At 34.1% G+C, this 130,270-nt stretch overlaps 14 protein-coding genes and 1 pseudogene across 28 annotated transcripts; 9 read left to right on the top strand and 6 right to left on the bottom strand.

Moving 5' to 3' along the window:
- Window positions 1-8,025: 8,025 nt before the first annotated feature.
- Window positions 8,026-13,103, bottom strand: LOC144547798 (alpha-humulene synthase-like). The gene is made up of 7 exons (XM_078296489.1): window positions 13,003-13,103; window positions 11,247-11,508; window positions 10,730-11,099; window positions 10,242-10,460; window positions 9,984-10,125; window positions 8,522-8,824; window positions 8,026-8,341 (listed from the first exon to the last, which is right to left on the bottom strand). The coding sequence occupies exons 1-7, from the start codon at window positions 13,093-13,095 to the stop codon at window positions 8,042-8,044; spliced, it is 1,689 nt and encodes a 562-aa protein (XP_078152615.1). The 5' UTR covers window positions 13,096-13,103; the 3' UTR covers window positions 8,026-8,041.
- Window positions 13,104-16,542: 3,439 nt separating this feature from the next.
- LOC144548185 (histone H2B.7-like) lies at window positions 16,543-17,280 on the top strand. Its single transcript, XM_078296889.1, has one exon. The coding sequence runs from the start codon at window positions 16,642-16,644 to the stop codon at window positions 17,044-17,046; it is 405 nt and encodes a 134-aa protein (XP_078153015.1). The 5' UTR covers window positions 16,543-16,641; the 3' UTR covers window positions 17,047-17,280.
- A 695-nt stretch (window positions 17,281-17,975) lies between these two features.
- LOC144548096 (acyl-coenzyme A thioesterase 2, chloroplastic-like) lies at window positions 17,976-20,748 on the top strand. Its single transcript, XM_078296784.1, has 5 exons — window positions 17,976-18,500; window positions 19,026-19,203; window positions 19,515-20,008; window positions 20,116-20,244; window positions 20,433-20,748. Exons 1-5 carry the CDS (start codon window positions 18,033-18,035, stop codon window positions 20,583-20,585), a joined length of 1,422 nt encoding a protein of 473 aa, XP_078152910.1. The 5' UTR covers window positions 17,976-18,032; the 3' UTR covers window positions 20,586-20,748.
- A 1,689-nt stretch (window positions 20,749-22,437) lies between these two features.
- LOC144548095 (acyl-coenzyme A thioesterase 2, chloroplastic-like) lies at window positions 22,438-25,128 on the top strand (annotated as a pseudogene). Its single transcript, XR_013509242.1, has 5 exons — window positions 22,438-23,035; window positions 23,390-23,630; window positions 24,075-24,559; window positions 24,756-24,884; window positions 24,979-25,128. The product of XR_013509242.1 is annotated as an acyl-coenzyme A thioesterase 2, chloroplastic-like (transcript).
- Window positions 25,129-26,957: 1,829 nt separating this feature from the next.
- LOC144548093 (uncharacterized) lies at window positions 26,958-29,691 on the top strand. Of its 2 annotated transcripts, none has more exons than XM_078296779.1 (2): window positions 26,958-27,089; window positions 27,424-29,691. In XM_078296779.1, exon 2 carries the CDS (start codon window positions 27,534-27,536, stop codon window positions 29,532-29,534), a length of 2,001 nt encoding a protein of 666 aa, XP_078152905.1. In that variant the 5' UTR covers window positions 26,958-27,089; window positions 27,424-27,533; the 3' UTR covers window positions 29,535-29,691. The 2 variants fall into 2 exon arrangements, with proteins under 2 accessions (XP_078152905.1, XP_078152906.1); XM_078296780.1 differs by having other exon boundaries at window positions 27,043-27,209.
- Window positions 29,692-30,357: 666 nt separating this feature from the next.
- Window positions 30,358-32,884, top strand: LOC144547799 (acyl-coenzyme A thioesterase 2, chloroplastic-like). The gene is made up of 4 exons (XM_078296490.1): window positions 30,358-30,478; window positions 31,835-32,319; window positions 32,520-32,648; window positions 32,740-32,884. The coding sequence occupies exons 1-4, from the start codon at window positions 30,358-30,360 to the stop codon at window positions 32,872-32,874; spliced, it is 870 nt and encodes a 289-aa protein (XP_078152616.1). The 3' UTR covers window positions 32,875-32,884.
- A 10,005-nt stretch (window positions 32,885-42,889) lies between these two features.
- LOC144547800 (uncharacterized) lies at window positions 42,890-51,034 on the top strand. The gene is made up of 3 exons (XM_078296491.1): window positions 42,890-45,971; window positions 47,939-48,044; window positions 48,701-51,034. The coding sequence occupies exons 1-3, from the start codon at window positions 43,234-43,236 to the stop codon at window positions 50,717-50,719; spliced, it is 4,863 nt and encodes a 1,620-aa protein (XP_078152617.1). The 5' UTR covers window positions 42,890-43,233; the 3' UTR covers window positions 50,720-51,034.
- LOC144548094 (uncharacterized) lies at window positions 47,996-57,994 on the top strand. Of its 6 annotated transcripts, none has more exons than XR_013509239.1 (3): window positions 53,824-53,996; window positions 54,652-57,088; window positions 57,236-57,993. XR_013509239.1 is itself a non-coding variant. In XM_078296783.1 (2 exons), the coding sequence occupies exon 2, from the start codon at window positions 54,770-54,772 to the stop codon at window positions 56,300-56,302; it is 1,533 nt and encodes a 510-aa protein (XP_078152909.1). In that variant the 5' UTR covers window positions 47,996-48,044; window positions 54,652-54,769; the 3' UTR covers window positions 56,303-57,994. The 6 variants fall into 6 exon arrangements, 3 of the variants coding, with proteins under 3 accessions (XP_078152909.1, XP_078152908.1, XP_078152907.1); XR_013509240.1 differs by having other exon boundaries at window positions 54,652-56,924; XR_013509241.1 differs by having other exon boundaries at window positions 54,652-56,418; window positions 57,236-57,992.
- LOC144547801 (acyl-coenzyme A thioesterase 2, chloroplastic-like) lies at window positions 50,878-52,364 on the top strand. Its single transcript, XM_078296492.1, has 4 exons — window positions 50,878-50,947; window positions 51,221-51,552; window positions 51,691-51,819; window positions 51,927-52,364. The coding sequence occupies exons 1-4, from the start codon at window positions 50,878-50,880 to the stop codon at window positions 52,065-52,067; spliced, it is 672 nt and encodes a 223-aa protein (XP_078152618.1). The 3' UTR covers window positions 52,068-52,364.
- A 2,278-nt stretch (window positions 57,995-60,272) lies between the features above and the next one.
- Window positions 60,273-65,667, bottom strand: LOC144547722 (putative disease resistance protein RGA3). Its single transcript, XM_078296422.1, has 3 exons — window positions 65,263-65,667; window positions 60,637-63,508; window positions 60,273-60,421 (listed from the first exon to the last, which is right to left on the bottom strand). Exons 1-2 carry the CDS (start codon window positions 65,629-65,631, stop codon window positions 60,731-60,733), a joined length of 3,147 nt encoding a protein of 1,048 aa, XP_078152548.1. The 5' UTR covers window positions 65,632-65,667; the 3' UTR covers window positions 60,273-60,421; window positions 60,637-60,730.
- A 2,230-nt stretch (window positions 65,668-67,897) lies between these two features.
- On the bottom strand, window positions 67,898-71,012 carry LOC144548099 (uncharacterized). 2 transcript variants are annotated; one of them, XM_078296787.1, is made up of 6 exons: window positions 70,654-71,012; window positions 69,887-69,956; window positions 69,356-69,515; window positions 69,177-69,258; window positions 68,830-69,073; window positions 67,898-68,785 (listed from the first exon to the last, which is right to left on the bottom strand). In XM_078296787.1, coding segments are annotated over exons 1-6 (891 nt in total). In that variant the 5' UTR covers window positions 70,987-71,012; the 3' UTR covers window positions 67,898-68,783. The 2 variants fall into 2 exon arrangements, with proteins under 2 accessions (XP_078152913.1, XP_078152912.1); XM_078296786.1 differs by having other exon boundaries at window positions 67,898-69,073.
- Window positions 71,013-80,484: 9,472 nt separating this feature from the next.
- On the bottom strand, window positions 80,485-88,589 carry LOC144548092 (putative disease resistance protein RGA3). Of its 7 annotated transcripts, none has more exons than XM_078296777.1 (9): window positions 88,083-88,589; window positions 84,577-87,804; window positions 83,448-84,360; window positions 82,845-83,029; window positions 82,673-82,748; window positions 82,396-82,486; window positions 81,830-82,038; window positions 81,670-81,718; window positions 80,485-80,819 (listed from the first exon to the last, which is right to left on the bottom strand). In XM_078296777.1, the coding sequence occupies exons 1-2, from the start codon at window positions 88,452-88,454 to the stop codon at window positions 84,655-84,657; spliced, it is 3,522 nt and encodes a 1,173-aa protein (XP_078152903.1). In that variant the 5' UTR covers window positions 88,455-88,589; the 3' UTR covers window positions 80,485-80,819; window positions 81,670-81,718; window positions 81,830-82,038; window positions 82,396-82,486; window positions 82,673-82,748; window positions 82,845-83,029; window positions 83,448-84,360; window positions 84,577-84,654. The 7 variants fall into 7 exon arrangements, with proteins under 7 accessions (XP_078152903.1, XP_078152904.1, XP_078152901.1 ...); XM_078296778.1 differs by having other exon boundaries at window positions 81,813-82,038; XM_078296775.1 differs by lacking the exon at window positions 80,485-80,819 and having other exon boundaries at window positions 80,828-81,718; window positions 82,845-82,913; window positions 82,998-83,029; window positions 83,865-84,360.
- Window positions 88,590-114,300: 25,711 nt separating this feature from the next.
- Window positions 114,301-116,770, top strand: LOC144548097 (UDP-glycosyltransferase 79-like). Its single transcript, XM_078296785.1, has 3 exons — window positions 114,301-114,540; window positions 115,062-115,484; window positions 115,932-116,770. Exons 1-3 carry the CDS (start codon window positions 114,310-114,312, stop codon window positions 116,652-116,654), a joined length of 1,377 nt encoding a protein of 458 aa, XP_078152911.1. The 5' UTR covers window positions 114,301-114,309; the 3' UTR covers window positions 116,655-116,770.
- Window positions 116,771-122,541: 5,771 nt separating this feature from the next.
- On the bottom strand, window positions 122,542-124,465 carry LOC144548056 (putative disease resistance protein RGA3). Its single transcript, XM_078296740.1, has 2 exons — window positions 122,888-124,465; window positions 122,542-122,672 (listed from the first exon to the last, which is right to left on the bottom strand). Exon 1 carries the CDS (start codon window positions 124,101-124,103, stop codon window positions 122,967-122,969), a length of 1,137 nt encoding a protein of 378 aa, XP_078152866.1. The 5' UTR covers window positions 124,104-124,465; the 3' UTR covers window positions 122,542-122,672; window positions 122,888-122,966.
- Window positions 124,189-126,544, bottom strand: LOC144547802 (putative disease resistance protein RGA3). Its single transcript, XM_078296493.1, has 3 exons — window positions 126,038-126,544; window positions 124,512-125,759; window positions 124,189-124,203 (listed from the first exon to the last, which is right to left on the bottom strand). Exons 1-3 carry the CDS (start codon window positions 126,407-126,409, stop codon window positions 124,189-124,191), a joined length of 1,635 nt encoding a protein of 544 aa, XP_078152619.1. The 5' UTR covers window positions 126,410-126,544.
- Between the last annotated feature and the right edge of the window lie 3,726 nt (window positions 126,545-130,270).

Below are 130,270 nucleotides of genomic sequence, written 5' to 3' on the forward strand. Positions count from 1 at the left end.
AGTTTATATCAAATAACATATATACCCCATTGTAATTGGTAAAAGCAAGGCAGTAGATAGTCCTTCGACCTTCCTAAAAAGAAATGATTCAAGTGCTACTTTGCATCAAGTTAGTCATTTGCATAATTCTAAGAAACAATATTTTAGACGCTTGGGGTTATCATGAATCTTGTTTTTAGGATAATTTTTTTTACTCTTTTTGAAAGGTTACAAATTTTCATCTTTTTAATGTATTTGTCTTCAATTAATGCCACAATTCATGATATGTACCAAAGCAAAAAAAAAAAAATCTAGTCCTTTCGGTTGGATTTTGTTAAAACCCTAAACATTATAAAATAATGAAAAATATGTGGTTGTACCAAACAAACCTTTAACGAATAAGCCAAAATCTCCATCAGCAATATTAGACCACATATCACGCCCTTCACTTTCGTTATCACTCTTCATGTCTACCAATCAGGAATCCATAATTATTAAATCTCTGTGTTGCTTTGGAAAAACTATGGCGCCGCCGACACTTGGTTTTTATTTTTGTAGTTGTTCTTCCTCTTATAGAAAATAAATAGTAATTGTATCTCTGTCACTTGCAACCCTAATAGCAACAAATATCACTTAATTTATAGATAAATGGAACTTCAGTAGGTTGCAAAGAAGAATTGGGCCATGGATAACTGTTGGGCTTATTTATTTATTTTCATTTTTATTGAAATCCTGACAGGCCAACCAAGAGTTTATGCATCATTTGTTTTACATTCATATACAAGTGTTTGACTTATTTCAATTAAGGAAAATTTTCTAGTGAGCACATATAAACTTTTAAGGGGGGATTTTTTTTTTTTTTTTTTTATAAGGTTAGTGACTCTTTTAAGGGGAGATTTCATGCATGTATACACTTCAAAAACTTCAAAATTATGTATCTTTCCCTCTAAATTTCTAAAACTCACAGTTTTACCTCTTTTATTGTCTTTTAAATTAAAACTCATTTTGAATTTATAAAATATCCATTTTTCCCTTTATTAAAATCATAAAAATATAGTGGTTTATTTAACCAAAATTTTGGTCTTATATTTGATCAATTTTTAAGGCAAAATGGGTATTTTATAATTGATAAAGGGTACAAATGGGTATCCAATTTTGTAGGGTAAATAAATATTTTACAAATTAAGTGTAAAGGATAATGTGTATATTATAAGACTGACAATTTTCTTAAACAAGTTACAATTTTTTTATGATTTTAATAAAGGGTAAATTGGATATTCTATAAATTTAAAAATAGTTTAAATATAAAAGACAATAAAATGGGTAAATTTGTGGGTTTTTATGGTTTAGAGGGACGGATACGTAATTTCAAAATTTAAAATGGGACATACGTAATTTTGATGTTTTTGAGGGGTATATGTGAAATTCTCCCTTATTTAAAATACTTATTTACTCTTCTTCGGCTCACATAACTAGCTCCAGTGATTAGCTCTACAAAGTTTTTAGTCTATAGAGGTCAGAGTGCGATGGTGAGTAGATCCGATCATAATCGAAGTGCGATAGCAGTTGAAGAAGCATATCTGATCGTGGAGCGAGAGGGTAGAGATTAGTGCCGAGCGGAGCCGAATGGAGTTGAGAGTGCAGTAACATCGGAGCTCGGAGTGTAGAGTTTCATCTCGATTGGAGCACAACGGTGAGTAGATCCAATCATCATCGAAGCGCGGTGGCGATCAAAGAAGAAAATCCGGTCGTGAAATTAACGCTTTAAATTAATTGTTTGGATTCTAAAAACAATGATATTGATTCATAGTGCTGATCAATCCGCACTATGCACCCTCACTCTTACAAAATCACACATCTAAATTAAAAAATATCTGCCAAAATGTTCTTGTGAAAAATGTAAGTGGTTAAAAACGAAGGTGTTACCTCAGTTTCTAGCTCATAAAAAGAACTGATCAGCACCTCATCTGCCTTATCCAGGTCCAAAATTGTTTGGTCAACAATTCGCCGTAAGCCGGGTACACACCAGGTTCAAGAGCAAACGAAGGAAAATCCCCCAGCTCGAGCATCGGCAAACCGGTCAACTGAACTGGCCCTTCCCGAACTGGCATCTCGAGTTTTCCCTCCTAATTAAACTTGACAATAAACTGTGTCTACCGCACATGATTGAGTGAGAAATGCAGCTGTTGCTGCACCAAACCGCCTCACCACATCAGCTCCCCATGGCATGAACGTGTCATAGATGATAACATGGACTGGTCGACCGGCAGTTGATTCTGTTCTGCATGAGTTGTTCAAGTTTTTTAGAACCAACCAACTTGAGCTGTGCTATGTAATCTTCTACCGAACTAAACTTCCGTTACGCTTTTGCTGAAGCCGTCGGAAATTGTTGTAACATGAACCAGACTGACATCAGGTTTGGTTGAACCAAGAACTGATTGGGTGACGGCTAAAGCTTGCTTATGACTTAATGATATATATGTGCGGCTAGGATTTATACAAAGACATATGTGATCCAGTGAGAAGCAATGAGAGAAGGAAGAGAATTTTTAAATTGACATCCTTTTAAAAATCTTGTTACCATCGAATTTGAAACTTAAAATCACATCTTTATCAAAATAATAAATAACTAAATTAACCAAATTTCATTATGTTAAGCTACAAGCAAGCTAATTAATTTGTAGGGTTTCTGGTTATAAGGGAAGCAAAATATTTGTCCATTAAATGCTACAAATAAAAAACATCGGTGTTAAATGTAGTAATTAATTTATGTGACAATTACATGTGGATCAACTTTATATATCATGACCGCTGAAAAAGAAAATTCCATCCATACCATCAATCTCAGTAAATTTCGATTTATATCATGACCTCTCAGCAGGTTGAAATCTGAGAACCGTTTTGACCGCTAAATTATTCAGTGGTTCTGATATAAGCTGAACTCAATTTCTTCTCACGAGCACATATTATAGCAGATTCCTTTAATCAATTTTTGAATTCATGGAAGGAATCGAAAAAAATTTGGTTCCTTTTGAGATCATACTGGCTGACACAGAATCTCCAAGGAAATCAAACTTTTTTTTCGGTTTAGAATTTAGCGCTGAGGAAAAAAAAATCAGGTACTTCTATAAGAACAATATATCTAATATCTTATATTATTTTTATATAATTTCTATAAAGAAAAAATCTTGCATTGTAGACCACGCCCACGCAGAGAGAGAGCGCGAGAGCGATGTCCTTTTTGTCATTATTTACTCTCCCCACCTAAGAAATTATCATCTTGTGATAGTCTTTTTTTTTTTTTGAGTTGACATCTTGTGTTAGTCAAAGAGTGAGAGAGACACTGTCTTTTTATTTTAGGAGAGAGACAAAAATTTCATCAAAGAGTAAGAGGGACAAAAATTACTAATTTGATAAAACAACGAGAAAAAAAAATCCAATCTCACAGATTTTTTTTTCTATAAATGATTTTGCTTGTTCAGTTCACAATTTATTTATTTTTTTCGAAAAATATTAATTTTGTACATTTAAAAAATAAATTATGCATGAATTGTAAAATAAATAAAAATATTTGAGGAGAGAGAAACATATTTTTCTTGACTACAAAGGGGTGGAACCAGAATTCAAATACATATTAGTTTTACCTTTTATATAAAAAAAAAAGTTTTGTCCAAATAGAAATGAATCTGATTTTAGTTTTTTAAATTTATATTCAAACTAATTAACAGGTACACTAGTTAGTGAATGGCAGGAACTACAACACCTACTATCTAATAACACCTTACCCCATCCTTCAAAGAATTTGTATCCTCTGCATTAACTCAAAAAGGAATCTTTTGAGTTAATAAATCTGGACCATCCAATCAGCTTTAAGATTCATACGAATTAAATCCGCACTAATATTGAAGACCCTCTATGTTTTAGGCATAGACTGGATGGGCTCCGTTTACAATCGGCCGGAAAATATCTATTAACTCAAAAGATGCTCTTTTGAGTTAATGCAGACGATGCGGACTCTCCTTCAAACCACCCTGACACAATCCACTACAGCTGGACAAGTTCTGGTGCTTTCACAGTCTATTCCCTATATGATTGGTTATCATATGGAGGCTACCCAAACAATTCCTTTGACATAACTTGGAAGTCCAAAATACCCCTCAAAATTAAGATCTTTATTTGGCTACTTAGACATGATAAGGTTTTAACAAAAGCTAATTTGATCACCAAAAGATTGGAATGGTAACCCAAACTGTCAATTTTGTGGTCAATTTGAGACAACAAACAACCTCTTTGTTACCTGCCCTCTAGCTTCTTCAATTTGGACCTAGTTTGCTACCTATAATGGCTTTAGATTCAACTGTAATACTGTTACTGATTTATGATCCCTAGATCACTGTATTCCCCTTAAAGACTCCCTCATTATTTAACTGATAAGGGCAACCACATTATGGATAATCTAGTTAACTAGGAATAATTCTTGCTTTACTAATTCACCTACACTCTCAATTCAAAACATTGTTAGTAGAATTATAGCACCCACATCCTTTTGGTGTAAAACTAGGCAGGATGACTCTTACTTTAAATTAACTTTAATCCGTCATATGGATACCTCTCTTTTGACACAAGCAGGTCATACTACAATCCCCTTGGTGACGGGTACATCCTCGGAGGAATCGAGCAACTGGGATTCTGAGGAAGAACCATGTCGTAGACTAGAGGAGTCAGACCTCTCTGATCATCTTCAAGACAGAGCTAAATATGAAGCTTTACATGTAGTCATTACAATCTCCTCTGATCCATCTCACTCAAGCTCCTCCTTTACAGACTCCTCAACTACTTCTTAAGTTTCTTTTAGGATTTACTAATACTAGTTTCCTCTTATTTTGTTGTGTTGATTTATACAAGATGGACTTTCTATCCTTACCTTAGTCTAATTAGATATATATCACTTAGTTGCCTCACAACTATAGTGATCTATTCTGCTTTTGTAATGAATCCAATATTATGGCCCTAGGGCGTACTCTGTAGGATAGTATGGTTTCAAATGAAACTGGTGGTAAATCCACTTTTATTCAATAAAATTTATATTCAAACTCTTTAACTTTGTTATATTATTATGGAGAGCTTATGCATGCATGTAAAAGAAACAAATTAGTATGGTTTCTATATACTTAGTATAAAAAAAATTAAATCTTGAGGTGATCTTAGCACTTGCACATCACAGTATAATACCGACACTACTACAAAAATGGTCATTGTACACTGCACATTGTACACGGATTTGATAATTTTACCTAAAAACCGTGGAGAAATTGTAATTTTTTGGAAGCCCGAAATATCTGTGGGATCTCTACACGGATGTTTATTAAAGAATCAGTGTAGAAAGCCTTGAGAGAGCTACACGGACGTTTATTAGGAAATGTACACGGATTATTATTTAAATAACAGTGTAAAAAGCTTTAAGAGAGCTACACGGATATTTATTAAAGAACCGTGTAGAAAGGTAAGAATTGTACACGGATGTTTGTTTAAATAACAGTGTAGAAAACTTGAGAGAGCAACACGGACGTTTAATAAAGAGCCGTGTAGAAAGGTGAAAATTGTACACGGTTTTTTGTTTAAATAACAGTATAGAAAGCCTTGAGAGAGCTACACGGATTTTTAAGTAAAAAATCCGTGTAGAAAGGTTATTCTAGGGTTTTGGTTATATAAAAGACCTCCTTCTAGCAGCGCCGTTTTGATCAATTAATACTCTCTCTCTCTCTCCTTCCAGAAGTGTCATTCTGATTTCTGTGCACAAAGAGCCAGGATCTGAGATCTTTCAAGTTAATTTGTATTTCTCCTCTCTATCTTGCTAAGCTTAGTCATGTATATATATATATATTTCTCTTTTCTGTTACTAGCTTATTATTGCTTATTTAGGTCAATTATTAATTAATGCATGCATGCTTGATTTGTTAAGATAATGTAAATAATTAGTGTAATGTGGACCATTTTTTGAAAGTGAGAAGTAAAGAAAACGCCTAAGGTCTCCATCATCAGATCTGAGAAAAACCGTTGAAGATCAGTACTAACGCTTCCGCCTAAAGATGTCTGCACTTCAGAACTGTAAGATTTAAATTACTTTGCTATTTTATTTTGAATTTACAGATTCTGGATTGCTTGTGTTTTTTTAATTGCAAAACACGTCATGAATTATTAAGACTATCATTTGGTATCAGAGCCATCGTAAATTCATATAAGATGCAATAATTTTTTTTTATGAAATTGATTTTCAATGGTTCGTATAAAAGCTAGACAGATTCAACTAATTTTATATATAAATATTTTCTTATAATTTTGGATGAAAATTTTAAAGGAGAATTTTTATTCCCTATTATGTATGCACATATATGTTGATCAATGGATTCTTATTGGAGATGCAATATGTTGGAGACCTTTAACCAAGAGGCATCATGTCATGGATCACATGGGAGCTCCTTTTTTGATATGTTGGATCTAATACGCCTTAGTTTGTATGAAATTTCGGTCCAAACTAGATCATAACCAAGAGTTTTGGTAATTTGAGCCCAACTTAACGAATTTTGGGCCAAAGCTTGATCATGTGATTACTAAGTGGTAAGGATATAACTTTTATATAAACATTGTATTGGATCCTGAGGAGTATATGTTATGTTTTATCACATGAGATTGCATGTACAAAAGGCTTTGTATATATATATGTTGCATGAATTGTAATCTTCTACCTTTTCTTGTTACTAACTAATACCAAATTATAATTGTAGTATGGACCAAAGCAAAAGTGTTACATCAAGGAGCAAATTGACGATGTCAGATGTATGTGGACAAGGCAGTTTCAATTTAAATTTTGTAATGCTCAATATGGATTTGTATAATTTTGTATAATTTAGTGTACATAAATTATTTATACTGTTGTATAGTTTTGGAATTATGAGTTTAAAAGACCTCTGTTTAATGTTTCTCTGTTTTGGAATTCTAATTTTAAATGGCTAACAAAATTGGAAGCTAGCCACAAAAAAAAAATGGGAAAAAAAGAACAATTCTACATGGACATTTAACTAAAGTCCGTGTATAAAGGTATTTAAACATTAAAAAAAAATTGAAAAAAAAAAACAATTCTACACGGACATTTAACTAAAGTCCATGTAAAAAGGTATTTAAACATATAAAAAAAAATAAGAGAGCTACACGGACATTTAGCTAAATATCCGTGTAGAAAGAGTAATTGTACACGGACATTTAGCTAAATGTCCGTGTAGAAAGGTATTTAAACATATAAAAAAAATAAGAGAGCTACACGGACATTTAGCTAAATATCCGTGTAGAAAGAGTAATTGTACACGGACATTTAGCTAAATGTCCGTGTAGAAAGGTATTTAAACATATAAAAAAAATAAGAGAGCTACACGGACATTTAGCTAAATATCCGTGTAGAAAGAGTAATTGTACATGGACATTTAGCTAAATGTCTGCGTAGAAAGAGTAATCATACACGGCTGTTTATGTAAATATCCGTGTAGCTCGGTTATTTTGAGAGCGACGCTGACAAGCGTTTGTACACGGTTGTTTATGTAATAATCCGTGTAGCTCTCGATAATCGCACACGGGTAAATATCCGTGTGTAAATATTCAAGGATTTCTAAACCCTCACATTCCACACGGTAGGAAATCCGTGTAGCTCTCCTATTTATGTCCATGTACAATCACTTATTCTGTAGTAGTGCGAATAGTACATGTCTTATTACTATCATAGAACAGCATACTAAAATTTAACATAACATATATATATATAATTAATTCCAAAGGAGAAAGAAATACTAGCTTTATTTCATATATAGCACCAATACATGTCATGATAATAGCATACTAAAAATTCAACAGAATATAACTAATTCCATACGATCGAGCCAGATTTATTTCACACCCAGTAGTACTTGACTGATCGATGATACCAACTAATTAAAACAAAAAACCGACCTGGATCAATCCCAATACAACTCGATTAATTGTCTCAAATTAGTCAACTATGATCAATTAATGATCAGATCATAGACAACTGCTCAACATAAAGCAAATTGATAAATTCTTTGATGTTGGCACACTTAGTGAAACCATCAGCAGCGTAATTGTATATGAATTGGATTGAACAGCAGATATTATAAATCCTCTCTCTAACCGCTGGGGAAAGAACAGTACTTGGCTTAAGCAATACTCCATTCACTCGCATCCGTCCGTCCTCGATCCAGTGATTAAATCTGATAATCGTTTCTTCCTTTGTTACATTGTGTTCCTTCATATAGCAGTCAACTAGGTTTGGTACTTGCCCGACTGCAGTCTCACGCTACAGTGAAAGTCGATCATGTTGTTAATTAAAACAAGTTCTATATGTAAAAACATTAATTATCAAGGTGTTGTTCATATTGAGTTATTTCAATAAAAATCAGCCATGCATTCAGTTATCCTCAATTAATTAATTAACATTTCTAATTACATTCATTGACATATATATATATATATTTACCTCATAAGTAACAATGTCGTCGGTCAATCTTCCGAGCTCTGCTAAGGCCCTGATCGGATCTGGGTTGCTGTGAACCCACTGGAACATTTCTTTTGTAACAACGCTCCCAATTCCAACTAGCATTGTACAACAAAAGTCCCCATTGGATGAATACAGAAGCCCTAATTCTAAGCGTTCCTTGAATGATGGAGAGTAATCCTGTGCATGCCACTCGGCATCTTTCATGCACGCTCTGGAAAAACTTTTCAACTGCACCATCATCGGTTTTGGTTTAGATTTAATAAGGATAAAATAAATGAAATGCTATATATATATAGAGTTAGGCTGGGGTGCTATGGATAGCATAGAGGCCTCTATGCTACGGCTCAATATTCGAGTTTTCAAAATCCAAACGGTCGATCCGAACCGTTCATCTTATTCTCCATATTAATATATGCTTGGAGACCAAATTTTACATTTTTCTGAATTTTTTTACTATTTATTAAGTATTTTACAAAATTATTGATCCAACGGTGGCTGCACAAAACAGTAAAACCGTTGGATTAGCGATTTTCAAAGTGGCTTAATAAATAGTAAAAAAATTCATAAAATTATAAAATTTGGTTTCCAAGCAGATATTAATATGGAGAATAAGATGAACGGTTCTGATCGACCGTTTGGATTTTGAAAACTTGAATATTGAGCCGTAGCACGGGAGGCCACTATGCTATCCATAGCACCCCAGCCTAACTCTATATATATATATATATATATATATATATAGATATAGATATAGATATAGATATAGATATAGATATAGATAGATAGATAGATAGATAGATAGATAGATATAGAGAGAGAGAGAGAGAGAGAGAGAGGGAGGGGGGAGGTTAATTGGCTAATATCAAAATGTTTGTTCCAGAGCTGTGGTGCAACCAATTGAATTTACGATTTTCAAAGTTCCAACCGTCGATCCAAAATGATAAATGTGATCTCTATATTAAAATATGCTTGGAGAGAAAATTTTACATTTTTGTGAATTATTTTATTATTTATTAAGTCAGTTTTTAAATTGCTGATTTTAATAAACAATGACAAATTTATGGATTATTCGAAACAACAATTTTAAAATTGACTTATTAATATTAAAAAAAATTCCGCAAAATGTAAAATTTGGTGTTCAAGCATATTAATTAATACAAATTGAATGTTGAACAGTTTGAACAACTGTTTGGACTTTAAAAATATAAAAACCGAAGCATTTGTTCCACGGCCTAGCAATACATTTTGATATTAGCCAACCTTTCTCTCGCTCTGTCTCTGTCTCTCTCTCTCGCTCTCTCTCTCTATATATATATATATATAGAGAGAGAGAGAGAGAGAGAGAGGCCATGGTGAGAGACTAAATTTTACATTTTTTTGGTATCTCTACTGTTGAATTGAAATAGTAAGTTGTTTCCTTTACATTTGTCTTAATGCATACCATTTCTTTCAGGTAATAAGAAGCACGGTACTTCTCACTAGGCTCGAGTTCAGCCTCCGTCTCTTCAACAAAGTTGATACACTTGAGGAACAAAATTTTCAGGTACTCTGCAGGAAATATTTCAGCACAACTCCTGTCCCATCTGCAAAATCAAAATCAATTACATCTTTGGTGATCCATGCTTAGTTCTAATTCACATAAACGTGCATGCATGCACACAAACACATGCACAGTGAGCATATATGACAGAAGGGAAACCTCTGAATAGCATCAGTCAGGAGTAGACACTCTTCAAGAGTTCCATAGATGTCGTAGGTGTCATCGAGAAGCGTTATGAGATTGAATGCTTTTGTTGCTATAATACGTGCCCGTGAGAAGTGTGGTTCAAAATAAACACCTGTCATCCAAAAAAAACTTTCCACTATGCGATCACGAGTGTATGCGAAATTCTCTTTCAGATTTAGTTCGTTCCACCATCTATAATATGAAAGATACATGAAAGAAGAATCAAATTAATTAAGTCTACAAAAAAAAAATGTAGGAGTTACAAATCACTATTTGAGCAAGCTAGAACACATTACATATTTGAACAAATGTTTAGTAAATGTTGTTGCATGTTACTTGTAGCAGTTATATATAAATTAGTATGATATGCTGCTGTTTATGCAGGTATAAGCCAATTAAGTTAGATTGAAAGAGGTAGAACCAGCGAGGATATATATATATATATATATAATCAAACTCACAAAGAAACAATCCTCAGCTCTTCACGGTGAAGAGCTTGCACGATGTTGAAGTCTAGTGTTGCCAGCTCCAATATTATATCATTTGGATTTTCTTCTTTATATTCATCAATGTACCATCTTGCCTCAAGCCTCTTCATCATCCTAGGCAAAGGAACCTGGAGCGCACGAGATACTTGATTCTTCAAAGGATATTCCAAATCGTGAACCAAGTATTCTAAGCGCTCCTTCGTGAAAAAACTGGCCTCTTTAAGTATGTCCTCGCCATCGATTCTGAGGGTAGCAGCATTATATAAGCTCAACAAACCCCTAGCATCTTCGCTTATGGTTGAACTAAATCCCCCTTTGTCATCCTTGAACTTGAGAAATCCATCTGATTTTGTAACAATGAGGATATATATTTAAAAAGATATATATTTTTAAATAGATATTTCACACATGGTTCAAGTATAAGTTTGACACATGAAATTAAGTGCTACAAAGAATGCAATTGATCAGGAAATCATTAACTAATTATTACCTGCAGAGACATGAAAACCGTGCTGTCTGAGTAATCTGAAACGAAGCGCAACTTCGTGAATAAGCTTGTTGTTACTTTCAAATTTGGCATCATTGAGTGAGGTTAGCACCTCATTAATCTCTTTCTCAAAGTGATAACCTATGCCGAGGCGTTCAATTGTGTCGATGAGGTTCATTCTCTCAAATGTATCAGTAGCAGATTTTATAATTGTTCTCACTTCTTCTTTCAGCTCATCTGCTCGCTCTTGCAACCATTCTTTCGACTTGTGCACCAATCCAATCACACAAGAAATATATATTAGATTTAGGATTATACATATGATTAATATAAATATATGATTGTTTCTAGTCAGGTCAGGATATCAACAACGCCATTATGGGTTTGATAATTACATGCAGAAGTCAAATTTGATTTTGCTTGGGCGGTAAAAAAAATGATGTGTTTTGAAAATATGAAGTATGAAAAAGGATACTGCTGCCCCATTTTTGCAAGGTTTCAACAAGTTCTACTAAAAAACAGCCTCATATAGTTTTCATAATTATTTGGAAAATTATGAAAACAAGTACGGGTGTCAAGGAGTATGATACGGGTAGGGTGGAAACATTTTCATACTGAATTATATTCACTAAGAATTGACTTTATCCTACCCTATCTTTACCAAATAAAATTATCGGGTAGCGAAACAGTAGCGGATGAATAATAAATAATATTATAATAACTAATTTTACTATATTTTACCAATATAAAACATCAAAACTCATTCATTTTTACACATGCAATTAGATTACTAATAAAATTAAAATAAAATTGCAATCAATTCCAACTAAATTATTTTTTTTATAAAGTGAGAGAATTTAAAAATACGAATATCTCTTTAGACAATTAATTTATTTAACTTAATAACAAAAATGCAAATAAAAATAGAGGAGGGATCCACTTACAACATTTGAAAGTTACAATATCTTACAACAATTCGATTTTGCTATTTTCAAAGTTTAAATAGTTGATCCAAGCCATTAAACACGATCTCTATATTAAAATGTGCTTGGAGATCAAATTTTATATTTGTTTGAATTTTTTTACTATTTATTAAGTATTTTACAAAAATGTTATTTTTATACAATCATGGGCTACTGAAAAAGATTCAAAAAAAATATAAAATTTGATCTGTAAGCACATTTTAAAATAGAGATCATGTTTAACTGTTTGGATCGACTGATTGGACATTAAAAATCTTAAATCAAATTGTTGTAAGATGTTAATTGTAACTTTCAAATATTGTAAGTGGATCCCTTTTCATAAAAATAACATATTTAACATTTTTGTTCTAACAAAAAACATACACTGAATAACAAAAATACATCACTAATTTTTACTCAAACATTATCATATGAAATATCACGCAAATAATTTTACCACTATTAATTATTGCTCAAACATTATCATATGATTTTATTTTATATAATTACCCTATATGATAACGGGTACAAAATAGTCTTTACCCGTACTCCTACTTGTTTAGCTAATGAGAAAAAAAATTTACTCATATCCATATCCAATAAACTAACGAAAAAAAAACTTTACCTATATCTATCTTATCGAATATGGATAAATGGTTAAAAGGGTATCATGGACACTCCTAACCACAAGCCTACATTTTCTCTTTATAGAAATACAAATACTTATAAATTATTGAAGTTTCTTACTATTATGATTATTAAGAAAAAGAAAAAGAATGGTATATATATATATATACTTGTGGAGGCGCCGGAGTGTAGGTTGTGAAGAAATCAGTCCATGGACTAGGCTGATAGGTATAAGATTTGCGCCCCAACTTATTCGTCTCCATCTCTATATCTATCTATCTGTTGAGCTCAATAGGATTAATATACAAGTAGTGTAAGATCATGTTGCTTATATAGAGCTAGTTATGCTTAGCTGGCACAAGCCACTCTCATCAGCTGGACCCACAAGAATTTATGTAGGCTTAATAAGAGATAAAGCCGCCTCAATTTTCAAGAAAAGACAATGGCGGCTAGCTCTGCTTTGAAATCAGGTTATGAGAATATGAGAACTTGAACAATCAAGGAAGCTCAAGTCCATTTATATCTGCCACAAATTTTGAGAGATTCCATAAATCTTTAGCCGTACGTTTTAATCTGGAATGAAATTTAAATGAACTCTGTAAATCTAAGGCAGATATGTGTAAAATTTGACTCGACTGGAGCTTACTCTGTCCTCTGCAGTAACACAGGGGATACGCATTAGTGGTGGAACACGTGACATTTCCTGCTATCAAATTGAATCTTATAAAGATGTAATTAATTTATATAAATTTCACATTAAAATAAAACATAAATAAAGTTCGTATTTAATTTTTTGTTTCATAGAATAAAAATTATACATGTTGTGTACTTGTGTGGATGCTGATCAGGTCTGTCCTACAAAATCTACAGTCGTGCCCCGTTGGCTTTTTTCAGAATAGCCGCCTGTCTCTCTCCACAATCTACAGTCACACAGCTCATGCACGGACCAATGAGATGACAAGTTGAAATTAAAGATAGAAAGATTAGGAAATTTTTTTTCTATAAAAATTATTAAATTAATATGTATGAAAACAAAATGAGTACTTCATTTTTAATAAATTTAGAAAGATTTGGTTCAATGAGTCCGATTCAAATATATGGGTCGGACACAATCACACAATGGTCAGATTCATCAATATATTTTATTTTTAAAATAAACGTTGATGGAAAAATATGAAATATAGATGCCACTGAAAATTAGGTTAGAAATGGATCGGTCTCAATAATGAAGATCTCATTCTAGGTTGATTAATTGTGATAGCTACCATTCATCTTTTCTATCGAATTTAAAAAAAAATTATTTGAATCTGGCTCATTGAATTAGATCCATTAATGATTGATGAAATGTGACATACACATTTCTATGAGTCAGATTCACTTAGGATTGATGAAATATGATACAAATTTCTCCTTTTTACAGTTCAAAAGATATATATATCGATGGATGTGAACCATTGAATCCAATCCATATATTTGAATCAGACTCATGTTGAATCAGATATTTCTATATTTTTTAAAAATCAAGTACTCTTTCTGTTTTCGTACATATGAATTTAATAATTTCTATAGATAAAAAATTTCCAAAAGATTATATATAGAGATGGGCTATGGTGCATTGCAATGCATGAACCCCCTTATGCATTGCACTATAATCACGGATTTAAAGTCCAAACGAGCGATCCGAACCATTAGATGTTTAATCCATATTGAAATGTGCTTGGAGACCAAATTTTATATTTTTTGGAATTTTTTTACTATTTATTAAGCATTTTTGAAAATTGCTGTTTTGCTGTGAACAGTAAAAAAACAGTAAAATTTTCTGGACCATCAGATCAGCGACTTTAAAAATTGCTTAATAAATAGTAAAAAAATTCCAAAAAATGTAAAATTTGGTCCCCAAGCACATATTAATATGAAAAACAAGATGAACGGTTCGGATTGGTCGTTTAATTGGACTTTAAATCCATAATTTATATTGCAATGCACAAAAGGGTTCATGCATTGCAATGCACCATAGCCCGTCTCTCTCTCTCTCTATATATATATATATATATATGCTTAAACAGTAATAGAACCCATCAGAGTGCAATATATTGTACTGGTAAAGAAATAGAAAGATACAGAGAGTTTGAGTAGAAATTTTATTTTATTCTTAATTCTTTACAATTGAAGTACATCTCCTTATATAAGAAATGATTATAAGCATCAGCTATGTTCTAGATAAGTCTAAAGCTGTTACATGAGTTCAACTAATAATCTGTTTACATGAGTTGAACTAATTCTGTTGCTAACTAATCCAACTGCCTTTTGACTAACTAACTCAAGAGTCAACAGTTATGCAACTGCTTAATAGAACCTTTGAACATTGACTGTGGCAAAGCCACACTAAACTATACCTACAAGCAAAGCCGCCTTTGATCTCTTTTGAATTAATTGCATGACGTCGCTGAGTGAATTAGCTGATGAATAACTCAAATTAAATGCTTAAAGAGTTATAGATCTCAAAACCCTCTGTTATATATATGCTTAAATAGCTGATGCATGACTCAAATTTTATTCCCTTCTGAATTAGAGTTGCGGAAAATCAATCTCTTTATGGATCAGGATTATTGAATCCAATCCATAGTTTTTTTAATTGATTTTCTGCGGCACAAAACTCTCTGAATTTACGCATATGTATCCGTAAATACATGGGGTTTAATTTGTATCACAGAAAAGCAACTCTTTTATGTATCAAATCCATAATTATTTTTTTCTCTTTTTTTTCTACAAATTCCCTGTACGGTTTTTTAAAAGGAAAAAAAAAAATCTATGGATCAAACTAATTGAGTCCGATCTTACTATATTTGATGCAAACGATGTATTCTATTTTTGTATGTCCAAATTTTATAATTTTTATGAATAAAAAATTTCCTTCTAAAAATGGTGATGTATTTTTTTTTTAATTCGTGGTAAAAATGGGGATATAATTAGCCAGTGTATTCGTAAATACATAAGGTTTTGTGTCACAAAAAATCAATCTTTTTATGTATCAAACTCATTGAGTCCGATCCATAATTGTTTTTTTCTTTTTTCCTTTGCAATTCTCTGTGCAGTTTTTTGAAAGAAAAAAAAATTTTATGGATGAAAAACAATGTACTCTTTCTATTTGATACAAAAGATGTACTCAACATGCAACATGCAATTTTTGAAGTATATGAACGGTGAAGATTTCTGAGCTATAAGCATGTTATAGAGAGATTTATTATATTAACATTAAATTTTTATTTTGATAATCCGTGAAAATTGACAAAACGTTTATGAAAATAAAAAAATAAAATTGATAATCGTGTAGTAATTTTAGTGTAATTTGATAATAGATCTGTCATCATTATAATATTAAAAAGATTGATAAGTCAGAATTGACATCCTCTCAGGTACCCTGAAAAGAAATCTGTTAGAAATTCTAAATCTGGACCGTTCTTTTAACTTCGTGCGAATCTCAAAGTAACTGAGATTGAATCTCAAACCGTAAAGTTAAGGAAATCTTTTACACATATTGGAGAGGATACTCTGGATCCACCTTGGCAATGCGGCGGTCTCTCACTAATATTCACCCTTCGATCTGTATACGCACCAACGGCAAGATTTCATCCACGTCATCGATCCGCACCAACCCCAATCCACCAATCAAAACCCGAATCCAATATCTATAAAAGAGCACCCGACCCGATTTCTCCTCCCCCACAACAAGTTCCCAATTCCAATCTTTGCATTTCTCCTTTCCTCTCTTCCTCTCTAAAACCTAATTAATCTCTCGAGAAATAGCAATGGCACCTAAGGCTGAGAAGAAACCAGCTGAGAAGAAGCCAGCGGAGAAGAAACCCAAGGCGGAGAAGCGCATCCCGTCCAAAGACGGTGCTGGAGGTGACAAGAAGAAGAAGAAGAAGGCGAAGAGCACTGAGACTTACAAGATCTACATTTTCAAGGTGCTCAAGCAGGTGCATCCCGACATTGGTATCTCCAGCAAGGCCATGTCGATCATGAACTCCTTCATCAATGATATCTTTGAGAAGCTCGCCAGTGAAGCATCTAGGTTGGCGAGGTACAACAAGAAGCCTACTATTACCTCTCGGGAGATCCAGACATCGGTTAGACTTGTGCTTCCTGGCGAATTGGCCAAGCATGCTGTTTCTGAAGGCACCAAGGCTGTCACCAAGTTCACCAGTGCTTAGATTTGGGATGGATTTGTGTGTTTAGTTGGTTGTTTAGGTTTCTTTGTTTTCTTGGATGGTATTGTAGGGTTTAGTGTGGTGATGAGATTGGGTGTCTTGTGTTTGATCTGGATGTATATTGGGTTTGATCCAGGTGAAATGGAGGAATTTGCTAACTTGTGATTGTGATTACTGGTAAATGTTGGAAATGTGGCATCAATTTAGACCTCAATGAAATTTGACAATTTCCCAATACTTGCATTTTGTTTTTTAGTTCTTTTTTTAATATTTTTTATATTTGTTTTGAACAAGTTTTAAGTCAGTTGATTGTGACTCTGTTTCTGCTGAGCTGTAAAGTAAAACAAGTTGAACAACGAATGATTCTGTTTTTTTTATTTTAATGTTTAAAAAATGATCAACTTCATCTGAAAATATATATAGTCTTGCCAAAAAATATTAAAAAATAGTATTCAACAATTCAACTGAATGTCTCAGGTAACATAGATTCAATTGAATGTCTGAAAGATTTGGTTATGAAAAAGTTGAAAAAATATGCAAAAGGTTCATACTGGTAGACAGTAATAGGATCAATTTTGGGCCAACACAGCCCAAAAGGCCAATTGTGCCCTTTTGTTCAATCAATCAATTTCGGGCCGAGAATATGAATTGGATCCAATAAAGTTTTATTCGCTTTTGAAAAGCTAAATAATTCAATATTCAAAAGGGTGAAGGGAATATTTGTGTGTCTGTGTTCCCCCCGGTATGCCTGAGGTACAATTTTGAAAAAATTGACGGTCCAGATTAATTCCAGTTGGGACTTAGGGGCTCAGCTTTAAGATTAGTGCCATATGAAAAGAACGGTCCAGATTTATAGCGTGCACCTCAGGTACCTGGGGTGATACGGATTTAATATTTGTAGTTGCTACCTAACCAGTTCTGCCGTTTTATTCACGGATTTCTAACTACCCTTGCTCTCCTTTTAAATCAATGGTTTCAATTTACAAACCATGAGATCATCAGCAAAACCTCTCAAATCCCTCGTCTCCTCAAGACCTTCTCTCTTCGCCATTTTATCGCGACCCATCTCTTCACCCTCTTCAGTTGACCCCAGGTCAACCGACCCGAATCCGCAAATGGACCCACCATCGTCCCCGATCCACGCGGCGATCGATGCGGGGTCCTCGGTGCGCAAGCCGATCAGCCTTTGGCCTGGTATGTACCACTCGCCAGTGACGAATGCTCTATGGGAAGCGAGATCTAGTATTTTTGAGAGATTGCTCGATCCGTCAGCTAAAGAGGGACCTCCGCAAGTTGAATTGTTGACTAAATCGCCTTCGCAAAGTCGGACCACCGTAATTTACAAGTTTTCTAGTGATTATATACTTAGGGAGCAGTATAGGGATCCAACGAATGAGGTTAGAATTGGAAAATTGTTGGAGGATCTTGATGCGCTTGCTGGGACCATTGCTGTAAAGGTAAATTTTACCACTTATTATTATTATTATTATTTTTTAAGAACTGTGTTATCCACTGGTATCACAGTATTAACTGTTTCAATTAAACAACAGAAACTCAATTATTGCTTGTATACCCCGTTATTTGTTGGATTCCCACAGTATGCCTCTGGTACTAATCCCTTAAATCAGGGTTTATGGTTAATTTAAACAAAAAAATTCTGAAGTTTTGGTGCCTTATCATTTCAGTTCCTAGAATTTTTTAAAAGGAAAATCGGTCAATGTCAGGATTTTTTAATCAGAAAACCTCCAACTAATGTAAAATTGTACATGACTTGTTTGAATATAGTAATAATGTGCCAAATTAAGCTTCAAACTGGTGCATGCAGATTTGTACAACTTCAATCCCAATTAACAAAAGATTTTGCATGACATGATATGATCACTATAGAGCACTCGGCCTGATCCTTTAACTATTGAAACCTAATAGTTTTCTATGATTTCAAGCATGCAAGTTGTTAATGTTTTCACTTAATTGTGTGACAGCACTGCTCTGACGAGGATTGCACGACTAGGCCATTATTGTTAGTAACAGCCTCCGTGGATAAAATGGTCTTGAAGAAGCCAATTCGGGTTGATACTGATCTCAAAATAGTTGGTGCTGTTACTTATGTCGGCCGTTCATCCATTGACATTCAAATCGAAGTTACCCAATTCCCACTTGGTACCTACAAGTCTTTTGTATCATTGCTATTATTCTTATTCTTATGTATGGTTGTTAACTTGTTATTCAAAAGACAAAACATGATATTCTACTCTATTATGGAACTGTATTCATCATTGTTTATTATAGTTACTATTTGAAATAGGTAGTAATAGTTTTACTTAAAATTCTTTTTTATTCTTGCTATATTTCTTTCTTCAAAGTTTCTACTAAAATAGTAGTATTATAACATTACTGCTGCTACCAGTGCTATTCTATTTTGTAAAGAAGATAGATGCTGTCAATTGACTGTTAAGTTTCATTTACTGTAGATAACTCTGAACCGTCAGATCCAATTGCCTTAACTGCTAACTTCACATTCGTGGCACGCGACTCAAAAACAGGAAAGGCAGCACCTGTAAACCGACTTGTACCAGAAACTGAGAAGGAAAAGCAACTCTTCAATGAAAGGGAGGCGCGAGACAAGCTTAGAAAGAGGAAGAGAGAGGAACAAAAGAAAGGTATAGAAAATGGTTTTGCACACTTTTTCCAAGGAGAAGAGGCGGACAGGCTGAGAAATTTATTGGCTGAGGGGCGGGTGTTCTGTGATTTCCCCGCACTAGTGGATCGGAACAGCATTTTATTGCGGGACACTAGACTGGAGAATGCTCTTATTTGTCAACCTCAGCAGAGGAACTTACATGGCCGTATTTTTGGAGGGTTTTTGATGCACCGGGCCTTTGAGCTGGGATTTTCTACAGCCTATGCTTTTGTTGGTCATATGCCGCATTTTCTTGAAGTAGACCATGTTGATTTCTTGAAGCCGGTAAGTGCCTCATTATTTCTGGTTATTAAATTGGATTGTTTTGAATCTTATACTATTTTATTCTTAGTAGTACCCTACATCAATTTAGTTAAATTTTGTGTGGTCAGGTTGATGTGGGAGATTTTCTTCGGCTCAAATCATGTGTACTATACACTCAATTGGATAATCCAGATCAACCTTTGATCAATGTAGAAGTGGTGGCCCATGTTACAAGGCCTGAGCTCCGTACCAGTGAGGTACTATACTATTTTTTAATAGTTAATTATTTCTCTAATACATAAAATTTACTAAAAATATATATATCTACAATAAAATGAGTGAAAATGAGAATGATACGAACCCGTAAAAACAGTTTGTATGTCATTTTTGGCTACATTTACCTATGTTTCTTGATCTAAATCTGGTATTTTATGAACTTGTACAGGTATCAAACACTTTTTATTTCACATTCACTGTCAACCAAGATGCATTGAAAAATGGCTTGAAAATACGCAATGTAGTCCCAGCCACAGAAGAAGAAGCACGTCGGATCCTAGAGCGCATGGATGCTGAGAAATTATATGATGGTAGCCAATAATTAACAAACTTCTATTCCCTTCATGCCTTTTGGGCATTGCAGAGAACTTAAGGTAGATAAAAATACCAAAGAATGTAACCATTGACTAAAAAAAAAAGATTTATGTTGTAAGTTTACAATACAAACATTAGTTCCTTCAAAATAAGACATCATATGTTCTTCATAATAGTGGCCACTTTGTCTTTAACTTGGGAAATGCTTGCAAGGTATAATCATATTTTATGGAGTAAATAAATATTTATGAATTCCATCAGTGGTAATTTGTTCTTGTCATTGCTCTCAACCAAATATCTCAACAAGTACTGACTATACTTAACCAGTGTTGTAAATAACAGTATGTGGTTATTGGACGGGCATGATATCGCCAAGCGATTGATTAGGAATAATCAGAAATAATCGGCCATATTTAGGAATAATTGTCTGATTAGTCAGAAGAATCCATGACGGTTTGGTCACCGCCAACAACTAATCAACCAATTAATCGGCCTAAACGGGCGTTTTTACAACACTGTACTTAACAAATCTTGATTTTTTTTTTATTAATATGAAATAAAAAGATAAATTTATAAAAAATCAGAATGAAATTGGAACATCTCACTTCGTAGACGTCATAATTATCTACAGTAAATGAAACTGACAAGTGTATTGGTATGTACTGGTACGCCATCTGAGCATGTAAAAGTTTTTATGCTTTCTGTGTATGCATACTGGTACAGTACGACAACTCTTGTATTGCAAACTTTTGAGTTTAATGATACCATACAAGAACTCCCTTGTATTGTAAACTTTGAGTTTAATGATAGCATACAGACATTTAAAAAAAGAATACGAATTGCAAATGCAATCATATTGAATAACAAATAACTTCAAATGAATAATTACTTCTAGTGGTGCTCAGGCGAACTTTCATTAAATAAATAATCAACATGAATAATAAAACAGAGCGATTAAATGAATAATAAATTTTGGAGGTGAACTTCTGGCAAAGATATTTGATGTGAATAATAAAACATACAAATTAAATAATAAAATAATCAACTTGAATTAAAGCAATCAAAATGGATAATAAAACTAATTGGCCGAAGCCCACTTTTCTTTTGGGCCGCGTATATAACATGATTTCCTTAATTAATGATTTCTTTAACGCCTTCTCCACTCAAATTGATTTTGTATGTGAAGTTATCTGAATTCAAAGAGTAGTTCCAAAAGAAAACATCTCTGCTCTTGCTTCTGAACTGATCCGAGTTATACTGAAAATTAATAAATAAATAGTTGAGAGAAATATCTACATACTTATTCTTAATGGAAGAATCCGGAGAAATTTTATTGTTATTAATAGAAAATAAATAAATAAATATCGAAATAGGGGTAGAATTTAGAAAATTTAGAAAATTTTTGTCGTTCTTCTAACTCCACAAAAAAAAAAAAAAATACAATGAACAGTACTGAACAGATCCAGATTTTTTTTTAAAATTAACAAGTTTGCTTGGTTAGAGACGATATTAGCTGGACGTGATGCCATCCGGATGTTTCTATATTTTCAAATTTCACCAAATCATACCCCTATTTCGATATTTTATTTATTTATTTTCTATTAATTAAAAAATCGGAGAACTTCACGCCTGGTGTGTACAATTGGAAGGTGTGCGTTTACTTGGCATGATATATATAATAGAGGGAATGAATCTGGTGTTTTAAAAGTACATGGTTTAATCCTAAATATTTGATCAAACAAATGACAAAATGTTTTATGCATGGCGTGGTGCCTTCTCTTTACGCTTCCATATTTTTCTATATATATTAAGACTATCCAAATTAAGATGGTCTTTTAAAAAATAAAAAATAAAAAAGAACTTGCTTCAGCCATCACTTAAAAAGTTCAAAATCAATCTTTCTAATATATCAAATTAAACAACCATAATTGTTTTTATATAACTTCTCTCTCTTTCTTAGATATATGCAAAATGTATATCAGTAGATTAACAACAAAAAGCCTCTCTTCCATCTCAAGATCCTCTTTGTTCACCATTTTATCAAGACCAATCTCTTCAACCACCCCAAATTTAGACAAAACCGAACCAAAATCAACCGATATAAAAACCGAAAGAGAGAGATCATCATCCCGTCCTATCCATGGATCAATTGATGCAAGCTCCTCAGTGCGGAAATCGATCAGCCTATGGCCTGGCAGGTATGATTCACCGGTGACAAATGCACTATGGGAGGCTAGGTCTAGTATTTTTGAGAGATCAGTTGATGCACCATCCAAGGAGGCACCATCACGTAGCGAACTGCTGATTAAAACTCCTTCGCAAAGTCGTACCAGCGTGATTTACAAGTTTTCAACGGATTATGTGTTGAGGGAACAGTACAGGGATCCAGGAAATGAGGTCAGAATTGGGAAATTGTTGGAGGACCTTGATGCACTTGCTGGAACTATTGCTTTCAAGGTATATATATCTTTCGAATGTTCCCCTTTATTTAATTTAATTGCAAATGTGAAGTTAAAAGCTTAGTTTCTGATATTAATTGGAAATACTGGTAAATATCAAGACCTTGTCATTTTCACTCTGGTCTATAAAATTTGGCTTTTGGCAATTGGTACCTATAATACCAGTAAGTAGCTTGAAGGTATAATATTTGCAATTTCAGTCATATTAGGAGCTTTTAGTAAAAAAATAGTCTAACTAATGCAAAATTATAATCCTTTCTGAATTTTGTTGTGGTGATTAATGGCTCAATGTTTACATTACTAAGTAAAATTTGAAACTATCATAATTGATTCTGAAACATGCAATTTGCAGCACTGTTCTGACAAGAATAGCATGAAGAACTCATTATTGCTAGTGACAGCATCTGTAGATAGGATTGTGTTAAAGAAGCCACTTTATACTGATACTGATCTCAAAATATCCAGTGCCGTCACCTATGTCAGTCGTTCTTCCATTGACATTCAAATTGAAGTTACACAACTCCCTCCCGGTGCTAACTATACAAGAGCTACCGATAATCGCATATGGGAAAAATCACAACTTTATCGCACAAGTATAGTATTATTATATATCTAAAGAAGAAATAATATGAAAAAGAAGAGTAAGGATATGGTAGTATGCATATTACAGAGCAGTCCGTACTATGGACTTACATCTCTGTTTTCAAAATCCAAATAATCAATCTGAACCACTCAACATAATCTCCATATAATAATGTACTTGCAAATCAAATTTTATATTTTTTAGAATTTTTTCACTAATTTTCTTAAATAGGTAGAAAATCACTTGATTTAATAATTATGGATCATTCAAAACTAGTGATTTTCTATCTATCTAAAAGAATAATAAAGACTGTAAATTTTGATCTTCATGTGCATTTTCATATTGAGAAAATGTACATGAATTTGTACTAAATTTAAAATGAAGAAATATTTGTACTAAATTTAAAAAATATTTGGCTGATGGTTGTAATTTTATATAATTATACATAACTTAGGGTTATCAAATCCGATTGCTCTATCTGCGAACTTCACATTTGTGGCACGTGACCCCGAAACGGGAAAATCAGCTCCGGCAAACCGACTCATGCCCGAAACGGATGGGGAAAAACAACTCTTCAGAGAAGGAGAGATGCGTGACAAGCTAAGGAAGGCAAACAAAGATGCAAAAACAAAATCTCTACAAAACAACCCGACGCTCTCCATTGAAGGAGAGGAGGCCGAGAGGATGAGAAATCTACTGGCCAAGGGAAGAGTGTTCTGCGATCTACCCGCATTAGCAGATCGAGATAGCATTTTGTTACGAGACACTAGACTGGAGAACTCCATTGTTTGTCAGCCACAGCAGAGGAACTTGCACGGTCGCATTTTCGGGGGATTTCTAATGCACTGAGCCTTTGAATTGGCATTCTCTACTACCTATGCTTTTGTTGGTCATGCTCCGTGTTTTGTTGAAGTCGATCATGTCGATTTTTTGAAGCCAGTGAGTTTGATTTTTTTTTTTTTTTTTTCTGGACAGTCATTGCATTCCATTCCTCGTTCATCCTTTCAGATTTATTCAGAAATAAATATACATCTTTTAATGCTTGTTCATTTTATGGTACAAGCAAATAGCAGTACACATATCGGTGCTTGATATTTTGTCAAATTTATAAATTATTTCAATTTGATTTGTGTAGGTTGATGTGGGAGATTTTCTTCGCTTCAAATCATGTGTTTTATACACGCAATTGGAGAACCCTGATCAACCGTTGATCAATGTAGAGGTCGAGGCTCATGTTACCAGACCCGAGTTACGTAACAGTGAGGTATATATATTTACCAGAAAGATGCATGTTAACTGGATTCATATTTAACAATTACTTTGAATACATTTTTCATGTCATTAATGCTGTCATGCAGGTATCAAACACATTTTATTTCACATTCAGTGTTGACCAAGAGGCTTTGAAAAACGGGTTAAAGATCCGAAATGTAGCTCTGGCGACAGAAGAGGAGGCACGACGGATCCTTCAGCGTATGGATGCTGAGAATATATCATAAGAAGAATATATATATATATATATATATATGTCATTGTTTTAGTTAGCTTGTTTCTGTCATTTGGCTTTTCTTTTGGAGTTCATATATAATTGAAAATTTTGAAAATAATGAGAAATGAGTTTGTTTCAGTTCAACTATTTAAGAACTTGATGATAACATATTAAAATTCATTGAAATTGGAATATACCAAAATTGTGAATAAGTTCTATGTCATTTAAATAGAGTAATTATCACATTAATAAGCTGCTAATTTAAGTGGATTCAATTTCAAAATTATTTGATGATATTATATGTAATTTTAAAATTGCATGATATGGTGATTTACAAGCCTTTCGATTAAAAATTGAAGATTTCGAAAGTATGATAAAACTAGAAAAATTGGAGAAAATTCAAATCTGTCATGATAGTAGGAAACAATGTGTGGGTCCTACCGTATGGGTATCAGGAATTAGGATTTTTTTTAAAATTGAATTAATTTTAATTATTTTAATAAAACAAGCACCGTTTATTTGGCTTTTATTGTTCAAAGGAATCTGTGTTGATCATTTCTACTTATTTCTTCCTCCACCAATCAATCCCTAGGATCGACAGAGTTGTTTTTTTTTTTTTTTTTTACAAACATCAACTCATTGGTGCTTGTTCTATTAAAATAATTAAAATTGGTTCTATTTAAAAAAAATTAGGAATTAGTCCGTTAATTTTCCGTGACACTTTTTATATTTAAATACTACAAGTCATTTTTTTATCATTTACCATTTTATTATTATCAGTTACAAATTGTAACTTATAATAATAAAATGATAAATGATAAAAAAAAATAAGTTGTACTATTTTCGATTAAAAAGGAAGAAAAATGTTAGCCATTTGATTGATATCATGTACATATTGTAATGCAAATTGTATATGAGACAATTTAAAAAAACATATAATTTATGAATAAGATAAATAGCAATGTATTAATGGTTAGTAGACGAAAAAGAGAATATCAATTTTGGTTCCTTCAACTTCATAACCCATTTCAGCAAGTACCAATTTGTTCTGAAACTGATACAGTTTGTACATATGCACCTTTTTAAGTATAAAATTTATGAAGTACAAGCATAGTAACAAATGAATTATTCGAGTTCAGTTTGATGAGGTCAAAAATTCATGATTCTAAAATAATTCGGGTATAATTTGAGAATGATTCAGAATTATTCGGATCAGAGATCTCAGTCCTGCAAGAGATATAAAAAAACCCCAAAAAAAATATTATGGGAATAATTCGGGAAAAATTCACGAATAATTCGTAAAATTTGAGAAAAAATCATAAAATTCGTGAATTATTCGGGTTTAATTCAATCAAAATTCGGTCAACCGAATAATTCGAAATTCAATTCGGCATCACCAAAAAATAAATTATTCGGATTTAATTCGCGAATAATTTATTAATATTATGACTATAATTACAATTATGTAGAATATAGGGAATGCATACTTGTGCATTGTTTTGATGTTTCTGATGAAACTGTAATAATCCTGATGTAATAAACAAAAGGACCATTTCGTAAGAAAAATTCATAATTGTTTCTTACCAATTATGTTATGTGAATTTTCTAAAGCGCCCCAGTTTCCGAATACGTATACTCCAGGTACCTGACTCAACAAAATTGAAACGGACGGTCCAGATTTAATATTAGCCGGTGCCTGATCCGGATGATGGAGCGGACAGTATTATTTATGCTTTCAGATTCGTGCCAAGTTAAAATTCTAATCTTGAACCGTCCGATTCAATGGTACTCAGTCATGTAACCTGAGGGATGTTAAATCTCAGTTTCCTCCCTTTCTCTTTGTCGCCAGCTAAAAACCTTATCCCTCTCTTGCGATTGAGGTCTCTCGAGAAAAACCCCCTCTTTCTATCGTTCTCTCTCCAAGTTTCTTTTGCGATTGAGGACTGACTTCTCTCTCTCTCTCCCTGCCATTGTCTCAAGGTTAGTTATCTTTCCAAGTTTAAGTCTGAGATAGGGGAGAAAATCGATAAACCTTGCAAATGTTCTTAAAATTTGAGATTTAATATGGCCAGGCCACAGCTTAGTGTGAGGTGTAATAAGGTCCTTGATATACTTTTCTTCCCTTCTATAGTAATGTTCTGATTTCATTGAAAGGGTTCTCCTTCAACATTGCACCTGGCCACATGCTGATTTAAATTATTGAATTTCCTATTAACGAGCAAAACAAAATGATCGAATTTTATTTTTATAACCGACCAAATTGCCTTATTGCTCACAATCTGTCTTAATCATGTGTTGTTGTTCTTCAACGCAGTAGTTGAACCTGGAAGAGAAACTCAACCTTGTTATATAAGAGGCAGAGATCAATTAAGAGATTGTAAATCTGTAACCAAACCAAATCAGACTAAATAACAATCATATCAGATGGTGTCATCAACCATATCTCTAGCCCCCTTCTTTTCTCTTTCACCTTCAGCTTCCCAATCCCAACCTCCATCCCCATTTGCTTTCCGCCGAGGCCTCTCCCTTGTCTGCCATGCATTCTCCCAATCTGAATCTCAAGCCAACAAACCAAATTCATGGCGCCAACTGCATTGGAAGGATAAAGCAAATGCCATTTCTGACCAAGAGGTGGTTCACCAGTTTGACAAGCTGTTGGCTGCCAAGAACCTCTATCAAATCAATCAATACCTCAAGGACTACGCCAAAACCTCTAACAACTCTTACCCCACCGTTTTTTCCCTCTTCACCCGCTTGACCCAAGCTGAAGGAATTGGTCCTAATGAATATACCTATGCGATCTTGATGGACTGTTGTGCTAGAATGAATCAGGTCAACCTAATGTTTGGTTTTCTGGGACGGTTTCTAAAAGAGGGTCACCATGCTAATAATGCCATGATCTTCAGCCCTATACTCAAAGGCCTGTGTTCGGAGAAAAGAACTGGTGAGGCTGCTACTATAGTGCTCTATAAAATGGCTAAGCTAGGATGTATACCTGATATAGTCTCGTATAACATTCTTATAAATGGGCTGTGCAAGGAAGGTGAAATTGACAAGGCAATGGATATTGTAGATGTCATGATTTCCAAAGGGTATGACCCTGATGTCATCACCTATAGCATTCTTATAAATGGGCTCTGCAAGAAAGGTGAAATTCAGAAGGCAATGGATTTTTTAGATGTCATGATTTCCAAAGGGCATGAGCCTAATGTCGTGACCTACAACACTCTTATAGATGGGCTTTGCAAGAAAGGTGAAACTGATAAGGCATTAGATTTTGTAGATGTCATGATTTCCAAAGGGCTTGAGCCTAATGTCGTCACCTATAGCACTCTGATAGATGAGCTGTGCAAGAAAGGTGAAATTCAGAAGGCCATAGATATTGTAGATGTCATGATTTCCAAAGGGCATGAGCCTAATGTCGTGACCTACAACACTCTTATAGATGGGCTTTGCAAGAAAGGTGAAACTGATAAGGCATTAGATTTTGTAGATGTCATGATTTCTAAAGGGCATGAGCCTAATGTCGTGACCTACAACACTCTTATAGATGGGCTTTGCAAGAAAGGTGAAACTGATAAGGCATTAGATTTTGTAGATGTCATGATTTCTAAAGGGCATGAGCCTAATGTCGTGACCCACAACACACTTATAGATGGGCTTTGCAAGAAAGGTCAAACTGAACGGGCCTTCAATTTTCTAGGTGTCATGATTTCCAAAGGGTGTGACCCGGATGTCATCACCTATAACACTCTTATAACGGGGCTATGCAAGAGTGGTGAAACTGACAAGGCATTAGATTTTGTAGATGTCATGATTTCCAAAGGGCATGAGCCTAATGTCGTGACCTACAACACTCTTATAAATGGGCTTTGCAAGAAAGGTGAAACTGATAAGGCATTAGATTTTGCAGATGTCATGATTTCTAAAGGGCATGAGCCTAATGTCATGACCTACAGCACTCTTATTGATGGGCTTTGTGAGAAAGGTGAAACTGAACAGGCATTGAATATTCTAGATGTCATGATTTGTAAAGGCTCTGAACCTAATGTCGTGACCTACAACACTCTTATAGACGGCCTTTGCAAGAAAGGTGAAACTAAGCGGGCATTGAATTTTGTAGATGTCATGATTTGTAAAGGCTGTGAACCTAATGTTGTGACCTACAACACTCTTATAGACGGCCTTTGCAAGAAAGGTGAAACTAAGCGGGCATTGAATTTTGTAGATGTCATGATTTCTAAAGGGCATGAGCCTGATGTTGTGACCTACAGCACTCTTGTAGATGGACTGTGCAAGAAAGGTGAAATTACAAAAGCAAAGGAGTTATTTTATGAAATGATTTCCAAAGGGGTTGATCCTGATGCAGTGATCTATTGCACTCTTATTGAGGGGCTGTGCAAAGAGGGTGGTGAAATTGAATAGACACGGGGTTTACGTTTTACCTATTATTGATATTTTGGAAAATTGTTATATAATATTTTGTTTGCGCTAATTAATTTCCGCATGTAATTTAATTGTTGATGGAAAAGAGTTTTGGACATGGAAGTTGATTTATATCATAAATACTATATCATAAGAATTAATTTGTGCTTGAAAAATATTTCTGTACTCGAAATTAATTTATGTCGTAAAGCATATATCATGAGAATTTGATTTGTGTATTAAAAAAAATGGTTTGTATATTGTGTGATTTGCTGCAACATATTAAGTTGTTTTAGATTGCAGATGACAACACGCCGTAACTAGTCGTATGTGCCCTTTTATTTAATTTAGTTGCAAATGTGAAGTTAAAAGCTTAGTTTCTGCTATTAATTGGAAATACTGTTAAATATCAAGGCCTTGTCATTTTCACTCTGGTCTATAAAATTCGTTTCTTGGCAATTGGTACCTATACCAGTAAGTAGCTTTAAGGTATAATATTTGCAATTTCAGTCATATTAGGAGCTTTTAGTAAAGAAATAGTCTAACTAATGCAAAATTATATATCCTTTTTGAATTTTTTTTTTTTTTTTGAAAACCTTTATAGAAGTTACGAAGTCGTGAGGGAAATTGAATTCTCGACCTTTGGGTACAATAACTCTAGAACTTTTTCCTATCTAATTGTGCTACCTCCCCTTCTCTCTCCTTTTTTTTAATTTTGTAGTGGGGATTAATGGCTCAATGTTTACATTACTAAGTGAAACTTTAAACTATCATAATTGATTCTGAAACATGCAATTTGCAGCACTGTTCTGACACGGATAACATGAAAAACTCATTAAAGAAGCCACTTTATACTGATACTGATCTCAAAATATCTGGTGCTGTCACCTATGTCGGTCGTTCTTCCATTGACATTCAAATTGAAGTTACACAACTCCCTCCCGGTGCTAACTATACAAGAGCTACTGATAACCGCATATATGGGAATAAGCACAACTCTATTGCTTTCAAAGTCAAAATAATCGATCTGAACTACTCAACATAATCTCCATATAATAATGTACTTGCAAATCAAATTTTAGATTTTTTAGATTTTTTTTAGTATTTTTTTTAAATAGGTAGAAAATCACTTGATTTAATAATTCTGGATCTTTCAAAATTAGTGATTGTCTACCTATTTAAAAAAATTGTAAAAATTGTAAATTTTGATATTCATGTACATTTTAATATGAAGATAATGTTTAACGGTTCAAATCGACTGTTTGAACTTTGAAAATAGATATATGAATCCGATTCGTAATATGCACATTACCATATGCTCACTTAATATTGAATGTTACTGTTAGGGTTTCGACAAAGGAGAGACAAGAAATAAGATAAATAATATTATGTAGAAGCTTAATTGTATTCCTTGATCTTTATTTTTACATAGAGTACAAATGACATAATTTATAGCAACATAAATCTCTAAAAGGAGATACTATAAATGACATATCCTAAAATACCCTATACTAAAATACTAATTCGTCCTCCTTAATATAGCATGCCAAACATAGCATACTATTTCTAACATCCTGCTAAATCAAGCCTGATGAAAATATATGATGAGATGAGAGGCATACATAACAGTTACAATGGGTGAAAGAAAGATGCAAATGTTTGCACAAAAATAATAGATGTAGTATTTGGTACTCATTTTCTACAAAAGGCCCATTTAGGTAGAGGTATTCATTTGCTGAGATTTTCCAAAGACTTCAATATCAATTTCTTATCAAAACTGACTCTAGAGAAATTATTACAAGCTTTAAAATTATCTGTCTTTTTTAACTGAGAAAAGTCACAATAAAGGAATTATAATCTTGAAGTGAAGTGTCTTGTACTATATCTTTTTCTTTATGGGCCCTTCTGAGAAGTTTATTAACAATATTCTTCAAATATTTCTCGACCAACTTCTCTGAGTTGTTAAGCAGAAAGAAGGATGGTTTTGTTCTGTAGAAAATAAATATCAAATGTTTACTTTTCATGTCAAATCCTGATCAATTGGCATTTTGGTCTAATGGGTCATGATTAATTGCAAGAAAACTGTTACTTTTCAGTCTCTTGAGTTTATACAAAACATACTCTAAATTTCATAATTCATAAAATTATTCGTTCATGAAATAGAACATAATTTACTACATGGTTTGAAATATTCTCTAATAAATCTGTACATGCCCTTATAATGAAGAAATATTTGTACTAAATTAAAAAATATATATTTGGCTGATGGTTGTAATTTTATATAATTATACATAACTTAGGGTTATCAAATCCGGTTGCTCTATCTACGAACTTCACATTTGTGGCACGTGACTCTGAAACGGGAAAATCAGCTCCGATAAACCAACTCATGCCCGAAACGGATGGGGAAAAACAACTCTTCAGAGAAGGAGAGATGCGTGACAAGCTAAGAAAGGAAAACAAAGATGCAAAAACAAAATCTCTACAAAACGGCCTGACGCTCTCCTTTGAAGGAGAGGAGACCAAGAGGTTGAGAAATCTACTGGCCAAGGGAAGAGTGTTCTGCGATCTACCCGCATTAGCAGATCGAGATAGCATTTTGTTACGAGACACTAGACTGGAGAACTCCATTGTTTGTCAGCCACAGCAGAGGAACTTGCACGGCCGCATTTTCGGGGGATTTCTAATGCACCGAGCCTTTGAATTGGCATTCTCTACTACCTATGCTTTTGTTGGTCATGCTCCGTGTTTTGTTGAAGTCGATCATTTCGATTTTTTGAAGCCAGTGAGTTTGATTTTTTTTTTTTTTACTGGACAGTCATTGCATTCCATTCCTCATTCATCCTTTCGGATTTATTAAAAAATAAATATACATCTTTTAATGCTTGTTCATTTTGTGGTACAAGCAAATAACAGTACACATATCGGTGCTTGATACTTCCAACGTTTATAAATTTATAAATTATTTGAATTTGATTTGTGGAGGTTGATGTGGGAGATTTTCTTCGCTTCAAATCATGTGTTTTATACACGCAATTGGAGTACCCTGATCAACCGTTGATCAATGTTGAAGTCGAGGCTCATGTTATCAGACCCAAGTTACGTACCAGTGAGGTATATATATATTTACCAGAAAGATGCAATTGGATTCATATTTAGCAATTACTTTGAAGAAATTTTGCATGTCATTAATGATGTCATGCAGGTATCGAACACATTTTATTTTACATTCGGTGTCGACTGTCGACCAAGAGGCCTTGAAAAATGGGTCGAAGATCTGAAATGTAGCTCCAGCGACAGAAGAGGAGGCACGGTGGATCCTTCACCGTATGGATGCTGAGAATATATCATAAGAATATATATATATATATATATATATATATATATATATATATATATATAGAGGAGGGTTAAAATGCACCCTCCTTTTTATGCTCCTAACGTGCACCCTCCCCTCGTATCTTCATTTTCAAAGTTCAAATAGTTGATTCGATCCTTCCAACGTGTTCTTCATATTAAAATGTGCTTAGAGACCAAATTTTACATTTTTTAGAAAATTTTTACTATTTTTCAAGAATTTTTGATTAAACTAAACAATAATAAAAAATTCACCAAAGTGATGATTTTAAAAAATTCTGAAAAACTAGTAAAAAAAATTCAAAAAATGTAAAATTTGGTTTCCAAGCACATTTTAATATGAAGAACACGTTGGAATGTTCGAATCAACTATTTGAACTTTGAAAATGAAGATATGAGGGGAGGGTGCACGTTAGGAGCACAAAAAGAGGGTGCATTTTAACCCTCCTCATATATATATATATATATAGAGAGAGAGAGAGAGAGAGAGAGAGATGGGCTACGGTGAGTTACAAAGTAAAGCGACTATTTTACTTCACACTCATATTTTGCGATTTGAAAATCCAAACGACCGATCCGAACTGCTCAACATGATCTCCATATTGAAATGTGCTTGGAGACCAAATTTTACATTTTTTGGAATTTTTTTTACTATTTATTAAGCAATTTTGGAAATCGCTGCTCCGGTGGTCTAGAAATTTTTACTGTTTTTATTGTTCACAGCAAAACAACAGTTTCCAAAATTGCTTAATAAATAGTACAAAAATTCCAAAAAATTATAAAATTTGGTCTCCAAGCACATTTCAATATGGAGATCACATCTAACGGTTCGGATCGGTCGTTTGGACTTTCAAAATGAAAATACGGCGTGAAGTAGAAACGCGTTTTACTTCGCAACTCACCATAACTCATCTCTCCCTCTCTCTCTCTCTCTCTCTCTCTCTCTATATATATATATATATAGAGAGAGAGAGAGTGACTAATGTGTTGGGATTTCGGGTAGGTTATAGTGCAACAATTCGAAACAGTTCAAGATTTGTTCACTACCCGAAAACCAGAATCCAAGTATAAAACTAATTCTAGGATTAAAACAGAGTTTACCACTAGACGCGCAGCGGAAACTTCAAGTTTAGTCTAGCGGTAGCCTTCTTCTCCTTTCCTTCTTCTCCTTTCGTTCCGTGTCAACTTCATGTAACAGCCCAGCAGTCACGCCTCTATTAGTATCCACACGAACAGATCCAAAATCAACAATCAGTCGATATGCTAGTATCGATCTGAAAGCCCCGTCTTTTTCTCTTTCTTTCTCTCTTCAGTTTTCTGATATCTGTGGAATAGAATTTCTGGAACAACCAAAACCGAACTGCTACATGTATATTTATAATACTTATGCATCCATTCATTCGCACCATCTGGTTGCATCTCTACAGAAAACGTGATCTGATCTGAGATCAGATCAGATCAGATCAAGAATTTGGGCCTAGCCCAATTAAGACTTAATATATTAATTTAGCCCATATTATTTGGCCTGTAGAACACTTCTTACATAATGTGCATTTGAATGTATATGGGCTGAAATACATACGGTCCAAATTCGACTTTTCAAAATTCAAATGGTTGATCTGAACCGTTCATCTTGTTCTCCATATTAATATGTGCTTGGAGACCAAATTTTACATTTTTCTGAATTTTTTACTATTTATGAAGTATTTTACAAAATTGTTGATCCAACGATGGCTGCTGATTTTACTGTTTTGTTAAGCCACCGTTGGATCAACAATTTTGTAAAATATTTAATAAATGGTAAAAAATTCAGAAAAATATAAAATTTGGTCTCCAAGCACATATTAATATAGAGAACAAGATGAACGGTTCAGATTGACCGTTTGGATTTTGAAAAGTCAAATTTGGACCGTATGTATTTCAGCCCATATACATTCGAATGCACATTAAATGAGCCATGACTCATAGCGCGTTGGTGAGCCATGGCTCATTTTAGTAATTTTAAAAATTCAAACAACCGATCCGAACCATTTATCTTGTTCTCCATATTGAAATATGCTTGGAGACCAAATTTTACATTTTTTGGAAAAATTTTTATTATTTATTAAGCATTTTTGAAAATAGCTGATCCGATGGTCCAGAAAATTTTACTATTTTTTACTGTTCACAGCAAAACAACAATTTTAAAAAATGCTTAATAAATAGTAAAAAAATTCCAAAAAATATAAAATTTGGTCTCCAAGCACATTTCAATATGGAGAACATATTTAACAGTTCAGATCGGTCGTTTGGACTTTCAAAATGAAAATACGGCATGGGGTACAAACGCTTGGTGAGCCATGGCTCACCCAAGTCAACCTCATATATATATATCATTGTTTTTAGCTTATTTATGTCATTTGGCCTTTTCTTTTGGAATGCAATTGAAAATTTTGAAAAGAATGAGAAATGAGTTTGTTTCAGTTCAACTATTTAAAAAATTTGATGATTCTTCTTCTTCAAAGCTCAATTCGTGAGGGTTTCATTTCTATAAAGAAGTTGTTTTTTTACTGTTGGCTTGCCAAGCCTATCACGAAATCTCCTCCTTTTTTCTAGCTTGGAACAGGCTGTGTAGAAACTAAACATGCGGAGTTATTTTAAGAACCTTGATGATAACATATTAAAATTCATTAAAATTGGAATAAACCAAAATTGTGAATAAGTTCTATATCATTTAAATAGAGTGATTATCAAATTAATAAGCTGCTAAATAAAGTGGATTTAATTTCAAAATTGTTTGATCATTAGTTAAAAAATATGTAATTTTAAAATTGCATGGTATGGTGATTTACAAGCCTTTCGATTAAAAATTGAAGATTTCCATTGCTAGAAAGTATGATAAAACGAGAAAAATTGGAGAAAACTAAAAACTTTCATGATAGTAAGAGATAATGTGTGGGTCCTACCGTATGGGTATCAGGAATTACCGTTAATTTTTTTTTTAAATATAATCAATTTTAATTATTTTAATATAACAAGTACCATTGATTTGGCTTTTATAAAAAATAGCTCCATTGATCCTAGGAATTGGTGGAGAGTAATTTAAATTTTGTTCAAAAGAATCTGTGTTGATCATTTCTACTTATTCCTCTTTTTAAGGATTGATGAAACTATTTTTTATAAAAATTAACTCATTGGTGCTTATTCTATTAAAATAATTAAAATTGGTTCTATTAAAAAATAGATATGTCAGGAATTAGTCCGTTAATTTTTTGTGACACTTTTTATATTTAAATACTACAACTTTTTTTTTTATGATTTATCATTATATTATTATCAGTTACAGCTAACACTAAATAATTATTGTTGTAATATTTTCGATTAAAAAAGAAGAAAAATCTTAGCCATTTGATTGATATCATGTACATATTGTAATGCAAATTGTATTTGAGACAATTTAAAAAACCCTATAATTCATGAATAATATAAAAAGCAATGCATTAATGGTTAGTAGACATATCTACTTGAGTTCAAGAGTAGCAGTCACTAGGGGTGTTCAAACAGTCAGTTTGGTTGAAATTGAATTAAAATAATCAAATTAATTTTTTTTTTCGGTTTTCAAAAATAGAATCTAATCGAACCGATTAAACTTATAAACCGATTAAGAACCGAACTGAACAAATCGAAATAAATTTCAGTTTGTTCGATTCAAACCAAAGTAAACCTACTTGTGCCATTATTAACAAAAATTACACATGTTCATACACAAGTTGTTCAATTCCATACAAAATATGTAAATGTTTTAAAATATTTAAACTAAAATGAAAGAAAGAAAGCAATGATTAAACCAAACAAAATATAAATCATACTTGAATGTTGAATCAATATAATTAGGTTTTAAAAATCTAAACCGAACCGATCTATTTAAACCAAAATAATTCAAAATTTAAACCGAACCGTACCGATCCATTTAAACCAAAAAATGAACCATTTAAGCCAAAAATTTTCGGTTCAGTTGAAAACCGAACAAACCAAACCGTTTGAACACCGCTAGCAGCCAGTAATATAAATAGTGATTGGTAAACGGGTCGGGCCGGGCGGTCCGGGCAAAACCCGGGCACGGGCACGGGTAGCCACGGTCACGGGCACACGGGTACAACGGGCCGGGCGTCACGGGTTTTTTTTTTCAAAAATCCTGCCCTGCCCGTTTAATACCCGTGCCCGTCACGGGTTCGGGGGTAGGACGGTCCGGGTACCGGGGGCCGGGCGGTCCGGTCCGGTCCGGTCCGGGTTTGGACCGGGTTTTTTTTTTTTTTTTTTTCTGTTTTTTGTTTCTGTTTTTCTGTTCTGTTTTTTTCCTTCTGGTTTTTTTTCGGTTTTTTTGTTCTGTTTTTTTGGTTCTGTTTTTTTGGTTCTGTTTTTTTTTCTGTTTTTTGTTTCTATTTTTTGTTTCTGGTTTTTTTCGGTTTTTCTGTTCGGTTTTTCGGTTCTGTTTTTTTTTGTTATGTTTTTTTTCGTTTTTTTGTTCTGTTTTTTTGTTCTGTTTTTTTTTTGTTCTATTTTTTTTTTTGAAAACCAATAAATTATAAATTCAAATTCATACCAATTTAAACTCATTTGACATGGTTGTATATTTGAACTCAATAATTTTTGTTATAATAAAATATAAATAAAAAATTTCTTAAATCAATTATTTTAAAATAATTAAGCTCTTATTTTAAAACAATAGATTAAAAAATAAAAGTTACCCTCCTCTTTTATCTCGTTTGTGGATGTGTGCGGTTGGCTCTTCGACTGAAAATCTGCTAACAATCCACCACTTCACATATTCAAAAAAATAAATCTAACATCTTTCATTAACCTATTAAAAATAAATCCGAATTTCAAAAATAAAATCTAACCTATTCAAAACAAATCAAATTACTTCACATATTCAAAAAAAAAAATCTAACACAAGCTTCTAAATAGCTAGCTATAGCGGTTTTGGACCCAGAAAGCTAAGCTACGGGCTAAAACTGCGCTAATCAAGCTACGACCGCTATAGCGGTAATAGCGGTCCGCTATAGCGTGTAGCGGCAATAGCAGTCCGCTATGCTACATGGGTTATGATTTTGCAATTTTTTTTTTTCTGAAAACATGATTTTGCAATTTTAATGGGCCTTAATATCTAGATTGGTTTTTTTTACTTTATTAAGCTATATCAATACAATGGAACATGTGCGGGCTATACCGCTATATCAATTAAATTTTGTATCATGCATTAATATATGGTAGTGGTATATTTTGAATATAAAATATATCGATAGTTTTTGAATTAGGGATATTTTGAATGACAATTTGAACTTTGTATTGGTTTAATATGAATAATATTAGAACTTCTTAATTAATTTGATATTTTTTTTCTTGATGAGACATTTTTACTAGGCATAGCCTTCTATGGACATAAGGACCTATTTGTAAAATGAACATATTTTTATTTTTAAAGTTGAAACAGTCGATCCGAACCGTTCATCTTGTTCTCCATATTAATATGTGCTTGGAGACCAAATTTTACATTTTTCTGATTTTTTTTACTATTTATTAAGATGGGTACAAAATTCAATAGTCTGAATTTGATATTTTTTATACCCATCTTAATAAATAGTAAATAAATTCAGAAAAATGTAAAATTTGGTCTCCAAAGATATATTAATATGGAGAACAAGATGAACGGTTCGGATCGGCTGTTTGAACTTTGAAAATAAAAATATATTCATTTTACAAATAGGCCCTAATGTCCATAGAAGCATCACTCTTTTTACTATTAGTAGAAATATAAAATATAATTTTTGAAATAAAAAAACGCTATTTATAATAGCTTTCGCTATAGCTCCGCTATTCGCTAAATCTTTTTTTTTGTCTCCCCGCTACACCGCTATAAACGCTATTTAGAAGCTTGATCTAACATCTTTCATTAACCTATTAAAAATAAATCCGAATTTCAAAAATAAAATCTAACATATTCAAAACAAATCAAATTAGTTCACATATTCAAAAAAATAAATCTAACATCTTTCATTAACCTATTAAAAATAAATCCGAATTTCAAAAATAAAATCTAATCTATTCAAAACAAATCAAATTACTTCACATATTCAAAAAAATAAATCTAACATCTTTCATTAACCTATTAAAAATAAATCCAAATTTCAAAAATAAAATCTAACCTATTCAAAACAAATCAAATTACTTCACATATTCAAAAAAATAAATCTAACATCTTTCATTAACCTATTAAAAATAAATCCGAATTTCAAAAATAAAATCTAACCTATTCAAAACAAATCAAATTACTTCACATATTCAAAAAAATAAATCTAACATCTTTGATTAACCTATTAAAAATAAATCCGAATTTCAAAAATAAAATCTAAACTATTCAAAACAAATCAAATTACTTCACATATTCAAAAAAATAAATCTAACATCTTTCATTAACCTATTAAAAATAAATCCGAATTTCAAAAATAAAATCTAAACTATTCAAAACAAATCAAATTACTTCACATATTCAAAAAAATAAATCTAACATCTTTGATTAACCTATTAAAAATAAATCCGAATTTCAAAAATAAAATCTAAACTATTCAAAACAAATCAAATTACTTCACATATTCAAAAAAATAAATCTAACATCTTTGATTAACCTATTAAAAATAAATCCGAATTTCAAAAATAAAATCTAAACTATTCAAAACAAATCAAATTACTTCACATATTCAAAAAAATAAATCTAACATCTTTGATTAACCTATTAAAAATAAATCCGAATTTCAAAAATAAAATCTAACCTATTCAAAACAAATCAAATTACTTCACATATTCAAAAAAATAAATCTAACATCTTTCATTAACCTATTAAAAATAAATCCGAATTTCAAAAATAAAATCTAATCTATTCAAAACAAATCAAATTACTTCACATATTCAAAAAAATAAATCTAACATCTTTGATTAACCTATTAAAAATAAATCCGAATTTCAAAAATAAAATCTAAACTATTCAAAACAAATCAAATTACTTCACATATTCAAAAAAATAAATCTAACATCTTTGATTAACCTATTAAAAATAAATCCGAATTTCAAAAATAAAATCTAAACTATTCAAAACAAATCAAATTACTTCACATATTCAAAAAAATAAATCTAACATCTTTGATTAACCTATTAAAAATAAATCCGAATTTCAAAAATAAAATCTAACCTATTCAAAACAAATCAAATTACTTCACATATTCAAAAAAATAAATCTAACATCTTTCATTAACCTATTAAAAATAAATCCGAATTTCAAAAATAAAATCTAATCTATTCAAAACAAATCAAATTACTTCACATATTCAAAAAAATAAATCTAACATCTTTCATTAACCTATTAAAAATAAATCCGAATTTCAAAAATAAAATCTAATCTATTCAAAACAAATCAAATTACTTCACATCTAACAAATCTAATATAAACTAAATAAATCTAACAAATCTAACATAAAATAAATCTTATAAATCTAATTACTTAACAAATTTAATAAATCTAACATTCAATAAATATAACAAATCTAATTACTTAACATTGAATAAATCTAACATAAACTAAATCTAACATTCAATTTAAATTCTAAATTTTTTCTACAAAAATAAATCTAACATCAAATTTAATTTTTAAATTACTCTACAAAAATAAATCTAACATTCAATATTTCAATCTAACAAAATTTAATCTAGCAAAATTTAATCTAACAAAATGTAATCTAACAAAAATTAATGTTACCTTTTTAATTTTGCGAGAAAATCTTCGAGAATACCTTCGTAATTCCATTTTCGTTTGCTTTTGCGTATTTGTTAAATTAACAACTATTTTTTTGACAATAAAATTAAAATTGGAGAATAATAAAAATATTGAAATTGAGAGAATGAGAGATGAAAATATTGAGAGAGATGTGAAAATTTGTAAGGAATGGGTGTATATTTATAGAATTTTGTTTGGAGGGATTAAAATTTGAATTAAAAAAAAAAAAAAACTGAAAAAAAAATGGGTAGGGGTCCGGGTAGAAAGTGGGGATGTGGGGCGGAATGGGGGGGGGGGGGAGAATTTGAGTTTAAAATTTTGAATTTTAGACCAAAAGTTAAAAAAAAAAAAAAAAATTCTGCCACGGGCTCACGGTCACGGGCACGGGCGCACGGGCGTCACGGGTACGGGTTACGGGTACGGGGGTCCGGGTTCTCACGGGTATTTTTCCAAAAAATCGGGTCCGGCCCGTTTAATACCCGTGTGCCCGTGTACCCATGCATACCCATGGCACGGGCACGGTCCGGTCCGGGCACGGGCACGGGCACGGTCCGGTCCGGGCACGGGCACGGTCCGGTCCGGGCACGGGCACGGTCCGGTCCGGGCACGGACACGGGCGGACCGGTCCGGGTTGGATCCCCGGGGGCATTTACCAAACACTAAATATAAAGACGGAAAAGAGGAATATCAATTTTGGTTCCTTCAACTTCATAACCCATTTCAGCAAGTACCAATTTGTTCCGACACTGGTACGTATGCACTTATTTAAAATATAAAATTTATGGATTACAAGTAGGTAGAATATAGGGAATGCATACTTGCAGTTAGGGGTGAGTAAATCGCTCATAACTCGTGAGCCGCTCATAACTCGCTCATTAAAAGCTCGCCTAAACTCGCTCATTTATCTGCTCATTTAAACTCGCTCATTAACAACTCGCTCATTTACTTAATGAGCGAGCATGAGCATGACCCAACTCGCTCATAACTCGCTCATTAAGCATTTGTCACATCTAATCCTTGCCACATTTAATCCTATGTAATTATGTGTAACATCAACCTTGCCTCATTAAGATTGATAGATAGTAAGCATAGTTTTCATATTTGATCCTGTGTAATATAGTGAGCACAATGTAACATTTAATCGTGTATAATATACTAATATTCATAGTTTTATATTCATTTTTTTTGTATATCGGCAGAACCAAAACCTCCGCCTAAAGCCCAAAACAAGTAATAGTTATAACAACTCGCTCAATTAAATGAATTATGACAATTTGTTGGATTTTGTTATGATGACTTTTAACAAATTTTGTTATGCGTGGGCACACTATATAATTTTGTTATGAGTCATAAGTCATAACTCGTGAGCCGCTCATAACTCGCTCATTAAAAGCTCGCTCATTTATCTGCTCATTTAAACTCGCTCATTAACAACTCGCTCATTTACTTAATGAGCGAGCATGAGCATACCCTAACTCGCTCATGCTCGCTCATTAATCACCCCTACTTGCAGTCGCATTGTTTTGAAGTTTCGCATGAAACTCTAATAATCCTGATATGATCAGCAAAAGGACCATTTCGTAAGAAAAATTCATAATTGTGTCTTACCAATTATGTTATGTAAATTTTCTAAAGCGCCCCTCAGTTGAATTCGTATCCCCTCAGGTTACCTGACAGAGTAGAATTCAATCGGACGGTCCGATAAAAGATTCGCACGCCTCTCAAAGCACAAATAATCCTACCCCTCTGTTATCCCGAATCCCGACCAGCTGAGAGTAAATCGGAACCGTCCGTTTTAACTGTGTTGGGTCAGGTACCTGGGAGGGTACGGATCCCCCTCAGTTTCCTCCCTTTGTCCTTCTCTTTGTCGCTAGCTAAAAACCTTATCCCTCTCTTGCGATTGAGGTCTCTCGAGAAAAACCCTCTCTTTCTATCGTTCTCTCTCCAAGTTTCTTTATACTAATACAGTTTTCTCTCGTTCCCTCTCTTGCTTTCTTTGAAGAGGACTGACATCTCTCTCTCTCTCTCTCCCTGTCATTATCTCAAGGTTAGTCATCTTTCCAAGCTTAATTTTAAAATAGGGGAGAAAATAGATAAATCTTGCAAATGTTCTTAAAATTTGAGATTTAATATGGTCAGGCCACAGCTTAGTGTAAGGTTCTGATTTAATATACTTGTGATTACCTTCTATTGTTCTGCTGAGATTTCATTGAAAGTGTTCTCCTTCAACATTGGACCTGACCACATGCCGATTTAAATTATTGAATTTCCTATTAATGAGCAAAACAAAATGATTGAAAAAACAATTGATATTATTATTTGTAGAGCAAAACAAAATGATTGAATTTTCTTTTGATAACCGACCAAATTGCCTTATTGCTCACAATCTGTCTTAATCATGTGCTGTTATTTTTCAACGCAGTAGTTGAACCTAGAAGAGAAACTCAACCTTGTTATATAAGATTTTTAGAAAGAGGCAGAGATCAATTGAGAGATTGTAAATCTGTAACCAAACCAAATCAGACTAAATAACAGATGGGGTCATCAACCATATCTCTAGCCCCCTTCTTTTCACGTTCACCTTCAGCTTCCCAATCCCAATCCCTATCCCCATTTGCTTCTCACCGAGGCCTCTCCCTTATCTGCTACGCATTCCCTCTGTCTGAATCTCAACCCGACAAACCAAATTCATGGCGTCAGGAGAAAAGGCCTCGCCGGAAAGAAATTACCATTTCTGACCAAGAGGCGGTTCACCAGTTTGACCAGCTGTTGGCTGCCAAGAACCTCCGTCAAATCAATCAATACCTCAAGGACTACACCAAAACCTCCAACAACCCGTACCCCACAGTCTTTTCCCTCTTCACCCGCTTAACCCAAGCTAAAGGAATTGGTCCTGATGAATATACCTATGCGATCTTGATGGACTGCTGTGCACGAATGCTACAGGTCAACCTCATGTTTGGTTTTTTGGGACGGTTTCTTAAAGAGGGTCACAGTGCTAATAATGCCATGATCTTCAGCCCCATACTCAAAGGCCTGTGTTGGGAGAAAAGAACTGATGAGGCTGCTACTATAGTGCTCTATAAAATGGCTAAGCTAGGATGTATACCTGATGTAGTCTCGTATAGCATTCTTATAAATGGGCTGTGCAAGAAAGGTGAAACTGAGAAGGCAATGGATATTGTAGATGTCATGATTTCCAAAGGGTATGACCCTGATGTCATCACCTATAGCACCCTTATAAATGGGCTGTGCAAGAAAGGTGAAATTGACAAGGCAATGGATATTGTCGATGTCATGATTTCCAAAGGGCTTGAGCCTAATGTCGTGACCTACAGCACTCTTATAAATGGGCTTTGCAAGAAAGGTGAAACTGAGCGGGCATTGAATTTTCTAGATGTCATGATTTCCAAAGGGTATGACCCGGATGCCATCACTTATAGCACTCTTATTGATGGGCTTTGGAAGAAAGGTGAAATTGAGAAGGCAATGGATTTTGTAGATGTCATGATTTCCAAAGGGCATGAGCCTAATGTCGTGACCTACAGCACTCTTATAAATGGGCTTTGCAAGAAAGGTGAAACTGATAAGGCATTAGATTTTGCAGATGTCATGATTTCTAAAGGGCTTGAGCCTAATGTCGTGACCTACAACACTCTTATAGATGGGCTTTGCAAGAAAGGTGAAATTGATAAGGCATTAAATTTTGTAGATGTCATGATTTCAAAAGGGCATGAGCCTAATGTCGTGACCTACAACACTCTTATAGATGGGCTTTGCAAGAAAGGTGAAATTGATAAGGCATTAGATTTTGTAGATGTCATGATTTCAAAAGGGCATGAGCCTAATGTCGTTACCTACAACACTTTTATAGATTGGCTTTCCAAGAAAGGTGAAGCTGAGCGGGCATTGAATTTCCTAGATGTCATGATTTCCAAAGGGCATGACCCGGATGCCATCACCTATAGCGCTCTTATTGATGGGCTTTGCAAGAAAGGTGAAATTGAGAAGGCAATGGATTTTGTAGATGTCATGATTTCCAAAGGGCATGAGCCTAATGTCGTGACCTACAACACTCTTATAAATGGGCTTTGCAAGAAAGGTGAAACTGATAAGGCATTAGATTTTGCAGATGTCATGATTTCCAAAGGGCTTGAGCCTAATGTCGTGACCTACAACACTCTTATAGATGGGCTTTGCAAGAAAGGTGAAATTGATAAGGCATTAGATTTTGTAGATGTCATGATTTCAAAAGGGCATGAGCCTAATGTCGTGACCTACAACACCCTTATAGATGGGCTTTGCAAGAAAGGTGAAATTGATAAGGCATTAGATTTTGTAGATGCCATGATTTCAAAAGGGCATGAGCCTAATGTCGTTACCTACAACACTCTTATAGATGGGCTTTCCAAGAAAGGTGAAGCTGAGCGGGCATTGAATTTCCTAGATGTCATGATTTCCAAAGGGCATGACCCGGATGTCATCACCTATAGCGCTCTTATTGATGGGCTTTGCAAGAAAGGTGAAATTGAGAAGGCAATGGATTTTGTAGATGTCATGATTTCCAAAGGGTGTGAGCCTAATGTCGTGACCTACAACACTGTTATAGATGGGCTTTGCAAGAAAGGTGAAACTGAGCGGGCATTGAATTTTTTAGATGTCATGATTTCCAAAGGGTATGACCCGGATGTCATCACCTATAGCACTCTTATTGATGGGCTTTGCAAGAAAGGTGAAATTGAGAAGGCAATGGATTTTGTAGATGTCATGATTTCCAAAGGGTGTGAGCCTAATGTCGTGACCTACAACACTCTTATAGATGGGCTTTGCAAGAAAGGTGAAACTGAGCGGGCATTGCATTTTTTAGATGTCATGATTTCCAAAGGGTGTGACCCGGAGGTCATCACCTATAGCAGTCTTATAACAGGGCTGTGCAAGAATGGTGAAACTGATAAGGCATTAGATATTGTAGATGTCATGATTTTCAAAGGGCTTGATCCTAATGTCGTGACCTACAACACTCTTATAGACGGCCTTTGCAAGAAAGGTGAAATTAAGCGGGCATTGAATTTTCTAGATGTCATGATTTCTAAAGGGCATGAGCCTGATGTTGTGACCTACGGCACTCTTATTGATGCACTCTGCAAGAAAGGTGAAATTACAAAAGCAAAGGAGTTGTTTTATGAAATGATTTCCAAAGGGGTTGATCCTGATGCAGTGATCTATTGCACTCTTATTGAGGGGCTATGCAAAGAGAGTGGTGAAATTGAATAGACATGGGGTTTATCTATTATTGATATTTTGGAAAATTGTTTTATAATATATATTGTGCTAATCAATTTCGAGTACAGAATAGAGTTTTGGGCATGGAAGTTGATTTATGTCATAAATAATATATCATGATAATTAAGTTGTGCTTGAAAAATATTTCTGTACTCGAAATTGATTTATGTCATAAAGCATATATCATGAGAATTTGATTTGTGTATTTACAAAAATGGTATGTATATTGTGTGATTTGCAGCAATATATTAAGTGGTTTTAGATTGCAGATGAGAACGCATGCACCCTAACTAGTCGGATTGCTTCAAAATAAAGGATAATTAAAATGACAATTATATTTGGATCAATGTGTGCTCTATTTGTTGTTAGCTGACTTGAAAAAAGTGGTTTGTATATTGTGTGATGAACCGTATTTCCATGTTGCATAATTCTGAAACCCGCCTTGAATGAAAAAATGTGCCAGAAAAACCTTGCAGCTTGACACTGGAAAAAGAGATGTAGTGCATGCGGTTTCCATTGCACACACTTGACATACTTCACATCTAAGCTCACAATGAAATCCCCTTCTAAATGTTTTTTCACGAGGTAATAGCTTGTCATGTATGCATAGGAAAGCAAATACCCTTACTGCTGTGGGTATTTTAAGATGCCAAATGAACTCGAAGCGGCATGATGTTCTCCCTCCTGCAGGGGCAGAGCTAGACTTTCAAACTATGGGGATTAGGTTAATTATATAAAAAATTTCTACAAACCAAATTTTATACTTTTGTGAAATTTTTTATTATTTTTTTAGCTAGATAGAAAATCAAATATCTGAATGGTGCAGAATTTTTTAGATCAAGTGATTTTCTATCTAGCTAAAAAAATAGTAAATTTTTTTCAAAAAAATGTAAAATTTGGTATCCCAACACATATTGAGCCGTAGCACCGTAGCCCACTATGCTATCCATAGCACCCAAGTCTTACTACTCGTGAGATCCTTATTTCAAATGTAAGCCTACTTAAACACAATACCGCGTCAAAAAATAAATGGAAAATGTATTTCAAGCCCATTGAAGGGCCCAAAACCCAATTTCGTAAATAAAATTTAAACTGAATTAAACAAAATGTTGTATATATCAAAAATAATAAAATGAACTATTTGCTCTAAAAAACTAATCAAATATAAGATTGTTATTTTTATAAACATACTACAAATATTTTACGTTTTCATAAAGGATAAAATAGATATTTTATAAATTTAAAATTAGTTTTAACATAAAAGACAATAAAATAGATAAATTTGTGAGTTTAGATATTTAGAGAGGACAATACGTAATTTTGAAGTTTTTTAGGGCTATACGGGAAATCCCCCTTAAAAATATAAGGAAATGCTATAGAAATAATCCTGATGTATTCTAAAAAAAAAAAAAAATTCTGATAGAGTAATCAAAAGGATAATTTGGTACGAAATAGAAGGCGCATTTTTCAGAATGTTGTTTTATGTAAAAAAATAATATTTAATCACAGTGACACTATGGTTACCGTCCGATCAAAAATGGAGCAAATCCGGTTTGTGATAAAATGTACGGATTTCTTAATATAGGTGTCAAAGCAGATCCAACAGGAATTCGTATCCCCTCAGGTTAGCTGACTGAGTAGAATTAAATCGGACGGTCTGATAAAGGAATTTTTAACTTGGCACACATCTCAAAGCACAAATAATACCGCCCCCAATTGTCATCCCGATCTTCCACCGGCTGAAATTAAATCGGAGCCGTCCATTTCAATTGTGTTGAGTCAGGTACCTGGGAGGTAACGGATCCATCGAACAGTCTCGATTTCCAGTTAAAAGCCTTCATATCCATTTCTCTTTGCGCTAGCTAGAAAAACTTATCCCTCAATCGAATCCCCCTCTTTCTCTCGCTCTCTCTCCCCAGGTTTGTTTATACTAATACATTTTTTTTCTTAAAAATAGTAATCTCTTGACTACGATCGATGATTTTATACTTGTTTCTGCTTTCGCTTCTTGCAGGGGACCGACTTCTCTCTCGCTCGCCCCCTTTCGTTATCTCAAGGTTAAGGTTAGTTATCTTTCCAAATTTAAGTCTATGATAGGAAGAAAATCGATAGATCTTGTAAATGTTCTGAAAATTGAGATTTAATATGGCCATGCCCGAGCTTAGTTTAATGTGTCAAAAGGTCCTTGATTTACTTTTATCCCCTTCTATTGTTCTGTTGTGATTTCATTGAAAGGGTTCTCCTTCAACATTGAACCCGGCCGCATACTCTTTTAAATTATTTAATTTCCTATAAACGAGCAAAACAAAATGATTGAAAAAACAAATTGATCTATTATGATTTGTGGAGCCTGCAGTTAATTCGCCAGCTGAACACTTTTGGATTTTTTTTTTATATTTATTCAAATTCATTAAACAAGAGCGGTAAAATTGTTTGGTAGCCTTAGCCTGTCATTCACAGAGTGAGGTAAAATTGTACAAACAAATTAATGATATCAATTATACGCCAAGCATCTTTTCCATTGGACCATTCCACCACAGAGCACCAACATTACAAGCAACTGAAACTCATATTTGAATGGGAGTACTGTCTTAAATTAGTTATGTTCTTTTTCTCATTTTGTTTTATTGCTCACAATCTGTCTTAGTCATGTGTTGTTATTCTTCAATGCAGTAGTTGAACCTAAGCGAAACTCGACCTTGTTAGATAAGATTTTTAACCATACCAAATCAGTCTAAATAAAAATAATCAGATGGTGTCAACCTTATCTCTTGCCCCCTTCTTTTCACTTTCCCCTTCACCTTCCCAATCCCAATCCCCATCCCCATCCCCATTTGCTTCTTGCCGAGGCCTCTGCCTTATCTGCTATGCATTCCCCCAGTCTGAATCTCAACTCAACAAACCAAATTCATGGCGTCAGCCTCATTGGAAGGGTAAGCTCCAGAAGGAGAAGAAAAGGCCTCGCTGGAAAGAAATTGCCATTTCTGACCAAGAGGTGGTTAACCAGTTTGACCAACTGTTGGCTTCCAAGAACCTCCGTCAAATCAATCAATACCTCAAGGACTACACCAAAACCTCCAACAACCCTTACCCCACCATCTTTTCCCTCTTCACCCATTTAGCCCAAGCTGATGGAATTGGTCCTAATGAATATACCTATGCGATCTTGATGGACTGCTGTGCACGAATGCTACAGGTCAACCTAATGTTTGGTTTTCTGGGGCGGTTTCTTAAAGAGGGTCACAGAGCTCATGCCAATATCTTCAGCCCAATACTCAAAGGCCTGTGTTGGGAGCAAAGAACTGCTGAGGCTGCTACTATAGTGCTCTACAAAATGGCTAAGCTAGGGTGTATACCTGATTTAGTCTCGTATAGCATTCTTATAAATGGGCTGTGCAAGAAAGGTGAAACTGAGAATGCAATGGATATTGTAGATGTCATGATTTCGAAAGGGTATGACCCTAATGTCATCACCTATAGCACTCTTATAGATGGACTGTGCAAGAAAGGTGAAATTCAGAAGGCAATGGTTATTGTAGATGTCATGATGTCTAAAGGGCTTGATCCTAATGTTCTGACCTACAGTACTCTTATAGATGGGCTTTGCAAGAAAGGTGAAATTCAGAAGGCAATGGATTTTGTAGATGTCATGATTTCCAAAGGGCATGAGCCTAATGTCGTGACCTACAACACTCTTATAGATGGGCTTTGCAAGAAAGGTGAAATTGATAAGGCATTAGATTTTGTAGATGTCATGATTTCAAAAGGGCATGAGCCTAATGTCGTTACCTACAACACTCTTATAGATGGGCTTTGCAAGAAAGGTGAAACTGGGCGGGCATTGAATTTCTTAGATGTCATGATTTCCAAAGGGTGTGACCCGGATGTCATCACCTATAGCAGTCTTATAACAGGGCTGTGCAAGAATGGTGAAACTAATAAGGCATTAGATATTGTAGATGTCATGATTTCCAAAGGGCTTGATCCTAATGTTGTGACCTACAATACTCTTATAGATGGGCTTTGCAAGAGAGGTGAAATTCAGAAGGCAATGGATATTTTAGATGTCATGAATTCCAAAGGGTATGACCCAGATGTCGTGACCTACAACACTCTTATAGATGGGCTTTGCAAGAAAGGTGAAACTGAGCTGGCATTGAATTTCCTAGATGTCTTGATTTCCAAAGGGCATGACCCGGATGTCATCACCTATAGCACTCTTATTGATGGGCTTTGCAAGAAAGGTGAAATTCATAAGGCAATGGATTTTGTAGATTTCATGATTTCCAAAGGGTGTGAGCCTAATGTCGTGACCTACAACACTCTTATAGATGGGCTTTGCAAGAAAGGTGAAACTGAGGGGGCATTGAATTTCTTAGATGTCATGATTTCCAAAGGGTATGACCCGGATGTCATCACCTATAGCACTGTTATAGATGGGCTTTGCAAGAAAGGTGAAACTGAGCGGGCATTGAATTTTTTAGATGTCATGATTTCCAAAGGGTGTGACCCGGATGTCATCACCTATAGCAGTCTTATAACAGGGCTGTGCAAGAATGGTGAAACTGATAAGGCATTAGATATTGTAGATGTCATGATTTCCAAAGGGTATGACCCGGATGTTATCACCTATAACACTCTTATAAAGGGACTGTTCAAGAATGGTGAAACTGATAAGGCATTAGATTTTGTAGATGTCATGATTTCTAAAGGGCTTGAACCTACAACACTCTTATAGACGGGCTTTGCCAGATAGGTGAAACTGAGCGGGCATTGAATTTTCTAAATGTCATGATTTCCAAAGGGTATAATCCTGATGTCGTGACCTACAGCACTCTGAGGGATGGAGTGTGCAAGAAAGGTGAAATTGAGAAGGCAAAGGATTTTCTAGATGTCATGATTTCCAAAGGAGTTGATCTTGATGCAGTGATCTATTGCACTCTTATTGAGGGGCTGTGCAAAGAGGGTGAAATTGATTAGGCATGGGGTTTACCTATTATTGATATTTTGTAAAATTGTTATATAATATATTTTGTGCTAATTTATTTGCGCATGCATGTAATTTAATTGTTGATGGAAAATAATTTTGGGCTTGGAAATTGATTTATGTCATAAATAATATATCATGAGAATTAATTTGTGGTTGAAAAATATTTTGAACATTGAAATTGATTTATGTGGTGAAGAATAATTGTTGTAGATCTTTTTGCAAGCTTTCTGAGATGCGTGACAAGCTAAGAAAGGCAAAGAGATGCAAAACAAAATGTCTACAGAAGAACCCGACGCTCTCCTTTGAAGGAGAGGAGGCTGAGAGGTTTGAGAAATCTACTGGCTAAGGGAAGAGTGTTCTGTGATCTACCTACACTTGTAGATCGAGATAGTATTTTATCATGGGACACTAGACCGGAGAACTCCATTGTTTGTCGGCCACAGCAGAGGAACTTGCACGGTCGATTTTTCGAGTTATTTTTGATGCACCAAGCTTATGAATTGGCATTCTATACTTCCTATGCCTTTGTTGGTCATGGTCTGTGTTTTGTTGAAGTTGATCATGTCGATTTTTTGAAGCGAGTGAGTTTGATTTTCTTTTACTTGACAGTCATTGCATTCCATTCCTAGTTCAAGCTTTCGCACAAGCAAGTAACAGTACATGTATCGGTGCTTGATACTTTGTCAAATTTATTAGTTATTTGAATTTGATATGTGTAGGTTGACGTGGGAGATTTTCTTCGCTTCAAATCATGTGTTTTACACATGCAATTGGAGAGCCCTGATCAACCGCTGATACATGTAGAGGTCGAGGCTCATGTTACCAGACCCGAGTTACATACCAAAGAGGTATATATTCATATCTAATACTTCGAAATTAAATGAAAGATGCATGTTAATTGGATTCATATTTAGCAATGGAAAAAATAATTCATGGCATTAATACCGGCATCCAGGTATCGGACACATTTTATTTCACATTTGGTGTCGATCAAGAGTCCATCCGAAACCGGTTGAAGATCAGCAATGTAGCTCCAGGCACAAAAGAGGAGGCACGGCGGATCCTTCAGCGCATGGATTCTGAGAATATATCATAAAAAGAATCATAGTTTTAGTGAGCCTATTTTTGTCATTTGGTTTTTCTTTCGGACTTCATATGCAATTGAAAAATTAGAAATGAATGAGAATGAGTTTGTATCCATTTCAACTAAATAAGAACGTTGATGATAACATATAAAAAATTCATTGAAATTGGAATATACTTAAATTGTGAATATGTTATGTCATTTAAATAAACAGATTATCAAATTAATAAGCTGCTTCATAAAGTGGATTTATTTTCAAAATTGTTTAGATATTAGTAAAAATGATATTATATGTAATTTTAGAATTGCTTGATACGGTGATTTACAAGTCGTTCGATTAAAAATTCATGATATTGATTGCTAGAAAGTATAATAAAACTACAAAAATTGGAGAAAAATCAAACAGGTCATGATAGGAGTTAATGTGTGATTCCTACCGTATGGTTATTAGTAGGGGTGTTCAAATGGTTCGGTTTATTTGGTTTTGAACCGAACCGGTAAGATTCGGTTTAAATGGTTCGGTTGTTCGGTTGAATTGGTTCGGTTCGGTTGATTTTGTGACTTAGTTCGGTTTAAATGGTTCGGTTCGGTTTTGATTTCTCAAAACCGATTAAACCGAACCGACCGATTTTATTGATAGGGTCAAGACTTCTAGTATTATTTTGGTTCATTAATCAAAACCGAAGTTTAAATTGGTTCATTAATCAAAACCAAAGTTTAAATTGAGTATTATAGATGTATTGAGTTTTGATTTTTGAGAAAGTTCGGTTCAACCGAACAAACCGAAGTTTAAATCGGTTTAAATGGTTCGGTTTTAATTCGGTTTGCTATTTTAGTTCGGTTGGTTCGGTTGGATTTTCAAACTTCGGTTTTAAGTTCGGTTTGATTATTTTAGTTCGGTTTAAACCGAACCGACCGTTTGAACACCCCTAGTTATTAGAAATTAGTGCCTTAATTTTCTGTGATATTTTTTATATATAATACTACAACTTATTTGATCTTTTTTTTTTCATTATATTATTATCAGTTACATATAATGCTACATAATTTTGGTTGTAATGTTTTCAACTAAAAAAAAAATATATCTTAGCCAATTGATTTGATTATCATGAACATATTTTAGTGCAAATCGTATTACACTAAATAATATATTTGGGTCAAACTGTTTTATTATAAGTCTTCAATAATCAAGAAATCCTTGGTGGTTTCTGAGATATTACAAGTTTCCAACGTCATATTTTAGCAAGTATCAATTGTTCTGATAATAGTACAGTTGGTAAGTATGAACGTATTTAATTTTTTAATAACAAAAATACTTAAAAATTTCATCAAAATTTAATCTATATTATTTTCTTCTACATAAATATAAAAATTGTCACCTTTTCATTTTGATTTTATATGAATCAGTAAGTCAAAATAAACATATCGATATATTTTTGAAAGTGTTTGATACTAGTTGAAATAAAATTAAAATGTAATATTTATTTAAGTGTGTATAGAAAAAATGAATTATATATTCCGGACCTCGCATTGTTTTGGTAGTAAGCAAAAATATCATTTAGTAAGAAAATGAAGGCGCCTTTTCTAGAATGTTGTTTTAAGTAAAATTTTTTGTTTCATCCCAGTGACACTGCGGACACCGTCTGATCAGAATTGGAGCGAATCCGGTTTGAGATAGAATGTATGGATTTCTTAATATTCGTGTCAAAACAGATCGAACAGTCCGGATCCGATTTCTAGTTAAAACCCTTCTCTCTCTTTGCGCTAAGCTAAAACCTTATCCCTCTCTTGCGATTGAGGTCTCTCGACAGAAGCCCCCTCTCCCTCTCGCTCTCTCCTAGTTTCTTTACACAAATACATTTCTTCTTATTTTATATTTGTTTCTGCTTTCGCCTCTTGCAGGGGACTGACTTCTCTTTCGCTACCTTTCATTATCTCAAGGTTAAGGTTAGTTATATTTCCAAATTTAAGTCTATGATAGGAAGAAAATTGAGATTTAATATGGCCATGCCCGAGCTTAGTTTTAAGGTGTAAAAATGTTCTTGATTTACTTTCATCCCCTTCTATTGTTCTGTTGTGATTTCATTGAAAGGGTTTTCCTTCAACATTGGACCCGGCCGTATACTCATTTAAATTATTTAGTTTCCTATTACCGAGCAAAACAAAATGATTGAAAAAACAATTCATCTATTATGATTTGTACAGGCCTGCAGTTCGTCGTCAGCTGAACACTTGCAATTTTAGTATTATTTTGGATTTTTTATTATTATTATTTTTTTAAAATTCATTAAACAAGGGCGGTAAAATTGTTCGGTAGCCTTAGCCTGTCATTCACAGAGTGGGGTAAAATTGTACTAACAAAATAATGATATCAATTATACGCCAAGCATCTTTTCCATTGGACCATACCACCACGGAGCTCCAACATTGCAACCAACTGAAACTCAAATTTAAATGGGAGTAGTGTCTTAAATTAATTATGTTCTCACAACAAAACAGTTTAAATTCATTAAAGCCCATGTTCTTTTTCTCATTTTTCATTTTGTTTTATTGCTCACAATCTGTCTTAGTCATGTGTTGTTATTCTTCAATGCAGTAGTTGAACCTGGAAGCAAAACTCAACCTTGTTAGATAAGATTTTTAGAAAGAGGCAGAGATATATTAAGAGACTAAGTCTTTAACCAAACCAAATCAGACTAAATAATAATAATCATATGGTGTCAACATTATATCTTGCCCCCTTCTTTTCACTTTCACCTTCACCTTCCCAATCCCAATCCCAATCCCCATCCCCATTTTCTTCTTGCCGAGGCCTCTCCCTTATCTGCTACGCATTCCCTCAGTCTGAATCTCAACCCGACAAACCAAATTCATGGCGTCAGGATAAAAGGCCGCACCGGATAGCAAATGCCATTTCTGACCAAGAGGTGGTTTACCAGTTTGACCAGCTGTTGGCTGCCAAGGACCTCCGTGAAATTAATCAATACCTCAAGGACTACACCAAAACCTCCAACAACCCTTACCCCACTGTCTTTTCCCTCTTCACCCATTTAGCCCAAGCTGATGGAATTGGTCCAAATGAATATACCTATGCGATCTTGATGGACTGCTGTGCACAAATGCTACAGGTCAACCTAATGTTTGGTTTTCTGGGACGGTTTCTCAAAGAGGGTCGCAGAGCTCATGCCAATATCTTCAGCCCAATACTCAAAGGCCTGTGTTGGGAGAAAAGAACTGCTGAGGCTGCTACTATAGTGCTCTACAAAATGGCTAAGCTAGGATGTATACCTGATTTAGTCTCGTATAGCATTCTTATAAATGGGCTGTGCAAGAAAGGTGAAACTGAGAAGGCAATGGATATTGTAGATGTCATGATTTCCAAAGGGTATGACCCTGATGTCATCACCTATAGCACCCTTATAAATGGGTTGTGCAAGAAAGGTGAAATTCAGAAGGCAATGGATATTGTAGATGTCATGATTTCGAAAGGGTATGACCCTGATGTCATCACCTATAGCACTCTGATAGATGGGCTGTGCAAGAAAGGTGAAATTCAGAAGGCAATAGATATTGTAGATGTCATGATTTCCAAAGGGCATGAGCCTAATGTCGTGACCTACAGCACTCTTATAGATGGGCTTTGCAAGAAAGGTGAAACTGAGTGGGCATTGAAATTTCTAGATGTCATGATTTCCAAAGGGTATTACCCGGATGTTATTACCTATAGCACTCTTATGAAGTGGCTGTGCAAAAATGGTGAAACTGACAAGGCATTAGATTTTGTAGATGTTATGATTTCTAAAGGGCACGAGCCAGATGTCGTGACCTACAACACTCTTATAGACGGGCTTTGCAAGAAAGGTGAAACTGAGAGGGCATTGAATTTTCTACATGTCATGATTTCCAAAGGGTATGACCCGGATGTCATCACCTATAGCACTCTTATAAAGGGGCTGTTCAAGAATGGTGAAACTGACAAGGCATTAGATTTTGTAGATGTCATTATTTCTAAAGGGCATGAGCCTAATGTTGTGACCTACAACACTATTATAGATGGGCTTTGCAAGAAAGGTGAAACGGAGCGGGCATTGAATTTTGTAGATGTCATGATTTCCAAAGGGTATGACCCAGATGTCATCACCTATAGTACTCTTATAAAGGGGCTGTGCAAGAATGGTGAAACTGATAAGGCATTAGATTTTGTACATGTTATGATTTCTAAAGGGCATGAGCCTAATTTACATTGAACGGGAATAGACGTTAATTCCTCAATAGTGTCCTTGTAACAGTCACTCAGTGTATGGTACCAAATCAAACTCCAAAGAGTGCCATAAACATATTTTGAACATGGAGCGACCAGGATGTAATTTTAGCAATTTTTATTTAGATTAAATACTGAAATTTGTTTCTATATACTTGGTACTTTCACCGATTTTTTTTATTTCAGCGATTTCTTGGTAGTGACAAGTAGGTAATCAGTGATTTCTTTGATATTATCGATTTCAGCGATTTTTGAAACAATTGATCATTGCAAGGATTTCTTTAAGAACTTTTGAACTAGCAGTCCCAATCCAATTTCAGCATAAGCCGACATTTCTTCCCCTTAAATAACTTGCATTGAGGTTGAATTGTCAGATCGAAGATGAGGAGCAATTGTGGATGGTTGTTTTGGAAAGTGATCTGTCTAGCCCAACTATTTTTGAAAATTGATAAGCATGACAGGCCGTATGAATTTTTTCTCGCAAAATTTAGTACTTCTCTTGAACTACACCATTTCCATCAGCAATTGCTAGAGTAAAAGAAAATTGCGATAGGTCGATTTCAACTTCTCTGACTGACAAGGTATGATCCAAGTTCATTCTGTCTTTGGTAAGGCTCTACATGATGCTATGTTCTCATGTGGTTATCAAACTGAGATATGTCGATTTCAACTTCTCCGAAAAAAAAGAACCCGGCACCTCTTGAGACTACATCTTAAGTATCTAAATCTGGTACCTCTCAACAAGTACATCTCAACTGTTGACCAGTAAAAGGTTATGAACTTATTATGTTCTCATTTGGTTAATTTTTTATAAATTCAATCTCAATATTTATGGATGCCCTTGTAGTTTTTTAAATGCTGACAAATTTTTTTTTATAAATTTAATTTATTTGGTAATGTATATGCTATTTCATTGCAGCTTGGCACAGGTGGTATGGTTCCTATCTCCTCCAGGACTTAAAACTGACACGGTCCAAGGTCAGCTCCCTTATGTACTGCAAAGCATGTGATCTGATTTGGATGAACAAGGCGTGTGTATTTTTGCTAATATCACATGGGCAGTGTGGAAAGGGAGATGTGCAAAGGTCTATGGAGGTAAAACGCAGTCACTGCACTCTGTGTTGAACATGGCACTACCTCTGGTACACTGCTGAAAATTGCATACTGGTACCGGTGTTGCCAGTGGCACCAGACTGTTCTGACAAGACCTCAAGGGGCTTTCCGCTTCTAAGCTGAAGGCTCCTTCAAAGATCCGGATGAAGGGAGGCCACATATGTTCTGTTCGATATGGGGAACAAAGATGGTGCGGTACGAACTTAAGTGCTTTCAGGTGTACTCGGTGTTTTAGATGGAAGCAACTGCCTTGCTGCTCAGAATGAAGGTGGCTATGTCATTATATCTGTCCAATTGTGAATTTCCGACGGATTCAAGAATATGGTGTCCCTATTAACATCAAACCAGATGCCCATTAGTAATGATTGGAGAGCTCATGGGGAAGTAATGGAATTATGGGGAATTATGGGGAAATGTAAGGGGTTTAAATGTAGATACATAGGTAGGGAAACTATTTAACCCACAATCTTGCAAATTTGTAAAAAAAAATTGGTTACGTAGGATTCTCTTTGCTAGTTACAAATTTGTAATATGTTATGAATGGAATGCCCATGGGCAATTTGGCCCAAAAAGAAGAAAGTTTGTCAAGAGCGTTATCACACCTTATTGGTATATATAGAAAATATATAGAAACATGTTACTGGTATTATCACACCTTACTGGTATCATTGTATGGAAACAGTCATGCTACATCTCTTGGAAATGAACAACGTAGAAAACAAACTAATTAGTTTGGTAAATTTTATATTTTACATTTTTACATTTTTTGAAATTTGTTTACTATTTTTTTAGATTTATTGAAAATCACTGTTTTTGGATGGTCCAGAATTTTCAGATCAAGTGATTTTCTAAATATCTAAAAAATTAGTAAAATTTTTTCAAAAAATGTAAAATTTGGTCTCCAAACACATTAATATGGAGAACAAGATGAACGGCTTGGATCGACCATTAGGATTTGAAAATTTGAATATAGAACCGTAGCACGGTAACAACTTGTGATATGCATAGTACCATAGACTCACTCCAATATATGCATGCGTAATGAAATATACACCTTTAAATTATAGATATACTAATGAATTCGCTACTTAAATACTACAAGTCATAATTTCAAAGGCTTTGTGAAGAAGTGCAAACCTTTTAGCATTTAAAACTTTATTGCAACTATTTTTCCACTAAAGCTGCATTATTATTAGAGTTAGGCTGGGTGCTATGGATAGCATAGTGGCCTCCCGTGCTACGGCTCAATATTCAAGTTTTCAAAATCCAAACGGTCGATCCGAACCGTTCATTGTTTAATCCATATTGAAATGTGCTTGGAGACCAAATTTTACATTTTTTGGAATTTTTTTGCTATTTATTAAGATGGTTTCAAAATCGCTGTTTTTATTAAAATTCTGCACCACTGGAAAACAGCGATTTCAAACAATCTTAATAAATAGCAAAAAAATTCCAAAAAATGTAAAATTTGGTCTCCAAGCACATTTCAATATGGATTAAACAATGAACGGTTCGGATCGACCGTTTAGATTTTGAAAACTTGAATATTGAGCCGTAGCACGGGAGGCCACTATGCTATCCATAGCACCCCAGCCTAACTCTTATTATTATGCTGGGGATGAGTAATCAACTAAATATCAACTTCAACGCGAATAGTTGTAGAAATGCAGCCACAAACTGATCCCTGTTGCTGTAGGAGTGCAGAAACTACATGGGACCCACTAGTCCTCGCTTCTCAATTTTTAGTTTCCTATGACGGTATCTTACAAGATCTATGTAGTGATGAACTTCTTGACCCGGTTTCTCTCTACATTTCACCCGCAACATATTTCTTTTGTAAAGATTAAATCACAGAAGATCTTTGCTCCAAAATCACAATGAGTAAATTCAGAAAGCGTGTTGATGAAGTGGGCTCAAGAGATTGTATAGCAGGTATACATAAATACAGTATTTTTATTTATAAATATATAAAAATTAATACAAGACAAGGTTTTAAATAGTGTGCTATAGCGGCGCTAGTTATAATGTTTTTGGACCATAAAAGCTATAGCGCTATTGGCGCTATAGCGCGCTATTCCACACTATAGCGGCGCTATTTGAGCATAGCACTCTTTTTTTAGGCAATCTACTATGACACGATAAACGCTATTTAAACTGTTGATACAAGGCAATGGATGAATTGTATAGAAAATTTGCTTTAACAGAAGGAACCAAAAATACCTCATACTACAAATATATATATATATATATATTCCCTAACTAAAAGAACCGAAAATAATTTACAGTTTGTTTTCTTCATTGAAAATGATAGTCTTCATAGGTTTTCTTCCTTAAAAAGGATCATGTTAATATTAATTGACAATTGTAAAGCACAAAACAAAAATATTACAATCATTTTTCTCTAAGGGAAGATGTTGGACTCACAATGTAGCAATATTTTCATAGAATATTTAGCGAACAAATTTTAATTTGAAATAGTTTCATAATATTAATTTGAAAGAAAGCTAGACAAATATCTTGTAAAAGATGGAAAAAATGGTTTTATGTGGAATCAAATGTTTTTATTCGAAAAAAAATTGAAATAATTTTATTTGAAAATATTTTTATATGGAAACAAATGTAATTTGGTAAAGAACCAGCTATTTCAATATATAACACTAATATATATATTTTTCTTTATAGTTGACGGCAAATGCTGTCAACAGAAATATTGATAGTCTGAAAGACATTTGAATACAAAAAAATAGTTGAGATAAGGATAACGACAAAAAATTGAGTAATACAAAAATTAACTGTTGGTTTGTTTAATCGTTCTTTAAGAGGTGATTTGAAGAAAAAAAATATGTATAGAAAAAAAAATCAATGAAAATGAATTCCCATGAGAAAAGAAAATTATTTCTGTGTATTACAAAACATATAATAAATCAAATAGTAAATTTATTTCTATCGAGGGTCTTCGAGGGGACTCCTAAATTTTCCTTGTGGTAGAACACTGCAAAAAAAGTTGGACAAGAGCTTAATTTTGTAGCAACAACAAACAAGTAATATAAATATAAAATGTTTATTTGTCGAAACCAGTAATTTTGCAGCTTGATTAGTCAACAAATCCTACCAAGGCTTATGGTTACATAAAAGCAAAAAAGTTTAGTGGTCTAAAATTTAAATATTAAAATAATAAAAATTATAATAATAGAAAAATTTATGAACCTGATTTGATTTATTGTAGATCCCCAATTTCAATGTCAGTGCAACCGCAGTGAAGAACACGGACATAAGTGATGAATGGCTCTGTCAGGGTAGTCTAAATTGATGGAATCAATCCATCTGGCAAAACACAAAGCAATTTACAGTCTTTGATTTCCAACCTTGTAAGTGTTGAAATGTTCTGTCGGCCGATATGTGGCTTTCCATGAGAGGAATCACCAATTGGCTCAGTAGATTCCACCAACTGTTGTCCATCCATTGTTATTGATTTCAGGACTTTACACCTGGAAATTTTCAGTGTCGCCAACTTATCCAGATTCCCTAGTCCAGTAATCAACTCAAGGCAGCGACAATCAGAAATGTTCAATATGTCAAGCTGGGAGGACAGCTGCTCTAGCTGTAGAACTCGGAAACCATCACATTTACGAACGACGAGGTGCTTGAGAGTGTGAAGATTGTTGAATGGAAGAGATTGAATCTTGTCACAGTTATATAACAAGATTTCCAACCTTGTAAGTGTTGAAATGCTCTGTCGGCTGAAATGTGGCTTTCCATGAGAGGAATCACCAATTGGCTCAGTAGATTCCACCAACTTTAGTCTATCCATTGTTATTGATTTCAGAACTTTACACCAGAAAATTTTCAGTGTTGCCAACATATCCAGATTCCCTAGTCCAGTAATCAACTCAAGGCAGTCACAACCAGAAATCTCCAATTTCTCAAGCTGGGAGGACAGCTGCTCTAGCTGTAGAACTCGGAAACCATGACAACGACTAACAACGAGGTGCTTGAGAGTGTGAAGATTGTTGAATGGAAGAGATTTAATCTTGTCACAGTTATATAACGAGATTTTTTGAATTGATTGCAAGGAACATGGATCACACATCCATCCCGGCACTGTGGCAGAAGAATAAGATCCTACTACAAGTTTTTTGAGGTTAGGATGTGGCTGGAGGGATTCTAACCAAGAAAAATTGGCATCATGGACACTTATTCCTGGTTTGAGGGTTATTTTCAGCATTGATTTCGCAGGGTCAACCCAATCACCCTTGGAATATGGATTACAGTTTATATGCAAAGCTTCAAGTTTGCACTTATTTCTCATGTTAGCATGCTGGGCATCTTTTAAATTACTCACTCCATAAATAATGAGATTTCCTTCAAGGTCCGTCATATCCTTTAACCAAGCTACATTTGTAACTTTCACCATTGCTTTCATTGTCTTTATGGCTGGAAAATTAACAAGCCCATGCGGGAGATAATTTATTGGATTTTTTGCTTTAATAATTAATCTCCGTAAGTTACTAAGTGAACCAATACTTTCAGGTAGATATTCAAGGTTATAGCAATCAAGAATTAAAGTCTGTAGGTTGTAAAGGAGGCCAATGGATAATGGCAATGTTTTAAGATTGGAAGACTTAATATCAAGATAGGCTAAATGTTTCAACTCGGAAATGGAATCAGGAATTCTTGTCAAATTATTCTCTTGCAATTCCAATACCCTGAGTGCTTTAAATTTTGTGAGGTTACATATTTGAAAATTTCTGGAGTATCTCGTATAGATAGAAAGGGTCCTTAAACCCATCAGATTTTGTTGGAGAACTTGATTTCCAGATAAACCACTTACATATAAATGACGTGCTTCTTCCGGAACGTTTTCCTTTTGTATATCAAGTGGTTGATTGATCTCCACCGAATAATGTTCATTCTCAGAATTAAGTCGAGCAAGATCATGGATTATATCGTGCAACTTACAACGTTCTTCAGATCCACTTGAAAAATCATCAACAAAGGACCTCTGTTTTAACTCCTCATAATATTCAACACCAATTTCTGTGATTCTTCTTTTGCCCTTGGACTCAATGTAGCCATGAGAGATCCATAACTCTATCAAATCCATCTTTTCTAATAAGTAATCTTTTGGATACATTGAGCAAAATAAAAAACAGGGCTTAAGGTGGGCAGGTAGATGAGCATAACTGATCTGAATTGCTGAGAATACATCATTTGATGGATAGGACTCCCAAAGATCATTCTCTAAAATCTCTATCCACCTTTCTTCATCTGTTTGATACCTAAGGAGGCTTGCAATCGACTTCACGGCCAATGGCAGCCCACCACACTTCCTCATAATATCCTTTCCCATATTTACCAAGTGCGGTGGCATAGTGTCACTTGTACCAAGAAATGCAAAATGTCGAAACAACTGCCAGCACGAATCTTCAGGCATATTAGTTGGCCTAAAACAGGTCGTTGTTTGCATGACATCTGCAACCTTTTGATTTCTAGTTGTCACGAGAATTCTGACCAACTTTGCTTCTTTAAAAGGAACCCTTATCGAGTCCCAAAGACTTTGATTCTCGTTCCACACGTCATCTAAAACAAGCACTATTGTTTTTCCCTTCACAGTTTGTGCAAGCTTCTCTTGTAATGAACTCAACTCACTCAAACCGCAAATTTTTTTGGTGACTGATTCAATGATTGCGTTAGTGAGTCTCCTAACATCAAATTCTTCAGAGACACATACCCACCCAAATAAATCAAAGCACCGGGTTACCCTCTCATCTTTGTAGACTAGTTGGGCAATGGTGGTTTTTCCGAGACCACCTTTTCCAATAATTGAAATGACCGAAAAGGGCTTTTCTTTTTTTGATAGTAAGAAATCGATGACCTCCTTTATTTCAGCATCTCTCCCAAAAATGCTTGCCTCATCTACCATGTGACCCGTTGGGGGTCGTGAAAGTTTATTGTTCGAACGCCTTGGCCCATCACTCTTCTTTAATTTAAGAGCCTTACGATCCTTTGCTATTTCATCAAATTGACTTCTTATTTTTTTAAGCCGATCAACCATGTCATCAGGAATTTGCACAATGTACTGTCCAAAAAGAAATGTATATATTATATAAGTATGCCAAAATTCATAATTTGTTAACTTAAAAATGATAATTAGATTGGAAATTTATTATATTATGTCACCACTCTGGTTAGATTGGAAAAGCTGATAATATAACAAGTGACCATACATTCCGGTGGATTAATAGGGGTGAAAACGGAGTGGGTTCAAAGCGGATAATGCTGATACCATATCTGCATCCGTCGGATAATGAGCGGCTACGAATACGGATACAGATAATAAACGGATATCAAAATTCAAAACCAAATCTGTCTTAAACGGATACGGAGCAGATAATTTACGAATACGGATTTGAATACGGATATGAAACAAATAATTGACGGATAATTGAATTATTTAAACTTTAAGATACAAATATTAATTAACAAAATTCAAATATGAAAATGAATGAATAACTTAAGTTAGTTTATTTAAATTTGTAATTAAAATTTATGGAAATATCAAATTAAAATCAAAGATATAATTGAATGCCGGTTGGATTTAAAATGGAGACAATTATTAACAGAAATTTATATAAAAAATATATATATATATTCAAAGCGAAGCTAGATGGCTAACTGCCTTTATAATTATATACGGCAGCAACAGCCTTTTCGTCTAAAATTAAATAAATGAGTCAAAGACTTCAAGCTAGTCAAAACCTTGCTCGAAGTACGAGCCTCATAAAGCAGCGAAATAGATGCGCTGGCTAGGTCTGTTGTCCGGATGCTTCAGATATAGCTTTAGTCCCACAATCATAACGGAAAATAAATATGGTTAATATGTAAGCTTTTTCCGATTTCTAAGCGTCGCGTAGTAAGATATCGGAGATAGAATGGGTTGGAAAATTTGATTCAGATACGGATATCCGGTTCGTTTAAGCATTCTCTATCTCTGTCTAGGGTAGCAAGAAAGTTCGTGGACCGCACCTCTATCTGTATCTAGGGTAGGGGTGGTTCGTTTAAGCATCCTCTATCCCCTATCTAGGGGTAGCAAGAAAGTTCGTGGATCGCACCTCTATCCCTAGGGGTGGTAAGAAAACTCGTGGACTGTTTATGACTTTGCATTTTAATTCATTTGTTTATAACTCATTTGTTAATGGACCAAGCTAGCTCATTGTTTCTAGCTCGCTCACAAGTTAGCAAAGCCAACTCAGTCCAAATATGAATTTATGTGAATTTAGTACGCATGAATTATTTTGAAAAATATGTTGGTACAAATTTGGAGATTTAGTATTTTTAGTACGTATGAATTTAATTACAAACTTTAATTTATGGTAGTTAACTTTATATTACATTATTTACATTTGGACTTTTGGTTCACGAGCTTTTGCCAGCTGGCTCGGCTCAGCTTGTTATCAAAACAAATGAGCCACGAGCCACTTTTTCAGCTTGAATCCGAATGTTGGCTCGCTCATGACTCGCTCATTGTTAAAATTAGCGAGCTATGAGCTTGGTCTAGCTTGGACCGAGCCAGCTCATTGCCAGCCCTATCCGTATCCGGATACTTCTAGCTTGGACCGAGCCAACTTATTGCCAGCTCTATCCGTATCCGGATACTATTTCTCTTATCAAAGAATTATCCGGATCCGTATCCGGTCGACCCTGTTTTCACCCAGCTAAAAAATATATAAAAAATTGAAGCATCCTCTATTAAGTTTTAGTACCACACAACAAGAATAATAACACTAGCACGAGTAAGATAATTTTTAATATCTATATGCACGAGGTACTAACCTCCATCTTCTTTCTCTTGTGAGAACCCGAAGCTTCAGAAGCCTTTCTTGCCTCTAGTTTGACATGGGTGATCTCATACCGGTACTCGCTGAGCAAATCCTCGGCATCATAAGCGACCTTCTTCAGCTCCTTGAGCCATAGCTTTACAGAACTGTCTCTGATCTCCCTCTCCTCAGCATCGTACAGTGTAGGCTTTATCCGCTTCAGAGTTCGCATCAGCCTCTTCAGATCCTTCAAAGCTCGAGCACGCCCCCTTTTGGAGTTATTAGAATTTGAGGAAGAGGAAGAAGGAGCCTGCACAGAGACTCTAATTGAGGGGAGCAAATTGGTGGCTAGAGAGAGCACAGAGGTTATCAAACACCCAGCCATTTTGCTCTGTAGTTTTCTTTGAAGAGACTATTAGGAAAGAACCTTAGATCTGAGTGGTGAATGTGAGAAATGTGTGTAGAGTAAAGAGCACCAGAATTTTGAGTTCTGAGAAGAAGTGGTGTGGAGAAGACTTTGACCATAGAAAATTCATCCTAACCAAGGGGAAGAGGTATTAGTCACGACCATAGAAATTTGGTATTATCGCTTATTAGTCGCGACCATAGAAAATTCATCCTAACCAAGGGGAAGCCTGGAAGAGTTAATTGCCTTCTAGAAGAGGTATTAAATGAATTTCTGAGTAGGTTCAATGGCCCCTGGAAGAGTCAGTCTCTTCGCTCCTTCTTACTAATTGCCCGTCTTTAATCTTCTTCTCTTTAGTTTCCACGACCATTCCCAATTCAACCTCATCTCTTTACTGATGGCGACCCAGGTCGAGACTTCTTAAGCGTATTTCATTTCAATTGTACAAGATTTGAATATTCAATCAAGATAATTCGGTACTATCGCTTATTAGTCAAGACCATAGAAATAATTGACAGCGAACCAAGGGGAATGAATCGCGTTCTGGTAGAATTAAAATTGGTTAGATACATTCAATCGGATGAGGTTTTTAATTGAAGAGGTCATGCGGCCTTTGGCTTAATTATTTATTTTATTATTATTTTTTAATCTAATAGGTGTACTATTATGTGTTAAAACTTGAAAGAAAAATGGAACTGAAAAACAGAAAAAATAATTTTCGTTTGACCCCTCAAGTTCACAAGTATTATTCGAAAAATGGATGCGTCCCTAGCAAATTCATTTTTATAGGGACTTTTCTAAAAATACACATTGTAACTAATTGTTTGAAATTCATGAAGTGCAGTTTGTAACTAGTTGTTGCAAAATTGTACCATATATAGGTGCTTTTTGCAAAGATTCTCTTCTTTTCTTTTCCTGCTACCATATTGTATTACAGCTTTGAGATATAAATTAGCTCCAAATCAATATGATAATTAATTTAATTCAAGAAAAATTAACAAGGAGATATGAATATCACAGATCAACTCTGTCACGGATTACTTGGCCCGGCTCAAGATCACTGGCTCAGAGACACTAGACAACCTACTCCGGTCTGAGTCGACCGAGGGTCGGCCGGTCAAGGTTTTAGTGTATGATGCATTCCTTCCTTGGGCAGGTGAAGTGGCAAGGCGGCACAGAGTATCCTCTGCTGCATTCTTCACACAACCATGTGCCGTGAACGTGGTGTATGGACACACATGGGAGGATCAGGTCAAGGTGCCGGTCAAGACGAGCCCTTATGTAGTGCCCGGATTGCCCGTTCTTGAACCCCAGGATTTTCCGTATTTATGCTCGGGGCCGGGCCGTACCCGGTTTATTTGGAGATGGTTGTGGCACTATTCAAGTGACTAAATAAGGCAGATGATTTGCTTGTTAATTCTTTCTATGAACTTGAACCTGAGGTTTGCCTACATAAAAAAAAAAAAAATACTTCTATTTTTCTCCTTATTTTGGAAAAAAAAAAAAATTTGCTACCTAGAAGCATGAGGACAAAGTCAGTAATTAAGTAAAAGATATTATTTTTTGGCAACTTGTCTTTAGCTCCTAAATCTATAAAAAAAAATATCCACATTAATTATGATATTAGGTACTTATATGATGACAGTAGTGCTGACGGTTTCATGATAAGGATCTTTCAAAAGTCAACAAAACAAAAAGTTATTCAAAGAAAAATACAATAAAACCATAATAGTATAAGGACTATCTATACCACTATCAATTGATGATAAGGATCTTTCATGTTTGTATCTCGTTCATATTTGGTGTTGAATCACTTTTTGTCTGTGAAGAAAATGGCCAAGGACAAACAAGCATTTCTCAATATATAAAGCATATATTTCATCAAAAAAAAAGTGTTGCCTATTTTGTGATTGTGGCTAGACTGATTTAAAATTGTTCAATTAAGGTTACCGTCAAAAACATGTATTCAGGTGTATTTTATGAGAATAATCACAAAAACATGTATTCAAACACGAATACCTAACCTCATTTTCAAAATATTTTGTAAAATGTTCTTCGCTGCCAGTGACAAGCAAATATATAAATTACAAATCCAATATGCTCTCTAATCAAGGGAAATTTAATTCATTAATTCTACCATGTAAAAGAAGGCAAAACAAAGTTGGGATAGTCATCAAACTTGGTACATAGAGAATGCACGGCATCAGGTCTGGCCGTTTCACCGAAGAACCAAGACCCAATTCGTCAGCATGTATGCCTCCAGTGATAAATGCTGATTGAATGTTTGCTCTATTTGATCCTTTTATGTCATGGTGCAGAGAATCACCTACTGTTATGCATTCCTTCGGGTCAATACCTGTTAACCCTATTGCTGATTCATATATCACCTAAAATGAAACAAAAGATATGTATGAGAACCCAAAATGAAACATGGGTAGAACACAAGTATAATACCTTATCAGGCTTTCCCATCCATCTCACTTCTCCCCCCAGTTTCTCAAACTTAGCCCCTATGGAACCTGACCAGTGCCAATCACCTTATTTGTTAGTACGAGTGAGGCTACGGTACAATGCATAGTGCACACCAGCCTGTACTATGGCTCCATATCTCCATTTTCAAAGTCCAAACGGTCGATCCGAACAGCTCAGCATGACCTCCATATGAAAATGAACTTGAAGACCAAATTTTACATTTTTCAGAAACTTTTTTTACAATTTTTTTAGATAGCTAGGAAATCACTTGATCTAAAGATTCTAGAATTCATATGCCTGAGGTAATAGAAATTTTGAGTTTAGATTCGGACCGTCCGATCTGCTTTATTAAAGGGGCCCGTGCATTCCATCCCGGGCCGGATTGACCCGGATTCTGATCAGACGGTCCAGATCTAAACTCAAATATTTTGTTACCTAAGAGGATTCGGACTCAAGATTCAAGACAATTAAAATTTAGTGATTTTCTACCTATCTAAAAAATAGTATAAAAAATATAAAAAAATATAAATTTAATCACCAGATACATTTTCATATGGAGATCATTTTGAGCGGTTTTGATCAACCATTTAAAATCTGAAAACAGATATATGGAGCAATGGTACGTAATGTTGTGCGCTATGCATAGTACCGTAGCCTCACTCTGATTAGTATTATACTAGATTATATGGCATAGCCAAAAGAAACAATAGAATAACAGTAAAGCACCAGGCATCACACACAAGTTACGTGCTTCAACCGTGACATAATCTGGATTAGCAACCACCATAGGTATCGGTTTTTGTCTCTTTGCACATAGTTCTAAAATCTGCTCAAGACCCTCCAAATCCATAGGTTCTGAACCGCCAGATGGTAAACCTAGTGCTTCAGTGCCATGCGCCAGGATAAACTCAGCATCATCCACTCTACTGACCACCTCTAAACCTAAACCCTATGAATAATTAACACATGCAAGCATTCGCAAAAGTTCACATTATTACATATGTTAAGCTAACATAGGAAGATTAATACAGAATACAACCAATTTAGACTACCTCAAGAGATATTGGCCCTCGATCATTCCATGTCATGTGGATGCATTTTCTTCCCAGAGCAGCAAACCAGGGATCATCTCTCCTAATTTATTCTTATTATTATAATTAAACATTAAGAGCTAGATCTAACGAAAGGAAAATTTTCTTACTGAACTATATGAAATAATATATTATTATACCTCAAAAGAAATTGATGGGTTAGTTCTCCACTGGTAAGAGCACCAAGGAATAGAGACGGGTCGAACCCGAGAGATTTAAGCTTATCATCTGTAACAACTGCTCTTCTTGATGAATTGCTTATAATTACCATTTTAGCCCCTGTTGCTGCTAGCTTCTCTACTACCAAGTCAATATCAGCAAGCGAAATTATCAGATAAATGTTTGGGGCAAAATTCCTAAAATATTAAGTTAGCTCTCTCAGGATGTGCGAGAAAAATTCAGCAAGTGAAGTTACTACATCATGAGGTAGGAAAAATCATTACTGTCTAAATTAAAAATTCAAGATATTACATTGTATGTTTTTTTACTAAACAATGAAAAGCAAAAACCGAAATGTCAAAGTTAACCCTTCTTAACCTTTTTGGAACAATTTACCCCTTAATCAGTCTATATCGAAACTTCTATTTGCATAAAAGAACTCATTGCTGTTTATGTAGGGTATTTCAGAAATTACTTGGAAAGAAAAAAAATAATGAATTAAATTAACATACATGTAGAAATGGCACCAGGATATGGTTTCTTCCCATCATGAAGTACCCCATATTGATCTAAGAACCACGCCTGTCATGAGAGGCAATAAAATAGATCAGAAATTTAAAAGGGGAATTAGTAATTGAATTAGTTTCAGCCAAGGTTTATGGTTAACTTGTTGCCACATAAATTTAAATTTTGCATAATTTTTACAATGTGCCTCCAAATCCTTCTTTCTATGCCACTACCACATATATAATTTAAATGACGTCTAAAGTTTTCACCGATTTAGGCAATTTGATTTCACAAAAATCTCTCTTTCCTATCCTCCCTAAATTCTCCCAGATCACTAAAATTAACCCAATTTCTCTCAATATATCATAACAGTCCACGAATTAAATCAATTATAATGTCAAAGAGACCTTAAATCGTCCGGATTCAGCAAGAATACAGATCCCATCCAAGCAATTGAAAGCACAAGAAGCCTTCCCACTATCAGTTGAAGTGGTTTCAGCCAAGGTTTATGGTTAACTTGTTGCCAAATAAATTCAAAATTTGCATAATTTTTACAATGTGCCTCCAAAGTCCAAACCCTTCTTTCTCTGCCACTGTTACCGCATATATGATTAAAACGAATGCCTGATAAAAGAATCTCAAGGTCTAAAGTTTTCACCGATTTCGGCAATTCGGTTTCACAAAAATCTCTCTTTATCTCCAAAATTAACCCAATTTCTCTCAATATATCATAACAGTCCGCAAATTAAATCAATTAGAATGTCAAAGAGACCTTAAATCGTCCGGATTCAGTAAGAGTACGGATCACATCCAAGCAATTGAAAGCACGAGAAGCCTCTCCACTTTCAGTTGAAGTGGTTTCCCGCGAAACGGAGCATTGGCTGGAGCTGGAGCTGGACATGGTCTTGCTCTTGACAGAGAGGAGTGATGGCTGGAAACGAGTATATAGACCTCTAGTGCTTGAAATGGAGAGAAATCTACTGGGCGTTATCGGAGAGGCGCAGTAGAAGCGTGCAATGTTGATTTTTGATCGGAGAGGGGGAGAAGGAGAGGAGACGCTCAGAGCGCTCTCATTCGATAAGTGAGAGAGGAAGAGCGCTCTCATTTTTTTTATTATGTTTTCTACCTTTTTTTCTCTTGGCGAGGAGACGCTCAGAGCAACGGTGCCTAGAAGGCGGAGTTTAGGAATGCAAAGGTCCTTGAGTATCGTGTCAAACACATATCGAATGGTCCGGATTTAAACTCAAAATTTGAGTTACCTTAGGTGAAATGAATAGTTACAAGGCCAGAACCAAACGAGCCGATTTTTTAAAAAATACCCAACAAAAAAATTAATTTATTAAAAATAACTATTTTTAAGTGAAATTTTAAAAATGCCCAGGCCGCGGAAAAAATTCGCGCTCCAAAAAAAAAAAAAAATTTAATTTTTTATTCCGAGCGCAGATATTTTCCGCGGCCCGGATTTTTTATTTTTTTTATTTATTTTTTTTTAGAGTTTGGAAAATATTGTTTTTTTGAAATTTTTTATCCAAATTTGCACCTCTGGTTAACATATCAAAACACCTTCAAATATAATGAAAATTTACCGACATGCATTCTTGACTTCATAGAATAAGACTGTGAAGTTTCATACAAAATCTCAAAACAGATCGTGAGATATCGGCTCTCAAAAATTGCCTGAACTGCTGAATGAGTGCTTCTGAGCCCAAATTTGCACCTCTGATTAACATACCAAAAACACTTTCAAAAGTCATGAAAATTTACTGGCATGCATTATTGACTCCATAGAACAAGACTGTGAAGTTTCATACAAAATCTCGAAACAGATCATGAGATATGGGTCTCAAAAATTATCCGAACCGCTGAAGAAGTTCTCTCAAAAATTTGGGCTCAAAAGCACTTCTTCAGAGAGAGTTCAGTTTTGTTATGTTTGAGTTTTGATTTGTTATGTTCAGTTTTATTATCTTCTTAGTATATATTTTATTATGTTTGAGTTTTTAGTTTTGTTATGTTTTATTATTTCACAATCTGTTTTGAGATTTTGTATGAAATTTCACAGTCTTGTTCTATGAAGTCAAGAATGCATGTCGGTAAATTTTCATGATTTTTGAAGGTGTTTTGATATGTTAATCGGATGTGCAAATTTGGGCTCAGATGCACTCCTTCAGCAGTTCGGGTAATTTTTGAGAGCCGATATCTCACGATCTGTTTTGAGATTTTGTATGAAACTTCACAATCTTATTTTATGAAATCAAGAATACATGTCGGTAAATTTTCATGATTTTTGAAGATGTTTTGATATGTTAACCAGAGGTGCAAAGTTGGAAAAAAAATTCCAAAAAAACAATATTTTCCAAACTCCAAACTCTAAAAAAAAAATCCGGGCCGCAGAAAATATCCACGCTCGGAATAAAAAATAAAAATAAAAAATTTCGGGGCGCGAATTTTTTCCACAGCCCGGAATAAAAATTCCGGGGTGCGAATTTTTTCTGCGGCCCGGAATAAAAATTCCGGGTCGCGAAAAAAATGTGCGGTCTGGGCATTTTTAAAATTTATCTCAAAAACTGGTTATTTTTAATAAATTAATTTTTTTTTTGGATATTTTTTAAAAAATCGGCCAAACGAGGGTATAACATGTTCTTTTTAACATATTGTTTACTATTTTACTGATTCAATACAATAAAATTAGTATTAACATTTAACATTAACAATATGAATTAGGGGTGCAAACGGATCGGATACGGATCAGATAGTGGTATCCGTTTTTATTTTCTGGATACAGATACAGATATTAGCTTTTTATAATAGTGAATAACATAATATTTTTTATAATATATATTAAACTATATTGCATATATCTATTATTCGGATACAGATGATTACAATTTAAAATCATATTTGTATCTGTATCATCACGGATATTTGTATCAAATTTTCAAATACGGTCGGATAATAATATCCGACCCGTTTGCACCCCTAATATGAATGATCGGTTTATATAAGCTTAAAAAAAATCAACTTTTCCTGCTAATTTTTCCCTGTGGAATAACATTTAATTGCTTTTACAAATCTTGAGGACAAAGAACTGACTTAGTATTAAAAAAAAGAGAGGAACAACATTTAATTTCTTTTACAAATCTTGAGGACAAAGAACTGATTTAATATTAAAAAAAGAGTGAGACTATGGTACATTGTAATACGTAGATCGGTCTGTGCATTAAATTTATGTCTTTATTTTTTAAATTTAAATAATCAATCAAAACTATAGTCACCTAAACATGTAAAGTAATATTACTCTTTTAACTAATTAGGATACAAATACCCTTCTTATTTAATTATCTAAATGTTATTGTTGCCTTATTTTCAAAAAAAAAATCTAAATGTTATTGTTAGTAGTATTATTATTTGTTGTTGCTGCTACTGTTGTGGCTCTTTTATCTCTCTTTCAAACATTTCAATTTCTTTATTTAAGATTAGTACTGAAATGATGAGGGTTTTTCTTTCATTCTATTAAAGTACAACATGGAAATAAATTTCTTTTCGAGTTTGTATAGTTTTAATACCATGAAAATATTGTTGTGTATAATCAATAGATTCTTTTCCTGCTAATTATAGAAAGGTAATTTACATTTTGCCTAAAAGATGCACGATGCATTCTTTTATAAATTCAGATTCCCACAACCTAAGACTACATGTTCTGGTTATTTCAAAATTTAAATATATACAGAGGAGGGATCAAGTTACAACAATTTTTGAGTTACAACAAGTTACAACAACAATTTGTTACATTTTCAAAGTCCAAATCGTCGATCCAAACTGTTAAATGTGATCTCTACAATAAAATGTGCTTGGAGACCAAATTTTACATATTTTGAAATTTTTTTACTATTTATTAAGATGGGTACAAAAACTAGTCAAATTCAGACCATTAATTTTGTACCCATCTTAATAAATAGTAAAAAAATTTCAAAATATGTAACATTTGGTCTCCAAGTACATTTTATTGTAGAGATCACATCTAACGGTTTGGATCGACGATTTGGACTTTGAAAATGTAAAAAATAATTGTTGTAACTTGTTGTAACTTGATCCCTCCTCATATATATATATATATATATATACACAGGAGGGTTCAAATGCACCATCATTTTGGTTCTCCAATATGCTCCACATAAACTACATCCATTATCTCCATTTTTAAAATCCGAACAGTCAATCCTAACCGCTTAACATGATCTTCATAATAAAATATGCTTGGAGACCAAATTTTATATTTTTTTTTAGAATATTTTTACTATTTTTTAAGACAGATACAAAATAACCTTTTTAAGGAGATTCTGGACCATCCGATAAAGTCATATTGTACCTATCTAAAAAATTAGTAAAAAAATTCTAAAAAAATATAAAATTTGGTCTCCAAACATATTTTATTATGAAGAACATGTGGAGCAGTTCGGATCGACTGTTCGGACTTTAAAAATGGAGATAAAGGACGTGGTGCATATTGGAGCACCAAAATGATGGTGCATTTGAACCCTCCTCATATATATATATAGGATAAGGCTAAGGTGCTATGGACGTTGCATAGAGGGCTACAGTGCTATGGCTCAATATTCTAGTTTTTAAAATCTAAACGATCGATCCGAACCGTTCATCTTGTTCTCCATATTAATATGTATTTGGAGACTAAATTTTATATTTTTTGAAAAAAATTTACTATTTTTTGAGATAGGTAGAAAATCAAATATCTGAATGGTGCAGAATTTTTTAGATCAACTGATTTTCTACCTATCTAAAAAAATAGTAAAAAATTTCCATCTAATTTTCTACCTATCTTTTGTAACTCTTGTTTGGTGGAAACAACCTACCATCTAATTTTCAGTTGCTCTTATATTTGCAAAGAATGTGTGGGATTACATGTCAATTCATTCAGGCATGCAGCTGCATAAGTTGGAGACTCGGTTCAACAAACAAGGGACAAATCATGGTTACTGCTCAGAGGATCTTCTTTGTAGCAGATTGAGAAAAAAAGTTTGGGCAACATGGTTTATCGCAACAGTCTGGTTTCTTTTGAAGCAAAGGAATGAAGTGGCATTTCGAGGGTGGCGGGTAGGATTAGAGAGGAGTGCAAGCTTTGGTTGAAGTTTTGCAATGGGAGGGGTAGTATGGATACTTGGTGCTTGTATAGTTTGTTTCATTAGCTGTAGCTTTATGCATTAGACTCATCCTATGTTACCCTGACACTTCTAGAAACTCATCGTACCTGTGTCCGACACGTATCCGACACTGACACGCCTCTGACACGGCCACGATACGTATCAGACACGCCAGTTGGCGCGTCTCCTTACGTGGCGTATCCTTAGTCCTTTGATACGGTCTCCGACACGCTCTGACTGGTTTGGATACGGCCTGGACACTGCCCTGACGCGTCTGGATACGCCATAAATACTACACAGTTCGTCGTATGGTCCATCGCTACCCCTGTGCACCGCGCCTGCAGTGGGCCTGCAGTGGACCGCCCGCTAGTTGCTGCTCCCGGTGCACCTAGCATGCTGTGAACCGCACCAAAATGTTTATTTCATCGCTACAAGGAGGATTCGAACCCGGGTTTCAGTTGAAAGCGTCAAAGGACTTGACTACTGCACTACTTCATATTTGGTGATATAATCTAGTAGCGTTTCTATTTAATGTATGTCAAGAACTTTTGATATTTAATTTATATAATACAAGTATTATTAAACTAATAATATAATATAATAGACGTGCCGTATCTTTAATTTTTGAGAATTGCCGTATCGCCATACCCATGTCGTGTCCGACACGATACCCGTACCCGTATCCATGCAACATAGGACTCATCTAATAGCGTGGAGAACTCTTGGTAGCCACTACTAAGTCCCTAAAAAAGAATTTCCAGGGTCAATTTGAGTCTAGAATTAAATTAGACTTGATTTAGATCATTTAGGATTTTATTTGGATCAATTTAATTTGGAGTTGATTTGAGGTCATTTTAACTTGATTTGGGTTCAAAAGGACTTGCTTACGAGCTTTAAAAGTCAAGAGGGTCTATTTTGTAAATATTCAGGGGGGCTATATATTGTATTAGATTCAAGGTTTAAATTGGGTTTTATAACTTTTTAGGATCAATTGCGTAAAATTATTGGATATGATGGCTTGTTTATAAGTTTCTGAAGTGGCGAGGGTTGTTTTTTTTATAAAAAAAATAACATAATAGCTAGCTAGGTAGAAGTTTATGCGATATCATAATGAATTAAACATAACTCTTTGTGTGACAAAAATGAATTTCATTTGGAGTATATAAATAAGGAAACCCTAAACTAAAAAAAAAAAAAAATGTGTTCACGCAAGTCTTATCAAATCATGGCTATTCGCATTAACCTAATAGTATATCATGCAAGGAAGGTGTATCAAATGCATGCTATATATTCATGTTAAACTCTGTTGTATCATACAAACGACAAAAAAATACAAAGAAGAATTTCATGTATAGCTGTCAAAATCTTGAAATTATGTATCTTTTCTTTTAAAATTTCTAATATCATATTTATTCTCCTAAATATTAAATATTAAGAACTCCCAAATTTACTAAATTTATTATCGTCTCTATGAAAAATCATTTCAAATTTAATCCTTTATTAAAATAAAAATGTATCATGCATGTGTTAAAAAAAATGTCCGGTCTTCTATTGATAATATCATAGGAATCCAGATTAGCATTTGAAGTCAAAACATGGCGCACAGAAGCATCTGTTTGTTTATTATTCCAAGACGCTAAAAGTTAAAAATAACAAGCAAAAATTAAAAGCTTTTAATATGGGACTTTAATGGATCAAATTTAGGCCTTATAATGTTTTAAATTTGTACTCAGTTCTCATATGAGCTAACTGGGCTTATTTTGGGCTTAACGTTTTCTCTCCTATTTCAATTAATCGGATATTTAAATTACAACTCTTACTAATTCTAATTAACTTGCATTTGCTTATATGATTAATAATAAAAATAAAAATAAAATTGAATCTGGAAACAATGCTAGATGAATATTGGCAAATTAATTTCGTAAATTGAGGTTCATGCATTAGGCTGAGAAGAGGAAGAGATAAATTGGTACAAAATTAATGCTTGTAAGATTGTTATGGTCCCACCTCCACTTTTTTTTTTTTTTTTTGAAAAAGGAAATTAATCAGAAACTAGACTGGATTGAATGTGCATTGTAGTTTGTAGAGTTTGGATTTACCAAAGAAATTAGAGCTCATGGAGTTCAATTGCTAAATGCATGATAAGCTGCATTTCTTTAATTTATTATTGGAATCATCTGGAATCTAAGGATAGAGACATTTAAGGCTTAAATTGGATTTTATAACTTTCTAGGGTCACTTTCTAAAATTAATTTAGGCTTGATTTAGATAATTTAGGATTTTATTTGGGTTAAAAACGTCTTGTTTATGAGCTTTTAAAGTCAAGAGAGTCTTTTTTGTAAATATCCAGGGGCTATTGTTTTAGATTCAAGGTTTAGATTGGGTTTTATAACTTTCCATGGTCAATTGGGTAAAATGTCAAGCTATGAGGGCCTGTTTATAAGTTTTTAAAGTGGCAAGGGGTGTTTTCAAAAATTCTCAAGGGCTTCACACGTGAGTTTAGAGTTTCCTGCGGCCATTTTTATTAAAACCCTAAAAAAAATATTTTTTACAAAATTGCCCCATGTTTCAGGTTTTTTTTTAAAATGCCCCGGCCGCTTGGCCTGGGGGCGGTCCACTCTCCTAGCAAACCGTCCACACTAGGGACCTGACTGCCTCTTTGCTAGGCGGTCCTCTATTTTTTTTTTTTTTGAGATCTTAATATTTTCATTTAAATAATTTTAGTTTTTTTATTTATGGTGTATGCCAAAAAATAAGAAATTTGATATATTTATGAGTGATGTCGTAACTCTTTATAACTCTGATTTGATTTGTTAGTTGGATATCACAAGTCTAAAGATAACAGTAATTAAGGACTTGGTTTTGATTCTTAATAATTTATTTATTCCAATATACACAAATAAATATAGTTAGATTGCATCAATAATGTCAACTTTTTCTCTTTTTTTTTAGAGAATAATTGAAGATAGACAAACGAACACAATAAATAGTAAATGTATTTTAAAATAATTATATGAATAATTTTTGAATAATCTCTTAGACTTTTAACTAAATAACATACCAATCGTTGCATGTATATCATTGAACGAAAACTTAAACTGAATTTTTGAGGCACTAAACGACGTTTTTTTTTTTTTAAATTGAAAAGGCCTGGCCATTGAATCTGGCCAATTTTGCTGTCGTATTTGGCCAAATTTATGAACAATGCATGCATCCATTCAACTCAAGTTTACAGCAAGGCTGAGGCTCACCGCTCAGTATGGTATAGGTCTGGTTGATGTACCAAGAATTATTTTCTTTTTTAATCTTTTGGTTGTGTCTGTTTGTTGTTAATGTCAAACAAAAATAAAATATGGTAACAATTTTAAATTAGTTCAGCTATTACTGAGAATTATGTAGTGGGCTCAAATTAAATAACCTTTCCAATGAAGATATATCTGAATTGCATTTTATGTGACAAGCTTCAGTACAGTTAATATTATCATTATTTTAGGAGATGAGAAGGGAAAATGTGACGCACAATACTGAGTGATGCTTCAGAGTTATGTTTTTCAACTCCTTTGTGTTCAGAAAATTCTTCTAGATGCTTCAGGGAAGGACACCTCTTAATCTTGATTATAATGATTCCATTTGCTTGGTCTTACTCCTTGACATGTCTTGAGAATTTCCTTGTTGTACAAAGAAACTGGATGTGCCAGTATATAACAATTGGTATCAGTCCTAAACTGTAATGTTCTTTATTAATTTGGAGTTGTGAAAGCAGAAATGTTTGCTTGATCTTGTACCAGTGCTTGCTTGCTTGCTCGGTTCTTTCATGACTAACCAGGCTGAGAATTGTTGCCTTTTTTGTTTCCTTGATATGTGAATTGAATTGTTAACTAACTTTCGTATACTTGGAATGAATATGTTTGCTAATTTAAGTTATATTTTGTTTTACTGTTTGCTTTCTCGAATTGTTAGCTAAATCGCCTTTGCATAGTCCTACCAGCATAATGTACAAGTTTTCAAGTGATTATGTACTGAGGTATCCATAGAATGAGGTTAGAATTGGAAAATTGTTGAAGGATCCCGATACACTTGCTCGGACCATTTCTGTCAAGTTAATTCTTTTTTGCTCGATGCTAATTATGTGTATGCAATAATCTATGTTGAAAAAAAGGAGCAGATTCCCTTGAAATTATTAATTCGTTTTTTCTTCACACCTGTTAATATTATAAAATAAAGGATGCATTTGTTGCTGCTTCATTTGGCATTTTCCCTTTCACATTATTTATTGTTATTCCAATTATAATATCTTCTTTCGAAAAACTGCACATATGATTCTTGATTCCATTTAATTAGAAGTTTTCTTTATGAAACCGAGAACCTTGGTATTAGTACATGCCAATACTTCAAATGGTTACAAAGTTTAGGCCTATGCTGATAACAGAAAAAGAAAAAGAAAATATTATTAAGATGTTACTTCTATAATTGTAGGGAGGTTTAAAAAAAATTAATCTTGGACCTATAATTGTGTAGTATATAAGGTGAACATAAGACTAGTGTCTTCTTATAATTGTACTGTTGCTTTTATTTATTTATTTTTCTCTTGGTGAAATTCAGGGAGGCTATGATTCCTTGCATCTTACTTGCTTTGGGTGGTAATCTTGTTGATGGTATGTGTTTTTTCTCTAACATGTTATCTTTTTGCTAATAAAAAGGTATATTACGCCTGATAATATATTTTAGATTTTATAGTGCTCATATTCAAATGTTGCTTCTGTCTTGAGGCTCCTATCTAGAAGAACAAACCTAATTTTTGTGTTTTTTTAGGTTTAGGAGTTGGAAGCAAGAGGTTGGGGTTGCATGCCACTTAATTTTACTTTCATATTAATTTATTGCAAGTTTTGTGCTATTGAATTGTCTTATGCATGTTATTCCTTTTTATGAATTTGTTATGCTTCCTATTCCTTGTATATTTTTTAAATATATATTTTACAAATAGATGATCATGTTTATCTTTAAATTAGTGCATGCACGTTGATGCTCACATTAATTATTTTATATTTAAATTAGAATTATGAGTAATGAAATTGTGATCATGATAGATCACCAAAAAAGGAGAGACATGGAATGGAATGCTCACTGGGTGTATATAATTGTGATCGTCTGTAATATATGTAATAGCAGTGGTGTTGCTCACTGGGTACTTGAATTAAGGATGATGGCTTACAGACGCCAATTCAAAGCACAAAATGAAACCATGTGAGGAATGGGAAGTCCTTCGGCAATATGCCGGGACACATTTTAACATAGTAGTTTAGGTTTCATAAAGTGCATGGACTATATGGATCGCTGTTTTGATTCGATAGTCAATGCGCTGCATGATGCTAAAACTACTATGATAAAATCTCTACCACAATATGCCTCCCTGGGAGCTCTCTTAAGAACACAAAAATAGCTTTTCTTAAGAACTCAAAAACTTAACAAGCAGCATAACCACATCAACAAAATTGCACAGTATTGAATACGATATTAACTACCATTTTACACAAGTGAAAAGAAAGCTTGGCAACTAGCTGACATTAATCCTAAAGTAAAAACTGATCAAACTCCAGAAATAAAAAGTAAACATCCAAAAACAATCACAACTCATTTTTAATTTTAGTTATCTTTTTTCATTACACACCCTGTCACCCACAACTAGAGATAGGTCAGAGAATTGACCTAAGATTAATGTTGGTATAAAAGAAAAAGAAAATTTTAGTCCTCCGGCTGCCACCTAAGCCTTGCTATTTCAGTTCTGCACAAAGAATATAAGAATAATTGACAGGTGTTAGCAACCTGAAAGTAATTTTGCACAAGTGTAAAAGAAGATTATTAAAGAATTTACCAGACAACTATCAACCCTAAACACCATGACATCCCATAAAGGTTGGGAAATATAGCCACAGAAAGTATGACCAGCATGGTACGAAAGGGATAAATACCAGTAGAACAGTAGTGCATCAAAAGTCCTAGCTTATACCAATTGGCACAGAACAAAGCTCCACGTAAAAGAAAACACACAGAAGTACATTAAATTTTCCCGTTTGGCCATATTACCAAAATTAGATGAAATAGAAACAGTTTTAAGCAATTGCAGACAAGGATTGACTAGGGGTGGAACCAGCATAGTATGGTAGGATAAAGAAAAATTACAAGATATGACACAATTTTGTAATAATTTTGTAATCAAAGCAAATCTTAACAATTATACCCAAAATTTTCATTCCCCCCCAAACAACACTTCAATATAATTAAAAAAAAAGAACAAGATAAATTTTATTCATTACTGTAATATGTTCAATAAAAATCCTACAAACATAATATAAAACGTCGTTTGCCTATTCAGATAGACAGAGATGTCAATTTTTGATTCTACACTAATGGCAATCAGCAACATTTAAAATAAAAAATAAATAAAAGGACATGAATTTGAATCTCATGTCAGACACAGACATTATACATGTATCTGTGGTACATAATCAGGATATACGCAAAACTTGAAAGCCAAACTTTAGATGGGTAATAAAAGAATATTGAGAGCTGCTGACAATATGGTGCCCTGATGGAACTCAACAGACTATTAACAGCAGTAACAGAAAGAACACCTTTCAAGGCCCCGACAACTGCTTCTGCTGTTTGTATTGCAATTCCTTCCTGTAAAAAAAGCATGTTAATAATTAGTATTTCTAAATTCAATATTTGGAATCAATAATTTAAGTGTGCAACACAGTAAATTGTCACCATATACCTTGATTCTTAATTTACCTTTGATACCAAGGAAGACATACTACCAGTACCAGCTGACTGCAACGAGCTTTGTGTATTTTGACCCGACTGAAGAGCAGAGGTTCGTAATTGACCCGATGAACCACCCAATGCCTGTGCTCGCATTTGGACTAGATAAACAACACTGACCATGTGACCTCCAGGCCCCATAGACTGACGCACAACACCATGTGGATCGCCTGGGCTTCCTGTCAGTATGATGGTGGGAATCAAATTAAGCACTCAACACATTATTGTGATTCCATTTTATATAGATTTTGTTCTTTTTCTATTGGAAGCTACAAGTTGACCAGTCTAATTGACTTCTGAGCACGATACAACACTATAGAGTAGAAATAGATGATGTCTTAAATTTGGCCAGTAGTTATCATGGACAGACTGAAAGCAGTTACACAGATCCTACATGGTTACAATCAACATGTTTTCATGAAAATAGAAATATTAGGATCCATAATACCCGTCAACTCTCGGGAAATAAGAATCTATAAACCACATCATGTCAATTTTCTGTACATTATCTAGGTTTTGTTAACATCTTCAGTTACCTGCAGGTTGATTTGGTTGGGCTGCATTTGGATCAACTGAGAGTTTCATTAGCAGCTGTACCAGACGGTGGTAGAGCAGTTCCAGTAACACCTGATACCAAAGAAATTGTCAGAACTAAAATGATACTAGCATGAAGTGAAGGATTTAATTCGGGCCGAGTTGGTTTCTCGTTGCTCAATTAGCAGCTAGCATGATAGTTACTTTGTTAATTAAAAAAAAAAAAAAAATTCAATTTTTCTTTGACTTGTATGTTAGAATTGTATATAGGATCCTCACTGGAAAATGGTCCAGCTACTCCACTAACGATCTGATGACCACCACCAAGCAAGGAGCTTGTTTGTAGAGGGAAAGGCTGAAAATCAAAGCAAAGAATAAAATAGAGAAGCTTAGAACCTTTTAAGTGTGTGTGTGTGTGCATGTGCGCACGTATCAACATGATGATACTGACCTGAACCATTATAGGATTGGGGCCATTAGCATTTATGTAAACCAAAGGTCCAGAATTCACAACAGACTCCTGCAGATTCAAAAAATTAAAAAGCTCAAAAAAAGAAAGAACAAATTGACTATAGCAAAGGAATGTTACTCAACCCTTTCATACTCTCTCAATGATGCTACATCGACTTCATTAACCTACAAAAATTGGCAGTCATTATTCCCTCCATAAATAAGCTAGGATATAATCAAAATTGAACTAAATTAATTGGTAGATAAACTTGTTGCTACTGCCATGTGCATAATTTTTATGTCTTATTCTTCTCCTGTCATTGTGCCAACTTGCTTTTAGGTCAAGTAGAAGTAATAGTGATTTTTATATTGTTAGGTACCAGGATTAAAGCTTACATTCTCAAGATTGCAACATCCTAATTTAAACTCATGAATTGTGGTCTGTGATAGGTTATACAAAATCTCAATTTATAAAACAAGTACGAGTTGCAATATCACTGATTACTACAGCCATCAATAGATGGCAAGTGCATTACTACAATATTTGAGTTTTCTACCAAGCAGGCTAGAATAGTCAGATATGCAAATTCAGTCGAAAACGAACCATGAGATCTGCTTCAGCAATAGACTACCGAGTCGAAGAGTACATTAGCTGTGGGCTCTCCTCCATAAACAATGTCATAATAAGAATGTCTTATCAAGTGAATGGAGCATCTCAATGAGGCTACTAAATTAAACTAAACTTTTGGGTGAAACTTAATTATAAAATGCTGAGTGCTTCATGTACAGTAATGGCAATTCAAATATTAATTGATGAAAGTTTCCCTGATTTGTGGTAGTAACTCAACCTGATTCAACTTGGAACAAAAGGTAACCATGACCCAACCCACAGAACGAGTCTGATTTGGAATGAAAGGTTTAGTATGGAATTAAATTTAGCTAAGAATAAAAATTTAAGGTGCAACATTTTTGTTTCCAGTTTAAAAGCACAAAAATATTTAAATGAAAGAAAAGAAAATACCTTGATTCATAAGGATCTGGAGGAAACGTGAGAGAAGCCATGTCAGGTGGCAGCCGGAGGTCAGTGCCCTGTGCAAACTCGACAGCCCTGTGTGAGAGAGGAAAGAGCAGCGAAAAGGGGCATCAGTACGATTGTAGCGAGAGATAGGACCGCGGGATAAGACACACTGAGAGAGAGAGAGGTCTTCGCGTTTTCTCTTTCGCGAGAGAGAGAGGGGGAAGGGGGCCGGGGCTGGATCGCAAGAATAAAAGAGGATTACTGGAAGCCTCCAGTGAATTTGGGCGTTTAGAAGCATCCTCTTTAAAGTTATTCCAAATTTAATTACCCTTTAATCAATCAACGGTTGTAGTTGATTCAGCCAATAGTTATTCCTGTAGCAGCAGTCCATAGAAGCATCCCTCATAAATCAAATAGTAAATTTATTTCTATCGAGGGTCTTCGAGGGGACTCCTAAATGTTGCTTGTGGGTCAAAGGAAGACATCATTGAATAGAACGCTGCAAAAAAGTGTTGGACAAGAGCTTAATTTTGTAGCAGCAACAAACAAGTAATATAAATATGAAATGTTTATTTGTCGAAACAGGTAATTTTGCAGCTTGATTAGTCAACAAATCCTACCAAGGCTTATGGTTACATAAAAGCAAAAAAATTCAGTGGTCTAAAATCTAAATATTAAAATAATAGTAATTATAATAATAGGAAAATTTATGAACCTGATTTGATTTATGTAGATCCCCAATTTTAATGGCAGTGCAACGGCAGTGAAGAACACGGATATAAGTGATGAATGGCTATGTCAGGGCAGTCTCAATTGATGGAATCAATCCATCTGGCAGAACACAAAGCAATTTACAGTTTTCAATTTCCAACCTTGTAAGTGTTGAAATGCTCCGTCGGCCGATATGTGGCTTTCCATGAGAGGAATCACCAATTGGCTCAATAGATTCCACCAACTGTAGTCCATCCATTGTTATTGATTTAAGGACTTTACAACTGGAAATTTCGAGTGTAGCCAACATATCCAGATTCCCTAGTCCAGTAATCAACTCAAGGCAGCGACAACCAAAAATCTTCAATTTCTCAAGCTGGGAGGACAGCTGCTCTAGCTGTAGAACTCGAAAACCATGACAATAAGAAACGGCGAGGTGCTTGAGAGTGTGAAGATTGTTGAATGGAAGAGATTGAATCTTGTTACAGTGATCTAACAAGATTTCCAACCTTGCAAGTGTTGAAATGCTCTGTTGGCCGATATGTGGCTTTCCATGAGAGGAATCACCAATTGGCTTAGTAGATTCCACCAACTGTAGTCCATCCATTGTTATTGATTTAAGAACTTTACACTTGGAAATTTCCAGTGTAGCCAACATATCCAGATTCCCTAGTCCAGTAATCAACTCAAGGCAGCGACAACTAAAAATCTTCAATTTCTCAAGCTGGGAGGACATCTGCTCTAGCTGTAGAACTCGGAAACCATCACAACGACGAACAACGAGGTGCTTGAGAGTGTGAAGATTGTTGAATGGAAGAGATTGAATCTTGTCACATTTATCTAACAAGATTTCCAACGTTGTAAGTGTTGAAATGCTCTGTCGACCGATACGTGGCTTTCCATGAGAGGAATCACCAATTGGCTCAGTAGATTCCACCAACTGTAGTCCATCCATTGTTATTGATTTCAGGACTTCACACCCGGAAATTTTCAGTGTAGCCAACATATGCAAATTCCCTAGTCCAGTAATCAACTCAAGACAGGGACAACCAGAAATCTCCAATTTCTGAAGCTGGGAGGACAGCTGCTCTAGCTGTAGAACTCGAAAACCATCACAACGATGAACGATGAGGTGCTTGAGAGTGTGAAGATTGTTGAATGGAAGAGATTGAATCTTGTCACATTCCTCTAACAATATTTCTTGAATTGATTGTAAGGAACATGGATCACACATCCATCCCGGCACAGTGGCAGAAGAATAGGATCCTACTCCAAGTATTTTGAGGTTAGGATGTGGCTGGAGGGATTCTAACCAAGAAAAATCGGCATATTGGACACTTATTCCTGATTCGAGGCGTATTCCCAGCATTGATTTGGCAGGGTCAACCCACCAATCCTTATAATCACGATAACAGTTTATAAGCAAAGCTTCAAGTTTGCACTTATTTCTCATGTTAGCACACTGGGCATCTTTTAAATTACTCACTCCTCTAATAGTGAGATTTCCTTCAAGGTCCGTCATATCCTTTAACCAACCTACATTTGTAACTTTCAACCATGCTTTCATTGTCTTTATTGCTGGAAAATTAACAAGCCCATGCGGGAGATAATGCAATAAATTACCTGCTTCAATAATTAATCTCCGTAAGTTACTAAGTGAACCAATACTTTCAGGTAGATATTTAAGGTCATAACAATCAAGAATTAAAGTCTGTAGATTGTAAAGGAGGCCAATGGATAATGGCAATGTTTTAAGAGATACAGACTTAATATCAAGATAGGCTAGATGTTTCAACTCGGAAATGGAATCTGGAATTCTTGTCAAATTATATCCTTTCAATTCCAATACCCTGAGTCCTTCAAATTTTGTGAGGTTACATATTTGAAAATCTCCATAGCATCCTCTCATATCGATAGAAAGGGTTCTTAAACCCATCAGATTTTGTTGGAGAACTTGATTTACATATCTAGAGAAACCACCTACATATAAATGACATGCTTCTTGCAGAATGTTTTCCTTTTGAATATTAAGTGGTTGATTGATCTCCACTGAATAATGTTCATTCTCAGAATTAAGTCGAGCAAGATCATGGATTATATCGTGCAACTTACAACGTTCTTTAGATCCACTTGAAAAATCATCAACAAAGGACCTCTGTTTTAACTCTTCGTAATATTCAACACCAATTTCTGTAATTCTTCTTTTGCCCTTGGACTCAATGTAGCCATGAGAGATCCATAACTCTATCAAATTCATCTTTTCTAATAAGTAATCTTTTGGGTACATGGAGCACAATAAAAAACACGGCTTAAGGTGGCCAGGTAGATGAGCATAACTGATCTGAAGTGCTGGGAATATATCATTTGATGGATAGGACTCCCAAAGACCATTTTCTAGAATCTCTATCCACCTTTCTTCATCTGTTTCATGCCTAAGGAGGCTTGCAATCGACTTCACGGCCAATGGCAACCCACCACACTTCCTCATAATATCCTTTCCCATATTAACCAAGTGTGGTGGCATAGTGTCACTTGTACCAAGAAATGCATAATGCCGAAACAACTGCCAGCACGAATCTTCAGGCATATTAGTTGGCCTAAAACAGGTCGTTGTTTGCATGACATCTGCAACCTTTTTATTTCTAGTTGTGACGAGAATTCTGACCAGCTTTGCTTCTTTAAAAGGAATCGTTAACGAGTCCCAAAGACTTTGATTCTCGTTCCACACATCATCTAAAACAAGCACTATTGTTTTTCCCTTCACAGTTTTTGCAAGCTTCTCTTGTAATGAACTCAACTCACTCAATCCGTAATTGATTTCGGTGACTGATTCAATGATTGCTTTAGTGAGTCTCCCAACATCAAATTCTTCAGAGACACATACCCACCCACATAACTCAAAGCAACGGGTTACCCTCTCATCTTTGTAGACCAGTTGGGCAATGGTGGTTTTTCCGAGACCACCTTTTCCGATAATTGAAATGACTGAAAAGGGCTTTTCTTTATCAGATAGTAACAAATTGATTACCTCCTCTATTTCAGCATCTCTTCCAAAAATGCTTGCCTCATCTACCATGTGACCCGTTGGGGGTCGTAAAAGTTTATTGTTCGGACGCCTCGCCCCATCACTCTCCCTTAATTGAAGAGCCTCACGATGCTTTGCTATTTCATCAAATCGACTTCTTATTTTGTTAAGCCGATCAACCATGTCATCAGGAATTGGAACAATGTACTATCCAAAAAGAAATGTATATATTATATAAGTATGCCAAAATTCATAATTTGTTAACTTAAAAATGATAATTAGATTGAAAATGTATTATATTATGTGACCACTCTGATGTTAGATTGGAAAAGCTGATAATATAACAAGTGACCATACATTCCGGTGGATACCAATCTAGCTAAAAAATAAATAAATAAATTCAAGCATCCTCTATTAAGTTTTAGTGCAACACAAGAAGAAAAATAACACTTGGACAATTAATATCTAAAGCACGAGGTACTAACCTCCATCTTCTTCCTCTTGTGAGAACCTGAAGCTTCAGAAGCCTTTCTTGCCTCTAGTTGGACTCGGGTGACCTCATACCGGTACTCGCCGAGCACATCCTCAGCATCATAAGCGACCTTCTTCAGCTCCTTGAGCCATAGCTTTACAGAACGATCCATGATCTCCCTCTCCTCAGCATCGTATAGTGTGGCCTTGATCCACTCCAGAGTTCGCATCAGCCTCTCCAGATCCTCCTCAACAGCTCGAGCACGCTCCCTTTCGGAGTTATTAGAATTTGAGGAAGAGGAAGAAGGAGCCTGCATAGAGGCTTTAATTGAGGGGAGCAAATTGGTGGCTAGAGAGAGCAGAGAGGTTATCAAATTCCCTGCCATTTTGATCTGTAGATTTCTTTGAAGAGCTTATTAGGAGAGAACCTTAGATCTGAGTGGTGAATGTGAGAAATGTGCGTAAAGTAAAGAGCACCAGAGTGTTGAGATCTGAGGAGAAGTGGTGTGGAGAAGACTTTGTACAGTAGTCAGTGTTTATTTTTTATTTAACGAGAGTGGGAATGAATATTTTAGGTGGAGGGGGGTCTTTTTATTCTCCACTAATTAATACCTTTAGGAAAGCTCTCTTCTTTTTCTTTGAGAAAAGCTCCGTTAGTTGTGAACTTGTGATAAAGGAAGAATTCAGAGTAGGTTCCGTGGAGGAGACTTTGTACAGTAGTCAATGTTTATTTTTTATTTAACGAGAGTGGGAATGAATATTTTAGGTGGAGGGGGGTCTTTTTATTCTCCACTAATTAATACCTTTAGGAAAAGCTCTCTTCTTTTTCTTTGAGAAAAGCTCCGTTAGTTGTGAATCTTGTGATAAAGGAATTCAGAGTAGGTTCCGTGGAGGAGACTTTATACAGTAGTCAATATTTATTTTTTATTTAATGAGTGGAAATGAATATTTTAGGTGGAGTGGAGTCACTAATTAATACCTTTACAAAGCTCTCTTCTTTTTCTTTGAGAAAAGCTCCATTAGTTGTGATAAAGGAATTTCCGAGTAGATTTGATGGGCATAGTGTTTTTTTTATTTTTGGACCCGTGTCAGTCTCTTCGCTCCTTCTTACTAATTGCCCGTCTTTAATCTTCTTCTCTTTAGTTCCACCGATCATTCCCAATTCAACCTCATCTCTTACTGATCGCGACCCGGGTCGTGACATCTTAAGCGTGTTTCATTTCAATTGACAGCGAACCAAGGGCAATTAATCGCATATTAGTCGTGACCATAGAAATAATTGACAGTGAACCAAGGTGAATTAATCGCCTTCTGTTAGAATTAAAATTGGTTATATATTATATCGGATGAGGTTTTTAATTGAAGAGGTCATGCGGCCTTTGACTTAATTATTTATTTTTAGGGAAAATTGGTTATTGGCCACTCCAAAATCTTTAAATTTGAAGAATGTCATTCTGAAATTTAAAATTTTAATAATGTCACTCTAAACTTCATTAATTTTTAATATTGTAACTCCATATAATTAATGATTAAAATATCCTCCATTTTTCTCATCTTCTTCTACCTCCTCTTTTTTTTTTTATATATTCTCCTTCCATGGCCATAGCCATGTTGAAAATGGAAAAAAGAAGCTCTCAAATTATAAAGCTGAATGAAAAATTAACAAAATGAAAAATGGTTGAATACTGAAATTTCTTGACAAGGGAATAATTTAATATCCAACTCGAAATGTGCAGAGATTCAGAGAGCTAATCAATACTCAACAGTCAAGTATGACGAATCCATGCCAACCCATTACTCTTTATAACTCAAAAGACATATAGTGCACAGTAGATGTGCTACTAATTGTTATACAGTTGTATCTGTAAATCCAAACCGTACTTGTTAATTTTAACAATAATCTTAGGGAGAAAATCAGACGAATAAACAACACATCCAAAGAACTTGACAAGTAAATTATAATTAAATAAATCCAGAAGAGGTAATGCAGAGCTTAACTTCAACAAATACAAAATAATAACTTTTAACTAACGGTTGCACCAAAGATAACTAACATTAATTACCTCAACCCACCAAAATGAACTTAAGCCCAGAGAAACAAAAAACAACAACAGCAATAACGGTTCACTTGTGTTTGATCCCTAGAGTGAAAAGCAACCCTAATAAACAGCATCAAAATTTACTTCTTTATAATTTGAGAGCTTTTTTTTTTTTTTCATTTTTGACACGGCCATGATCATGGGAGGAGAATATAAAGAAGAAAATGAGACAGGAGAAGAAGAAGAGAAGAAGAAGGGAGGGTATTTTAGTCATTAATTATTTGGAGTGGCAAAATTAAAAATTAATGAAGTTTAGAGTGGCATTATTACAATTTCAAATTTCAAGATAACATTTTTCAAATTTGAAGGTTTTGGAGTGGCAAATAACCAATTTTCCCTTATTATTATTATTATTATTATTATTATTATTTATTTTTATTTTTTTAAATCTAATAGGTGTACTATTATGTGTTGAAAGTTGAAAGAAAAAAAGGAACTGAAAAATAGAAATAGTAATTTTCGTTTGAGCCCTCAAGTTCACAAGTATTATAAATAGACTAGTATCGTGTCCGTGCATTGCAACGGAAACATATTATAAGATTGAATAGAATATGAAGAGACTTTTTTATTTAACAATCACACAAAATAAAAAAATAAAAAAAAAGACAAATTGAAAAAAAAAACGGAAATCCAAATAATAAATAACAATAAAAGAAACAACAACAAATGAAAAAAAGATCAAATATAACATGATTTTTTGTTTAAAATATCATTGCGATTCAATATCTAATTTTTTCTACAAGCGAGACAGGTCATTAAACAATTTAGAGGAGATGATATGTAAAGAAACAAATTTGAAAAATATATAATTAAATGATTCAAATAAGGATTTTCTCTACATATATATTCTTCATGAAAATTATTTTAACTGTAAAAATTTATGTACATATCATTTATGTACACGAAAGTTCTAGATATTATTTATTTTCTCTTCATATCAGAAAGATTTATTGCTTTTGTCAGAATAAGATCTGATATTCATCTATTCACAAAAATACAATAGCCATAAACAAAATATGAAAAAAATATGATTGTTTCCATTTTCATTGTTGAAACTATAAAGGAAGAGAAGAAATGAAGGAATCAAATCCTCTGTGCACTGGTGAGCAAAATTTTCCTGTCATCTATGAAAACTAACCAATACTAGTCTGACACGTTTCAGACCTCTCAATGATGGTTTTTACAATAATTAAATACTTGGTCCGTCATTAATATTTCTAAACATAGAAAAATTGACTTAGTCAACAAAAATAGAAAAAAAAAATCCAGTTTGTCTTTATGAAATCTCCATTTTATATTATGATACCACAAGTAAAATAAGTTTATAACAAATTACCAGAAGATTTTTTTTCTATGAAAAAAATATAAGTTATATAGAAGAGAGTTCCAATATAATAAATTTTATGTCAATTTGAGTAATAAATTTTCAAATATAAATGAAAAAGTAAACTTTGAACATTTTATAGCACAAAAATTTTGCTAGAGAATTTTGAATTTTAAAATTATTATTAAATAATATAGGAAAATTGATTGAATAGGTTAGATTTTCAAAGATTTAGAAGTCTCTGAGTTAGTGGTTTGAATTAAAACTCTTGAACCAAATTAGTAGTTCAGATTCAAATTTTGAAGCCGAATTAGTGGTTCCGACTTAAACTTTGGACCCAAACTACCAACTCAATTCCAAAATTTAAATCCCAGTTACCCACTCAGCGCCTGCTATGCCATAAAAAAAATTCACATACTGAATCTATATTCTTATATTATTTAATAATAATTTCTAAAAATAAAAATTCTCTATAATGCTACGACATTTTGTAGCAATTTTTTTTTTTATATTTTAAATTTTTTAACCCAAATTGCACATTAAATTTGTTATATTGAAACTCTCCTCTGAATAACTTCACATAAATAATACCTTGTGATATTCTTATTATTAATTTTTTATATTCATTTATATTCATTGTAATGATTATTCTCTAGATAAATTGTGGTATTATTTATTATTTCATAAAAGACATTGGATTGTATTTTTCTATCTTTGTTCATTATGGTTGTTAATTTTTCTACATTTACAAAACTTTATATATAAGTTAGTCTACACATATTAATGACAATTAATTATTGTAAAAACTTTCATTGAGAATTAACAAAATGAGGCATATACAGATTCATTAGTTTTTATAGATGGCAGGGAAATGAAACGGAGAAATAAGGAAATAATTTAATTGGCAAAATAGAAGATAGCTGTAAGGAGAAATAAGGAAACGAATTGCTAAGGATTTATTCAATTTTAATGTGATAAACCATGTAGCAGTCTGTGTGGCGAGCATGTTTTTAACTAAATTTAAATTTCTACACATAAAATAGATATATATAATCAAAAGAAGACAAATTATGTGATTGGAGGGTTGATATTCAATTGGAAAAATCATCTTTCAATCTCGGCCGTTGAAGGATCAGGACAACTACGTGCATAATATAAGAATGGAGATATAAAAAAAGAGATATATATATATATATATCAAATGATTAAAATATATGGGTTCAAATATAAATTTTGAGTTTTTCGATTTTATTTCCAATAGACTAGATATAGCAATAAATCAACAAAAATATTCAAAAATCGTCTGGAAAACAATATGAATTTATTAAAGAAATCGAGTGAAAATATTTTCACTTGGACTGTACCAGCTGTGAGGAGGAGAAATTGTGCTCTTTAAATACTTGCTTAAAAATTAAAAAGTCAGCAATGAGTTGGCTACAAAGCAATATTCAATGCTTCCACTGTATCATGGATCCGTATCCTCCCAGGTACCTGACTCAACACAATTGAAATGGACGGTCCAGAAATAGTTTCAGCCGGTGCGTGTTTAATTGGGATGGCGTTTGGGGGCAATATTATTTGTGCTTTGTGATTCGTGCCAAGTTTAAAATTTCAATTTCAGACCGTCCGATTCAATTGTACTCGGTCAGGTAACCCGAGGGGATGTGAATTCCTGTATCATATCATATCTGCTACTTTTTTGCTGGTAGTATATCTTATATTTAAATAATAATAATACAAAAAGATCACACATTCAAGTCAAAGTCACAAACTCAACACTATCAGTCTATCATTATCATACATATTTCATTCATACCTCTTCCCTTTGCCAATACTTCTCTTGTTACATCTCAAGGCCTGCTCTGTACAAATTAACATGGCAAAGGAAGGAGAGCGCATTTGAAAGGCGCAGCCATGTGCTGCTGCTGCCATACCCAAGCCAAGGAATTGATGTGATTGAACAATGATCGAGTAGAAGTCAAATCTGCAAAGCCTCACAATCAAATTATTACAAGGAATTCTAAATTGCTTGACATACAATTTAATTCATGTGTTTTGCTTCACAAAAACAATGTCATGTATAATTTCAGGAAGCACAGTACATGGAGTCAAATTGGCGCGGTAAAACAATTGGGCCAACCGTACCGTCTTCGTACCTCGATAACCACCTCCCGTCTGACACATCTTATGGTTTCCACCTCTACACGCCAACCACAACCCCTTGCATTGCATGGCTCAACTCAAAACCCCTTGCATTACACGGGTCAAACTGGAGAGTGGCGGGTTGGTTAAGAGAGAAGAGATTGTAATTAAGGTGCATAAGTGAGGTGATGGAAGGAGAGAGATGTGAGGAGTATAGGAGAAATGCAAAGAAATGGAGAGAGAAGGCTCAAGAGGCAATGAGAGAAGATGGAAGCTCCTATAGAAATATTGTGGAATTTGCGGCTAAGTACAGGGCCAACTGATACTACATTACATGTGCACAGTACAGACTGGAATTTACTGGTACCGAGTCATGCCTCGATCATTTACTCTCATTCCTCACCTATTTATGTTATTGCTTTCATGTTTGTATCTTGTTCATATTTGGTGTTTAATCAGCTTTTCAATGTGTGTGAAGAGAATGGCCAAGGACAAACAAGCATTTCTCAATATATAAAGCATATATTTCATCAAAAAAAGTGTTGCCTATTTTGTGATTGTGGCTAGACTGATTTAAAGTTGTTCAATTAAGGTTACCGTCAATAACACTATCAGGAGTATTTTATGAGAATAATCACAAAAAACATGTATTCAACCAAGAAAACCTAACCTCCTTTTCAAAATATTTTGTAAAATGTTCTTCGCTGCCAGTGACAGAAGCAAATATGTAATTTACAAATCCAATATGCTCTCTAATCAAGGGAAATTTAATTCATTAATTCTACCTAGTCAAAGAGGAAGGAAATGTAGGAGGGGTATAATCGAAAATATAAATTTTAATGTGTGCGAGCTAAGTGCAAGGACAAACAAAAAAAGTATTGAAATAGTTATGGGTAAACATAATTGTATTGAAGTCTTGAGGGTACACAAGAAATTGATCCATTTTCAAAATATTAATTAGCTAAAAAAAGAGGTTGCACATATATCACTTAATTAGATAAAAAAAAGAGGGCATTTGAACCCTCCTCCACAAAGAATAGGAATAAATTTTGCTGGCTAGCAAACGAAGATTATTTTACTATTTTATCAGTGTAATATAAAAAAAATATAATTATTGTGAAAATATGTTCTTTCCTATAATATGATGGAATATTATAGCACAAAAACATGTATTCTTTTTTTATATTCAATATAACACAATTACATGTATTTTAAGGGTCTAATTCACAAAAAAATATTTGACTACTGAAATAGTTGAATGAAACATATCTCATATTCTAAAGAAAATTTATCTCAAATCGATATATGCATGTGTAATGAAATATACACCTTTAAAATATAGATATATATACTGCGCTACTTAAATACTACTACAAGTTATATAATTTCAAGGGCTTTGTGAAGAAGTGCAAACCTTTTAGCATTTTAAACTTTATTGCAACTATTTTGCCACTAAAGCTGCATTATTATTATGTTGCGGATGAGTAATCAACTAAATATCAACTTCAACACGAATAGTTGTAGAAATGCAGCCACAAACTGATTCCTGTTGCTGTAGGAGTGCAGAAAATACATGGGACCCATTAGTTCTCGCTCCTCATTTTTTTGTTTCCTATGACAGTATCGTACAAGATCTATGTAGTCATTAACTTTTTGACCCGGTTTCTCTCTACATTTCACCCGCAACATATTTCTTTTGTAAAGATTAAATCACAGAAGATCTGTGCTCCAAAATCACAATGAGTAAATTTAGAAAGCATGTTGATGGACTGGGCTCAAGAGATCGTGTAGCAGGTATACATTAATACGGTATTTTTATTTATAAATAATATAAAAATTAATACAGGGTAATGGATTAATTGTATAGAAAATTTGCTTTAACAGAAGGAACCAAAAATACCTCATACTACAAAAAAATTTCCCCAAGGGAAGATGCTGGACTCACAATGATTTTGTCACCCAATAGAAACTTAATTAAGGTTGTAGCAATATTTTCTTAGAATATTTGGCGAACAAATTTTAATTTGAAATAATTTAATAATTTTTATTTGAAAGAAAGCTAGATAGACATGTCGTAAAAGATGGAAAAAATGGTTTTATGTGGAATCAAATGTTTTTATTGGAAATTTTTTTTGAAATAATTTTATTTGAAAATGTTTTTATATGGAAACAAATGTAATTTGGTAAAGCACCAGCTATTTGAATATATAACACTAATATATATATTTTTTATAGCTGACAGCAAATGCCATCAACAGATATATTGATAAAAGTATATAACACTAATATAGGGCACATCTTGGAAAAGATGGAAAAAATCATAGTCAAAATAGACAATCTCATTTGATTAGCATTAATTGTTAGTCTGAAAGATATTTGAGGAGACTCCTTACCATATGTAGGATTATATTATTTTCCTTTTCTTTTCCAATTTGATTGTTGTGATTGGCCTATGAGGAGGGTTAAAATGCACCATCATTTTTGTGCTCCTAACGTGCACCCTCCTCTTATATCTTCATTTTCAAAGTTTAAATAGTTGATTCGAATCTTCCAACGTGTTCTTCATATTAAAATATGCTTGGAGACCAAATTTTACATTTTTTAGAAATTTTTTACTATTTTTTCAGATTTTTTTATTAAACTAAACAATAATAAAAAAAATTCAGCAAAGTGGTGATTTTCAAAAATTCTGAAAAAATAGTAAAATTTTTTCGAAAAATGTAAAATTTGGTCTCCAAGCACATTTTAATATGAAGAACACGTTGGAAGATTCGAATCGACTATTTGAACTTTGAAAATGAAGATACAAGGAAATGGTGCACGTTAGGAGCACAAAAGAGAGGGTGCATTTTAAATTGTGTAAATTATGTAATATCTTTTGTGGCAGGGGTTGTTCTACAAAATGTAGAAATGGTATAGCCAAAACTACAAACTTGAGAAGTCATTAAGAAAGAGATTGACAATGCTGTAGATAAGATGCGAAAATTTCGGAGTGCAATAACAAAAACAGGACCAAAGATTTGTTTTCCACTCAAAAGGATCAGCTTAGTAGGTTTTGTTCCTTCAAAAGGTTCGTTTTAATTAATACTACCAATTACCATGCACAACACATATATATTGGCTAAAAAATAAATAAATAGTAGAGATAAGGATATCGACAAAAAAATTAGGTAATACAAAAATTGACTGTTGGCTTGCTTAATTGTTTTTTAGAATTTCTTATTTACCCTTGTACTCTTTGTTATATTTAATATATTCCTTGAATTTCTTTACTTTTTTTTTCTATTTACCCATATATATAAAAATCAATAGTTAAGTCTTGTCAAAAAAATTATTTTCCCATTATACCCTTCTCTTTTATCTTGATCCTTTGACAAACTAAAAAATTGGTACAGCAACAAAGAGAAAAGAAAGGTTGAATTGTTGTGCGACCTCTCCAGTGCAATGGACACATAATAAGCGTCATAAAGATTAGCGGATGAAATACGAGATTTCAAGTGCAATGTGAGAAAAATACATTTTTTTGTTGGTATCTGTGAGAAAGGCAACAAAGGCAATGAGAAAGCAGAGTAGTTACTCTGCTTGCCTGGATAAGTGGTAATTGCTATTTTCAAAGCCAGATTTCAAAAACTTAAAGAGGTCTATTTGCATCTGAGAATAAAGCGAGCGTTTGGGTTTGATACGGATCCATAATCGTACACATAGTAGGAATTATCGGTATCGGGATCAGGATCGGTCCCGGCCAATACCGTTATAGGATCAGGGTATCGGCTCAGGATCAGCTCAGGATCAGGGTTTTTATTTTCCTTTTCTTTATGATTTGCTACGTGAGGATCGGCTCAGGATCGGATCGGGGTACGCCGATACTGATATGTATCAGCCGATCCATATCGGTATCGGCCGATATTTTCTACTATGATCGTACATCCACTTCTGTGAAGCGTACAAAGTTCCAACTGTAGAGTGTCGCACAACAGTTTGGCATATCTCTTCTATGTTGTTTTAATGATGTAAAAAAAGAAGGGCGCTAAGGAGAGAGTAAGCTTGGAGCTAATTAAGAACCCATTTGAGTTTTCATCTAATTTTCCAGACCAGGTAAAAACAATTTACATATTGCTTCCTGATGCATCGTCTGGTGCCGACCAGATAATGAGCTTAGTTTACATTCATTGAGAAGTGAGCTATTGGTACCAATCTAATCAAAGATCCATCCAATAAACTTTTTATTTTTGTTCTTTTAATGATATATATATAAAGATGAAGGCAAAATCACGTGCACGTGCATGCAGAGACACACACACACACACAAGTTCTCCAGTACGTGTTTGATGAAATGCCTATGAGAAATATGAATGTGTATTACTCCTTGGTTGAACTGGTACATTTCTGGCACCTTCTTTTGCATAGTTTAGTTTATTCAATTAACTTACTGATTTTGAAACAATAAGGGAATTAGTTTACTCATCTTATAGCTTGTGTCAGTAAATCTATTACTTAGAAATTCAACAGAGAACATTTTGGACCATCACACTTACACAACAAGTAACAGTGGCAAACTTGAACTTTACCTTCTCAAATCCTGAAGCTGACCGCCAACATGATTCAGTGAGCATTTTTAAGCTTGCCAATATAAAAAAGATGAAATAAAAGAGAAGGGTATAATAGGAAAATAAAAATTATGACAAGGTTTAACTATAGTTTTTTAGCTATATGGGTAATAGAAAAATGTAAAGATAGTTGAGGGATATACTAAATATTATAAAGACTAAAGAGTGTAGAGGTAAATAAGAAACTGAAGAAGTCTTTAAGTGTAAATAGAAAATTAACCCCAAAAAAATAAGTATAGAAAAAAAAATCAATGAAAATGAATCCCCATGAGAAAAGGAAATTATTTCTATGTATTACAAAACATGTAATAAATCAAATAGTAAATTTATTTCTATGGAGGGTCTTTGAGGGGACTCCTAAATGTTCCTTGTGGGCCAAAGGAAGACATCATCGAATAGAACGCTGCAAAAAAAGTTGGACAAGAGCTTAATTAATTTTGTAGCAGCAACAAACAAGTAATATAAATATGAAATGTTTATTTGTGGAAACTGGTAATTTTGCAACTTGATTAGTCAACAAATCCTACCAAGGCTTATGGTTACATAAAAGCAAAAAAGTTCAGTGGTCTAAAATCTAAATATTAAAATAATAATAATTATAATAATAGTAAAATTTATGAACCTGATTTGCTTTATGGTAGCTATGTAGATCCCCAATTTTAATGTCAGTGCAACCGCAGCGAAGAACACAGACATAAGTGATGAATGGCTCTGTCAGGGCAGTCTCAATTGATGGAATGAATCCATCTGGCAGAACACAAAGCAATTTACAATCTTCGATTTCCAACCTTGTAAGTGTTGAAATGCTCTGTCGGCCGATATGTGGCTTTCCATGAGAGGAATCACCAATTGGCTCAGTAGATTCCACCAACTGTAGTCCATCTATTGTTATTGATTTCAGGACTTTACACTCGTAAATTTTGAGTGTAGCCAACATATCCAGATTCCCCAGTCCAGTAATCAACTCAAGGCAGCGACAACCAGAAATCTTCAATTTCTCAAGCTGGGAGGACAGCTGCTCTAGCTGTAGAACTCGGAAACCATGACAATCACGAATGATGAGGTGCTTGAGAGTGTGAAGACTGTTGAATGGAAGAGATTGAATCTTGTCACATTCATCTAACAAGATTTTTTTAATTGATTGCAAGGAACATGGATCACACATCCATCTCGGCACTGTGGCAGAAGAATAACATCCTACTGCAAGTTTTTTGAGGTTAGGATGTGGCTGGAGGGATTCTAACCAAGAAAAATCAGCATTTATTTCTGGTCCGAGGATTATTTCCAGGTTTGATTTCGCAGGGTCAAGACACCAACCGATGAAATCAGGATCACAGTTTATATTAAAAGCTTCAAGTTTGCACTTATTTCTCATGTTAGCACGCTGGGCATCTTTTAAATTACTCACTCCACAAATAGTGAGATTTCCTTCAAGGTCCGTCATATCGTTTAACCAAGCTACATTTGTAACTGTCAACAATGCTTGCATTGTCTTTATTGCTGGAAAATTAACAAGCCCATGCGGGAGATAATCCAAAAAACGACCGTCTTCCATAATTAATCTCCGCAAGTTAATAAGTGAACCAATACTTTCAGGTAGATATTCAAGGGAATAACAATCGAGAATTAAAGTCTGTAGATTGTAAAGGAGGCCAATAGATAATGGCAATGTTTTAAGATATCGACACTTAATATCAAGATGAACTAGATGTTTCAACTCGGAAATGGAATCAAGAATTCTTGTCAAATTAAACCCTTTCAATTCCAATACCCTGAGTGCTTCAAATTTTGTGAGGTTACATATTTGAAAATCTCTCAAACATTTTTTATAACATTCCGACAAGCTTGAATTTAGGTCCATTGCCTCGGTATTGTTTATAAAATACTCGTGCTCTAAATCTCCATTGCATTTTCTCATTTCGATAGAAAGAGTTCTTAAACCCACCAGATTTTGTTGGAGAACTTGATTTGCATATCCAGAGAAACCACCTACATATAAATGACATGCTTCTTGCGGAACGTTTTCCTTTTGAATATCAAGTGGTTGATTGATCTCTACCGAATAATGTTCATTCTCAGAATTAAGTCGAGCAAGATCATGGATTATATCGTGCAACTTACAACGTTCTAGAGCTCCAATTGAAAAATCATCAACAAAGGACCTCTGTTTTAACTCCTCATAATATTCAACACCAATTTCTGTGATTCTTCTTTTGCCCTTGGACTCAATGTAGCCATGACAGATCCATAATTCTATCAAATGCATCTTTTCTAATATGTAATCTTTTGGGTACATAGAGCAAAACAAAAAACACGGCTTAAGGTGGGGAGGTAAATGATCATAGCTGATCTGAAGTGCTGGGAATATATCATTCGATGAATTTAATTCCCAAATATCACTTTCTAAAATCTCTCTCCAATCCTCTTCATTTGTTTCATGCCTAAGGAGACTTGCAATCAACTTCACAGCCAATGGCAACCCGTCGCACTTTCTCAATATCTCCCTTCCCATTTTTCTCTTCAAGAATAGTGTTTGCCCAGTGTAATTTGTACCACTAAATGCATAATGCTGAAACAACTGCTAGCATGAATCTTCAGGCAAGTTAGTAGGACTAAAATAGGTCGTTGTTTGCATGACCTTTGCAACCTTTTTATTTCTTGTTGTAACAAGAATACTAACAACCTTTGCTTCTTTAAAAGGAACCAGGAACAACTCCCAAAGACTTTGATTCTCGTTCCACAGGTCATCTAAAACAAGGAGTATTCTTTTTCCCTTCACAGTTTCTGCAAGCTTCCCTTGTAATGAAAACTCACTCAAATTGTAATTGATTTTGGGGACTGATTCAATGGTTGCTTTAGTGAGTCTCCCAACATCAAATTCTTCAGAGACACATACCCACCCACGTAAATCAAAGCACCGGGTTACCCTCTCATCTTTGTAGACCAGTTGGGCAATGGTGGTTTTTCCGAGACCACCTTTTCCAATAATCGAAATGACCGAAAAGGGCTTTTCTTTTTCAGATAGTAACAAATTGATTACCTCCTCTATTTCAGCATCTCTCCCAAAAATGCTTGCCTCATCTACCATGTGACCCGTTGGGGGTTGTAAAAGTTTATTGTTTGGACGCCTCGCCCCATCACTCTCCCTTAATTGGAGAGCCTCACGATCCTTCGCAATTTCATCAAATCGACTTCTTATTTTGTTAAGCCGATCAACCATGTCATCCGGAATTTGAACAATGTACTCAATGTACTGTCCAGAAAGAAATGTATATATTATAAAGTATGCCAAATTTCATTATTTGTTAACTTAAAAATGATAATTAGATTGGAACTGTATTATATTATGTGATCACTCTGATGTTAGATTGGAAAAGCTGATAATATAACAAGTGACCATACATTCCGGTGAATACCAATCTAGCTAAAAAATAAATAAAAAATTCAAGCATCCTCTATTAACTTTTAGAAGAAAAATAACATTTGCACAAGTAAGATAATTTTTAATATCTATATGCACGAGGTACTAACCTCCATTTTCTTCTTCTTGTGAGAACCTGAGACTTCAGAAGCCTTTCTTGCCTCTAGTTGGATACGGGTGACCTCATACTGGTACTCGCTGAGCACATCCTCGGCATCATAAGCGACCTTCTTCAGCTCCTTGAGCCATAGCTTTACAGAACGGTCTCTGATCTCCCTCTCCTCAGCATCGTACAGTGTGGTCTTGATCCGCTCCAGAGTTTGCATCAGCCTCTCCAGATCCTCCTCAAAAGCTCGAGCACGCCCCCTTTCGGAGTTATTAGAATTTGAGGAAGAGGAAGAAGGAGCCTGCACAGAGGCTCTAATTGAGGGGAGCATATTGGTGGCTAGAGAGAGCAGAGAGGTTATCAAATTCCCTGCCATTTTGCTCTGTAGATTTCTTTGAAGAGGCTATTAGGAAAGAACCTTAGATCTGAGTGGTGAATGTGAGAATGTGTAGAGTTCCGAGGAGAAGTGGTGTGGAGAAGACTTTCAATGTTTATTTTTTATTTAACGAGAGTGGAAATGAATATTTTAGGTGGAGTGGGGCCACTAATTAATGGGAAGGGAGTAGTTCGGATAGACAGGAAGGCATAAAAGGCTACCAGAGGAAGGATCAAAGTGAGACCTGCTCTGCCTTTCCATTTTCATTGATAGACGCTTCAGGATCGACCCAGGATAGAAGCCAGCAAGAAATGTGAACTACCTCTGTTTGTCTTAGTTACAACAAGAATTGGACAACACTCTATATGATTTAGGATTAGAACTTAAATATTGTGGATTGTAAATATATTTTTATCATGCACACATAAATGTAATTGATGTTGGTTGTACCAAATTGCGGTTGGTACAACTGTATCAATAGATTTTATTTCTATTTATTTAAATATTCAAATTCAAACTTTATTGTACCATTTTATATCAATCAATAATGTTCATGGTTGGTAGACTAATATTTTGAGAAGACAATTTGCAAGTTCAATTGTGTGTGTTTCTATTCAATTTATAGAAATAACAAATTATCTGATATGTAATTTTCCATCCACACACAGCTGCACAAACAATACATATTATTACAAAAACAATTTGAATCATGATAAGCAGGATATTCACAAATTGAGAAGTGAAGTAATCAAAAGATTAAAAAAAAAATAACAACACTAATCAAATCCACACTCTTTATTACATTACAAAATTTATTACTGAATTACATATTATAAAGAAAAATCCCCAAATTACCCTAATAAAAAGTATCCCTCACCAATTGACAAATATTTTGCAACATTTAATAGCATAAACTTGATAAAATTCTAAATCCATCATGAATAAATATCTCCTTAAATGAAACATATCCAAACAACCATAAGCTCTAAATTACAACCTACCCAAACCTACAAAACTAAACCTAATTGTTATACATATAGATACATTAGAATTTTATATAAAAAAAGATCCATCAAGAACACAGCTAAGATGAAGTCCAATACATCCCTTGCTCATTTCATTATTCTGTTCTCATATTATTTGCTCAGCTTTGCTTGCGTATGAGATCAATCAACTTGAAATTGATGTCATCACTTCTGCCTTAAAGCCCTTAACATTGTACCAACAATCAATAAAAAATATATATAAACCTCATACGAACACAATCAATCCTGAAATAAACAAGAAAGGATATTTTGTAAAATCTTTGACTGCAATTTAGAAATTAGCTAGACCTGATAAAATAAATAGTATTTGTCAAAACACTTCTACCAGTTTTTGTTTCAATCCCTATATCAGTTTTCATAACCCTTATGTCATCTTACAGTTCTTTTTTCTTGGAGTTGAGCACAAATTTTTTAAAGGGGATTGAACAATTTCTTAGCCGGTTTAAGTGTTGTACTAAAAACCAGACAAGTTGGGTGTCCAATCCGTCAACGGCTACAATTAAAAAATGAAACTTCGGATTTGATCTCAGCCCTCCAATTACATAATTTGGCTTCTTTTGATTAAATGCATCTGTTTTATGTATAGAAGTCTAAATTTAGTTAAAAACATACTCATTACATGTGCTGCCACATGATACGTTACAATTAAAATTGAACAAATTCTGAAATTTAGCGATATATTTATCCGTTTCCTTATTTCTTTGTTTCCATATATCTCTTCTTCAATTAAGAAGACTCCACATTCCATTTTCTTATTTCTTTGTTTCCTTACTTCTTCTTCGTTTCTATACGGATCACAATGGAAATCAATTTTTTTTTCTTATTTCTCTTTCTTTGTTTCTATACATATTGGTGTGGGCAATTTAGAATATATTTTCAATATATAATATATCAATGTATGTGTGTGTATATATTCTAAATTGGAAACAAAGAAGGAGAATAATATAAATTGGAAACAAAAAAGAATATAAATTGGAACGTGTGTGTGAATATATATTTCTCTTATAATATGTGTGTGTGTATATATATCATATACATACACACGATAACACTTTTATTTATATTTTTTGATATCATATTATATGTCGATATTGAATTGTTTGTATGATATTTGATATTAGATTCGAATCGAGCTATTATTTGATATCATTGGTACTTAAAAATAAAGAATCATCACATCATCAAATTGTTTTAAAATTTCATGATTAAAGTTAATTAAAAATAGAATCAAATAAATTTTTTATTAACATGTGTCTTGATTTTTAGTAATTATTATTTTTTATTGATATATTTGTTTCTTATAATATGTCTCCGTTGCAACGCACGGGTATGATACTTGTATATATATATATAGAGAGAGAGATGGGCTACGATGAGTTGCGAAGTAAAGCAACTATTTTACTTCACACTCATATTTTGCGATTTAAAAATTCAAACAACCGATCCGAACCGCTCAACATGATCTCCATATTGAAATGTCCTTGGAGACCAAATTTTATATTTTTTTGAAATTTTTTTACTATTTATTAAGCAATTTTGAAAAACGCTGATCCGATGGTCCAGAAATTTTTACTTTTTTTTACTGTTTACAGCAAAACAGCAGTTTTCAAAATTGCTTAATAAATAGTAAAAAAATTTCAAAAAATGTAAAATTTGGTCTCCAAGCACATTTCAATATCTAGATCACATCTAACGGTTTGGATTGGTCGTTTGAACTTTCAAAATGAAAATACGGCGTAAAGTAGAAACGCGTTTTACTTCGTAACTCACCGTAGCTCATCTCTCTCTCTCTCTCTCTCTCTATATAGGAGTTGGCTACGGTACTATGCATAGCATAGAGGGCCTCCGTACAATGGCTCAATATTTGAGTTCAATATGATCTCCATATGAGTATGTACTTGCGAACCAAATTTACTTTTTTTTAGAATTTTTTTACTATTTTTTTAGATAAGTAAAAAATCACTTAATCTGAATGATACATAATAATCAAGTAATTTGTGCCATGTCAATGCCATCTACGTTGGTTTGCATGCAGTAACAAGGAGAGAGGTCAACCAGTCCCAATTGACCTTAATTATATTATCTTTAAGTAATTATGTTGGTTGAAATAAATAATTGTGATGACCTCTGTGAATGATTATCTTCAACACACAGAATTTTGAAATAATATAGATTTGTTTAAACTAATTATTTAATAGGGGCCTACCCCTGTTTACTCGATTTATGATTTAGAAACATATATAATATAACTAAACTACGTACAATTCCTTAAATTGTAAAATATTATTTTCTAGCTAGATCCAATTTTTTCCCAATTAAGTTGACCTCATATCTACTAATTTACTGATCAACTGAGCCATGACATATAATTTAGGAAAAAAATGAACATAGATCAATTCTTTTGTTGGAGAGAGACCAACGACTTGAGTCAATAACTAATCCAACAAAAGAAATTAAATCTCGCTGTTAAGCTTAAAAACATCCAAATAAACTTGTTGATATATTGACAAAAGAACAATTTTACTGAAAATCTCGCACAGAAATTAAATTCTATATTATTTCAAAATTCTGTGTATTGATAAAAAGTTTGTTTATGCTGGTCATTAAGTTTTGTTAAGGTGACATGTATTTGTAATGTCATAACATGATGAGAAAAATATTATTTCTCTACTATAATAATTGAATGTCTGAATTATACATCTTTCTTAAGTTATTTTTACTTTTTAATAATAAATAACTATTCATGACTAACATGTTAATTTTATCATAATGTCTAAATTAGATATCCGAATTATATATGTATCAGTTTAATTTCCGATGTATTAATATAAGTTTAATATCCGACTCATATATCCTCATCCAAAAAATAAAAACAAATATGAATATGATATTACCACTATCCAATCTGACCGTATCTGATCCAGATGGACCCCCATTGTTTCTAAGAATTAAACCACCTAAATACATATGGAGCCTTGAATTAAAGCCAATTCAATGTATGGCATTTAAAAAAAATTTTGTATTGGACTGGTACAAATAGGTACGTAATTTGAAATGATTGATCTTACTGCAAATTTTGAAATGGTCTAGCCTTGGTCTTAAGTGGACAGGTACAACGTGGTACAGATATAATAAGGGAATCTTCTTAATTTAAGCTTTGTCCTCACGCTCATAATAAAATATTTTTATCTAGATACTTTCGGCTTTGAGATGTAAGCCTCGTTAGTGGATTTAATTACTTGATTAATCTCAACATTTTTACATAGAATCTCGAAATTAGTATTCAAAGGAAAAAACGTCATGTAATTTTAGTTACGTATGATATAATTGAAAATTTTATTTTTAAAAATAAGTAATTATGTAACGCCACATTAAATCTAAATACTATATTAAGGTACGATTAAAATAATTTAAATTTCTTTCTTCTTTCCTTAATCAAACCGCTTAATTAAATAAGAACACAAAATAGACACCTTGAATAGAATTTGTGTAGTCTGAAATTCATCAGAGATTAGAATACCATATAATTTCCAATTATAGGTCATCTAAATATGCAAAGCTCCAAATTAAAATAATGATTTCGGCTGCTCAAAAACTGAAATTGTCGATTCTTAGAATTGAATGATATCTCTGTAAAAATAACTACTTGAAATTAACCGCCTTTAATTGACAACCCTATAACGCCAGATAATTTGAGATGTAATGAAATTGAAAATTTTATTTTATATGAATAAAATTGATTAAAAGACGACAACAAAATCAATTAAAAATATTCTGTTCAATTATTTGTTATCGATTTCCTTTTAAAAAATTCAGTATGTTTGAAAACATTCAATAAGAGTTCCTGTTAAATGACAGCAGTTCATATATTCTTTTCCTCAAAATAAACTAACTAGAAATTTTATAATTATAACCACCTCTCTTAACCGCTTTCAATCAAGCGTCGCTCCCATGGCAGGCTATCTATTGTTCTGGCTATATATTAAGTTGTAGTGTTTTGAGTTAAAAACGGTTGGCATCCAAGAAATCACATGTTCATTAATTGGTATTATATAAGGTCAGTTTAGTCAATTGTTTGCGAATTTAAAATGTTTGTTTTTAATTGACAGAAAGCTCCCATGCATTCAAATGTCAAAGGATTTGTCACTTGGGTTTATCGAAAATCCCATGTAGCTAGGTAAAGCCCAAATGAACGATTTAACTTTGTTAATTTTGTGTTCTTGTACTTGACAGTGTATATTTTTTTTTGTTTTCTTCATTGAAAATGATCGTCTTCATAGGTTTTCTTCCTTGAAAAGGCTCATGTTAATATTAATTGACAATTGTAAAGCACAAAACAAAAATATTGCACTCATTTTTCCCCAAGGGAAAGATGTTGGACTCACAATGATTTTGTCACCCAATAGAAACCTAAGGTTGTACCAATATTTTCTTAGAATATTTGGTGAACAAATTTTAATTTGAAATAATTTCATAATCTTTATTTGAAAGAAAGCTAGACAGACATGTCATAAAAGATGGAAAAAATGGTTTTATGTGGAATGAAATGTTTTTATTGGAAAAAAAATTGAAATAATTTTATTTGAAAATGTTTTTATATAGAAACAAAGCACCAGCTATTTCAATATATAACACTAATATATATATTTTTTATAGCTGACAGCAAATTCCGTCAACAGATATATTGATAAAAGTATATAACACTAATATGAGACACATCTTGGAAAAAGATGGAAAAAATCATATATAGCCAAAACATACAATCTCATTTGATTAGCACTAATTGTTAGTCTGAAAGATATTTGAGGAGACTCTTACCATATGTAGGATTAGATTATGTTCCTTTTCTTTTCCAATTGATTGTTGTGATTGTCCTATATATGTTGCCATTGTAGGAGAGGCAACCTTGTTCTAAATTATGTAATATCTTTCGTGGCAGGGGTTGTTCTGCAAAAATATAGAAATGGTACAGCCAAAACTACAAACTTGATAAGTCATTATGACTGAGATCGACAATGCTATAAATAAGATGCGAAAATTTTGGAGTGCGATCACAAAAACGGGACCAAATATTTGTTTTCCACTCAAAAGGATCGGCTTAGTAGGTTTTGTTCCTTCAAAAGATTCATTTTAATTAATACTGCCAATTACCATACATAACACAGATATACTGGCTAAAGAAAAGAAAAATAGTAGAGATAAGGATAACGACAAAATATTGGGTAATACAAAAATTGACTGTTGGCTTGCTTAATCATTCTTTAAGATAGAGGTGAATATTTGAAGAAAAAATTAAGTATAGAAAAAAAAAATCAATGAAAATGAATCCCCATGAGAAAAGGAAATTATTTGTGTATTACCTATTGAGGGGACTCCTAAATGTTTCTTGTGGGCCAAAGCCCCAAGGAAGGCATCATCGAATAGAACGCTGCAAAAAAAGTCGGACAAGAGCTTAATTTTGTAGCAGCAACAAATAAGTAATATAAATATGAAATTTTTATTTGTCGAAACAGGTAATTTTGCAGCTTGATTAGTGAACAAGTCCTACCAAGACTTATGGTTACATAAAAGCAAAAAAATTCAGTGGTCTAAAATCTAAATATTAAAATAATAATAATTATAATAATAGAAAATTTATGAACCTGATTTGATTTAATATTCTAGATCCCCAATTTCAATGTCAGTGCAACCGCAGCCAGAAACCCAGACATTCTCAATTGATTCAATCAATCCATCTGGAAGAACACAAAGCAATTTACAGCTGTCGATATCCACCCTTGTAAGCGTTGAAATGCTCTGTCGGCCGATATGTGGCTTTCCATGAGAGGAATCACCAATTGGCTCAGTAGATTCCACCAACTGTATACCATCCATTGTTATTGATTTCAGGACTTCACACGAGGAAATTTCCAGTGTAGCCAACATATCCAGATTCCCTAGTCCAGTAATCGACTCAAGGTAGCGACAACCAGAAATCTCCAATTTCTCAAGATGGGAGGACAGCTGGTCTAGCTGTATAACTCGGAAACCATGACAATCACGAATGATGAGTTTCTTGAGAGTGTGAAGACTGTTGAATGGAAGAGATTGAATCTTGTCACATTCATATAACAAGATTTTTTGAATTGATTGCAAGGAACATGGATCACACATCCATCCCGGCACTGTGGCAGAAGAGTAAGATCCTACTACAAGTTTTTTGAGGTTAGGATGTGGCTGGAGCGATTCTAACCAAGAAAAATCTGCAACATGGACACTTATTTCTGATTTGAGGGTTATTTCCAGCATTGATTGCGCATGGTCAGCCCACTTATCCCCAGAATAAGGACTACAGTTTATATAAAAACCTTCAAGTTTGTACTTATTTCTCATGTTAGCACGCTGGGCATCTTTTACATTACTCACCCCATAAATAGTGAGATTTCCTTCAAGGTCCGTCATATCCTTTAACCAAGCTACATTTGTAACTTTCACCCTTGCTTTCATTATTGTCTTTATTGCTGGCATAATTAATCTCTGGAAGTTACTAAGTGAAGTAATACTTTCAGGTAGATATTCAAGGACCTTGCAATCAAGAATTAAAGTCTGTAGATTGTAAAGGAGGTCAATGGATAATGGCAATGTTTTAAGATATGGACACTTAATAATTAATCTCCGTAAGTTACTAAGTGAACCAATACATTCAGGTAGATATTCAAGGTCACAGCATTCAAGAATTAAAGTCTGTAGGTTGTAAAGGAGGCCAATGGATAATGGCAATGTTTTAAGATATAGAGACTGAATATGGAGATGGGCTAGATGTTTCAACTTGGAAATGGAATCAGGAATTCTTCTCAAATCATACCCTTTCAATTCCAATACCCTGAGTGCTTTAAATTTTGTGACGTTACGATCTAAATCTAGCGATCCTCTCATATCGATAGAAAGGGTTCTTAAACCCATCAGATTTTGTTGGAGAACTTGATTTGCATATCCAGAAAAACCACCTACATATAAATGATATGCTTCTTGCGGAACGTTTTCCTTTTGAATATCAAGTGGTTGATTGATCTCCACCGAATAATGTTCATTCTCAGAATTAAGTCGAGCAAGATCATGGATTATATCGTGCAACTTACAACGTTCTTCAGAACCACCTAGAAAATCATCAACAAAGGACCTCTGTTTTAACTCCTCATAATATTCAACACCAATTTCTGTGATTCTTCTTTTGCCCTTGGACTCAATGTAGCCATGAGAGATCCATCTCTCTATCAAATTCATCTTTTCTAATATGTAATCTTTTGGGTACATAGAGCAAAACAAAAAACACGGCTTAAGTTGGGGAGGTAAATGATCATAGCTGATCTGAAGTGCTGGGAATATATCATTTGATGGATTGGACTCCCAAAGATCATTTTGTAGAATCTCTATCCACCTTTCTTCATCTGTTTCATGCCTAAGGAGGCATGCAATCGACTTCACGGCCAATGGCAACCCACCACACTTCCTCATAATATCCTTTCCCATATTTACCAAGTGTGGCGGCATAGTGTCACTTGTACCACGAAATGCATAATGCTGAAACAACTGCCAGCACGAATCTTCAGGCATGTTAGTTGGCCTAAAACAGGTCGTTGTTTGCATGACATCTGCGACCTTTTCATTTCTTGTTGTCACAAGAATTCTGACCAGCTTTGCTTCTTTAAAAGGAACCCTTAACGAGTCCCAAAGACTTTGATTCTCGTTCCACACGTCATCTAAAACAAGCACTATTGTTTTTCCCTTCACAGTTTCTGCAAGCATCTCTTGTAATGAACTCAACTCACTCAAACCGTAATTGATTTTGGTGACTGATTCAATGATTGCTTTAGTGAGTCTCTCAACATCAAATTCTTCAGAGACACATACCCACCCACATAAATCAAAGCACCTGGTTACCCTCTCATCTTTGTAGACCAGTTGGGCAATGGTGGTTTTTCCGAGACCACCTTTTCCAATAATTGAAATGACCGAAAAGGGCTTTTCTTTTTCAAATAGTAACAAATTGATTACCTCCTCTATTTCAGCATCTCTTCCAAAAATGCCTGCCTCATCTACCATGTGACCCATTCGGGGTCGTAAAATTTTATTGTTCAGACGTCTCACCCCGTCACTCTCCCTTAAATGAAGAGCCTCACGATCATTCGCAATTTCGTCAAATCGACTTCTTATTTTTTTAAGCCGATCAACCATGCCATCAGGAATTTGCACAATGTACTGTCCAAAAAGAAATGTATATATTATATAAGTATGCCAAAATTCATAATTTGTTAACTTAAAAATGATAATTAGATTGGAAATTTATTATATTATGTCACCACTCTGATGTTAGATTGGAAAAGCTGATAATATAACAAGTGACCATACATTCCGGTGGATTAATAGGGATGAAAACGGAGCGGGTTCAGAGCGGATAATGCTGATACCATATCTGCATCCGTCGGATAATGATCAGATACGAATACGGATACAGATAATAAACGGATATCAAAATTCAAAACCAAATCCGTCTTAAACGGATACGGATACGAAGCGGATAATTTACGAATACGGATATGAAATAAATAATTGTCGGATAATTAAATTATTTAAACTTTAAGATACAAATATTAATTAACAAAATTCAAATATGAAAATGAATGAATAACTTAAGTTAGTTTATTTAAATTTGTAATTAAAATTTATGGAAATATCAAATTAAAATCAAAGATATAATTGAATGCCGGCTGGATTTAAAATGGAGACAATTATTAACAGAAATTTATATAAAAAAAAGATATATATTCAAAGCGAAGCTAGATGGCTAACTGCCATTATAATAATATATATATGGCAGCAACAGCCTTTTCGTCTAAAATTAAATAAACAAGTCAAAGACTTCAAGCTAGTCAAAGCCTTGCTCGAAGTACAAGCCTCATAAAGCAGCGAAATAGATGCGCTGGCTAGGTCTGGTGTCCGGATGCTTCAGATATAGCTTTAGTCCCACAATCATAACGGAAAATAAATATGGTTAATATATAAGCCTTTTCCGATTTCTAATGGCCGAGCAGTAAGATATCGGAGATAGAATGGGTTGGAAAATTGGATTCTGATACATGCGGATTCATTTACGCACCTTCTATCCCTATCCAGGGATAGCAAGAAAGTTTGTGGACCGTTTATGACTCTGCATTTTAACTCATTTGTTAATAACTTGTTCGTTAATGGACCGAGCTATTAACGACCGTTTATGACTTTGCATTTTAACTCATTTGTTAATAACTCGTTCGTTAATGGACTGAGCTATTAACGAGCTAGCTCATTGTTTGAGCTGGAGTCTAGCTCGCTCGCAAGCTGGCAAAGCCAATTCGGTCTGAATATGAATTTATGCGAATTTAGTATGCATGAATTATTTTGAAAACTATGTTGGTACAAATTTGGAGATTTAGTATTTTAGTCCGTATGAATTTAATTACAAACTTTAATTTATGATAGTTAACTTTATATTACATTATCTACATTTGGATTTTTGGTCCACGAGCTTTTGCGAGCTGGTTCGGCTCGCTTGTTGTCAAAACAAATGAGTCACGAGTCACTTTTTCAGCTTGAATCCGAATGAGTCACGAGTCACTTTTGCGAGCTATGAGCTTGATCTAGCTCGGACCGAGCCAGCTCATTGCCAGCCCTATCCGTATCCGGATACTATTTCTCTTATCAAAGAATTATCCGGATCTGTATCCGGTTGACTCCGTTTTCACCCAGCTAAAAAATAAATAAAAAATTGAAACATCCTCTACTAAGTTTTAGTACCACTCAACAAGAATAATAACACTTGCACGAGTAAGATAATTTTTAATATCTATATGCACGAGGTACTAACCTCCATCTTTTTTCTCTTGTGAGAACCCAAAGCTTCAGAAGCCTTTCTTGCCTCTAGTTGGACATGGGTGACCTCATACCGGTACTCGCCAAGCAAATCCTCGGCATCATAAGCGACCTTCTTCAGTTCCTTGAGCCATAGCTTTACAGAACGGTCATTGATCTCTCTCTCCTCAGCATCATACAGTGTGGCCTTGATCCGCTCCAGAGTTCGCATCAACCTCTTCAGATTCTTCTCAAAAGCTCGAGCATGCCCCCTTTTGGAGTTATTCGAATTTGAGGAAGAGGAAGAGGAAGAAGGAGCCTGCACAGAGGCTCTAATTGAGGGGAGCAAATCGTTGGCTAGAGAGAGCAGAGAGGTTATCAAATACCCTACCATTTTGCTCTGTAGTTTTCTTTGAAGGGGTTATTAGGAAAGAACCTTAGATCTGAGTGGTGAATGTGAGAAATGTGTGTAGAGTAAAGAGCAGCAGAGTGTTGAGATCTGAGGAAGGAGAAGTGGTGTGGAGAAGACTTTGTACAGTAGTCAATGTTTATTTTTTATTTAACGAGAGTGGGAATGAATATTTTAGGTGGAATGGGGTCACTAATTAATACCTTTAGGAAAGCTCTCTTCTTCTTCTTTGAGAAAAGCTCTGGTAGTTGTCATAAAGGAATTTCCGAGTAGGTTCAATGGGCCCTGTGTTAGTCTCTTCGCTCCTTCTTACTAATTGCCCGTCTTTAATCTTCTTCTCTTTAGTTCCAACGATCATTCCCAATTCAACCTCATCTCTTACTGATTGCGACCCAGGTAATATTATTTCAATTGTACAAGATTTGATTTCAATTCAATTGTACAAGATTTGAAAATTCCTGCAATATTATTTGTGCTTTGAGATTGTGCACAATTAAAATGGACGGTCCAGATATAGTTTCAGCCAGTGGGTCCTCGAGATGGCGTTCGGGGGCAATATTATTTGTGCTTTGAGATTGGGTGTCAAGTTAAAAATTTCAATTTCAGACCGTCCGATTCAATTGTACTCAGTCAAGTAACCTGAGGGGATGTGAATTTCTGTATCATATCATATCTGCTACTTTTTTGCTGGTAGTATATCTTATATTTAAATAATAATAATACAACAAGATCACACATTCAAGTCAAAGTCACAAACTCAACACTATCATACATATATCATTCATACCTCTTCCCCTTGCCAATACTTCTCTTGTTACATCTCAAGGCCTGCTCTGTACAAATTAACATGGCAGAGGAAGGAGAAGGCATTGAAATGTGCAGCCATGTGCTGCTGCTGCCATACCCAAGCCAAGGCCACATCCATCCTATGCTTGATTTTGGCAAGCGCCTCACATTTCACGGCCTCCAACCAACTCTCGCCACCACCCGCTACATTCTCTCCTCCACCAATCCTGACCCCGGTCCCGTTCGTATTGCCCCAATCTCAGACGGATTTGACCGTGGTGGTTTCTATGAGGTTTTATAATTTCTGAGAATATATTACTGATCAAGTCAATTATTTAATTTGTTCTCTTGAATTTTCTAGTTGTGTTTTAGAAGGAACATATAATCAATACTGAATAAGTCATTCTCTGCTAAGGCTAATTAACTATTTCTACTTTTCTAGTGCTTTTGTTTTTACTGTTTGTTTTTTATTATTTTTTATCTTTTTTTCTTAACCAGAATCTGCACTTGCTGTCATTATTTTTCTTTTGGTTGTATAAGATTTTACTTCCCTGAATTGTATGCAACTAGCAAATTCATTTTTATAGGGTCTTTTCTGAAAAAAAAACATATTGTAACTAATTTTTTGAAATTCATGAACTGTTTGCAGCTAGTTGTTGCAAAATTATTTCATAGGTGCTTTTTGCAAAGATTCTCTTCTTTTATTTTCCTGCTACCATATTGTATTACAGCTTTGAGATATAAATTAGCTCCAAATCAATATGATAATAATTTAAGTCAAGAAAAATTAACAAGAAGATATGAATATCACAGATCAACTCTGTCACGGATTACTTGGCCCGGCTCGAGATCACCGGCTCAGAGACACTAGACAACCTACTCCGGTCTGAGTCGACCGAGGGTCGGCCGGTCAGGGTTTTAGTATATGATGCATTCCTTCCTTGGGCAGGTGAAGTGGCAAGGCGGCACGGAGTATCATCTGCCGCATTCTTCACACAACCATGTGCCGTGAACGTGGTGTATGGACACACATGGGAGGATCAGGTCAAGGTGCCGGTCAAGACAAGCCCGTTTGTGGTGCCCGGATTGCCCATTCTTGAACCCGAGGATTTGCCATCATTTATGCTCGGGGCCGGGCCGTACCCGGCTTATTTGGAGATGGTTGTGGCACAATTCAAGTGGCTAAATAAGGCAGATGATGTGCTTGTTAACTCTTTCTATGAACTTGAACCTGAGGTTTGCCTACTTCATAAAATATACTATTTCCCTCTTTATTTTTGGAAAAACAGTATTTCTTTACACTTGTTTCTATTGAGGAAAAAGTGGGTAGTTAAGTTAAAAACAAGATGTATCAGTAACTACTGGTATTTGGCAACTTGTCTTTAGCTTTTAAATATATATATCCACATTAGTTATATGATGACAGTAGCGCTGAGGCTTCATGATAAAGATATTTCAAAAGTCAACAAAACCAAAAGTTATTCAAAGAAAAATAAAATAAAACCATAATAGTACAAGGACTATACTACTATCAATTGTTGTATGATTGAACAATGATTGAGTAGAAGTCAAATCTGCAGAGCCTCAATCAAATTATTGCAAGGAATTCTAAATTGCTTGACATACAATTTAATTGCTTCGTTTGTTTTCTTTCACAAAAAACAATGTCATGTATAATTTCAGGAAGCAAAGTACATGGGGTCTAAATGGCATGGTAAAACAATCGGGCCAACTGTACCATCTTCGTACCTCGACAACCACCTTCCGTCTGACACATCGTATGGTTTCCACCTCTACACACCAACCACAACCCCTTGCATTGCATGGCTCGACTCAAAACCACCGCAATCGGTTGTGTATACCTCCTTCGGCAGCATGGCCTGCCTAGACCCGGCCCAGATGGAGGAACTGGCATATGGACTCCACGACTGTGGCAAACCATTTTTGTGGGTCGTCAGGTCAGTAGAAGCCGACAAAATACCCGAAAATTTTGCTGAGAAAGTGAAAGATAGAGGGGTTATAGTCTCTTGGAGCCCGCAACTGGAGGTGTTGGTGCATCAAGCAGTGGGGTGCTTCTTTTCACATTGTGGTTGGAATTCAACTGTAGAGGCACTCGTGCTAGGCGTGCCAATGGTGGGGATGCCTCAGTGGACAGATCAACCGATGAATGCGAAATATGTTGAAGGGGTTTGGGAGGTTGGAAAACGGGTTAAACCGGAGAGTGGCGGGTTGATGAAGAGAGAAGAGATTGTAAGGTGCTTAAGTGAGGTCATGGAAGGAGAGAGGTGTGAGGAGTATAGGAGGAATGCAAAGAAATGGAGAGCGAAGGCTCAAGAGGCAATGAGAGAAGACGGAAGCTCTTATAAAAATATTGTTGAATTTGCGGCTAAGTACAGGGCCAACTGATACTACATTACATGTGCACATTATAGACTGGAATTTACTGGTATCGAGCCATGCCTCGATCATTTACTCTCATTCCTCACCTATTTATGTTATTGTTTTCATGTTTGTATCTTGTTCATATTTCGTGTTGAATCAGCTTTTCAATGTCTGTGAAGAGAATGGCCAAGGACAAACAAGCATTTCTCAATATATAAAGCATATATTTCATCAAAAAAAAAGTGTTGCCTATTTTGTGATTGTGGCTAGACAGATTTAAAATTGTTCAATTAAGGTTACCGTCAATAACACTATCAGGAGTATTTTATGAGAATAATCACAAAAAACTGGTATTCAACCAAGAAAAAGTAACCTCCTTTTCAAAATATTTTGTAAAATGTTCTTCGCTGCCAGTGACAGAAGCAAATATATAAATTACAAATCCAATATGCTCTCAACAAAGGGAAATTTAATTCATTAATTCTACCGAGTCAAATTAAGAGGAAGAAAATGTAGGAGGGATATAATCGAAAATATAAATTTTAATGTGTGTGAGCAAAGTGCAAGGACAAACAAAAGAGTATTGAAAGAGTTAAGGGTAAATATAATGTATTGAAGTCTTGAGGGTACACAAGAAATTGACCCATTTTCAAAATATTAATTAGCTAAAAAAAAGGATGCACAAACAACTGATAAAAAAATTTCGAAATGAAGAACTACAAACAAAAGAAATAAACTTCTAATTTTTTTAATTAGTATCAAATACTCTATGTATCAATAAATTTTGTTCAAATCTAATAAACATAATAAAGCATAGCTATGTACAAAATTATTTAGGTAAAACAAAGAATAGGAATAAATTTTGCTGGCTAGCAAACGAAGATTATTTTACTATTTTATCAGTGTAATATAAAAAAAATGTAATTATTGTGAAAATATGTTCTTTCCTATAATATGATGGAATATCATAGCACAAAAATATGTATTACTTTTTTCTATTCAATATAACACAATTACATGTAATAGTTGAATGAAACATATCTCATACTCTAAAGAAAATGTATCTCAAATCGGTATATGCATGTCTAATGAAATATACACCTTTAAAATATAGATATACTAATGAATGCGCTACTTAAATACTAGGGGCCTGTTCGGCAAGACATGGAATAAGAGAAGAAAAGAGGATTATAGAATTAGGAATTGATAACTCTTCTGCTCTATTCCACAAGTGTTCGGTGCACCATCAATAGGAATAGTTCCACTTTTTTTCATTAAAATATTATAATTGTAAGAAATGTCCATTATAACCTTTTGTTGAGTTTTAACCACAGCACTATATCGTGTTGAACTTCTATTTAGCTTGAGGTAAATGATTATAATTTTAAAACAAAATGGAACAAATAAAAATGGAAGTGCATGGTGTAATTCTACAATAAATAGCAGCAAAACATAGATGAATTGACACATGTAAAACAAATAATGTAATTTATTTACATGGAACAATGCATTAGAATATCTTAATTTATTTATCACAAGCAAAGAGTTTAATTGACGGATACTAAATTTTTAGTGTCCAGCACTTTCGGTACAGTCACTGGTATGAGTCCAATGATGATGGTATATTGTTCCCAAGTTATTTGCTGAATAAAGAAGCAACTAAAATGTTTGAGGAATCACGCAAGCATAATCAACAATCAAGTGCATAATTAATGAATCAAATACACCAAATATATGCAGAGCACAAACCCACCAGTGGCATTGGTTTGCTATTTTCATGGTTTCCAATAATGCTGCTAGATTGGGGCATGTAATTTTTTTTCCCCACAGAATGCTCCCCCTGGGCTATGCACACAGTGATGAATTTAAGCTAAAAGCAAATTAGAGATGAAGTTTAGAAAGTCCAATGCAAGGTGAAAAGATATAAAGAGCAGCGAAATAAGTGAAAATTACCCTCTGGCACAATGTTCTGAAAACCAAATTAAAACCCTGAATACCATATCTCGGAACCTCTAGTAAGCTTTAAATAAGATTTTAAGCCAATGCCGATTCATGAAGATAAAAATACCAAGAAGCTTTTCAGTCTGATACCCAATAACCTCCTTGGACTTGCGATTTGAGTAGACCAAACTGTCAATGGAGATTTTAACAAACACATCCATAAAATGCAAAAGGGGAAGCTAAGATAGAAGAAGAAGACCTAGTAAGAGAGATCTCATTTGAAAGGTAAATTCACATCTATTGAGCTTGTAGTTTTCATTTATCAAATCTCCTGGCAGATTGTCGAAAAATTTGATCGGAGTAAAATGGAGAAAGTATTTGTTCCTCCTCTGGAACTGTGCAGGAAGAAGAAGTGGAGAGATGAGTGAATGAATATTAAATTAAAAAATATGGGAGAAGGGGTTGCCACATCAGCGAAATAAGGGTAAAATGAGTCATTTTGTATCGCTATTCCTCTCTAATTCTTAATTCCAGGTCCCCCTGGAATTGAAAAAGGTAGAAAAGTATCAATTCTCAATTCCCTATTCTAGCTCATTCCAGTTCTGTTCGGCTGGAATAGAACCTTAATTCCGTTCAATTCCTCTATTCTAATGCTGCCGAACAGGCCCTAGAAGTTATATAATTTCAAGGGCTTTGTGAAGAAGTGCATACCTTTTAGCATTTAAAATTTTATTGCAAGCTGCATTATTATTATGCTGCGGATGAGTAATCAACTAAATATCAACTTCAACGCGAATAGTTGTAGAAATGCAGCCACAAACTGATCCCTGTTGCTGTAGGAGTACAGAAACTACATGGGACCCACTAGTTCTCGCTTCTCAATTTTTAGTTTCCCATGACGGTATCGTACAAGATTTATGTAGTGATGAACTTTTTGACCCGGTTTCTCTCTACATTTCACCCGCAACATATTTCTTGTGTAAAGATTAAATCACAGAAGATCTTTGCTCCAAAATCACAATGAGTAAATTCAGACAGCGTGTTGATGGACTGGGCTCAAGAGATTATATAGTAGGAATACATAAATACAGTATTTTTATTTATAAATAATATGAAAATTAATACAGGGTAATGGATTAATTGTATAGAAAATTTGCTTTAACAGGAGGAGCCAAGAATACCCGATTTTTTTAAAAATACCCATTAAAAAAATTAATTTAATAAAAATAACCAGATCTGAACTGAAATTTTAAAAATACCCAAATCGTGGATTTTTTCCGCGACCCAGAATTTTTATTCCGGGCTGCGGAAAAAATTCGCGCCCCGAAATTTTTTATTCCGAGCACTGATATTTTCCGCGGCCCGGATTTTTAAATTTTTTTTTTTTTTTTTATAGAGTTTGGAGAAAAAAAATATTGTTTTTTTGGCCCAACTTTGCACCTCTGGTTAACATATCAGAACACCTTCAAAAATAATGAAAATTTACCGACATGCATTCTTAACTTCATAGAATAAGACTGCAAAGTTTCATACAAAATCTCAAAACAGATCGTGAGATATCGGTTCTCAAAAATTGCCCGAACTGCTGAAGGAGTGCTTCTGAGCCCAACTTTGCACCTCTGATTAACATAGCAAAACACCTTCAAAAATCATGAAAATTTACCTACATGCATTTTTGACTTCATAAAACAAGACTGTGAAGTTTCATACAAAATCTCAAAACAGATCGTGAGATATCGGCTCTCAAAAATTGCCCGAACTGCTGAGGGAGTGCTTCTGAGCCCAAATAACATACAAAAACACCTTCCAAAATCATGAAAATTTACCGACATGCATTCTTGACTTCATAAAACAAGACTGTGAAGTTTCATACAAAATCTCAAAACAGATCGTGAGATATCGGCTCTCAAAAATTGCCCGAACTGCTGAAGGAGTGCTTCTGAGCCCAAGTTTGCACCTCTGATTAACATACCAAAACACATTCAAAAATCATGAAAATTTACCTACATGCATTCTTGAATTCATAAAATAACACTATGAAGTTTCGTACAAAAGCTCAAAACAGATCGTGAGATATCGGCTCTCAAAAATTACCCGAACTACTGAATGAGTGCTTCTGAGCCCAACTTTGCATCTCTGGTTAACATGTCAAAAAACCTTCAAAAATCATGACAATTTACCGACATGCATTCTTGGCCATTATTTGCATTATTTGAGATTCGAATCTAAAAAGTTCACGAATCAATTTCGAACAAACTATATATATCCAGTTTGAGTTTGAGTTTGAATAAGAGTGAAAACGAATTGTTTTGGTATGTTAATTAGAGGTGCAAAGTTGGGTTCAGAAGCACTCCTTCAGCAGTTCGGTCAAATTTTGAGAGTCGATATCTCACGATCTATTTTGTATAAAACTGCACAATCTTGTTTTATGAAGTCAAAAATACATGTCGATAAATTTTCATGATTTTTGAAGGTGTTTTGGTATGTTAATCAGAGGTGCAAAGTTGGGCTCAGAAGCACTCCTTCAGCAGTTCGGGCAATTTTTGAGAGCCGATATCTCACGATCTGTTTTGAGATTTTGTATGAAACTTCACAGTCTTGTTTTATGAAGTCAAAAATGCATGTCGGTAAATTTTATGATTTTTGAAGGTGTTTTGCTATGTTAATCAGACGTGCAAAGTTGGGCTCAGAAGCACTCCTTCAGCAGTTCGGCCAATTTTTGAGAACCGATATCTCACGATCTGTTTTGAGATTTTGTATGAAACTTTACAGTCTTATTCTATGAAGTTAAGAATGCATGTCGGTAAAATTTCATGATTTTTGAAGGTGTTCTGATGTCTTAACCAGAGGTGCAAAGTTGGGCCAAAAAAACAATATTTTTTTTTCTCCAAACTCTAAAAAAAATATATATATATTTAATAATCCAGGCCGCGGAAAATATCCGCGCTCGGAATAAAAAATTAAAAATTTTTTTTTTTCAGGCCCCGAATTTTTTCCGCGGCCCGGAATAAAAATTCTGAGTCGCGGAAAAAATCCGCGATTTGGGTATTTTTAAAATTTCAGTTGAGATCTGGTTATTTTTATTAAATTCATTTTTTAATGGGTATTTTTAAAAAATCGGCAAAAATACCTCATACTACAAAAAAATATATATTCCCTAACTAAAAGAACCGAAAATAATTTACAGTTCGTATAGAAGAACCGATAAATTTTAGGTTTTGTCTACATAATTAAAATATCATGGCAAGCTATCTATTGTCCTGCCTATATTAAGTTGTAGTGTTTTGAGTTAAAAACTGTTGGCGTCCATCCAAGGAATCACAAAACTTTGTTAATTTTGTGTTCTTATACTTGACAGTGTATACTTTTTTGTTTTCTTCATTGAAAATGGTCATCTTCATAGGTTTTCTTCCTTGAAAAGGCTCATGTTAATATTAATTGACAATTGTAAAGCACAAAACAAAAATATTGCAATCATTTTTCCCCAAGGGAAGATGTTGGACTCACAATGATTTTGTCACCCAATAGAAACGTTGTAGCAATATTTTCTTAGAATATTTGGCGAACAAATTTTAATTTGAAATAATTTCATAATCTTTATTTGAAAGAAAGCTAGACAGACATTTCGTAAAAGATGGAAAAAATGGTTTTATGTGGAATCAAATGTTTTTATTGGAAAAAAAATTGAAATAATTTTATTTGAAAATATTTTTATATGGAAACAAATGTAATTTGGTAAAGAACCAGCTATTTCAATATATAACACTAATATATATATTTTTCTTTATAGTTTACGGCAAATGCTGTCAACAGAAATATTGATAGTCTGAAAGATATTTGAATACAAAAAAATAGTTGAGATAAGGATAACGACAAAAAATTGAGTAATGCAAAAATTGACTGTTGGCTTGTTTAATCGTTCTTTAAGAGGTGATTTGAAGAAAAAAAAATATGTATAGAAAAAAAAATCAATGAAAATGAATTCCCATTAGAAAAGGAAATTATTTCTGTGTATTACAAAACATATAATAAATCAAATAGTAAATTTATTTCTATCGAGGGTCTTCGAGGGGACTCCTAAATTTTCCTTGTGGTAGAACACTGCAAAAAAAGTTGGACAAGAGCTTAATTTTGTAGCAACAACAAACAAGTAATATAAATATAAAATGTTTATTTGTCGAAACCAGTAATTTTGCAGCTTGATTAGTCAACAAATCCTACCAAGGCTTATGGTTACATAAAAGCAAAAAAGTTTAGTGGTCTAAAATTTAAATATTAAAATAATAAAAATTATAATAATAGAAAAATTTATGAACCTGATTTGATTTATTGTAGATCCCCAATTTCAATGTCAGTGCAACCGCAGTGAAGAACACGGACATAAGTGATGAATGGCTATGTCAGGGTAGTCTCAATTGATGGAATCAATCCATCTGGCAAAACACAAAGCAATTTACAGTCTTCGATTTCCAACCTTGTAAGTGTTGAAATGTTCTGTCGGCCGATATGTGGCTTTCCATGAGAGGAATCACCAATTGGCTCAGTAGATTCCACCAACTGTTGTCCATCCATTGTTATTGATTTCAGGACTTTACACCTGGAAATTTTCAGTGTCGCCAACTTATCCAGATTCCCTAGTCCAGTAATCAACTCAAGGCAGCGACAATCAGAAATGTTCAATATGTCAAGCTGGGAGGACAGCTGCTCTAGCTGTAGAACTCGGAAACCATCACATTTACGAACGACGAGGTGCTTGAGAGTGTGAAGATTGTTGAATGGAAGAGATTGAATCTTGTCACAGTTATATAACAAGATTTCCAACCTTGTAAGTGTTGAAATGCTCTGTCGGCTGAAATGTGGCTTTCCATGAGAGGAATCACCAATTGGCTCAGTAGATTCCACCAACTTTAGTCTATCCATTGTTATTGATTTCAGAACTTTACACCAGAAAATTTTCAGTGTTGCCAACATATCCAGATTCCCTAGTCCAGTAATCAACTCAAGGCAGTCACAACCAGAAATCTCCAATTTCTCAAGCTGGGAGGACAGCTGCTCTAGCTGTAGAACTCGGAAACCATGACAACGACTAACAACGAGGTGCTTGAGAGTGTGAAGATTGTTGAATGGAAGAGATTTAATCTTGTCACAGTTATATAACGAGATTTTTTGAATTGATTGCAAGGAACATGGATCACACATCCATCCCGGCACTGTGGCAGAAGAATAAGATCCTACTACAAGTTTTTTGAGGTTAGGATGTGGCTGGAGGGATTCTAACCAAGAAAAATTGGCATCATGGACACTTATTCTTGGTTTGAGGGTTATTTTCAGCATTGATTTCGCAGGGTCAACCCAATCACCCTTGGAATATGGATTACAGTTTATATGCAAAGCTTCAAGTTTGCACTTATTTCTCATGTTAGCATGCTGGGCATCTTTTAAATTACTCACTCCATAAATAATGAGATTTCCTTCAAGGTCCGTCATATCCTTTAACCAAGCTACATTTGTAACTTTCACCATTGCTTTCATTGTCTTTATGGCTGGAAAATTAACAAGCCCATGCGGGAGATAATTTATTGGATTTTTTGCTTTAATAATTAATCTCCGTAAGTTACTAAGTGAACCAATACTTTCAGGTAGATATTCAAGGTTATAGCAATCAAGAATTAAAGTCTGTAGGTTGTAAAGGAGGCCAATGGATAATGGCAATGTTTTAAGATTGGAAGACTTAATATCAAGATAGGCTAAATGTTTCAACTCGGAAATGGAATCAGGAATTCTTGTCAAATTATTCTCTTGCAATTCCAATACCCTGAGTGCTTTAAATTTTGTGAGGTTACATATTTGAAAATTTCTGGAGTATCTCGTATAGATAAAAAGGGTCCTTAAACCCATCAGATTTTGTTGGAGAACTTGATTTCCAGATAAACCACTTACATATAAATGACGTGCTTCTTCCGGAACGTTTTCCTTTTGTATATCAAGTGGTTGATTGATCTCCACTGAATAATGTTCATTCTCAGAATTAAGTCGAGCAAGATCATGGATTATATCGTGCAACTTACAACGTTCTTTAGATCCACTTGAAAAATCATCAACAAAGGACCTCTGTTTTAACTCTTCGTAATATTCAACACCAATTTCTGTAATTCTTCTTTTGCCCTTGGACTCAATGTAGCCATGAGAGATCCATAACTCTATCAAATTCATCTTTTCTAATAAGTAATCTTTTGGGTACATGGAGCACAATAAAAAACACGGCTTAAGGTGGCCAGGTAGATGAGCATAACTGATCTGAAGTGCTGGGAATATATCATTTGATGGATAGGACTCCCAAAGACCATTTTCTAGAATCTCTATCCACCTTTCTTCATCTGTTTCATGCCTAAGGAGGCTTGCAATCGACTTCACGGCCAATGGCAACCCACCACACTTCCTCATAATATCCTTTCCCATATTAACCAAGTGTGGTGGCATAGTGTCACTTGTACCAAGAAATGCATAATGCCGAAACAACTGCCAGCACGAATCTTCAGGCATATTAGTTGGCCTAAAACAGGTCGTTGTTTGCATGACATCTGCAACCTTTTTATTTCTAGTTGTGACGAGAATTCTGACCAGCTTTGCTTCTTTAAAAGGAATCGTTAACGAGTCCCAAAGACTTTGATTCTCGTTCCACACATCATCTAAAACAAGCACTATTGTTTTTCCCTTCACAGTTTTTGCAAGCTTCTCTTGTAATGAACTCAACTCACTCAATCCGTAATTGATTTCGGTGACTGATTCAATGATTGCTTTAGTGAGTCTCCCAACATCAAATTCTTCAGAGACACATACCCACCCACATAACTCAAAGCAACGGGTTACCCTCTCATCTTTGTAGACCAGTTGGGCAATGGTGGTTTTTCCGAGACCACCTTTTCCGATAATTGAAATAACTGAAAAGGGCTTTTCTTTATCAGATAGTAACAAATTGATTACCTCCTCTATTTCAGCATCTCTTCCAAAAATGCTTGCCTCATCTACCATGTGACCCGTTGGGGGTCGTAAAAGTTTATTGTTCGGACGCCTCGCCCCATCACTCTCCCTTAATTGAAGAGCCTCACGATGCTTTGCTATTTCATCAAATCGACTTCTTATTTTGTTAAGCCGATCAACCATATCATCAGGAATTGGAACAATGTACTATCCAAAAAGAAATGTATATATTATATAAGTATGCCAAAATTCATAATTTGTTAACTTAAAAATGATAATTAGATTGAAAATGTATTATATTATGTGACCACTCTGATGTTAGATTGGAAAAGCTGATAATATAACAAGTGACCATACATTCCGGTGGATACCAATCTAGCTAAAAAATAAATAAATAAATTCAAGCATCCTCTATTAAGTTTTAGTGCAACACAAGAAGAAAAATAACACTTGGACAATTAATATCTAAAGCACGAGGTACTAACCTCCATCTTCTTCCTCTTGTGAGAACCTGAAGCTTCAGAAGCCTTTCTTGCCTCTAGTTGGACTCGGGTGACCTCATACCGGTACTCGCCGAGCACATCCTCAGCATCATAAGCGACCTTCTTCAGCTCCTTGAGCCATAGCTTTACAGAACGATCCATGATCTCCCTCTCCTCAGCATCGTATAGTGTGGCCTTGATCCACTCCAGAGTTCGCATCAGCCTCTCCAGATCCTCCTCAACAGCTCGAGCACGCTCCCTTTCGGAGTTATTAGAATTTGAGGAAGAGGAAGAAGGAGCCTGCATAGAGGCTTTAATTGAGGGGAGCAAATTGGTGGCTAGAGAGAGCAGAGAGGTTATCAAATTCCCTGCCATTTTGATCTGTAGATTTCTTTGAAGAGCTTATTAGGAGAGAACCTTAGATCTGAGTGGTGAATGTGAGAAATGTGCGTAAAGTAAAGAGCACCAGAGTGTTGAGATCTGAGGAGAAGTGGTGTGGAGAAGACTTTGTACAGTAGTCAGTGTTTATTTTTTATTTAACGAGAGTGGGAATGAATATTTTAGGTGGAGGGGGGTCTTTTTATTCTCCACTAATTAATACCTTTAGGAAAGCTCTCTTCTTTTTCTTTGAGAAAAGCTCCGTTAGTTGTGAACTTGTGATAAAGGAAGAATTCAGAGTAGGTTCCGTGGAGGAGACTTTGTACAGTAGTCAATGTTTATTTTTTATTTAACGAGAGTGGGAATGAATATTTTAGGTGGAGGGGGGTCTTTTTATTCTCCACTAATTAATACCTTTAGGAAAAGCTCTCTTCTTTTTCTTTGAGAAAAGCTCCGTTAGTTGTGAATCTTGTGATAAAGGAATTCAGAGTAGGTTCCGTGGAGGAGACTTTATACAGTAGTCAATATTTATTTTTTATTTAATGAGTGGAAATGAATATTTTAGGTGGAGTGGAGTCACTAATTAATACCTTTACAAAGCTCTCTTCTTTTTCTTTGAGAAAAGCTCCATTAGTTGTGATAAAGGAATTTCCGAGTAGATTTGATGGGCATAGTGTTTTTTTTATTTTTGGACCCGTGTCAGTCTCTTCGCTCCTTCTTACTAATTGCCCGTCTTTAATCTTCTTCTCTTTAGTTCCACCGATCATTCCCAATTCAACCTCATCTCTTACTGATCGCGACCCGGGTCGTGACATCTTAAGCGTGTTTCATTTCAATTGACAGCGAACCAAGGGCAATTAATCGCATATTAGTCGTGACCATAGAAATAATTGACAGTGAACCAAGGTGAATTAATCGCCTTCTGTTAGAATTAAAATTGGTTATATATTATATCGGATGAGGTTTTTAATTGAAGAGGTCATGCGGCCTTTGACTTAATTATTTATTTTTAGGGAAAATTGGTTATTGGCCACTCCAAAATCTTTAAATTTGAAGAATGTCATTCTGAAATTTAAAATTTTAATAATGTCACTCTAAACTTCATTAATTTTTAATATTGTAACTCCATATAATTAATGATTAAAATATCCTCCATTTTTCTCATCTTCTTCTACCTCCTCTTTTTTTTTTTATATATTCTCCTTCCATGGCCATAGCCATGTTGAAAATGGAAAAAAGAAGCTCTCAAATTATAAAGCTGAATGAAAAATTAACAAAATGAAAAATGGTTGAATACTGAAATTTCTTGACAAGGGAATAATTTAATATCCAACTCGAAATGTGCAGAGATTCAGAGAGCTAATCAATACTCAACAGTCAAGTATGACGAATCCATGCCAACCCATTACTCTTTATAACTCAAAAGACATATAGTGCACAGTAGATGTGCTACTAATTGTTATACAGTTGTATCTGTAAATCCAAACCGTACTTGTTAATTTTAACAATAATCTTAGGGAGAAAATCAGACGAATAAACAACACATCCAAAGAACTTGACAAGTAAATTATAATTAAATAAATCCAGAAGAGGTAATGCAGAGCTTAACTTCAACAAATACAAAATAATAACTTTTAACTAACGGTTGCACCAAAGATAACTAACATTAATTACCTCAACCCACCAAAATGAACTTAAGCCCAGAGAAACAAAAAACAACAACAGCAATAACGGTTCACTTGTGTTTGATCCCTAGAGTGAAAAGCAACCCTAATAAACAGCATCAAAATTTACTTCTTTATAATTTGAGAGCTTTTTTTTTTTTTTCATTTTTGACACGGCCATGATCATGGGAGGAGAATATAAAGAAGAAAATGAGACAGGAGAAGAAGAAGAGAAGAAGAAGGGAGGGTATTTTAGTCATTAATTATTTGGAGTGGCAAAATTAAAAATTAATGAAGTTTAGAGTGGCATTATTACAATTTCAAATTTCAAGATAACATTTTTCAAATTTGAAGGTTTTGGAGTGGCAAATAACCAATTTTCCCTTATTATTATTATTATTATTATTATTATTATTATTATTATTTTTTAAAATCTAATAGGTGTACTATTATGTGTTGAAAGTTGAAAGAAAAAAAGGAATTGAAAAATAGAAATAGTAATTTTCGTTTGAGCCCTCAAGTTCACAAGTATTATAAATAGACTAGTATCGTGCCCGTGCATTGCAACGGAAACATATTATAAGATTGAATAGAATATGAAGAGACTTTTTTATTTAACAATCACACAAAATAAAAAAATAAAAAAAAGACAAATTGAAAAAAAAAACAGAAATCCAAATAATAAATAACAATAAAAGAAACAACAACAAATGAAAAAAAGATCAAATATAACATGATTTTTTGTTTAAAATATCATTGCGATTCAATATCTAATTTTTTCTACAAGCGAGACAGGTCATTAAACAATTTAGAGGAGATGATATGTAAAGAAACAAATTTGAAAAATATATAATTAAATGATTCAAATAAGGATTTTCTCTACATATATATTCTTCATGAAAATTATTTTAACTGTAAAAATTTATGTACATATCATTTATGTACACGAAAGTTCTAGATATTATTTATTTTCTCTTCATATCAGAAAGATTTATTGCTTTTGTCAGAATAAGATCTGATATTCATCTATTCACAAAAATACAATAGCCATAAACAAAATATGAAAAAAAATATGATTGTTTCCATTTTCATTGTTGAAACTATAAAGGAAGAGAAGAAATGAAGGAATCAAATCCTCTGTGCACTGGTGAGCAAAATTTTCCTGTCATCTATGAAAACTAACCAATACTAGTCTGACACGTTTCAGACCTCTCAATGATGGTTTTTACAATAATTAAATACTTGGTCCGTCATTAATATTTCTAAACATAGAAAAATTGACTTAGTCAACAAAAATAGAAAAAAAAAATCCAGTTTGTCTTTATGAAATCTCCATTTTATATTATGATACCACAAGTAAAATAAGTTTATAACAAATTACCAGAAGATTTTTTTTCTATGAAAAAAATATAAGTTATATAGAAGAGAGTTCCAATATAATAAATTTTATGTCAATTTGAGTAATAAATTTTCAAATATAAATGAAAAAGTAAACTTTGAACATTTTATAGCACAAAAATTTTGCTAGAGAATTTTGAATTTTAAAATTATTATTAAATAATATAGGAAAATTGATTGAATAGGTTAGATTTTCAAAGATTTAGAAGTCTCTGAGTTAGTGGTTTGAATTAAAACTCTTGAACCAAATTAGTAGTTCAGATTCAAATTTTGAAGCCGAATTAGTGGTTCCGACTTAAACTTTGGACCCAAACTACCAACTCAATTCCAAAATTTAAATCCCAGTTACCCACTCAGCGCCTGCTATGCCATAAAAAAAATTCACGTACTGAATCTATATTCTTATATTATTTAATAATAATTTCTAAAAATAAAAATTCTCTATAATGCTACGACATTTTGTAGCAAATTTTTTTTTATATATTTTAAATTTTTTAACCCAAATTGCACATTAAATTTGTTATATTGAAACTCTCCTCTGAATAACTTCACATAAATAATACCTTGTGATATTCTTATTATTAATTTTTTATATTCATTTATATTCATTGTAATGATTATTCTCTAGATAAATTGTGGTATTATTTATTATTTCATAAAAGACATTGGATTGTATTTTTCTATCTTTGTTCATTATGGTTGTTAATTTTTCTACATTTACAAAACTTTATATATAAGTTAGTCTACACATATTAATGACAATTAATTATTGTAAAAACTTTCATTGAGAATTAAC

Source organism: Carex rostrata, chromosome 32, assembly GCF_964058835.1.
Source record: "Carex rostrata chromosome 32, lpCarRost1.2, whole genome shotgun sequence".
NCBI lineage: Eukaryota > Viridiplantae > Streptophyta > Magnoliopsida > Poales > Cyperaceae > Carex > Carex rostrata.

Coding starts and splice junctions, on each gene's coding strand:
- LOC144548056 (XM_078296740.1), bottom strand. CDS start 124,103: ATGAAAGCAATGGTGAAAGTTACAAATGTAGCTTGGTTAAAGGATATG.
- LOC144547800 (XM_078296491.1), top strand. CDS start 43,234: ATGGGGTCATCAACCATATCTCTAGCCCCCTTCTTTTCACGTTCACCT. Junction 45,972..47,938: donor GAGAGTGGTGAAATTGAATA/GACATGGGGTTT, acceptor TCTTAAAAATAG/TAATCTCTTGACTACGATCG. Junction 48,045..48,700: donor TTCGTTATCTCAAGGTTAAG/GTTAGTTATCTT, acceptor TAAGATTTTTAA/CCATACCAAATCAGTCTAAA.
- LOC144547801 (XM_078296492.1), top strand. CDS start 50,878: ATGATTTCCAAAGGAGTTGATCTTGATGCAGTGATCTATTGCACTCTT. Junction 50,948..51,220: donor TGAGGGGCTGTGCAAAGAGG/GTGAAATTGATT, acceptor TGACAAGCTAAG/AAAGGCAAAGAGATGCAAAA. Junction 51,553..51,690: donor ATGTCGATTTTTTGAAGCGA/GTGAGTTTGATT, acceptor TGATATGTGTAG/GTTGACGTGGGAGATTTTCT.
- LOC144548097 (XM_078296785.1), top strand. CDS start 114,310: ATGGCAGAGGAAGGAGAAGGCATTGAAATGTGCAGCCATGTGCTGCTG. Junction 114,541..115,061: donor ACCGTGGTGGTTTCTATGAG/GTTTTATAATTT, acceptor TGAATATCACAG/ATCAACTCTGTCACGGATTA. Junction 115,485..115,931: donor TCTATGAACTTGAACCTGAG/GTTTGCCTACTT, acceptor GTATAATTTCAG/GAAGCAAAGTACATGGGGTC.
- LOC144547722 (XM_078296422.1), bottom strand. CDS start 65,631: ATGGCTGGGTGTTTGATAACCTCTGTGCTCTCTCTAGCCACCAATTTG. Junction 63,509..65,262: donor ACAAGAGAAAGAAGATGGAG/GTTAGTACCTCG, acceptor CTTTTTGGACAG/TACATTGTGCAAATTCCTGA.
- LOC144548093 (XM_078296779.1), top strand. CDS start 27,534: ATGGTGTCATCAACCATATCTCTAGCCCCCTTCTTTTCTCTTTCACCT.
- LOC144548185 (XM_078296889.1), top strand. CDS start 16,642: ATGGCACCTAAGGCTGAGAAGAAACCAGCTGAGAAGAAGCCAGCGGAG.
- LOC144548092 (XM_078296777.1), bottom strand. CDS start 88,454: ATGGCAGGGAATTTGATAACCTCTCTGCTCTCTCTAGCCACCAATTTG. Junction 87,805..88,082: donor ACAAGAGGAAGAAGATGGAG/GTTAGTACCTCG, acceptor CTTTTTGGATAG/TACATTGTTCCAATTCCTGA.
- LOC144548096 (XM_078296784.1), top strand. CDS start 18,033: ATGAGATCATCAGCAAAACCTCTCAAATCCCTCGTCTCCTCAAGACCT. Junction 18,501..19,025: donor CTGGGACCATTGCTGTAAAG/GTAAATTTTACC, acceptor ATTGTGTGACAG/CACTGCTCTGACGAGGATTG. Junction 19,204..19,514: donor AGTTACCCAATTCCCACTTG/GTACCTACAAGT, acceptor CATTTACTGTAG/ATAACTCTGAACCGTCAGAT.
- LOC144547802 (XM_078296493.1), bottom strand. CDS start 126,409: ATGGCAGGGAATTTGATAACCTCTCTGCTCTCTCTAGCCACCAATTTG. Junction 125,760..126,037: donor ACAAGAGGAAGAAGATGGAG/GTTAGTACCTCG, acceptor CTTTTTGGATAG/TACATTGTTCCAATTCCTGA.
- LOC144547798 (XM_078296489.1), bottom strand. CDS start 13,095: ATGGAGACGAATAAGTTGGGGCGCAAATCTTATACCTATCAGCCTAGT. Junction 11,509..13,002: donor ACACTCCGGCGCCTCCACAA/GTATATATATAT, acceptor TTGGTGCACAAG/TCGAAAGAATGGTTGCAAGA. Junction 8,825..9,983: donor CTTATTACCTGAAAGAAATG/GTATGCATTAAG, acceptor ATATATATATAG/CATTTCATTTATTTTATCCT.
- LOC144547799 (XM_078296490.1), top strand. CDS start 30,358: ATGAAAAACTCATTAAAGAAGCCACTTTATACTGATACTGATCTCAAA. Junction 32,320..32,519: donor ATTTCGATTTTTTGAAGCCA/GTGAGTTTGATT, acceptor TGATTTGTGGAG/GTTGATGTGGGAGATTTTCT. Junction 32,649..32,739: donor CCAAGTTACGTACCAGTGAG/GTATATATATAT, acceptor GATGTCATGCAG/GTATCGAACACATTTTATTT.
- LOC144548099 (XM_078296786.1), bottom strand. CDS start 70,986: ATGAGAGCGCTCTTCCTCTCTCACTTATCGAATGAGAGCGCTCTGAGC. Junction 69,957..70,653: donor CTGAATCCGGACGATTTAAG/GTCTCTTTGACA, acceptor CTCTCATGACAG/GCGTGGTTCTTAGATCAATA. Junction 69,259..69,355: donor ACCCATCAATTTCTTTTGAG/GTATAATAATAT, acceptor AGAATAAATTAG/GAGAGATGATCCCTGGTTTG.
- LOC144548094 (XM_078296783.1), top strand. CDS start 54,770: ATGGTGTCAACATTATATCTTGCCCCCTTCTTTTCACTTTCACCTTCA.